Source organism: Prunus persica, chromosome G7 (genome assembly GCF_000346465.2).
Source record: "Prunus persica cultivar Lovell chromosome G7, Prunus_persica_NCBIv2, whole genome shotgun sequence".
NCBI lineage: Eukaryota > Viridiplantae > Streptophyta > Magnoliopsida > Rosales > Rosaceae > Prunus > Prunus persica.
This window is the reverse complement of record NC_034015.1, coordinates 5,565,020-5,709,198: the sequence shown is the minus strand read 5'-3', so window position 1 is coordinate 5,709,198 and position 144,179 is coordinate 5,565,020. Positions and strand designations below refer to the sequence as shown.

At 39.3% G+C, this 144,179-nt stretch overlaps 4 protein-coding genes and 2 pseudogenes across 6 annotated transcripts; 2 read left to right on the top strand and 4 right to left on the bottom strand.

Annotated features, from left to right (window-relative positions):
• LOC18769964 (agamous-like MADS-box protein AGL82) lies at positions 47,459-49,154 on the top strand. Of its 2 annotated transcripts, none has more exons than XM_020567883.1 (2): positions 47,459-47,724; positions 47,961-49,154. In XM_020567883.1, the coding sequence occupies exon 2, from the start codon at positions 47,966-47,968 to the stop codon at positions 48,638-48,640; it is 675 nt and encodes a 224-aa protein (XP_020423472.1). In that variant the 5' UTR covers positions 47,459-47,724; positions 47,961-47,965; the 3' UTR covers positions 48,641-49,154. The 2 variants fall into 2 exon arrangements, with proteins under 2 accessions (XP_020423472.1, XP_020423473.1); XM_020567884.1 differs by having other exon boundaries at positions 47,713-47,724; positions 47,964-49,154.
• Positions 49,642-53,459, bottom strand: LOC18771801 (polygalacturonase-like). The gene is made up of 5 exons (XM_020568890.1): positions 53,380-53,459; positions 50,728-51,172; positions 50,305-50,597; positions 49,972-50,200; positions 49,642-49,860 (listed from the first exon to the last, which is right to left on the bottom strand). Exons 1-5 carry the CDS (start codon positions 53,457-53,459, stop codon positions 49,642-49,644), a joined length of 1,266 nt encoding a protein of 421 aa, XP_020424479.1.
• On the top strand, positions 57,340-60,672 carry LOC109950483 (10 kDa chaperonin, mitochondrial-like). The gene is made up of 3 exons (XM_020569455.1): positions 57,340-57,530; positions 58,125-58,264; positions 60,344-60,672. Exons 1-3 carry the CDS (start codon positions 57,426-57,428, stop codon positions 60,390-60,392), a joined length of 294 nt encoding a protein of 97 aa, XP_020425044.1. The 5' UTR covers positions 57,340-57,425; the 3' UTR covers positions 60,393-60,672.
• LOC18770890 (serine carboxypeptidase-like 45) lies at positions 60,823-63,591 on the bottom strand. The gene is made up of 10 exons (XM_007203464.2): positions 63,345-63,591; positions 62,697-62,798; positions 62,506-62,601; positions 62,319-62,411; positions 62,143-62,213; positions 61,779-62,063; positions 61,579-61,703; positions 61,336-61,428; positions 61,103-61,220; positions 60,823-61,017 (listed from the first exon to the last, which is right to left on the bottom strand). Exons 1-10 carry the CDS (start codon positions 63,589-63,591, stop codon positions 60,862-60,864), a joined length of 1,386 nt encoding a protein of 461 aa, XP_007203526.1. The 3' UTR covers positions 60,823-60,861.
• Positions 65,064-67,341, bottom strand: LOC18770623 (annotated as a pseudogene). The gene is made up of 7 exons (XR_002272592.1): positions 67,043-67,341; positions 66,798-66,898; positions 66,608-66,703; positions 66,321-66,415; positions 66,170-66,240; positions 65,842-66,065; positions 65,064-65,405 (listed from the first exon to the last, which is right to left on the bottom strand). The product of XR_002272592.1 is annotated as a serine carboxypeptidase-like 45 (transcript).
• On the bottom strand, positions 68,567-130,398 carry LOC18771071 (annotated as a pseudogene).

Genomic DNA, 144,179 nt, shown 5'->3' with positions numbered 1-144,179 from the left:
GTAGACTGTTTCAGGCAGAATTGCCTTTTACAAAATTAAGAAGGGAGAAATCAACTCTAGAAAGACAAAAAGATGGTTGGAATCCCATTTCTGCCTGGGTAGAAACTTCTGATCCGGGCTGGACTGGGTATATCTGTGCTGGACTGTGCTGTCAACAACTTTAGCTGCTTGGCTTCAGCTGTAAATCGATACCAAAGTTCAATTTTGGCAGAGCTTCAATCTATTTCAAGCTTTGGGAGACATTTGAGCGGGCAGAACTGCAGCTTCTTCAGTTTGAAGGGACAGAAGTGGCTATTCTCGAGGATTTAGCAGGCTGGAACTATGCTGTAAAATTTGTTGAGGTTTTCATATTTGTGAAAACTCAAACTATGTTTGTCTTGGCTTTTGCTGAACCAAATTTGTAACGAGAGGGATCTCGTTTTCAGAAGACTTATTTTCTAAATCTGAACTTTGGAATTCTGATCTAAAGCTGTTTTTTCTCTTGGGATTCAAGTGAGCTTTTTCTTGTTTGTTTTTTTTGATTGGATTGATGAATTGAGTGTCCTTTGTTTCTTTGCCTTCTTTCGCTTTTATAAGAGATCCTCCTAAGGAGGTCATTTTTAATCTTTAAACAATGGGCGGCAAAAAGATCTCTTATAATGTAAAGTAAGAAGGGTTTCTTAGATAGGTTCTGAGCAGTCACCTCCTAAAAACAGTCCCTTCCCTGGTTTCCTGGGTGGCAGCTTTCTAATTCAACCAACGCCACCGTCTGTGTGGGCTTTTTATGGCGGTTTTGGCTCTTTTTCTTTTGTATTTTCTGAGTGGTTCCCTGTTTCCCGTTCTAATTTAGAAAGCGTGATCCGTGAATTTCTTGGGAGATGGTGTATTGATTTGGAGCAAAATCTTGAACACAGATGGGTTTTTGATCTTCAATTAGTAGTGTTTCAGAGACGTCCCTCTCACATTTTTAAATTTTAGTTGGAATTGCTGACTTTTCCAAAGCTGAGGCAATCACGTGGGTGTGTCTTTGATCCCTTGGTTTTGAATCTATCGAAAATTAAGGGCTGATCTTTGAAGTCCATTTCGAAAGTTTCCACATCTGGGCTTTCTTTGGGCTGAGGCTTTATTTCCAACGTTCTTGGTGTGAAGCCCAAACTGTTTGGATCTTATTTTTTGTTTTTCTCAAGTCTCTGGGCTGGGCAAGCAATTTTATCATGGGCTTGCCTTCTGGTCTTGGGCGTGCCGAATTTGGGCCCAAACAATGCCCCCTAAGTCTGAATCGTTTTGGAACGGTTTCAGACTTAATGTTTTGCCATTTAATTCGCGGGCCAGTTTCTTCCGTGTTTTCGCCCACGTCTGCCACGTTTGCCTGCTACGAACTAGAGTTTGTGGGAAAACGGCTAGTTATTAGCTAGTTACTAGCTAATAATCATCAGGTGCCGTCCCATCTTCTTCTTCCCACGTTTTCGAGCCCCTCTTTAAAAGAAATTTAAATTCATAGCTTTTTGAAAAAGAAACCCTAAACCTTCCAACTTTTGTTCCTGCGAGTTCTTTCTTTGAGATTTTCGTAGCTTTCTTCAGACCTTCCTTTCTTCTGCTTCTTCCCTTGAATCAGAAATGTCTTCCCCAAGGTCCCGCGCTCAGTCTTCTTCCGCTCCAGTTCCTCCCGATTATATCACTGGGAGCGGGATTGATGCTCACGCGATAGAAATCAGGAGCAAGCTTCATCCCTTTGCCTAGAAGAATCTGGACGAGAATGTCCTTCATTTGTTCGAGAACACCCTGGTGTTAGGGCCTCACTGGTTTGGTCTTGTTCTAGCTGAGATGGCAGAATTGCTAAAAAAGGATGCCGAGGCTCCTTTGTGTTTTGAGAGCTCTTCTGCCCTGGCTTCTTATTCTTGGGTTAGCAAGAATTTGAGCCAGTCCTTCCCGTCCAGCGAGGTGAGGAATAGTCCGGTCAAATGGGCAGACTGGGTTGATAGACTTCTCTCGAGATATGGGGGTCACTGGAGGAGAGCTGGGATTTATGACGCCATTTTTCTGTCCAAACAATCGATTAACAGAGATGAGAATCTGCTTGTTGCTGCTTTATGCTTCTGGAATTCTGCCAGCAATACATTTGACTTCCGCGTGGGTCCCATGGCGCCAACCTTGTTGGACATGGCTCAGATTTTCGGGTTCAGGCCCCATGGTAGGCCTGTTGATGCCGTTGGAGATTATCACAGGCGGAGGAATCAAGAGAAAGTGGCCACTCCCTTTATTATCCCTCTAGCCGTGATCAACCAGAACTGCTCTTTCTCCAACTATCTGAAGAAATTCAGTGTTGAGAAGGACAAGGACCAGCAACATATGTTGTTCCTTCTGTATTGGCTGAATCGGTTTGTTCTCCCCAATCGGTCTTCTGCAGTTCTGCTAGAGTACAGACACTTGGCAGAAGCACTCCACAATCACACTGATGTGGGGCTCGGGCCTACAGTTCTGGCTCACCTTTTCAAGAATCTGCACACTGCCACCCTGGAGAACCCATTGAACCTGTCAGCCCCTGGCACATTCTGGATGATCCAGATCTGGCTGCAGGTTTATTTTCCAGAAATAAGGTTCCCAGACATAGTTCTGCCTGAAGATCAAGTCCTGGCTCTTCCTCTGATATCGGCAGAAGTGCCCAAGCATTCCATTGAGGAGTATTTGATGCTCTTCAGGCATTGTACAAAGAGGTCGGCAGCTCAGTGGCAAGTGGTGATCAGGAGGACCTATCCTTGGTTCCAGACCGGATTTCGGTTGTTTGAGAAGGAGCCAGAAGATGAAGCTGCCAGAACAGATTTCAGGAGGAAATTTCTGAGCATTACTTTGCCCAGAGATCTACCCCATGGTGGGGGCAAACCTCCAAACTATCATCTGGGGGCAGAAGTCTACCATCCCAACTTCTGCGCAAGGCAGCTTGGTTGTCCCCAACTCATTCCGCTGAAATCATATCGGAGTTGTAACCGGGCCTCTTCTTGGAGGGATGCAGATGACCTGGAGGTGCACAAGGATGCCCGGTGTGCAGTGAACAAAATCAACAACAGCACGGATGCCCTCTATCCCTCGTGGAAGCTGAATTCCTGCAGTTCTGCCGACTTTGACGCATGGTGGAAAGCCAGATTCCAAAGTCTGCCTGCTTCTGTCACTGCCCTCAAGGTGCTGTTCGATGGTTGGGAAAACTGGGTCGTTTTTGCGGATGGGGATGCCAAGACGCATATGATCCAGACTATCAAGGATATCAACGCGCAAATTATAGAAGGTAGATTTCTGATTCTGTCTGGGATTCGTTCTGTCCTGATGATTGATTTCTAATGTCTATTCTGCCTGTATCAGATCCTTCTTTGACTAGCGTAGGTGGGCAGTCTGTTCATGCTGGAGAAGTGATTGGTAAGTCTTTTCTTTTAACTCTATTCTGTCTTTTCCTGCTGGATTGGTTTCTAATGTCTAATGCCTTGGTGCAGTCTCTTCTGTTATTGCTGCCGGGGACTTGGAGCTCCCCTCTGCAGATGAAGGAGATGAGGTCCAGACAGAACAAACACCTACCGAGGCCGCTCTTTTTGGCAGAAGAAAAAGGAAAGGACCTGCCCCTCCCTCGAATAATACCACGCGGCCTGGTATTTCAGGTAAGCTCGTGATGTTCCAACCATTCTCTTTAAATTTATTCTGTCTTGCCTTCTTTTCCCTAATACTGCTTTTTGTTCTGTGCAGCTGGAAGTCCTTCCCCTCCTCCTACCAAGTTGAAAAAACTTAAAAAGAGGAGTGAGGAGGAGTATGTCGCCGCGGAAGAAACGGCAGCAGTTCCCACCACTACCTCCGGGACGGATGAAGAGCTGCGAGAGGCTTTTGAGGAGGTGGAGCAGGAAAAAGAATTGGAAGAGCTGGAAGAAACGCCTCAGGAAAAAGCGGCAATGGTGGAAGGAGAGGTAAGTTTTATTTCTGTGATTCGCATCAGTTCCCTTCTTGCCCTGTTTCTTCCGTTCTGACCCCTGTTTTGTAGGAGGAGATCCCTGCTGAGGTGATTGCAGAGAGCATTGCCTTGGCGCAGAAGCAACAAGGGGGTCCAAGGGCTGAGCTGACTAGCTCAGAACTAGCCCTATTTGAGGATGCCGAGGCAGAGCATTCTACTGCCGTTCCAGCGGCTGAGGATCAGGCGGAACGGTCTGCATCAGAGCCTGTGGATCAGCAGAACTGTCTGTTGTGGTTCCGGAGACTAAAGTGGAAACAACCGCCACTGCCCCTGTGGTTGTGGTAACTTTCTTTCTTATCTGTCCACACTCACCTGCATTTCTGCCTTGTTCTTTATTTTTAACTGTTGTAGCCTTTTCAGGTAGAAGTGCCTAAAGCTGTTGGCATCCTGGCAGCGGTTACCAGTCCTCAGAAGCCTCCCATTGTTGCTGTAAGTTTTCATAACTTTTGGGCCTTTATTTTTCACTTTCTGCCTGGTTTTACCTTATGCTTTCTTCTTGCAGATGCCCATTCATTCCCTTCCAGGATCATCTGCCACGGCTTCTTTTGCTGATCCAGAACTCGAAGAGTTTGAAGCCATGGATCTGGATGCCCAATTGGACAGACTGGAGAAACTCAGCTCTCCTCAAGGCAAGGCAAAATCTAGGGCAGTGGAGGAGGCCATGGAGAGGTTGAAAATCTGGCAGTCTAATGAGCTGGAGTTTGATCAAGACAATGAAGCCTTAAATCAGCTGATGAAGGACCTGGACCTGCTTCACAGGCAGAACATGGCTCCAAAACCTATCCTTGAGATGGGCCTAAGCTTGGCCAGAGATGTGCTCAATCTGCATGATCGCTATGACGATCTCAGGCCTACTTTCAAGACTTCTGAATTCTGCAAGGCCACTCATGAAGCCAACCTGGCTGATTTTGCAAAGCAGAAAGCAGAACTGGATCAGATGGTGGCCGGATACAAGGAAGCCAGGGCTACTGCGGACAGGCTGGAGAAGCAGATTGAAGAGCTCCAAAAACAACTGGCAGAATGCAGGGAGGTGCAGAGCAGGCTCGGGGCTGGACTGAGTTCTAAAACTAAGGCCACTTTCCTTGTGCAAAGTATGGTTGTAGCTTCCAGGCCAGCCTTGGAGATTGCAGAGGCTTCAATTCACCAGGGGGTGCTGCTCCAGAAAGAGCTTTCTGTCAAGAAAGCGAACCTGCAGGAGACTCTTAGAAAACTAGGATTTTAGCTTCTTCTTTCCTTTTATTGTTCGAATAATCTGCCGCAAAGGTGGCTATTTTTATATAAGCTTTCAAAGCATTTTACTGCTCTCTATTTATTCTTGATGCAATACCCGGACACGGCTTTGAAAGTAGAAATAGAACAACTTTAAAGCAAAAACAAATCTAAACAAGATTCTTTTCAAGAAACAAAAAGGGTCAATCTTGTTCCTCTTCTATCCCGGGATCTGTTTGTACAGCCTGCGAATCCCACATGGTTGGATAGAACTTCTTTAACCATTTACCATTGATTGGGGCAAAATGAACAACTCCATCTCGTTCCTGCAACCTGTATGCCCCCATTCCGAGGATTTGGTTAATTATAAAAGGGCCTTCCCATGTAGGTGACCATTTCCCATATCCAGCTATGTGTGCTCCAAGGGGCAGAATTGCCTTCCAGACTATCTCTCCTTCTTCAAAACTCTTGTTTTTGACTCTTTTGTTGTAGGCCCTTGACACAGCCTGTTTTCCTGCTAAGAGTTTGTTGAGGGTGTCAATTCTGCTTGCATCCAATTCTTCCAACTCCAGCAACATGGCTTGAGAGTAATCCTCCCGAGTGAGACCATGCTGGTGAGCAATTCTAAGAGACTGGACTGCTATCTCCATGGGAAGAATTGCATCGTGGCCGTAGGTTAGAGCATAAGGGGTCATGCCAGTTGCCTCTCTCTTTGAAGTTCTGTATGCCCACAAAGTTTCTGATAACTTCTCATGCCATTGCTTTGGATTCTTCTCTAGCATCTTTCTGATGATATTGATAATCACCTTGTTACTTGATTCTGCTTGTCCATTAGCTTGAGCATAGTAAGGAGTAGATTGAAGCAGTTTGAACTTGAACGTTTCTGCCATATCTAGCATGTCCCTAGATATGAAAGAAGAACCCCTATCGGTTGTGATTGATTCTGGAATGCCAAACCTTTGTATGATCTGTTCTTCTATAAAGGTGATGATCTCTTGAGATGTTGTGGTTTTTACTGGCTTGGCCTCTACCCACTTGGTGAAATAATCTGTGGCAACAATAATGAAACAGTGCTGCTGGTTGCTGGCTGGATAGATTTTGCCAATGAGATCCATTGCCCATCCCCTGAAAGGCCATGGTTTTACTACTGGATTCATGGGAACCGAAGGAGCCTGTTGGATTGGGCCGTGCCTTTGACAGGCTTCACATCCTTTGGAATAGTTGATGCAATCCTTCATCATGGTTGGCCAGAAGTAGCCATACCTTCTGATTAACCAGCACATCTTCCTTCCCCCTTGGTGAGCTCCACAGATCCCCTCATGGGTTTCTCCCATGACTTTCATATATTCTGTCTCCCCGAGGCACCTTAATAGTACCTCATCCTTACTTTTTCGGACCAAATCTTCATTCCACATGAGGTAGTTTGTAGCCATGATTCTGATTCTTTTCTTAGAGGGCAGAGTGGGATAGAGTAAGTAAGTCATGATGGGCTCCCTCCAATCATCTTCAGTGATCAAGGCAGAATTGACTTCTATCTCCATTCCTCTCGTCAAAACAGATGGTAGACTTTTCCTTCCTATCTTGATGATCCTTTGGACGCAGTCTTCGGGCATTTGTATGCCTGATGCCACCTGAGCCAGTTCATTGGCTGCAAAGTTTTCCTCCCTTGGGATGTGCTCCCAAGTAGCTTCTCTAAATTCTGTTAGCAGATTTCTAGCTGCTACTAGATATACAGCCAGAGAAGGATTCAGACACTTATATTCTCCAGCAATCTGTTTTAGGACAAGCATGGAATCTCCCAAGATCTCCACGGACTGGACTCCTAATTCTACCAACATCTCGAGCCCTATAATCAAAGCCTCATATTCTGCCCTGTTGTTGGTGCATTGGAAATCTAGCTGGAAGGAATAGCAATGTCTGACCCCTAATGGTTCTTCCAGAACAATCCCTGCTCCTGAAGCCTTGTCTGTCTTTGATCCATCAAAAAATAATTTCCAAGATGTGAGATGAATCGAGTAGATTGGATTGTTAAGGCAAACATGAGCTCTAGTTAGCAGATCTGCATTTGCTATGTCCAAAGAATCCATGTTTTCAATTTCCTCTCCCGGGTGATCTGCCAAGAAGTCTGCCACAGCTTGCCCTTTGACAGCTTTCTGGGGGACATACCTGAAGGTGAATTCTGTCAAAGCCAAAGTCCATTTCCCAATTCTGCCCCTCAGCATTGGTCTTGTTAGCATGTATTTGATTAAGTCTGTTTTGGCGATGATGTAGATAGTATGTGGCAGCATGTAGTGCCTGAGCTTTACAGCAGTGAAATACAAGGCCAGACAGAGCCTTTCTATTGTGGAATACCTTCTCTCCACTTCTGTTAATGTTCTGCTTAGATAATAGACTGCTTGTTCCTTTCCTTTTTTGTTGTCTTGAACCAAAAGACTTCCAATGGATACTTCTGATGCAGATACATAAAGCTTGAGTGGTCTGCCTCTTTTTGGCGGGGACAGAACTGGTGGGTTTGAGAGGTAATGCTTTATTTCCTGGAATGCCTGTTGGTGCTGTTCCTCCTATTTGAATGTCTGTTCCTGCTTCAGCCTTAACAGGGAAGAAAAAGGTTGGATTTTTCCCGCAGAATTGGATATGAATCTCCTTAGAAAATTGATTTTTCCTAAGAGACTTTGAAGTTCCTTCTTGTTCCGAGGTGGTAGAGCTTCTATGATGGATTTTGCTTTATTTTTGTCAACCTCTATACCTCTCTGGTGGACCAAGAATCCTAAGAAATTTCCTGCTTGGACTCCAAAAACACATTTTTTGGGGTTCATTTTTAGTTTGTGTTGCCTCATTCTTAGGAATGCCTTTTTTAGGCTTGCTACGTGATTTCCTTCCTCAGGGGATTTAATCACCACGTCATCTATGTATACTTCCAAGGAATGTCCTATCATATCATGAAAAATAGAATTCATTGCCCTTTGGTAGGTGGCCCCTGCATTCCTCAAACCGAAGGGCATTACAGTATATTCGAAAGCACCTATATGTCCTGGACACATAAAGGCTGTCTTGTGGATGTCCTGTTCTGCCATCATAATCTGGTTATATCCTGCATTGCCGTCCATGAAAGATAGCATCTGGTTATGAGCAGCTCCATCTACTAGCATGTCTGCCATTGGCATAGGATATTCGTCTTTAGGAGATGCCTCATTCAGATTTCTGTAATCCACGCAGATTCTAACTGCCCCTGTTTTTCTTTTGAGAACAGGTACAATATTTGCTAACCAATCGGCATAGACGGCTGGCCTGATGAATCCTGCGTTGAGCAGCCTTTCTATCTCTTCTTTGACCTTTAGTTCTGTGTCCATAGACATTCTTCTTCTGGCCTGTTTGACTGGAAGGTAGCCATATTTAATTGGCAGCTTGTGCTCCACTAACTGCCTGTCCAACCCTGGCATTTCGTGGTAATGCCAGGCAAAACAATCTCTGAACTCCTGCAAAAGTGCCATGAGTTCAGTCTTGAGTGGTTCCTTCAAAAGTGTGCTGATGAAAGTAGGCCTTGGATCTTCTTCTGTTCCTAAGTTTATCTCCTGTAGAGGATCCTCTACTTCTGGCAGGGAGTCATCCAGTGCTGCTGGTGCAAAATCTAATACTTCCTCCTGTAAATTTTCCTCTTCTTGCTCTTTTGTGCTTTCATGGGTGAATTCTGCCATATTGACGGCTGGATTCTGTATGAAAAGCCTCCTTTCTTCCCAGTATATCAACAATATTTTTGTGATGGATCGGGTTGTTGCAGCTCGATCCTTGTCTAGTTGATTGGGACTAAACATCAGAGTTCTGGAAGTTCAGCACAAAAAGGTCTATTCCAATCCTCTAGAGAATTGGCTAAACCTTCTTCAATGAGTCTTTGGGCCGTGACACCATGTGGGCGGCCGTTCTGATTGACTCCGAGGAAAGTGAAAGGACCGAGGTCATCATGATAATACCTTGCTTCAAAGCACATGGCAGAGGGCAGGAATGGCCGTGGATCGGCCTCTATAATCTCCGTGCAGCCTTCTTCATTCCATAGTGCTAACTGCTGGTGGAGGGTGGAAGGAATACAAAGGCTCTGGTGAATCCAATCCCTGCCAAGCAGTGCATTGTAGGTGGTGGAAGTAGTGTCTATAACAAAGAATGCTATTTTCAACTCTTTGCTTCCGACTATGACATCCACATCTAAGATGCCATGTATTTTGGTGATGCCCCCAGCGAAGTTGGTGACGGTCAATCGTGTTGGAATCAGATCTTTCTCTGTCCTGCCCAACTTGGTCAGCATTCTGTGGGGTAATAGATTAATGGCTGCACCTCCATCCACCACGATCTTGGAAATAGGAATACCCCCAAGATTTACTGTTATAAACAAAGGTCTGAGGTGATTTGCCATTTCTCTGGTTGGCTTGGCGAAACAAGGTTGCTCTGTAGCTGGTTTATTGGCTGTTCTGCCTGTCTTGGGGTTTTTTGGTTGTGGTTCTGGTGGCTCCTCTGCTTCTGCCAATCTACATTCAAAGCTTTCCTGAGAGAAAACATCCCCTTCCAGAGTGCTTTCTTGTCCTTCGGCAGCCCTGAATTTACCTGGTAGGATGAATACCATGTTAATTCCCAGATCACCCTGTAGAAGGTCTTCTAATTCTGCGCCAAAAGCTTCTGTTTCTGGGTTCAATTCTTCACCAAATTCCATTAATTCTTCACCAAATTCCATTAATTCTTCCTCGTATTCTTCCGTCCAGTCATCCTATTCTGCTACTTCGAGGGGCTCTTTCTGATCATCTGCAGAAGGTTCATAGTCCAATTGCTCTTCTTCATATTCCTCAGTGTAGTCGTCTTCTCCTTGTAACGGGGTAGACCCGGATTTCTCTGGTGTCTGCGTGGTGTCAGGATGACTGCTGGACGACGAGGCTACATGGATAGGAGACCTGGCTGGTGGTTCTGTTTTCAGCAATTCCCTTGACTGGCAAGCTTTCTGTTCTGTCTGAGGAAGTGTTTCAGGATTCTTTCCTTTCCTGGCAGAACTGGGTTGTGAACGTACCTGCGTATTATCTTGGCTCCTAAGATATGTGCAGTATTGCCTCTGGATTCTCCTTTTCTGAGTTCTGGTCAGCTCCAGAGTCGGTCTACCGCTTCTTCCTACGGAATACCATCTCCCTTCTATGATCGTTGCCAAGGGTTTTTCGTTTCCGGGTGTCTTGACTGGTATTTCCTTTCTGGGTTGCTCCGTCCTCCTCTCGCTGTATTGTGTAGGCCTAAGACAGCTCTTCTGCCTTGTTTTGTCTCCGGATGAGGTTCCAATCCTGTCAAAGACACTAGGTGTGGGCTGATTTTGTCTGTCTAGAACCACTTCTAGCTCTGTTTCACACTTGCACCTACTGCAGAGCACTACCCCCGCCGAGATGGTCGCTCTTGGTATTTGACTGGTCTCCCCTTATGATTCTTCTGCCTCTGCTGCAACCAGCCTCTGTGATTTGCTCGGTTTTCCTCTGTTCTGGCCAATTTAGATTGACCATATTGACTTGAGGTTGAGGAAAAGGATCCGTTGTGACCGATGGTGGTTTTTCTGCCAGTTTCAACCTTCCTGTCGTTATTCCTTCTTGTATTACATCCCTGAAAACAACACAACTATTGGTAGAATGGTTCCAAGAGTTGTGCCACCTGCAGTACTGTCTGCCCTTGAGTTCTTCCGGCTTCGGTATTCTGTGAGGCGTTTCTATTGCCTTCTGCAATAGCATTTCGTCGAACAAGGCATCAACCTTGGTTAAGTCAAAAGAGTAAACCTTGTTTTGTGTTGGCTTGTTTGGAACGAATCCTCCTGTGAATGGTGGTGGCTTTTGGTCTTTAGGTGGCTTTGTGAGGGCTTTGCAACTAATGGGATGTTTTAGTTTTGCCATTTCTGCCACTGAAACCTCTTTCTCTTCTGATTCTTCTGCATCTTCTTGTGATTCCACCTTGATCAGGTGGACTGAAGAAGAAGGGGTTTTATAGTATGTACCTTTGGAGGAGTTCCTCCTTTGCTGTTCTTCCCTGAGTAACTCCTCATATTTGGATGCCTTATCAGCTAGTTCTGCCAGATCTCCGAACAGTATCCCGTCGAACCTCTTCCTGAGAGAGATTTTAAGGGCGGCTTGGGCCATCTGGATGAAGTGTCTTTCTTCCATAGGGATTCGGCACTTCATCTTGAGCTTTCTGAATCTGGTTATGAAATCTTGAGCTGGTTCATCTTCACTTTGCTTGAGGGCAGCTAGATCACTGATGGTGACTTCTGGCTGAATCCTGTAATAGTAGTCGTGGAAGACGTTTTCCATCTGTTCCCAGGTTTGAACAGAGTTAGCTGGCAGGCTGGTGTACCAGGTAAAAGCTTGTCCAGAGAGAGAGTTGCCGAAAAGCCTTAGTTTCAGCAGAGGGTTGTTCTCAATAGCTATGCATTGGACGGAGAACCTGCCTATATGTTCAACTGAGGAAGCATGGGGGTCCTCCCCATTGAACAGAGTGAAGTTTGGTACTTTGAAACCTGGAGACAACGGTACTTGATCGATATAGGCTGGGTATGGCTTTCTGTAAGTAGGCCTTTCCCCTCTTCTAGCCTCGGGCTCCATGATTTCTCTGATCATTCTTTGTAATGCTCCTATGTCATTCAAAGCATTGACGGGGGGAAGATTTTGTCCCTGCTCTGGCTGAACGTAATCAAACCTGGGTTCTGCTCTGTGTGGTTTGGGTGGAACTTCCTCCCTGTGTTCTTCCTGCTCTTCGACTTCTGGATGATTCCTCCAGTTTGCCCCCGGTCTATTCCTGTCATGATTAGCAAAAAGGTTATTCCCTCCTCGGCCTCTCCTCCCTCTTGCAAGTGGAGGGAATGGATTAGGGTCCATCCTTCTGGGTTTATATGGCAATACTGCCGGTGGTTCAGGCAGAAGCGCCAAAGGTTGATCATCTGGGACCACATGAAGTGGAATGGGCTGAGGTTCTGGCTGGTTCTGAGCCAGTGCCAGGTTATCTGGTTGAGCTGGGGCTTCATGTTTTTGATTAGGAAGGGCTCCTTCCCTCGGACCAGCCTGAATTTCTCCGTGGTGTGGCACTCCAGCCATCTGTGCAACTAGGGGACTTTCCTGGTATGGCCACGTTACTCCTGGCGGAGGGCCATACGGGAGATCTAACTGCTGGAGTATAAGATCCGGGTTTGGAATTCTGGCCATGGCGGATTCTCGATCCTTCCGGAATGTCTGTTAACCTGCCATTGCATCATGGCCGTCATGTTATTGAGAGTGTCCTGGCTCCTTTGTACTGTGATTTCTTGTCGGAGTACTGACTCCTGTATTTGATTCATCCTTTTGGAGCCAGTCCTGGAACGTCTACTTCCTGTACTGCCGTGGGCAGATTGCCTAGCATCGCTTTCTTCTGACTCGAGGCCTTCCCTGAGAACCATCTTGTTTTTCTCCATATCAGGTGTGGGTTCTGACCAGATCTTCCGGTGTTTGTAAATCTGTGAATGGTTTTGTCAGAGTATGTATACTGAGAAGTCCCACTGGGCGTGCCAAATTGTTCACCCGTTTGCGTGTTTACTCCTGAGATGGAAGGGCGAAGTTCCCCACTGGCTTGGAGACCACTTGTTGGTCGACAAGTCAGCTTTCTTTGGTGTGTGAGCGTGCCACTGCTAGCAATATAAATCCCAGCAGACTTATTTTTAGAATGGATAACTTGCGCCTCAAGTTACTGACTTCTAAAACAAATGATTGTGAATTTGGGTGAGGAACATCTCCCAAGTAAGTTCTTTTCTTGCCTCAGACTGGTGAGGACTTTCATAATTTATCTCAGTATCAAATGGTTGTTCTGGCCAGAATAGATAATAATAAAGTAGACTGTTCCAGGCAGAATTGCCTTTTACAAAATTAAGAAGGGAGAAATCAACTCTAGAAAGACAAAAAGATGGCTGGAATCCCATTTCTGCCTGGGTAGAAACTTCTGATCCGGGCTGGACTGGGTATATCTGTGCTGGACTGTGCTGTCAACAACTTTAGCTGCTTGGCTTCAGCTGTAAATCGATACCAAAGTTCAATTTTGGCAGAGCTTCAATCTATTTCAAGCTTTGGGAGACATTTGAGCGGGCAGAACTGCAGCTTCTTCAGTTTGAAGGGACAGAAGTGGCTATTCTCGAGGATTTAGCAGGCTGGAACTATGCTGTAAAATTTGTTGAGGTTTTCATATTTGTGAAAACTCAAACTATGTTTGTCTTGGCTTTTGCTGAACCAAATTTGTAACGAGAGGGATCTCGTTTTTAGAAGACTTATTTTCTAAATCTGAACTTTGGAATTCTGATCTAAAGCTGTTTTTTCTCTTGGGATGCAAGTGAGCTTTTTCTTGTTTGTTTTTTTGATTGGATTGATGAATTGAGTGTCCTTTGTTTCTTTGCCTTCTTTCGCTTTTATAAGAGATCCTCCTAAGGAGGTCATTTTTAATCTTTAAACAATGGGCGGCAAAAAGATCTCTTATAATGTAAAGTAAGAAGGGTTTCTTAGATAGGTTCTGAGCAGTCACCTCCTAAAAACAGTCCCTTCCCTGGTTTCCTGGGTGGCAGCTTTCTAATTCAACCAACGCCACTGTCTGTGTGGGCTTTTTATGGCGGTTTTGGCTCTTTTTCTTTTGTATTTTCTGAGTGGTTCCCTGTTTCCCGTTCTAATTTAGAAAGCGTGATCCGTGAATTTCTTGGGAGATGGTGTATTGATTTGGAGCAAAATCTTGAACACAGATGGGTTTTTGATCTTCAATTGGCAGTGTTTCAGAGACGTCCCTCTCACATTTTTAAATTTTAGTTGGAATTGCTGACTTTTCCAAAGCTGAGGCAATCACGTGGGTGTGTCTTTGATCCCTTGGTTTTGAATCTATCGAAAATTACGGGCTGATCTTTGAAGTCCATTTCGAAAGTTTCCACATCTGGGCTTTCTTTGGGCTGAGGCTTTATTTCCAACGTTCTTGGTGTGAAGCCCAAACTGTTTGGATCTTATTTTTTGTTTTTCTCAAGTCTCTGGGCTGGGCAGGCAATTTTATCATGGGCCTGCCTTCTGGTCTTGGGCGTGCCGAATTTGGGCCCAAACAGTTACTATGGTTGAGAAGATTGTTGAGAGATCTTGGGTTTGGACCCCAGAAACCCATAGATTTGTATTGTGATAATAAAGCTGCAATTGTAATTGCGCATAACCCTATGCAACATGATCGTACAAAGCACGTGGAGGTTGATCGACATTTTGTTAAAGAGAAGTTGGATGTTGAAATTATTTCTTTTCCGTTTATATCATCCAAGTATCAACTGGCAGATGTTCTTACGAAAGCTGTGTCTACTATGGTCTTTCTTAACTCGCTTGACAAGTTGGGCATGCGTGACATCTTTGCTCCAACTTTAGGAGGAGTGTTAGCGAGATCCTAGCTTAATTAGGATATTTATTTCCTAGTTCATTAGGATTATATTTCTTTCCTTTTTGTACAGATATTGTGTGATTAAGTTTTTATCTTATTTCCTAGTTTGACCCTACTAGGGTTACATCCCTGTACTATAAATACCTTCTTTTGGAGAATAAAATACAACCTGAAAAATATTCTACCCATATTGTTTGACTTATTTCCTATGTGGAATTTTGCTCAAACATATTTGGTGCTTTCATTGAGAGATTCAAGATATGCTCAATGCGATGCTCTCGAATCCAAATCAAGGGAAATCCGTTTCCCCCATCCATCGATTTCGACATCAATCCAAAGTTATCAAATCACCATGGTGAGAGGCCCCACCACAAGGAACACGGTGAAAACAACTACCGTGTGTTGGCAAGAATTTCTCTACGCACCCACCATGGCCATTTTTGTTCTCTCTGTAAAAAAAAATACAGACTTACTGTTTGCCGCTAATGTTGCTGCCATCCTTGGGACGACGGCCTTCGGCCATCATCTGGTTACACTAGCCATGCCATTAAACTTGTAGGCCTCTGAGCTACAAACCCTAACTCGAAGCTCCATGACCCGATGCTAGAAGCTCGTCGACGAAGCCTTGGAGAAGAAGACGATCATGGCCAAGCTTGGTTGGAGGGTTTCCTGGAGTTACCTCGCGACACCTCTGGTGCCATAGGGATCGTCTGCCTCCAATATGCACGAATTCGGAAGGGCGCCGCTATTTGAAGTTGGAGTGTCCCAATGCGCTGTTAACAATGTCGTTGGATCTGTCCTTCGTCGCCAATGACGTTCCTCTCTTCGGTTCGCGATGGTGCAACCATCATTAAAGTCGGAGGACTCAGAACTATCGACTCGCTAGAACATCCAGCCTCATTGCGGACGCATCACCAGCAATTAAGCTCCATGCGTCGACAATGGCGCTCCACACGTTGGTTTTGCAAAAGTTCCCTTATGTGTTTGGCTTTCAAATCCAGATAAATTTCTCTCTCTTGAGCCATTTTTTACATTTTCCCAATAATCATATTAATATTTAATATAATTATTAAATAATGTTAGGATTTATAACTCTCAATAATAATGTTAATGTTTAATGTTTATTTTGAGTTAATACACTTTCCTAATAAGTATTAGCACTTAATATCTATTTTGAATTTCTTTATATTTTTAATAAATATTAACAATTAATGTTTTATTGCTTGAATTATAAAACATGCCTTATTTAATAATCCCATTATTTTATCAAGGCACATGTGATAAAACATGCCTTATAAGGACATGGAGCTTAAGATCATCCAAGTTTTGTTGGCATAAAGGCTGTTTGGGCAAATTTCATCCCAAAGAGAATATTCGGGGATGATCTTCTTAACACTCGATCCACTTCTTTTTTTTTTTGATCCTTGCAAAATAGATTCGGTCAACGGAGCACACCCGAGGGGTGTTGGCCAAAGACCCTCCGATACATAAGTCAGTTAAATGGTCTTTAGAAGATACAACTTTAACTGAAACGATGAAGCTTTCTCTACGGTGTGAGAGAGAAAAGGGGTGGCGCATGGCCGTGAGAGTGAGAGAGAGAGAGAGTTTCCTCTGGGGTTTTTCGAAGTACCCCATATGTGGTGTGATGCCATCTTTATATATAGAATTCACCTTGGCTAGAATTTGTAGTGATAATTCCCATATGGAAGGGAATTATCTTCTCCTTAAATGAGATGACAAGATAATATCAAGGAGATTTGCTGGGTATCAGATCCTTGATTTAGGGAGATATTCCAATCTTAAATCAATGATAATCAGTTAATTAAATTGGGTTTAATTAACATAATTATTTGACCTAAGGAATATTCATCTATCCACGTGTCACCTTGTGATTGGTTACCAAAATTCATGTTCCTACAAATGCCCCCCTAGCTTCTACATGGCCAGACTAGGTCATGTAGGAGATGTGAATTTCTTGTTGGACTTTCCAAACTCCCAATTGCAGGTGGGCTCATTTTCAGAGTTGGGCTCTTAATTGGAGGTTTTTTTTTTTTTTTTGGATTCCTTCTTGGAGTTGGGGCCAATCGTGGGATTGGCCAAGCATCTATGCTGTGTTGAGGTCTGCTTGGATCAGGTAGCTATTGAGCTGGCCGATCGATACAATGTTTGCTATGGTATGTCTCGAACTGCTTACTTGCTTTACTCACATATCCAAAGTTTTGTTATATGTGAGTTCTTGTGACCAACTGACTTCTGTCTTTCACTTCCAGTTGACGAGATCAGTAAAAGGTTTGATCTTGAGTTGGACATGGCCAAAGTTTGCCAAGTCACGAAAGTAGGAAGGTGGTTTGCCCCCAGCTAGAGATGTTGAAAGATGGAAACATCATGGTCCCGACTCGGATGATCAACTCGATGAAAGGAATGAGTCCTCGAACAACGTGTCTGGAAAGAGAAAGCATGTTCCTAAGGGATCCAAGGATGAAGTATGTTTGTGACTGGTTGAATTCTATCTTATACTTGGACTGTAAGAAAGGGGCTGCTTCAATCTTCCCCATTAGTGATGAAAAGGTTGAGTTGCCTTTTCCAGAAGAGTCTTCTACTTAAGGTGGGTAGGATATCGTCATGGACACAGATGCTGTTGAGGAGCTAGTAGTCGATGAGGCTAGATTCGAGGAGCATGCGGCTGAGGAAAATACGGTTGAGGAGCAGATAATCGAAAGTTGAAGCCCAAGAGAATGCCGCTAATGAGACTGGAGCTAAGGAGGATGTCAACAATGGGAAGTCTCTTGCTGACATCTCAAAGTAGATAAAGACTATTTCTTCTTCGTAGCTTTGTAGTTTTAAGTATTAGTCTCGGTTGACCACTTCATTTGTTTTGCTGAACTTGGGCCTGTCGGCTGCTAACTAATATATTTGAACTTCTGGATCTGTTGATCACTTGTTTTTCGTTGAGTTTTAGGTGTGCTGACCGCTTTTTGTCTGCTATTGGCCTTTTGAATGTAGATTTATAGATTGCTTGAGTGGCCTGCTAGCAGTCTTGGTTATGAAATTGCGTGAGTTGTCTCTTGAGTGAACATGTTGGCTGCTTGGTTGGGCAACTGCATGAGTTGTCTCTTGATGGACATGTTGGCCTCTTAGTTGGGCAACTGTGTAAGTTGTATCTTGAGTGGACTTGTTGGACTCTTAGTTGAGCAACTGCATGAGTCGTCTCTTGAGTGGACCTATTGGCCTCTTAGTTGAGCAACTGCATGAGTTGTCTCTTGAGTGGACCTGTTGGTCTCTTGAGTGGACATGTTGGCCTCTTGGTTGGGCAACTACGTGAGTTGTCTCTTGAGTGGACCTGTTGGCCTCTTGGTTGGGTAACTGTGTGAGTTGTCTCCTAAGTGGACTTGTTGGCCTCTTAGTTGGGCAACTGCGTGAGTTGTCTCCTAAGTGGACTTGTTGGCCTCTTAGTTGGGCAACTGTGTGAGTTGTCTCTTTAGTGGACATGTTGGCCTCTTGGTTGGGCAATTGCATGAGTCGTCCCTTGAGTGCACTTGTTGGCCTCTTTGTTGGGTAACTACGTGAGTCGTCTCTTGAGTGGACCTGTTGGCCTATTGGTTGGTCAACTTAGTGAGTTGTCTCTTTAGTGGACCTGTTGGCCTCTTGGTTGGGCAACTGCTTGAGTTGTCTCTTAATCGAATGAATATTCAAGGTTTTAGAACCTCCAATGCCTAAGTCAGTAGATGGTCTTAAGGAGATGCATATCATACTGAAAGATTGAAGGTTATGTTCAGGTACTGAAGAACCTCTCAAATTCATCTTCTTTTTTGGCTGAGTTAACATGTTAATCAAGTGAGATACCATGTTATCAGTGTTCAAACATCTCCCTCAGGATGCTTAAATGTTTACCTGTCTCTTAGGTAAAGGGTATCATCCTTTACTGAGGATTAATTTTTACCCACCTCTCACGTAAAGGGTGCCTTCCTCTACTGCGGGTTAATGTTTACCCACCCTTACATAAAAGGTGTCTTTCTCTACTGATGGTTAATTTTTACCTACCCTTATGTAAATGATGCTTTCTTCTGCTGAGTGTTATTTTTACCTACCCTTACAGAAAGGGTGCCTTTCTCTGCCGATGGTTATTTTTACCCACCCTTAAGGAAATGGTGCCTTCTTCTGCCCAGGGTTAATATTTACCCACCCTTACGTAAAGGGTGTCATCCTCTATTGATGGGTGAATTTTTCACAAACACTTATTTTAATAAAAAATCAAACTTTCTTTGAACTAAAGTGGAGTGGACTTAGCCATCTGCTGGGAACTAAGCTGCACTTTTATTATTGTAGGACATCAATTGCTACTGATAAGCTGCAACTCGTACAATGGGATTTCTTATTCCTCTTTGAGCATGTCAAAGTTGGTTCTCATATGTTCGGAGGTCTGATAAATGTTGCCCACCTCGATGCTTATGGATGGAACAATGATGTGAGGAGGAATGATTTCTTTTGGAAAATGGGGTTTTGTGAGTTGATCACCTTTTGCGGTGCGATAAGCCCATAATACTCCGGGCAGCTCATCTATCCATTTTCCCTCGGTGCCTACCAATCTATTTTTCAGGTAGTCCATCACAATCTTGTTGTAGACTTTTGCTTGATCATTGCCTTGCGGATATCCCAGAGTTCATAAGTGTTGCTTTATACCATATTTCACGAAAAATGTGGTGATCTTCTAGAAATTGATTGTGATCCAGTGACTTGCGACTATGGGCAACCAAAGCGGCAGATGATGTTCTTTGTGATGAATCGTTCTACGTCGGCTTCTTTAGTAGAGGAGAGAGCTTTAGCCTCTATCCATTTTGTAAAGTAGTCAGTGGCCACGATCATCATTTCTTTTTTGGCATGAGCCGGTGGCATGGTGCCTACTAAGTTAATGGTCCATTACATGAATGGCCATGGGTTGTTCTGCGGATGATATACTTCAATTGGTAGACTAGGAATCAACTTGTATTGCTGGCATCGATCACATTTTTTGACATACGCTATAGAGTCATGGCGCATGGTAGCCCATAATTAGCCTATGCTGAGAGCTTTCTCGGCCAGAGACCTGCCCCCAAAATGTTTTCCACATTCGTTGTCGTGAATTTTGTTGAGTATCTCAAGAGTTTGAAGGTACTTTATGCGTGTGAGATGAGGACTGGAATATGATATGCAAACAAGCTTGTTGTCCTGCATGTAGTACCTTGCGACTTTTTGTTGGATTTTTCTGGCCTTAGACCTCTCATTTGGAAAATTTTAGTTTACCAAGTAGTCGATGATAGGGTATTGCCAGTTGGGATCCTCATCGATCTGCACTAAGTCTGTGTGTTCTGCCTCTTCAATGTTTGGTTGATCAAGGTGCTTGACCTGGATTGAGCACCCAAACAGGGTGTCCAGAGCCAATCCTAAGCTTGTCAGTGCATTTGGATGAGTGTTCTCTGCTTGGGGAACTTGTTGGATGGTGTAGGTCAGCAATGCCTTCAAAAGTTCTTAAATTTTGTCGAGGTATTGGATCATTCTTAGGTGTTTTTCCATGTACTCCCCTAAGGCTTGATTAGCGATAAGACGAGAGTTTGAATAGATAGCTAACCTTTTGATCGACAATTCGTTTGCTAAGTGTAGTCCATTGAGCAATTCCTCGTACTTTGCTTCCTTGCTTGAAGCTGGGAAGCCCATTGTTATAGCTTGCTGTAACATAGTTCCGTCCAAGGTGATTATGACGACGCTTGCTCCAACTCCCTTGTGATTTGACGCTTTGTCTACATGCAACTTCTACATGTCTTGAGTTGGTCAGATTTGGCAAAAGAGTTCTCCTCAGCTCTTAAACTGTCCTTGTCTCTGTTGGCCAACTTCCTTTTTTGGGCTGAGGATGGAGTGAATTCTGCGACGAAATCTACTAAAGCCTAGGTTTGATAGTAGTTTTCGGCTAGTAGATGAAATCATATAGACGCAATTTGATAGCCCATTTCATGAGTCGTTGACAAGCATCGGGGCTATGAAAAATCAATCTAAAAGGAAATTCTATCATGACAATTATTCGATAAGCTTGATAATAGGGTCTTCACTTTCTCATAGAAACTACAAGGGCCAAAATGAGTCTTTCCATTTTTGGATAGCGAGTCTCTGCATCTAGGAGAGCTTTTGACATGTAAATTATCGGATGTTGTGCCCCCAATTCTTCTCATATGAGAGCTGAGTTGGACACCTGCAAACAAGAGAACACAACGACTCACGAAGGACCACATTGATGACGCACAGGCAAAAGCCTTAATCGTGAACCTTAAAATGATTGAACAAACAGCCCCGCCTCACAGCCAAGAGGGCACGACGACGCATGAAGGAGAACTACTACATGAGAACTGAGAGAGCGACATGAAATGAGACTAACACAACCGAAAGCAGTACGATGAAGGTTGGCGAAACCTAGATGTGGAAAAGAAACAAACCCTAAAAATATCACACGACTCTCCCAGATAGCGAGAGAGCGACCCTCCTTTTACCCTAATGAGCCTCTTTGTTAAGAGTGGTCTGTTGTGATAAGGACCAAAAAGGATCTTCATATTTGATGTAGAACAAATGACTGAAGAGGAGTTGGAGCGATGCGCACGCAAAGGAAAATAAGTTAAACCGTGGTTTGGGTTATATTTTATTATTCCAGTTTATCAAATAAACCTTAAGGTTTCCTCATATCTTCCTGGTGGATTCCAGAGTTATATGTTGTAGGCTAAGGTTTAGCCAATCAATTGTCACACTGGGCAGGTGTGGCTGGCCTAATGAACAACCCATATGGAGGTGATAAGACCCGTGGCATAGGGGAAGTTCTTACTCGTGCAGAGTTTGAGACCCTCTTTGCGGTATTGGTTGAGGTTTAGTGTTTATTGTTGGGCATGGGAAACTAAAACCCTCTACAGTGACCTAATAGAGGTGTTCGCGTAAAACGTCCTATTGTTGAGAGACTTCCTCTCCTGGAAAGCAACGATGAGTCTGAAGAAGAATTCCAAGAACAACCCCCGATCGCACCTAATCAGAATAATCATAACCAATACATGGACGATTTTCGGATTAAGGCTGATATTCCATACTTTAATGGTCACCTACAGATTGAAGACTTTCTTGACTGGTTGGTAGAGGTGGAGTGTTTCTTCGAGATTATGGAGGTTCTAGAGACGAAGATGGTGAAGACCGCCTTTCATCTAAATGGTAGTGCGGCTGTATGGTGGGACCAGCTTCAAAAATCATGACATCGGCAGGGTAAGCAAGCAGTGAAGAGTTAGCACCGTATGAAGCAACTGATGATGGGGAGATTCCTACATGCCGATTATGAGCAGTACCTGTATCGGCTTTACCACAATTGCCACCAAGGCAATCAGACCGTTTCTGAGTATATGGATGAATTTTTGCATTTGGCTAAGCGCAATAATTTGGAGGAAACAGATGGTCAGATGGTCTCTTGGTATATCACTTGGTTGAGAAGTTCTTTGCATGAGAAAATTGGGCTTCAGATTTTGTGGACAGTTCATAAGGCACAAAGTATGGCATTGAAGGCCGAATTACTAGAGAAAGATAAGCGTATTGGGTTGAGCATTAGTGGTATCCAGAAGAGCAGTTATGAACCCTCTGCTCCATCCATGGAGAAAAACAAGGGTGTGTAGGTCCTCGGGAGAGTGATAAGCAAAAGAATTTTACCCCACGAGACGAAGGTAGCAACATAAATTGGGGAGGAGATCACAACAAGATGAGCAATGCTTATGCTAGGCCGACGAATGATATTTGTTATAGGTGTTCCAAACCAGGGCATCACTCCAATGAGTGCCCAACCTATAACAAACAGGTTAATCTAGTTTGAGGCGATTGAAGAAGGAGATGAGGATGGTAATGTTGATGCAGATTATGAAGGAGCATAATTTATGGATGAGGATGGTGATGAGATAGTGAATTTAGTGTTACAGAGAGTCCTCATATCCCCAAAACAGGAGGCGGGGCAACGCAATAGGATTTTCCGTTCACTTTGCACAATTGGCAATAGAGTGTGTAGTGTGATCGTGGATAGTGACAGTTGCGAAAATCTTGTGTCCAAGAAATTGGTGGATTATCACTATGTGAAAATTGACTTTTCGCAACGGATATTATCTGTTGCTAAAGGTACCTAAGAACCGAAGTATTGGGAACCGATGCATATGATATAGTCATACGCTTCAAATATTATCCGTTGCTAAATATTATTTACAGCATCACTATTTACATAATCTCTTATGCGTAAGTTGTTAACATGTGCCAAAAGAGCGTTGACCCTTGATGCCTAAACCTTTAACAGCATCAGAAAATATATTAACATTGATGCTAAATACTTGTTATAGTATCAAGGATTTTGATTATACTGATGCGTGTTATGACTTACCATATCAGAAAAGATGCGACTGTTGTGGCAAATTATGGTCTACACCTTCGTTTTTTGTATTTATGCTGATGTGGAAAGCCTACAAATGGTTTGACTTTCCACAAATATTATTGACCCTTCATTTTTTTTTTGGTTTTCAACAGCTCTACAACAATTTTAACTAGAAAAATAACCAAAATAGTTTATGTCATAAAACTTGAAGATTCAAAAGTAATTACATTGTTTACCAATCTTGATTCCTACTATATCCATATAAAATATCATATCCATAGCATTAACCCATAATTACAAAATACCATATCCAATGCATTAACCTATAGTTGTTGTATCATCCACAATTTGTACTTGGTCTCCACATTTAGCTGTCATCTTGGTGTTTACAGATCTGTTGTAGTAATAGTATGTCTGTACCTCTATAGCTTAGTGGCCACAACCTACTGTAGTATGTCTGAACATGAGGGTATCAAGAATGCAATAACGAGGAAAGAATGCAAACCACCCCTAACCAAAAACTATATAGTCAAAAGATGATACCAAACTCAGAGCTTGCAACTTTAGCTAACAGCGAGATCTAATCTAATTAGGAAAAGAACATCAAAACAAGATCAGAAAACAAAAATCTCATAACTTTAAGCTTAAACCCCAAACTCAACAAAAGGATTGGAAAAGGTGTTAACAGATCTATCATCCTCCAGTATTTATTCTATACAGAGTTAGCAGTACTGGATATGGAGGATAATGATGAAGGTGATGATGTCAATGGCCCCAAGTCTGGCATTCCACATAGATGTATACTTTATAAATCAATTGCATGCTAATTAAAATACAATTAATCCAAATTGTGAGAGAGAAACATATATACAAGAATGGGAAATGAAAATATACTTCTTTTTAAGGCAACCCATATTACTAATTAATTGAACAGTAACTTAAAACAGAGAGGTTCTAGTTCTAGGCTGCTAGCTTATCTCGCCGAATCCCCACTTCCATAGAACAAATTCAACACACTTTCTCCCTTCTTTGCTCTGTCCCCAACAAGTTTCATTCAGATAGTTAACCATGCTCTTTCCTCTTTGAAGCACAAAATATCTCCAGCAAGGAAAAGAGTGGCCAGATTATCAAAAACTTAAAATTTATGGTTATGAATACCTGAGTAAGCTACTGGATTACACTGCCTATTCAACCTAGAGGAAGCATGAAATTTCTAGAGTATCCTAGGACATATGCACCGTTGATAGATGTGGTGAGGTAGATGTGCCAAAGAGTGAGTTCACAAACAATAAAGCAACATTAATATAAATATCACAGGGTATAAGACATGCATTTCAAGACAACCAGAACAATAATAGATGGTGGAAATCAGATAGAAAATTTATCCTATATCCCTTCAAGCAGCTTTGGCATGTAGAACATTTAAGAAGCAAAAACGATAGTAGAAAGTAGTACCTCTATCCAAGAGATTGAAGAAAATTCAGCATATTTCCAATTAGAAGAGCAAAGAGCAAGAGGCCCAGTCCAATAATTGCCATGGTAAAAAGGGCTTCCCAAACAAAGTAGCTTGGAACTTGATTTTCTGCCAGAGTGCTGATTTCCTTCATAGACTCAAGAAGGAAGAAACCAATAAACCAATTAAATTAGCATTTGGTAAGATGTGAGGTACAAATAGAATATATTGAGTGTCCAAATAGTCGATCATATCTCCAACACACACATTATAAGATAACATGTGAGGTACCTGGAATCCCCAAAACAAGGAATTAGATACAGTAAAGAATTAGGAAAGTATCTCCTAATTATACAGTGATTTATCAACTATATAAAAATAGGAAAGTAAATCCCTTAATTAATCAAGGAAGTAAATCTCCTTAATTAATTAGGAGACTCACGTCAACACAGTCTTCATCAAAACAAGCATTAGCCCTTCCATTATTTTTCCAGTTATCCCATGCTGGCTCGGATGTAAAACTTCTACCAAACCCACAATCTATGAACCCCATGCCAAAGCCTAGGTTTACCCTTCGACTCCATCAACTGCTCAAAAAATCACACATTCAAAATCAAAGTAACCAAACAATAATATAGATGGTGGAAATCAGATAGAAAATTGAAACTTATACTCATTTTTGTCTTCTAAGATTTGTCAATTTCCTTTGGCTCAAAACAAAAAATTAAATTAGAAGAAAGAGGAGGAGGAACTTACAGAGGTTGGCTAGAGAGTAGAGCAGCATATCTGCGAGAGAGAGAGAGAGATGATGAGTTTCCCTTGTTAGTGGAGGAGAGAAAAAGAAGAAAAATAAATATTAAAAACATTGTCTTTGCTGTTGTTGGGAATGAACGAACGCACTCAGGGCGTCCCCCCCGCAGCCCAAAAAGCGTAGGGGGGAGGGACGCCCAATGCGGGGGGGGACACCCTGAGTGCGTTCGTTCATTCCCAACAACAGCAAAAGAGATTAATCGCATTCTGCGATCAACTCTTTTGTGGACTAACTAAAAGGCTAATTCCCCCCGAGGGGGAATTAATCCAGCTCGACCGTAGGGAGAGGGGGATTAAAGGGGGGAAACGTTCCTTACTCTTGTCTTGAAACTAAATAAAATGAAAGAAAGGATGGGAAAATTTGAAGAAAACGAATGGAAGAGAAAATGAGAAAAACTCTCCCTCATGCATGGCCACCAATTAGTTAGGAATGTTGGCTATAAAAACAGTTGCCTTTTTTCAGTTCAATGCATCCCTTAGAAAACCAAAACTTAGACAATTTTGAGAGATAAGAAAGCCTCACTTGTGTGAGAGAGAAAATCCTCTTAAGAGAAAAACCAAGAGAGAGTTTAGCCACCGGTGTTTGGTGAGATTATTATAGTATTCCCATTATTTTTCTTAGTGGAAGATAGAGTGTTAATTTTGCCAATTTTATTTACACAAGGCTGGGAGAATTCAGATCCTGGGAGTGCCATATTTATTTATTGGCTCTTTGATTTTTCGCCATCTTTCCCAACAAGTGGTATCAGAGCTTCGGCTCAAAAATTATATTCTTGTGTAATTTAAGATGGAGGAGTCATCGTCATCATCATCAGCAACAATGTTAAAATTGACTGCATCCAATTACTCCATTTGGAAGCCAAGAATGGAGGACATCCTTTAATGTAAGGATTTGTATGAGCCCCTTCAATTGCTGGGACAAAAACCAGAAGGGAAGTCAGACAATGCATGGAGCATTCTGAATAGAAAAACTGTTAGACAAATCCGACAATGGGTGGATCAAAGTGTGTTCCACCATGTGGCACAAGAGACAGATGCATACAAATTATGGACAAAATTGTCGTCCATGTACGAGCGGAAGACCGCTCAAAATAAAGCTTAAGTACAGAGATGGTCGAAGTGTTACTGCGCATCTTAGTGACTTACAAGGTTTGATCAACCTGTTGATGAATATGAAGATGGTGCTTGATGATGAGTTACAAGCACTAGTGTTACTCAGCTCTTTGCCTGATAGCCGGGATACACTAGTAGTATCCTTAAGCAATTCAGCTTCTCAAGGTGTTCTTACATTGGACATAGTTAAAGATAGCATGTTCAATGAAGAAGCAAGGAGGAAAGAACAAGGTGTGGTAGTCGAGTTAGAAGCCCTCGTCTCAGAGTATCGTGGAAGAACTAACAATAGAAAATTCCACAGGCTAGACAAGTCAAAGGGCAGGTCAAGAGATGGCTCGAGAGGAAGGTCCAACACAAGAAAGGACCTAGAATGTTACTATTGTGGCGGAATAGGCCACATGAAGAGAGAGTGCAGGTTGTTTAAACGAAAGCAAGATAGAGGTAATGAAAAGAGTAATGCCAGGCACATGACCGCAACTACCTCTGGTGGAAATGAGGTAATTATTCTATGTGGTGATGGCTTTGTTAATTTTTCCTTTCAAGATACATGCTGGATAATGGATTCTGGTGCATCATTTCATGTCACCTCACGGAGGGACTTTTACATCATACACCAATGGAGATTTTGGTAATGTGAGGATGGGAAATGACAAATTGTCCAAGATCGTGGGAAGAGGAAATATTTCCCTTGAAAACCAACACAAGTTTCCACTTGGTCCTCAAGGATGCCAGACATGTTCCAGATATGCGTCTCAATCAAATCTCCACTCGATTACTTGACGACGAAGGATACGCCAATGGCTTTGCTGAAGGAAAATGGAAACTCAGCAAGAACGCTCTTGTCCTAGCATGACGGAAGAAGGAGAACACCCTATACATGACACATGCAAAAGTCAGTAATGGGTACGCAAATGCTCTCGCAGAAGACTCAATTTAGCTATGGCATAAATGGCTCGGTCACATGAGTGAGAAAGAGTACAAATTCTAGCCAAAAGAGAGGCACTGACTGGAATGAAGAAAGGCATGCCTCTAAAATCATGCACGCATTGCTTGGCTAGAAAGCAGCATAGAGCTTCGTTTCAACATGGTCATGCACAAAGAAAACCCAATGTATTGGATGTTGTGTACTCTGATGTTTGTGGTCCTATAACCTCTAGTACTCTTGGTGGTGCAAGATATTTTGTCACCTTCATTGACGATCATTCCAGGAAGGTATGTATGCACTTAGAACAAAAGATCAAGTATATGAAGTTTTCAAGTAGTTTCATGCTAGCGTTGAACGAGAGACTGGTAGAAGCTTGAAATGTATTCGCATCGATAACGGAGGAGAATTTATGGGGGCGTTTAGAAACTATTGTAGAAGTAATAGAATCAGGCATGAATGATCTGTTCCGAAGACTCCTCAGCATAATGGCATAACTGAGAGAATGAACAAAACATTTGTTGAAAGAATAAGAACAAAGTTCTCTCATGCCAAGCTGCCCAAAAGTTTTTGGGGTGAAGCCCTGATGACTGTGGTTGATCTAATCAACCTTTCTCCTTCAGTACCTGTGAATAGTGGTGTCCCGAACAAGTTTTGGTCGGGAAAAGATGTTTGCTGCAATCATTTGAAAGTTTTTGGTTGTAAAGTTTTTGTTCATATTCCTAAAGACGAGAGATCCAAGCTCGATGCGAAGTCGAAAGAATGTATCTTCGTGGGATATGGGAATGAAGAATTTGGTTATAGGTTATGGGATCCTGTAGCTAGAAAGATTATTAGAAGTAGAGATGTTGTCTTCTTTGAAGATCAGAACATTGAAGACATTCGAAGATGTGATAAACCTAATAATCCTAGAGAATATCCAGCTAACTTGGATCCAGTTCCTCCTCTATTGGAGCACAATGACTGGCGACATGAATCCAATGATACTGATGATCCAGCTAGTGATCCTATTATAAATGAACCAGTTGATGATAATATGAGTAATGATCATACAACTGATGGTATAGTAGATGATATAGTTGATGATAGACTAGAAGCACAACCCCATGAAGAGCCAGCGACCAAATTCCAACCAAGAAGATCGACCAGGGTACGGAGACCTCCGAGTAGATATTCTCTAGATGATTACGTTCTCCTAACAGATAGGGGAGAACCAGAATGCTATAAAGAAGCATTAACTCATGATCAACAAGATGAGTGGTTGAAAGCCATGCATGAAGAGATGCAATCTCTGCATGAGAACCACACATATGATCTGTGAACCTATCAAAAGGTAGAAGAGCACTCAAGAACAAATGGGTGTATCGACTGAAGACGGAAGAAAACAACTCTAAGCCCAGGTATAAGTCAAGGCTAATTGTGAAAGGTTTCAGTCAGAAGAAAGGAATTGACTTTGAAGAGGTTTTCTAACCTGTAGTGAAGATGTCTTCCATACGGGTTGTATTCACTTTGGCTGCACGCCTGAATATCGAGATCGAACAGCTAGATGTGAAGACAGCTTTTCTTCACGAAGATCTTGAAGAAGAAATCTACATGGAGCAGCTAGAAGGATTCAAAGTCAAAGGAAAAGAAGATTTGGTATGTCGGCTGAAGAAGAGCTTATATGGACTCAAGCAAGCACCTTGACAATGGTACAAGAAGTTTGATTCCTTCCTGATTGAACACTATCAAAAGACAACTTCAGACCATTGTGTATTTGTGAAAAGATTTGATGATGGTGAATTCATCATACTTCTTCTCTATGTCGATGACATGTTGATCGTAGGACAAAATAGTGACAAGATTAGCAAGCTGAAGAAAGAGTTGAGCAAGTCTTTTGCTATGAAAGACTTAGGACCTGCAAAACGAATCCTCGGTATAAGTATGTCCTGTGATAAAAAAAAATTGGAAGTTGAAGTTATCACAAGAAAGTTATATCGAGAAGGTACTAAAGTGGTTTAACATGGATAAAGCAAAACCAGTTTCTACTCCATTTCCTAGTCACTTCAAGCTTAGTTCAAAGCAGAGTCCTACATGTAATAAAGAAAAAGAAAACATGGCTATGGTGCCATATTCCTCAGCTGTTGGTAGTCTGATGTATGCAATGATTTGCATGAGGCCAGACATAATGCACGCAGTTGGCGTTGTAAGCAGATTCCTGTCTAAACCAGGCAGAGAGCATTGGAATGCTGTGAAGTGGATTCTCAGATATCTCAGGGGTACTTTCAAAATGAGTTTGTGCTTTGGAGGTGAAAACCCTGCATTGATTGGGTACACAAATGCAGACATGGCAGGAGATCTTGATTCCAAAAAATCTACTTCAGGATACCTGATTACATTTTTAGGGGGAGTATTTCATGGCAATCAAATTTACATAAATGTGTTGCTCTATCAACTACAGAGGTAGAGTTACTGAAGCGTGCAAAGAAACGCTCTGGATGAAGCGATTCCTACAAGAATTAGGGCAAAAACAGCATAAATACAGTTTGCATTGTGATAGTCAGAGTGTGATCCAATTGAGCAAGAATCCGAGTTTTCACTCGAGGTCAAAGCACATTAATGTGCGATATCACTGGATACGTGATGTGTTGGAGTCTAACAATTATAGCTTGAGAAAATCCATACTGATGACAATAGTTCAGATATGATGACCAAGTCCTTACCTAAGGACAAGTACGAATTTTGTAGAAGAGCAGCTGGACTGCTGGAGCCCTCCACCTAAGTCGGGAAGGGGAGATTGATGAGTTTCCCTCGTTAGTCGAGGAGAGAAAAAGAAGGAAAATAATTATTGAAATAAATTGAAAGAGAGGACGAGAAAATTTGAAGAAAACGAATGGAAGAGAAAATGCGAAAAACTCTTCCCCATGCATGGCCACCAATTAGTTAGGAATGTTGGCTATAAAAGCAGTTGCCTTTTTTCAGTTCAATGCATCCCTTAGAAAACCAAAACTTAGACAGTTTAGCCAAGAGAGAGATAAGAAAGCCTCACTTGTGTGAGAGAGAAAATCCTCTTGAGAGAAAAACCAAGAGAGAGTTTAGCCACCGGTGTTTGGTGAGATTATTATTGTATTCCCATTATTTTTCTTAGTGGAAGATAGAGTGTTAATTTTGCCCATTTTATTTACACAAGGCTGGGAGAAGTCAGATCTTGGGAGTGCCATATTTATTTATTGGCTCTTTGATTTTTCACCATCTTTCTTAACAAGAGAGAGAGAGAGAGAGTTATGACAGAGAACACATACCAAGCCAAGAGAGATCGATTAGCACAGCCTCTTCAGATTCCTTAGCAGACCTCTCCAAATCCGTGTCTTCAATTCTCAAAACGAATTCCCCTCATTGGACTTGAGCCAACACAGCTAATCATACTATATTCCTCTTAAACCATAGATACCTTGTTGGATTCGTCACTTGCTACTCATCAAATCTCTGTACGAAGTAGTCGCCAAATTTACCTTAGATCTGGATAATGGCGACGATGAAGTACGAGAGGTTGAAATAACCCATGGCGTCCTCAGATATGGATTCGAATCAAATCAAATCGGAGATATCAAAATAGGGCTTTGAAATTAGGTTTTGTTGGTTCTAATTTTTAGGGTTTAGGAGAAGATGGCGGTAGAGACGGAAGAGAAAGAAGATGGCGGCAGAGATGGATGGAGGACAGAGAGGATGGCGGTGGAGATTGAGGATGTAGAAGAAATTGATAGAGGAAAAGAAATGAAGAGAGTGAGTATCGCGAGAGAGAAGAGAGAGGGATGCGTGGGAGAGTTAAAATATTTTGTTAAAAAAATCACTGTAGCGGCATTGACATGGTTTTGGCGTCGGTATAATTGTTCTGCTTAAAAAAAAATTATTCAAAAACATTTTATGCATCAGTAAATTATATCATCGATGCTAAAGTATGATCAATGACATCGGTAGAAAGCCCTAAAATTTGTGTTGATGCCTTTATACCCCTTTAGTCTTATTAATTGTAAAATCGATGCCTAAAATACTAATAGCATTGGTTTTTAGACTTGTCGATGCCTATGTGGTGTAGTGTAAAGTAAAATTTGGCACAGTGTATTTACAGCTCCTAATACAGAAGCATGACTCTCCGTATGCATTGAGGTAGGTAAAGAAAGGACTCATAGTTCAGGTGACAGAAGTATGCAAGTTTCCCTTCTCCATTGGCAAGCATTACAAACAGGAATTTTCGTATGACATAATCGATATGGATGCTAGTCATGTATTACTAAGGTGTCCTTGGTAGTATGATACATGTGCCACACATAAAGGACGTGATAATGTGTATTTGTTCAATTGGGGTTCCCACAAGATTCTATGGCTCTTATTAGTGAATCTGGAAAATTAGAAAAGCAAAAGAACTCGAGTTTTATAGTGATGTCCAACAGCGAGCAAGAGCTTGAGGAAGATATTAAAGAAGATGATGGCATGTACACTGTGTATGTAAAGAAAATTTTAATTCATTTTCCAGACTTGATTTCAAATTATTTACCTAATGACCTACCACTCATGAGAGACATACAGTATCACATTGATTTAGAACCTGAATCTAGTCTTCCCAATCTACGCCAATATTGTATGAACCCTATGGAGGATGAAATTCTCAGAGAAAAGATAGAAGATTTGCTACAAAAGGGGTTTGTTTGAGAAAGTATAAGTCCGTGTGCTGTTCCGTATTGTTGGTAGTGAAGAAGGACAGTACATGGCGCATGTGTGTTGATAGCCGTGCAATCAACCAAATCACCATCAAGTACATATTTCCAATTTCACACCTAGAGGACATGTTGGATGTTTTGGAGGGCTCTAAAGTGTTTTCCAAAATTGATTTGAGGAGTGGGTATCACCAAATTCGTATCAAACCTGGAGATGAGTGAAAAACAACTTTTAAGAGCAAGGATGGATTGTACAAATGGTTGGTGATGTTGTTTGGGTTGTCAAATGCACTTATGAGACTTATGAATCAGGTTTTGCGTCCCTTTATTGGTTAATTTTTTGTAGTTTATTTAGATGACATTTTGATTTACAGCAAAACCAAGGAGGAGCATCTGATACATTTGAAGGAGGTTTTGAAGGTTCTGCAAGAGAACATGCTGTTCATTAACCTGAAAAAGTGTACTTTCGTCACAAACAAGTTACTTGTTCTGGGTTATGTTGTAAGTGAAAATGGTATTCACGTGGATGAAGATAAGGTGCGAGCCATTCGGGAGTGGCCTATCCCGAAAACAGCCAGTGATGTGAGGGGTTGCCATGGCCTTGCAACCTTTTATCGGCGTTTTGTTCACCATTTCAGTACCCTGCCTGCACCAAAACCTGAGTGCCTGAAGTGTGGAAAATTTAATTGGGGTGAAGAGCAAGAGCACAACTCTGCCCTCATTAAAGAAAAGTTGAGCATAGCATCGGTCCTAGCCTTCCAACTTTGAGAAGTTATTCGAGGTCGAATGTGATGCAAGTGGAGTGGGTGTAGGAGCGGTTTTGTCTTAAGAGAAGAGATTTGTTGCATTTTATTTTCATAAAAACTCAGTGAAGCACGCCAAAAATGGAGCACTTATAACCAGGAGTTTTATGCAATGGTTTGGGCCCTGGAATAATGGGAATATTATCTAGTGCAGCGAGAGTTTATGCTTTACACTGACCACGAAGCCCTAAAATTTATCAACAGCTCAAAGAGTGTGAACAAGTTGCATGTCAGGTGGGCTACTGTTGTGCAGAAATTTCCATTTGTTATTAAACATAAATCTAGAGTTCTTAAACGTGTAGCAGATGCATTGAGTCGTCAAGCAACTTTGCTTATTACTTTGGCTCAAGAAGTTGTGGGTTTCAAATTTGTGAAGGAACTGTATGAGACTGATAAGGATTTTCAGGAAATTTGAGCTAAGTTTCTTCGCAATGAGCTGATGACAGATTATCATTTTAAATCAGGCAATCGATTGTGCATCCCTATTTCTTCTTTAAGGGAGAAACTGATTCGAGACTTGCATAGGGGTGGATTGAGTGGCCATCTGGGCCTTGATAAAACCATTGCTAGAATGGAGGAACATTATTTTTTACCACCTCTAAAGTGAGATATCAACACTATTGTGCGGAAGTTCTACATTTGTCAGGTATCTAAAGGGCAATCCCAAAATACTGGTCTTTATATGCCTCTCCTTGTCCCTGATGATATTTGGCAGGTCTTATCTATGAATTTTTTTTATGGGACCCTTTCGTACACAACGAGGAGTTGATTATATTTTTGTTGTGGTTGACATGTTTTCCAAGATGACGCACTTTATTGCTTGCAAGAAGACTGTGAATGCTTCCAACGTAGCCAAACTGTTTTTCAAGGAGGTTGTGTGGTTGCCTGGTGTTCCTAAATCTATTACGTCAGACCGTGACACCAAATTTCTTAGCCACTTTCAGATAACCTTGTGGAGAATGTTTGTTACGGACTTGAACCGTAATAGCATCGCTCATCTGCAGATGGACGGTCAAATTAAGGTTACCAATAGAACCCTTAGAGACATGGTTAGGAGCATTTGCAGAGATAGGCCAAAGCAATGGGACATTGCACTACCACAAGTGGAGTTCGCTTACAACAGTGTTGTTCATTCTTCCATAGGAAAATCACCCTTCGCCACTGTTTACACTTGGGTGCCTAGGCATGTGGTTGACCTAGTCAAGCTTCCAAGAGCCCATAAGACTAGTGTAGTTGCTAAAACTATGGCTGAATAGATTCAAACTATGAGGGAAGAAGTGAAGGACAAGCTAGAGATGAGCAATGCCAAATTTAAGGCCCTGCGGACAAGCACCGCCTTGTGAGGTTGTTCCAGGAAGAAGACTCCGTGATGGTCTACTTGAGGAGAGAACGTTTCCCAGTTGGCACATACAGTAAACTGAAGCCCCAGAAGTATGGCCCCTACAAAGTTCTGAAGAAAATAAATGACAATGCCTATGTCATGGACCTTCCTTCTTCCATGGGCATATCGAGCACTTTCAATGTTGCGGATCTACACGAGTTCCATGATGATGAGTCAATTTATCCTGATGATAACTCGGGGTTTAGTTCTTCAGAAGTGGGAGGGACTGATGTAGAACAGATGGCGGAAGCAATTGAAGAAGAGCTGGAGTGACGAGCGAGAAAAGGCAAACAGCGTCACGAGTAAAACACATCACTTTGCCATGACATATGGGCTTTTTCAAGCATCCGAGATCGTTTATTAGCCCAAAATCTAACTTTAAAGTTTTACAATTTTTGGAGTATTTAAGTATACTTTACCCGTAGTTAGGGTTATGTTATATTATTCTAGTTTATCAAATAAACCTTGAGGTTTCCTCATATCTTCCTGGTGGATTCTATAGTTACATGTTTTAGGCTACGGTTTAGCCAATCAATTATAACGCTGAGTCAACATTCATTATGGCAACCTTGGAATATGTTCCATTGATACAAGCGTAAATTTTTTATATCCCCATTTAAAAACCATATTTGACAAAGTTAACTTTTTTTGTCCATACAGTTTTCCTTTCCTTTTCTCAGTCCATGCTTTTTCCTCTACTCCTAATATTTGTAATTAATAAACAGTGGCTGATCTAGAATTTTTAGTATGAGGAGTCATGTTGTAACAATTCCTAAATCAATACTGTAATATTGACGCTAATCCTTGAGAAAGTAGACAACCCAAATATTAACCTTTTGATCAAGGCAAAAGAAAAAATAAAAGAGAGGAAATATAAATGATCTAATAGCACTTGACATACATTATCTGAAATTTCATCAATAAAAACAAACACCATTTTCAATCAAATAAACAAAACAAAGATTGATTAGTTTTGAAGTTTGCATGAACTGAAGAAAGAAAAAAATTCGAAAAGTCAAAGAATTAGAAAAGGACTTGGTCTTGCAAAGAGCTGATGATTTGCTTGAGCTGTTGGCCAAGTTCCTTCCCAGACATTAAAGAGAAGGCAAATAGAGAAAGGAATTGAGGGTTGGGTTAGGGTTTAATGAGGAATTATGTGAGAATTGGAGAAATTGGGGTGGGGGGAATATCATTGCTGCTGCTGAAACATGGGAAACTCTTTGGAGCTTTCCGTCGAACTCCTGGTGGGCAACCTCAAGGGGTCACACCAGGACCTCACATCTATTTTCATGGCTTTCGCGGAGTTGATCGACCCCACCACTGCAATCAATGAGATTGAACATTGGTTGGAATTGAATGCTATTATGAACATTGTCATATGTAATAAAAATACTATGTTATGATCAAATTAGCACTTACTTTTGTGAAAGCAAACTATAACATGAAGTATTTGCAAAATATAAGGGCTCGTTTGGTATCTTACTTGGATCAATTTTTTTAAACTCAAAAATACATTTTGAGCCAAAAGCCCATAATTCACATTTGGTAAAGTCCATTTTTCAAAAACCTAACTCAACAACTTAAAAAATGCCTAATTTTAAAAACAAAAAAAGTGAGGTTTTACAGTTTTTTTTTTTCTCTCTCTCTCTCTCTCTCTCTCTCTCCATCTCCCGTCTATTTCTCTATACCCCCTCTCCTGTCTCCCTATCACCCCTCCCCCTCTCTCTGCCTCTCTGGCCTCCCTCTCTCATCTCTCTCTCTCTCGCTCCGCCCTCTCGTTTCTCTCTCTCTCTCTCTCTCTCTCTCTCTCTCTCTCTCTCTCTCTCTCTCTCTCTCTCTCTCTCTCTCTCATTTTGTTTATTAATTTCAATTTGGGAATCTACTTCTGATTTTAATTTCAATTTTTTTTACATATTAAAAATATTTTCGAGTTCAATACCAAACAAGTTTTTAGATCTCAAAGTTAGTATTTAAAAACTCATGTTTAAAAAATAAAAATAAAAATAAAAAGATTTTTGAGTTTTTTTTTTTTTAGTAGGATACCAAACGGGTCCTAAATTTTGCTTCTCAAATAGTATTTTTATGTATGCTAACTAAATTAATCATTCCTATGACCGTCTTGCTTATTCTTCTCCCTCTCCAAAGAACCCTCACTGACTGCAACACCTTTTGGTTCTAGGGTTTCCCTTGGAACCAAACCTTTTCGGGTAATAAACCGAAGGTCTCTCTCCCCTGTCATGTTGCAAGAATATGAATGAAGCATCTCCCAAGGATGAATATCCTTTTCCAATGACAAATATACTTGTAGATGGAGCTGCTCATAACCAGATGCTATCTTTTATCAATGGCAATGCAGGATATAATCAGATCATGGTGGCAGAAGAAGATATCTATAAGACAACCTTCATGTGCCCAAGACATATAGGTGCTTTTGAATACACTGTAATGCCTTTTGGCTTAAGAAATGCAGGAGCCACTTATCAAAGAGCTATGAATTCCATTTTCCATGATATGATAGGGCATTCTCTAGATGTGTATATAGATGATGTGGTGATTAAATCCCAAGAAGAAGGAGATCATGTATCGAATCTGAAAAGGGCATTCCTAAGAATGAGACAACATAAGTTGAAAATGAATCCCAAGAAATGTGTTTTTGAAGTTCAGGCAGGAAATTTCTTAGGTTTCTTGGTCCATCAAAGAGGCATAGAGATCGATAAAAATAAAGCAAAATCCATCATAGAAGCTTTACGACCCCATAACAAGAAAGAACTGTAGAGTCTCCTGGGAAAAATTAACTTTCTAAGGAGATTCATTTCCAATTCTGTAGGAAAAATCCAGCCTTTCTCCTCCTTGCTAAGGTTGAAGCAGGAACAAACGTTCAAGTGGGAAGAACACCACCACCAGGCTTTTGAGGAAATCAAGCACTACCTCTCAAATTCGCTAGTTTTGTCCCCACCAAAGAGAGGCAGACCGCTAAAACTCTATGTCTCTGCATCATAAGTATCCATTGGGAGTTTGCTAGTTCAAGATAACAAGGAAGGAAAAGAACAGGCAGTCTACTATCTGAGCAAAACTTTGACAGAAGTAGAAAGGAAATATTCTGCAATTGAAAGACTTTGTCTAGCTTTATACTTCACTGCTGTGAAACTCAGACACTACATGCTGCCATTCACCACCTACATCATTACCAAGATAGACCTAATCAAATACATGTTAACAAGGCCAATGTTGAGAGGCAGAATTGGCAAATGGACTTTTGCTTTAACAAAATTTGCTTTCAGATGTGTTCCTTAGAAAGCTGTCAAAGGACAAGCTGTAGCAGATTTCCTAGCAGATCATCCAGGGGAAGAGATTGAGAACATGGATTCCTTGTATATAGCAAATGCAGATTTATTGACTAGAGCCCATACTTGCCTCAACAGTCTCATCTATTCAGTTCACCTCACACCTTCGAAACTGTACTTTGATGGATCAAAGACTGATGTAACCTCTGGGGCCGGAATTGTTTTGGAGGAGCCACTCGGGATCAGACACTATTATTCTTTCTAGTTGGATTTTCAATGCACCAACAACAGGGCTGAATATGAAGCTTTAATCATTGGCCTTGAAATGCTAGTGGAATTAGGAATCCAATATGTGGAAATTTTAGGAGACTCTATGCTAGTGTTAAAACAGATTGCTAGGGAATTCAAGTGTCTAAGTCCTTCTCTAGCTGTTTACCTAGTGGCAGCCAGAAATCTTCTGACATAATTCAGGGAAGCTACTTGGGAACATATCCCCAAGAGAAGAAAACGTTGCAGCCAATAAAATGGCTCAGATAGCAACAGGGGTCCAAATGCCTGAAGACTGTGTACAAAGGATCATCAAGGTAGGAAAGAAAAGTCTACCATCTGTTCTGAAAAAAGGAATGGAGATAGATGTCAATTCTGCCATAATCACTGAAGATGACTGGAGGACTTCCATCATAAATTACTTGCACTATCCAACCCCTCCCTCTGAAAAAAGGACTAGAATCATAGCCTTAAAGTACCTTATGTGGAATGGAGATTTGGTCCGAAAAAGCAAAGATGGGTTACTTTAGAGGTGTCTAGGGAAGAAAGAGTACATGAAGGTTATGGGAGAAACCCATGAAGGAATCTATGGAGCTCATCAAGGTGGAAGGAAGATGTGTTGGTTGATTAGAAGGTATGGCTACTTCTGGCCATCCATGATGAAAGACTGCAGTAACTATTCCAAGGGATGTTAGGCTTGTCAAAGGCATGGTCCAATCCAACAGGCTCCTTCAGTTGCTATGAATCCAGTGGTTAAGCCATAGCCATTCAGAGGATAGGCAATGGATCTCATTGGCAAAATTTATCCAGCCAGTAGCAAACAACACTGTTTTATCATTGTAGCTACAGACTATTTCACCAAATGGGTGGAAGCCAAACCTGTTAAATCTACTACATCTCAAGAGATCATCTCCTTCATAGATGAGCAGATTATACAAAGGTTTGGCATTCCATAATCAATCACAACCGACAAAGGATCTTCTTTCATATATGGAGAGATGCTAGATATGGCAAAAGCATTCAAATTCAAGCTACTTCAATCCACCCCTTATTAGGCCCAAGCTAATGGACAGGCAGAATCAAGTAAAAAGGTGGTCATCAACATTATCAAGAAAATGCTTGAGAAAAATCCAAAGCAATGGCATGAGAAATTATCAGAAACTCTGTGGGTATATAAAACTTGAAAGAGATAGGCAACTGGCATGACCCCATATGCTTTAACCTATGGTCACGATGCAATTTTGCCTATGGAAATAGTAGTCCAATCTCTCAGAATTGCTCAGCAACACAATCTGACTGGAGAACAATACTCTCAAGCCATGCTGCTAGAAATGGAAGGATTGGATGCAAGTAGAATTGACACCCTTAACAAACTCTTAGCAAGAAAACAGGCTGTATCAAGGGCCTACAGCAAAAGAGTTAAAAACAAGAGCTTTGAAGAAGGGGAAATAGTCTAGAAAGCAGTTCTGCCCCTGGGGACACACATAGCTGGTTATGGAAAATGGTCACCTACATGGGAAGGTCCTTTCATAATCAAGCAAGTCCTTGGGTTAGGAGCATACATATTACAAGATCGAGATGGAGATATTCATGATGCACCAATCAATGGCAAATGGCTGAAGAAATTATATCCAACTATGTGGGATGCACAGGCTGTGCAAACAGATCCTGGAATAGAGAGGGAACAAGATAGAATTGTTGTTTGAATTTTGCTCAGAGTTGTGCTTTTAAAGTGTTATTTTTAAGTATGTTTTGTTCCTTGTGTTCTTTCATTTTCATTTAAAATAGAAGAGGTTGAAAACACAAAAGTTTCACCAAAAATAACTTTTATTAAATATAGTCATTTTTCATGACTGAGTTTTATTACATTCAAAAAATCAAAATTAAAGCCCTAGTTTCCTAAGGGTTTCTTGCAGTCCGGTTTTCTTAGTTGAAATTTCTTATTGGAGGAGTATCCCTTGATGGATAGAGGCCTCTGCAATCTCCAGTGCTAGCCTAGAAGCTGCTACTATGTTCTGCACAAGAAAAGTGGCCTTGGTCTTGGTACCCAGTCTAGCCCCAAGTTTGTTCTTCCTCTCCCTCAGCCCAGCCAACTGTTTTTGAAGTTCTTTAATCTATTTCTCCAGCTTGTCAGCAGCAGTCTTGGCTTCTTTGTATCCTACAACCATCTGGTCCAATTCTGTTTTCTGCTTTGCATAATCAGCCAAGTTGGCTTCATGAGTAGCCTTGTAGAACTCAGAGGCTTTAAAGAAGGGCTTGGGATCCTCATAGTGGTTGTGGAGATTAAGCACATCCTTTGCCAGGCCCAGACTAAGCTCAAGGATAGGTCTGGGAGCCATGTTCTCCCTATAAAGCAGGTCCAGATCCTTCATCAGTTAGTCAATAGTTTCACTAGTCTCATCCCGGTCCAACTCGATGGATTGCCAGATCTTCACTCTATCCACTGCCTTGGATTTAGCTTTGCCAGGAGTGGATTTGAGCTGCTCCAGCTTGTCCAGCTGAGCATCCAAATCCATGGCTTCGAACTCTGCCAATTCTGGATCAGCAAAGGAGGCCATGTTTGAAGAGCCAGGAATAGAATGGATAGGCATTTGCAAAGAAATCATTTCAGTCAGTAACATGCTAAAAATTGAGAAGAGCAAAAGACACAGTAATACTTACAGCCACAATAGGAGGCTTGAGAGGACTAATTGCTACAGTCAGAACCCCAGTAGTTCTACCCTTTTCCACCAAAAAAGGACAAAGGTATTAGAAGCAAAGACAGAACGGAATTGCAGAAACTAGGCAGTTAGAAACAGAACAAAATTACCTCAGGTTCAGGAACAACAACAGGGTGTTCTACCACCACTTCAGGCTCTGATGCTGCAACAGAAAGTTCTGCATGTGCCACAGGCTCTGATGCAGATTGCTCTGACTGCTCCGCAGGTACTGAACTGCAGTGGAGTTTCCTACCTCTGCATCTTCAAAAAGGGCCAACTCTGAGCTTGTCAATTCTGCCCTTTGAGTTTCCTACTGTTTCTTCGCCAGAGAAATATTCTTTGCTATCACCTCAGCAGGGATCTCCGCCTACAGATGGACAAAAGTCAAAATTAGAAGAAGTACAGACGCAAAATAGTCATGTTTCATGCAGCAAGATTAAAGTTTCACCTCTTATTCAGCATCTTTGCCCTTTTCTTTGTCCCCTGTCAAGACATCTGCTTCTTTTTCTTGCTCCACAACCTCAAAAGCCTCTCTCAACTCTTCATCTGTCCCAAAGGTGGTAGTAGGAGCTGCTGCAAATTCAGTGGCTACGTATTTGCCACTGCTCTCTTCCTAAGTCTTTTTGACCTAGAAGAAAGGGGAGGAGGACTTTCAGCTGCAAAGAACAGAGGATAAAAGATTAGAACAAAGTACATAATGAAATTAAGATAGGACAAAATTCTTAAAACTTACCTGAGGTTTATGGCTGGACAGCACTATCTTGAGCCTGTGCGGTTTCTTTCCTCTTGTTCCTTCTAGCAGAATGGGTTGCTTGGACATTTGCTGGTTCTGCCAAGGTTTCTCCTCCATCTTCTTCATCTCCAGAAGGAAGTTCCAAGTCACCAGCAGCTATGACATAAGTGACTGCACAAGAAGCAGAGAGTTAGAAAGCAGTACAAATAGTAAAGAGCAAAAGATAGAGCTCAGAAACTCGCCAATCACTTCCCCAGCTTGGACATCTTGATCTCCAATATTCCTTGTCATGGAAGGATCTGCCGCAAACAGACATAATAGGGTTCAAAAAACTTTTGCTCAGGCAGGATATGATAAAACAGCATAGGGAAAGACAGAAGTGAGAGTCTACCTTCAATTATTTGTGCATTAATATTCTTGATCATCTGCACCATGAACTGCTTGGCTTCTGCCCCCGCATAGACAGTCCAAGAGTCCCAGCCATCAAAAAGAACTTTGATGGCAGAACTGGAAGCAGGCAGACCATGGAATCTGACTTTCCACCAAGCATCGAACTCGGCATAACAGCAGAAATTAGGCTCCTAGGATGGATAGAGAGTGTCCATACTGTTGTGTATTTTGTTCACCGAGCACCTATAGTTCTTGTGCACTCCCAAATCATCTGAATCTCTCTAGGAAGTGGCCCGATTGCAGCTTCTATAAGATTTGAGTGGGATTAACTGAGGGCAACCAAGCTGCCTTGCACAGAAGTTGGGGTGGTACACTTCTGCCCCCAAGTGATAATTGGGAGGCTTCCTACCTCCAAAAGGCAAATCACGGGGTAGTGTCACACTCAGGAATTTCTTCCTGAACTCGATTCTAGCTTCTTCTTCTTCAGGTTCCTTCTCAAACAGCCTGTATCCAGGTTGGAACCAAGGATAGGTTCTTCTGAGTACCACATGCCATTGAGCAGTAGACCTCTTCATGCAGTGCCTGAAGAACATCAAATATTCTTCAATCAATCTCTTGGGCACTTTTGCTGACATTAAAGGAGCGCCAGAACTTGGCCTTCAAGCAGAATGCACCAAGAGCAAATAGGTTCAATGGATTCTCCAAAGTAGCAGTATGCAAGTTCTTGAATACGTGAGCTAGAACTGAAGGACCAAAGCCCACATCCATATAATTGTGCAGAGCTTCTGCTAGATGTCTATACTGGAGCAGAACTGCTGAAGAATGATTGGGAAAAATGAATCTGCTTAGCCAGTACAAAAGAAATAACATGTGCTACTGGTCCTTGTCCTTCTCAGCACTAAATTTCTTCAAGAAATTAGAGAAAGAACAGTTCTGGTTAATTACAGCTGAAGAAATAGTGAAGGGCTTCACTAGTTTTTCCTGATTCTTTCTCTTGTGGTAATCACCAACTGCATCCACAAGTCTTCTGTGGGGTCTGAACCCAAAAATCTGAGCCATATCCAACAGAGTGGGAGTCATTGGACCTAGGAGGAAGTCGAAAGTACTGCTGGCAGAATTCCAAGAGCACAAAGCAGTAGCCAGGAGGTTCTCGTCTCTGTTTATCGATTGCTGGGACAGAAGGATATCGTCATAGATTCCAGCCCTCTTCTAGTGAGTCTCATACCTTGGAAGGAGCCTGTCAATCCAGCCTGCCCACTTTACTGGACTATTCCTCACTTCACTGGAGGGAAAAGAACGACTCAGGTTCTTGCTGACCCAAGTATGAGATGCTAGGGCAGAAGAACTTTGAAAGCACAGAGGAGCTTCAACGTCACCCTTGAACAACTCTACCATCTCAATAGGAACAGGGCCAAACCAGTGAGGACCTAGAACTAAGGTGTTTTCAAACAAGTGAAGGACATTTTCGTCCAGATTCTTTTGGGCAAAAGGATAGAGCTTGCTTCGAACCTCTGTGGCATGATTATCAACACCATCTCCGGTAAGATAAGCAGGAGATCGAGAAGAGGAAGAGCCCTTGGCACGATTGTTTGGAGAAGACATTCTCGAAATCAAACAAATAAGGAGGAGTTGAAGACACGAGCCAAAGAAAAGGGAATTATGGAGGGATGGAAACTAAAGCAGGGCTAGGTTTTTTATGAACAGTGATGGAGTTCAGTAAATTTTGTAAACTAAGGCAGGAAGATCGTGGGGAGAGTGGGAAGAAAAGAGTTTTTGTTCATATTTAATTAGCCGTTAGAACTCATTTTCCCACGAAGCCTAAATTGAATAGGCTGACGTGCGCTAGTACTACGGCAGGAAATGGCATGCATCATTGATTGGCCAATCATTAAGTCTGAAAACCGTTTAAAAACGATTCGGACTTAAGGGGGCATTGTTTGGGCCAAAAAGAAATCCACGCAAGCCCATCTTCACAAAGAAAGGCCCACAAAACAAAAAGAACAAAGGACTGGGCTTTCCCTTGTCTTTAACGAAAATGGCAGAGTTGTAAAAACTTCAAAATTAAATGGCAATTGACCACTGAAGCAGATCAATAAAGAAATTGAAAGAAGAATTGGATTGGGCCGAGCTTCTGAATGCTCACCATTGATCTCAGAACCCATAGTACAAAGTCAGCAGATCTTTTTGGAAAAGCCTATTCTCAAAACCCACGTGACTACCTGACTTTGAAAAGTCAACAATTTCAACTATCACAAGAGAGTATTGGGAATTACTGAAAGCAGGTCATTAGTAGAAATACTTCTCTGAAACTCTGCGGCTAAAAGATCAGAATCATTTTGTATATAATTCAGCATCAAACCAGGTGATCTTTCCAAGAGATAAGCAAACTACAATCTCAAAAGACATCCATGGAAAATGATTATTGATGGTTCTTCTCTACCAGAACAGATAACTTTCCTTTTTATTTGCATTTAAAATAAAAGATCTTTCTCTTGGAAAATTTTGCCGCCCATTATTAAAAGATTAAAAGCCCCACACCAGCATTTTCTATAAATATGAGAGAAGGTGAACAAAAAAAGACAACCAAAAATCAGTCAAAGACAAAAACTCAAAATGATCACTTGATCACTTGATCGCAAAGATCCTTCAAACAAATTGAAGCAACCAAAAGCTCATTGAGCCACAAGAAAGAAGCCAGCTACAAACCGAAACTTCCAGTTTCATACTTAGAGAAAAGTTATTCAAAACGAGATTTCTCTCGTTATAAATTTGGTTCAGCAAAAGCCAAAAGAAGCAGAGTCTGGGTTTTTACAAATATGAAAACCTCAACAAATTTATGGAAAGCCCTGATTAAGCAGAACAGGTACTACAGTGCAGTTCTAGCTCAATAATCATCAAGTCCAGCCACTTCTGCCTCTTCCAGACTGAAGAGGTTCCAATTCTGCCCTTTCAAAAAGCCTTCAAGGGATTGAAATAGATTCAAGCTCTGCCAAACTCGAACGTTGGTATCGATTTACAACTGAAACTTAGCAGTTGTAGTTGTTGACAGTCCAGTCCAGTACAGGTATATCCAATCCAGCCTGGATCAGAAGCATCTATCCAGGCAGAAATGGAAGTCCAGCCCTCTTTTTGTCTTTCTAGAGTTGGTTTTTCATTCTTGAGTTTTATAAAAGGGAGTTCCGCCTAAAAAATAGTTCGTTTTCTTATCATTTATTCTGGCCAGAACTACCAGTTTTATAATGTGAAAAATTGTGAAGTCCTCACCAGTCTGAGGCAAGAAAAGAACTTACTTGGGAGATATTCCTCACCCAAATTCACAATCGCTGTTTAGAAATTGGTAACTTGGGGCACAAGTTATTTATTTTTAAGAAGTCTGCTAGGATTTTTCATTGCTAGCAGTGGCACACTCGCACACTAAAGAAAGTTGACTTGTGGAGCAGTCGATGATTTTCAAGGCAATGGGAAACTTTGCCCTACCATCACAGGAACAAACATAAAACGGCTGAACAATTCGGCACGCCCGGTGGGACCTCTCAGTATATATACTCCTAGAAAAATTTTCTAAAGTATATGAATATTGGAAGTTCTAGCCAGAACCCATGCTGCGCCATGGAAAGAGATAAAGCAGATCTACGAGAAGGACTGGAGTCAGAAAAAAGTGATGTTAGGCAATCAGCCCATGGCAGTACCAGGAGTAGACGTTCCAGGTCTGGTTCCAGGAGGTTGAACCAGATACAAGAAGGAGTTTGTAGCAATTTTCGGTGTATTTGTTTGATTTTTTAATGATTTTTTTAAAGATAAAATTGAAAAAAGTAATCTAAATGACATGTAGCACAATCATAGGACTCCACCTGTTGAAAACACTGACGGCGCTACCTTCAGCTCCTGCCACGTGTTATTCTCTATAATTTAATATTAATTTTATTTGATTTAACTTCTAAAATTCATAATAAATACACTAAAAATCCAAAAAAAAAAAATACACCGGGAAGTCCTACGAACTCCTTGTGACATTCTCTACACAATCAAGCTCTAAAAATATAATTTTCACTTATAAAAACATAAATTGATAACAAAAACTAAACTTTGTTTCTAAACAATCTAAAACACTAGTTGATGTTCTATAACTGAATAGTCTTGTTCTTTGATTCGACGATTACCGAGAACTTAAATATATGGAATCATGATTTTAGGCCTCCAAAATAGAAGATAATGTCGTAAGGAGTTTGTAGCAATTTTCAATGTATTTTTTTATATTTAAATTATTTGTTTTATAAATTTTTTTAAATATAAATATGAAAAAGTAATCAAAACAACAGGTGGCGCAATTATGGGATGTCACCTATCGGAAGCACTGATGGCGCCTACTTCAGCTCCTGTCATATGTCGTGATATACTATTTAATATTATTTTTATTAGATTTAATTCCTAAAATTCTACTTTCTCTGGGGCTGTGAGGCCCAAAGCTGCTAGCAAAAGGCTTGATGACTTGATGATTTCCTCGTCAATCTTGGCACCCAAAGAAGGTATCTCAAGATCACATTCCATTTTGCACTTACTGCATAAAACCACCCCAGCCACGATAGAGGCTTTTGATCTCTCTAGTTGCTTTAAGGTCACTATTCTATGCCCTTCTTCTCCAATATCTACAATGAGCTTTCTCTTGCCTCTATCAGGCCAGTTTATCTCAACCATGTTGACATGCATATTTGGAAAAGGATTGGAGTTGAAGGTTGTTCAAATAAGTTGTTTGTTATTGAGAGAAATTGGTTGTCCCTTTAATCTAATCTTTTTCTGCTCTTTATAGTTTTTTTGGCTCCTTGGCTTTGCACGCTTGGCAAAGGAATGTTCCAACTATGTACCAGTCTCTTCTTTGCAAGTAAGATTGATTGATCTCTCGTTCTTTCTTACTCCTCACGATTTATCTCGTTCTAACAAATTGATGTTGTTGAGCCTCAAGGTTAAAATCGCATTTAATGTGGTTGTCCCTCCCTCTTCTTTTTTTTATGATGTGTGACTTTCCATCAATTGTCGAGATCAACCTTGAGTTTAAATATGGATGTTCGTGCTTTTAACCAAGTAAAAGCAACGGTCTTTTGGAGATAACCTAGGTCTTTCAAATAAACAAGCTTTTTGGGGCTTTATTTATTTTAATCCAGTTATCTCTTCTTTAGAACCAATGATGAAGTACCACGTGTTGGCATGACATTTTGATTTCTTTTTCAAGAAATATATTTCCTAAATTTAACATTGATTGTTAATTTATGAAATTGGAATAAAAATATATTGGGTACTCTGATAGAAAGTCTTTTATCTATTTTTTAATAACCTTTTTCAATTGTGGTTTAAAAAACACGTATCTTTTTAACCTTTTCAAACTGTATCGGACATATCTTATCCGATTTAGTATTTTTCCCCTCTGAGCACGCACTGGCCCATTTTACAATTTATTTTGGGCTTTTAAATGTAATCAAATAGTTTGGTCCGTTGGGCCTTTTAGCTATTTAGAACATTGATTTTACCCAAATGGCTGGGGAATGGGTGCAAACAGCCTCTCTCAACTTCACAGTAGCAGGGAAAAAAACGCCAGAAACAAGAGTCGTCACTTGGGACTGCAAACACGAAATACAAATTTCTAACACAAGGGGAAAACTAGTTAAGTGGAAATAATACAGTTAAACAAGCGGCGTTCTTGTTTCTGTTTTAATTCATCAACCTAGCCAAACCAAAAAAGTACTTTTAATTTTTGGTACAAAAACCAAAAAAATATTAATGAAACCCAACCAACCAAAAATAGATTAATCCAACCCAAAAAAAGCTAGCAAACCCACAGAGAGAGAGAGACAGAGAGACAGAGAAACTTGTGCTATCTTTCAGCAATTAAGTGTCCGCAAGAGAGAAGGGCTAAATCCTAGGAATGAAAGCAGACGTGGTGGAATAGAAATAGGAAACTGTAGAATATAGACGACGTGTTAATCAAGAATTATATTTTGGGGTTTCCTCATGAAATATGGAAACTACCTTTCAATAATTATTAAATATTAAATAAAAAACAAGAAAAATTCCCATTTGAATTGAGTTTCCTTAACCGCCTCCTCCTTCCTTCTCTATAAAACTCAATCACAACCCCGACCTTCACTCTCATATTAGGATCTCCGAAAAACCCAAGTCACAGGTACTTTCTTCAACTTGAACAATCCAAGTTATGTTTTTTTGCCCTAGTTTTCTTTTTCTTTTCTTTTTTTCTGTTTTTTCAAACCAAAGTTTTGGAACAAAGCTTCTAGTTGTTCTCAGTCTCTAGAACCAACTAGATCTCTGCTATATATATATATATATATATATATATTATTTTCTTGGGTTCTTCTAATCTAAACATCAAATTTTTTGTCTCTATGTTTTGTGGAATTATAGAAGATATGGTGGCCCCTCAAAGAAGAAGCTTAGAACTCATACCTAATGAGGGCACTCGGAAGATGACCTTTCGGAAGCGAAAGAAGAGTATATATAAAAAGGCCGACGAGCTTTCGAAGCTTTGTGATATTGATGTTTGCTTGATCGTCTATGAAGCCGATCAAAAGAAGGGGAGGGCAGTTCAACCGGAGACGTGGCCGCGAGATCCAACTCAATTCAAACGCATTCTCAACAAGTACAAGGATTCTAAGGATATGCCTGCCCCCGGTTTGAAGAGAAACTTTGATATGTCCGATTTTTATGAGGACAAGAAAGATCACATGGATAACGATGATGAAAAGTTTCAAAATTTAGGGAAGAACCCGACAAAGTTTCAAAATTTAGGGAAGAAGATTTCTGAGGAGGAGTACCCGACATGGAATGATCGAATAGATGATTTTTCGCAGGACGAATTGACTAAGCTCATTGCTTCACTCGAATCTAAGATACAAGTTGCAACCAAGAAGATTGATTCTATGGAAAGATATATGGGGTTTGCTAAGACACAAAATCAAAGTTTGGTCCGGGAAGAGACTAATCATGATGAGCAACCGGCCTATCAAGTCCCTGCTTTGATGTCTCCTCCATCACTTGTGCATTATCCAATGTTGCCAAGTGCATGGGTTTCGAGATCAGAATAGGAGAAGAGCTAATGACAACTTGACAACCTCAGTTCGATTTTGATCCTTCGCAATCGAATTTCTAGTATTGTTTATTTCAATTTTGATGTACCTTTTGGCTAGGGATAATATAGCCCTATAATTTTTGTTCACCTTCGTCAAGGTCTCATATTTAAGGCCAGAGCATAGCAATTATTTCATATTTCTATTCAATCCAATTCTGAGGTCCATAAAAATATATGGACCTCAGAATGATGAAGCTAAGATTATTCTCTGAGTTGGTATGATTAAATAACGAAACACATCGGTGGTAATCACTTCATGTATATTTATTTATTAACTGTATTAATGATTGTGTGGATATTAGAGAACGTTTTTTCAACGTTAACTTAGTTTGGTGGAATGAGTTGAGGCTCATCATCTGATGATTGGGAAGATAATATACAGGTGGGGACTCAGAACCGACGCCAATCCATAAAGCTTGTTTTCCTGCTGCTGCTCATCAAGGGAAGGTTGGTTAAGGTTGTTGTGTATGGTTTTGGACAGGTTATGATTATATTCGGTTTGATGGTCATTATAATTGTTTCATATGACAGGACGTTGTTGGTGCTGTGGAAACAGGGGCTGGGAAGGAGAAAACACTATGAAGATGCTTCAAGAAAAGGGGAAAAAAAGAAGAAAAAGTTTGCTCCAAAAGGACTTTTATAGGCACTTATTATTACTCCCACAAGAGAGCTTTCACTTCAGGTAATATAATTGTATTGCACGTTGCTGCTGGAGGTTGTCAAGTCTGAGTGCAGGGGTTGGTAAGAAGTAAACCAAAGATAGATGGAAAACAACAGATTAATCCTTCCCTATTAAAAAGCCAGGGGGAAAAATGAAGTGAATTCATTTCAGAAAAGTGTAATTGAGTTATTATTAACTTACTAATGTATAAAAAGAATGATATTTATGTAGAGACTCGCTAGCATTATGTGTGTAGACTATGCACATGTATTTCATGCCTAATCTCATCTTCAGTATTACAAACAACTGTTTGGTTGAACAGTGCCAACAATCTTTCCACTTGCATTGGCACAATGTGACTGAACCTCGTGATTCCTGCAGGTCAAACTCACATTTTCGAGTCTTATCCCACTACATGGATTTGTTGCGCTACAATCAAATTTTATTGCAATGGATGTAGCTGATGTTCCTTGAATGTTCCGGTACACGACATCACTGACTCTTACACCTGATACCTACATTATTGAAACAAGATGAAATGTGCATTAGACATTTAGTCAAGACATACGTTTATGAATGAGTACATGCCCAATTACTAAGTACATTGAGATTATAGTTTTCATTACCTGAGCAGGGCAGTTGATGTTGTGTGGGCAATAGTTTTGGTCAATTACGATAGGATTTTGGACATTTAACATTACGACATCAAGGAATTGAACACCTTGAACAAATCCGTTGCTCAGCCTTGCCCAAGACTTAATCCTCAAACCATTTTGAGTACCCTTGAAAATTGCATTTTTAACTGTCACATTTTGGACCCCTTCCTCTTCCAAGTCTTTGGCTAAACTCCCTATGCTGCAATCACCACACCCATGTATGTATGAGCTAACTATAATATTAACTGTTACGAGGTTTTCGTATGGAAGCAATGCAATATTCCAAGAGCTATAAAATCTGACCTAATGCCATGGCCAGGACCACAAGTTATTTGCTCGATCCACAAGTCCTTTGTTCCGGGGCCAATCAAGACACAATCATCTCCAGTTTTGATAGAGGTGTTGAAGATTGCAACATTTCTTGACAATTGGACATGGATGCCATCAGTGTTTGGGCTATTTCCAGCTGCATTGACTTTGACCCCTTGGATGCGAACATCTTGGCAGCCGTACGTTATCACAATGTGGAACATCTGGCTGTTCAATGACATTAGTCCATTGATGTTAATGTTTTTGGAGTTTGTAAAACTCAGACTCTGCGTATCAGTGGGAACAAAAATATCAGAATTTAGGAAACAATAGAACATGAAGAGACTGGTAGGGTAAGGTAGACAACAAATTTAAACAAGATTTCACTTGATCGACAAGAAAGCATAAATTACTAACCGTGGCTCCTCCGTTGGGGCAATCAGTGCTTCCAGCTAACTTGCATGCCCACAAGGAGGTACCTTTAGCGTCAAGGGCACCTCCGTTAATGGACACCCAGGTAACTCCTTCGAAGCTTAGCCAGTTGTTAGCTTGGCCAAGGACTCGGTAATCAGACGAAGCTATCAATGTTCCATCAATTCGAAAAGTAATATCTGTGCTTTTGCAGTTATCACCTTTGAAAACCATAGCATTGCGAAGCAAATACCTCCCTTTTGGTACACGTATAGTAGTGGAATCAGAGGAGGCACATGCTGCAGTCCATACATCCAGAAAAGCTTGTGTAGAATCTAATACACCGTTAGGCTTGGCTCCAAAACTTAGGACATTGAAAATTAATGTACTCTCAGCAACACATGATTGATGTAGGATATATAGGATGAGTAGTGCTACTCTGCTAAAACAACTTCTTGTAACCTCAGCCACTTTCTCCTTTTCTATTTTTCCTTTCTGTTTGAGAGAGAGAGAGAGAGAGAGAGAGACAGAGAGAGAGAGAGAGAGAGAGAGATTAAATTAAACCAATGACGTAGATGGTAACGAACGAAGTTGGGAACTGAGAGGTTGATGGAGAGAACTTGAACATTGTAGGGTACTTATACTCTTGATGATACATGCATGCAGTAAGTAATGAGGTTGATATAAGTATAAGGGATGTTTGTATATGATATTATATATAGAGAGAGGTGGTGTAGGTTTAAAGAAAATATAGTTATGGTATATATGGAAAGCATATATGTATTAAGAAAGCTGCGCCGGCACTAATTTGGTAGCTACTCTTTTGTGTTTTACTGTATAAGTAATATGGATGAATAAATGAATCATATAATATTATATGAATCGATAATAATTTAATTAAGTTATTAGTTCGGATATAATCACTTTCGCCGTTGACTTGTTAATGAATCAATTCATCCCAAGTCAGGTATAATCACTTTCTGTACTTAAATCCCTTCATGGCTACTCATTCATCCCAAGTCAGGTGGAGTAACGCGCAGGATAATTTGTAATTTCAGTATTGTATAGGTAGTAGATAGATATATGCTAACGAGCATTTTGAAATCACTACTGGGGTGTCCTAATGATGACATAGGCTTATTGTAAAGTCCCACATTGATAAAATACGCAATAATACAAATGCTTATAAGAATTTACATTACATCTCATAATTGCCAAACCTAGTAGCGTGGGCTTGTAACTAAGCAGGACATTAAAGTGATTGGTTGTTTGAGCAAGCCTTGTTAGGTGAGGTGTGGTGATCTTGCACTGTTCACCTTGGTGAAGTCTCACAAAGCATGCCCCTACTCTCGGGTTAGTAGGGCCGCCCATCCTCAATGGGTGGGTAGCGAACCTCAACTTGGTATTAGATTGGGGTGTTGCTTGCTTTCTATGTTTTGTGGAATTATAGAAGATAATATGGTGGCCCCTAGAAGAAGAAGCTTAGAACTCATACCTAATGAGGGCACTCAGAAGATGACCTTTCAGAAGCGAAAGAAGAGAAAGGCCGATGAGCTTTCAAAGCTTTGTGATATTGATGTTTGCTTGATCGTCTAGGAAAGCCGATCAAAAGAAGAGGAGGGCAGTTCAACCGGAGACATGGCCACGAGATCCAACTCAATTCAAACGCATTCTCAACAAGTACAAGGATTCTAAGGATATGTCTGCGCCCGGTTTGAAGAGAAACTTTGATATGTCTGATTTATAGAGGACAAGAAAGATCACGTGGATGACGATGACGAAAAGTTTTAAAATTTAGGGAAGAAGATTTTTGAGGAGGAATACCCGACAAAGTTTCAAAATTTAGGGAAAAAGATTTTTGAGGAAGGACCATCGAATCGATGATTTTTTGTAGGATGAATTGATTAGCTCATTGCTTCACTCGAATCTAAGATACAAGTTGCAACCAAGAAGATTGATTCTATGGAAAGATATATGGCGTGTGCTAATAAACAAAATCAAAGTTTGGTCCGGGAAGAGATACTAATCATGATGAGCAGCCCTATCAAGTCCCTGCTTTGATATCTCCTCCATCACTTGTGCATTATCCAATGTTGCAAAGTGCATGTCAAGCTCAGAATCGGAGAAGAACTAATGACAATTTGACAACCTCGGTGTATCTAATCCTTTGTATAATCGAATTTCTAGTCATGTTTAGTTCGATTTTGATGTGCCTTTTGGCTAGGGATAATATAGCCCTATAACTTTTTTTCACCTTCCCTCAAGGTCTCGAATTCAAGGCCAGAGCTTAGCAATTATTTCATATTTCTATTCAATTTATGGGTTCCATAAAAAGATAATGGGCCAAACCACGCAAGTATAATAACGCCAGATACGCTATAGTAAGAAAACTATGGAAATTCTCTTATTCGGATGTCTACACTTTATTATCGTGCAGTTGCCATTGTAAATAGAGAGGAAAGTAGGGAGGGGTAATACATGATGTCCGCACGATAATAACTTCCAGACGTTCTCATAGAGAATTTCTCTAGTTTTATTAGTTTAAAATTATATTTTTAACATTAAATTTATCTTTGTATAATGTTTTCCACATTATCATATGTTTTTTAGTACATATGAGGAATATTGCTAACCCTAGCCCCCTCTCTCCCAACAAACAATCCTATAGCTGTTTTCACTTTAAGAGGAAGAGGAAGAACACTCCCATCTTTTCTTGCTCCCTTTTCCTCTTCCCCCATTTCTAGAGACAGAAGGTTTCCCCTAGTTGTCTTCGTTTTGTTATGATTTTCCTCCAAACATCACAAGCAGCTGAGTTTCGGCGTCGGATCTCCACCTACTCTTCTATGTCAGATCTTCTCCTGCATTTTGGCGTTAGATCTCCACCATCATCATTTTTGTATTTTCTTTATGTTTAGAATAAGTCATAGAGACTCTTTGGGTTCTCTGTATATAGTTGTCACCTCTCTTTTTGTGAGAACTTTTCACCTCTCCTTTGTGAGAGCTTTTCACCTTTCCTTTGTGAGAATTTTATTTGTATTGGTATGGCTTGGTTTTTCAAACTTGATCTTTTTTTTATTATTCTGAGTTTGCAATCTTAGTTGGGATGCCTATTCCAAAGTTTCTTCGATCATACATGATCGTTAGTGGCGAGCACCAAATTGTCTTAATTTTGATGTTAGATTGTTCTGTTATTTTAATGCCCTTTTTTGGCTGAATTATGAATGCAATCTCAGAAGTTCTCAAAAATATGCTAAAAGGTTGTAAATATGCTAATAGGTTCAAGGAGTTAATAGGTTAACCTAAATAATAATTCAACCAACTCATTTAATAAATAGGTTACAGCCGAGACCCAAAAAAGCTCTCTTTGATACCCCCAAGCCCTCTTTCAACTAGGAGGGAGGTGGGCACTGCCCCTTCTCCCCTCCTCCTCCTTCTCCTCTTCCCTTTTCCCCTTCATCTATTTTCCCTCCTTCTCCTCCACCTTCCCCTTTATACGCCTAGATCTACATGGATTTTGGGTTTTTATACCTAGATCTGTTTGGATATAGGATTTGTTAGTTGGTTTTGTTTAGTGAAAGGTCTTGGGTGGTTGTCGGTGGTGCTCTCTATCTCGACAGAGGCGGTGGCATCAACATCGGTGGGTTTAGCATCGGTTGCTATGCTGGTTTATTTTGTGCTGTTAAAACAACCACCTCGAAACACCATTGTCTCCATGATATAGTTGTCATTTTGGCCCACATACACAAGGATTTGGCTCTAGTTCACATTTGGAGTTACAAAAATTGAACTTATCAAATTGTGTGGGTTGGGTTTAGCCAGTGCAGCATTAAGGGTTTAATTGGTATGGCGTTATGAGTCTCTTCGGTTGGTGGAGAGGATGTGTGAGCGATGATCATGTTTCTTTGTATGTCTTAGTCTAATAATTTTCAGGAACTCTTTAGGAGTTTGTTGTGTTTTGTATTTTAGTTTTCAGCTTTCGATACAGATTTACTGTTTCTGCCGTTGTGCAGTTGATCTTTATTATAAGTCTGAGTACATGTGCTTCAGGCTGCTAAATTAAGGATTTAAGTCTTTTTCGTTTAGGGGTAATTCTCTCCAGATCAAATCAACATGTTGTTGTGTTTGGTCACTGGAGACATTGTACTCATAGTCGGCACTATGGCTGCTTTGTACTTGTTTTGTTTCATTAATAATTATTATTGCTTTTTGTTTAAAATAAAATGGGTTACCTGAGTCGTGTCGTGTTACTCGTGTAATAAACAGGTCGTGTTCGAGTTGGAAATTCCTTATTCATTTTAGTATTCCGATTGGAAATACAACACGAACCTGGCACAACCCATTCATGTTACAAGTATGCCCTAGAGCCAATCATGAGATGTAAACTCTAAGGGTATTTCACCTAATTAATTAAGGGCATTATGTTGTTTTGGATAATAATCTTAGTCATTTACTTAATTAACAAGTCCATGGATCGTGAGATGTAGAAAGTGACTTAAAGAAGTTAAGTTCAGGACACCTTTTTGTACCATGTCTACATCATAAATAGTTCTTGGTCATATGATAATCAACTGGGCATTGATAATCCGCAACGACATCATGCACATGTGTATCTGTTCAATCAAGAGGATGATTGGTCTCGAGTCATTCATGTGGAGAAACTAATATAAGTGTATGAGTGTTTAATAGAGAATGAATTCACTGAACACGATCAACAGAGAGAATGTGAATGGAAGTTTTACTTACATGTCAATTAGGATCTCTCAAGTTGGAATAGTGCAAATTAGTCCTTTACCTGAGGCACCACAAGTTGTCTCATGGAAGCTTCGTAGGCCCTTAGCCATGTTGAAGCGTTGTGCTCCTCTGTGCATAACCCAAAGATATAAATAGGATTATCAATTCATGGAGACATGGAGTGTACAACAAGGAATCTCTACTTTCAGTAAAGGAAGAGAATGCTTAGAATATGTGACTCAAAATTCTTTGACCAATGCAACGAGCTAGATCAATAATAGAGATTTTGATCATGCTCTAATGAATCACATGAGACTCTAGATCACATTAAGGGCTTGACATGAATTCCATGCCCCAATTAGTATGATAAAGAGTATTGATTAAGAGAAGAACCATATTGCATGATAATTTCAATTGAATAGGTTCACAACTCCACTCTATATTGGCTTGGGGAACTATGTTGCTAGACGTCACTCACGGTTTGTGGAAATCCTGAGAACAAAATCTAGTTCTCATAAAGGGAGAATAAAAGGGAGTTTTAATTTACAATTGATCAACAGAGTTTTGGATCGCCCACTACCTTGCCGATTAGAACCTAATGGATCGCATACCAATAAGGTTAGATGAAAGGAAATAAATATGATATCTTTGTGATAAATATAAGTAGGATTTTAATGTTTCCTTCAATTCCTACCTGTACTTACACTTGCATCCTCAGCTTTTTCTATTATTCTGTTGATTTAATTACATAAGCCCCACCTCCTAAAACAAACCAAAACTCTAATCCCATTTGCAATCTCTTATAGTCCTTTGTTAAAAAAATTTCACACAAACACCCAAGACACGATGATTAAATAATCTACATCATCATTGCAATCACCAATGCCAAGAAGAACCTATGTTAGCTCAAGGTTGGTATAGTCCAGATGCTCATCTGCGACACCATTCTTGAGATCGCAACGTGCGTGTGGCAAAATATTCGTTTGGTTATTGAACTTCTTGGGAATAAATTTCTTTTAATCCCTTGAGATTCCCATGTTTGGGAACGCTCTGAAATAAGGACTAGAAAATGTCGTTTTCTCTCATTCCTATGTTTGGTTTGTGCAATATTAGGAATGAAAAGTTGATCGGTTTTCCAACAATATACTTTTGATTTTTCTTTAATTATTAAAAGTTATTAATATGAAGAGTTTTTTAAGGGTCAAAAGTGGCATTTTTAATTAATAAAATGGGTAAGTTTGTCCAAAAATATTGCATTAAATGCTTTCCCAAGTGGGAGGAAAATTTTTTTTCCAAGGTGAGCCAAAGTTATGAACTTCCCTCCTTACATGGGAAGTCCATACCCATGAGTCCATAATTGCATTCCCAAGAGTACCCTTACCAAACATGGGAATATAATTTGAAACCCATTCCCAAACTACTAAACCTTGAACCAAATGCGCACGTTACGGTAAAATAAGACATTGAAAATACATGAAATAAATTAAGATTTTAATAAAAGTACTTGGGGCAAAACATTAATTAGCCTGTTCAAAATTCAGTTTATTATTAATAATTTTTATTTATTTATAGAAACTATGATATATTTATAAGATACTTTTATAATGAGCCAGCATATCCCCAATATCGCTTGCATAAAAGAAACAATTTCATCGTGCATCCGAAGTCTGAGTTTTAATTTCCTCCTCCCAATGTCACTTGCATAAAAGAAAGAAAAAAAAGCCGTAATACAACAAGATATCTAACTCATCACAAATATATATCGTTTTCTCTATTCATGTGAGGTGAACATGAGGTCTCCTCCTACTAATGGGAGACAAATAGTTGGTACTTTTCAAAGAGGGGGCATTGATGTAAATTTCATGGAGAAACGATAAACCCAGGCCCAGCAGCCTAAACCCCACACAAGCCCAGAAGCAAAGGGGTGAAGATTCGATTGAAGGACTTTAGCAGTTCAGGCGAAGCTTTTTCTGATGGCGAAGCGTTTGGTTCCATTGTTGAATCGTGTTCTTGTTGAGAAAATCGTCCCTCCATCCAAAACCAATGCTGGAATCCTACTCCCTGAGAAGTCCACCAAGGTATACTTGCCAATTTATCCACTCCCTACTTTCTCATTGTTGTGGTTGTTTCCTGGGAAACTTGGGTAATAATATAAAATGAAAACTTGGGTACTCTGTGGTTTCTAGGATTTGAGTTCACTTTGGAAATGAATTGGTTAATTGGCGTTTGATTGATTCAGTAGCTCTGGCTGTGCGTTTTAGGGAGATTGAGCTTTTCCTGTATGTGGGTACTATTTAACATTGCAAGCGTATTGTCATTGTCGAACCAGTACATCTAAAAACCCAAAATCAAAACCATTAAGAGATTGGTTTTTCCTTATATAAAAAATTTTCACTTTCATAGATTTGTTTGTTTTTTTGGTGAGGACTCTAAATAGGAATTTTGTTGCACAGTGACGCGAACTTGTGCCTTTTTGTTGTTGTTGTTGGTATAAAGCCAATCTGAATGCGGCTTTGCTGTTACTTAAACTCCAGTCGGTCTCAGTTAAAAAAGTCCAAAAGAGATTGGGGAAATATTATTTTTTCCTCAAGGATATTAAAAACAAGCATTCTGGATAGAAATAAGGTATTGTTTCTGGAAAATGGAATGGTTTTCATTTTATTATGCTTTAGTTGAACTCTGGAAAAGTTGTTGCCGTTGGTCATGGGGTTCGTGATAAGGAGGGAAAGTTTATTCCTGTTACTGTCAAGGAAGGTGACACTGTTCTGTTACCGGATTATGGAGGAAATGAAGTGAAGCTTGGCGATAAAGAGTATGTATATATTTCTCAAATGGCCTTATTGCTCGTATTTCTAGATGTGGCATATTTTTAGTTTTTTAATTTCCATATTCAATTTACACAATGTTCGTTTCTCTTCTCCTTTTCTTTCTTGTTCGTCTAAATTTTACACAGTTCATTGGTTTAAGTTGATTAATATTGTAAACATCTTTTAAAAATTCACAACCATCCGACGATTGACATCTTGGATCTTGCTCCATATGATCTTATTGGAAATTTGTTGTGATGCTTGATATTATTAATAGCAGTGCAGACCATGGAAAGCTTTCATTAACAAATCAAATTAGGTTGCCTTGTGTGTGTGTGCATGTGTGGGTGTGTATGTTTGTACGATGCACGCAAAATGTATATGTTGTGGACACTTAAATGATGTTTATTCCTCTACTACGAACTTGAGCTTTTTGTTAGTTCAGCCACTAGTTTTCTTGTACAGTACTTAATGTTTTAAGGAATCTACCATTGATTTTATGTTTCATAGTCTTCTTTTAGAGACACATGATACACATTTAACTTGATTTTGACAGTCATAAGCACAAACATTCTTAAATGAGGTCTTAGTCACTCGATTGACTATTAGTATAAACTGACTAGGGCATGCAATTTTAATTTGTATGTCGTTATTGAGTAGATAATTTATCTTATAAGGATTAGAACTAGGGTAGAATTATTCCTCTTATGATGCACATTGGTTCATCAGTGTTTAATAAAAATAAACAAACCACAATTCTATCTATATATGAGGAAAGCTGAAACTGGGAGTTGCATACTCCTCATGAAGCATGTTGGCTTTTATTTTATGTTAAATACTGTTTAAACTTTTTGTAGATAAAATATTCCTAATGGCAGAACTTTGTACCCGAAAGAATAACAAGATATTAGATTTTTTGACTTGAAATGGTATTAAATAATTAGGGTGCCATGGCTTTTCAAAAAAATAAAAATAGAAGTTGGAGTGGCATGCTTTTCATTCTATTATTAGCATTTATGCAAATCAACTACACAGAAGCATGTATACTAATGCATGTACATGCATCTAACGTATACATAAATATTGAAGTGTATCTTTTTTATGGTTGATTGTTCATGTAGTTATGTACGTTTATATGTATATGTCTTACATGCATATATGTATCAATATGCATGCATCTATCTCTCAGTAAATAGATGCATGTTATACACACAAATGGCTCTAGGTTCAAGCATGTTATTGAGTTGTTTACTAGGATTACGATTCACTCAAGAAGGCATTTTTGTTATTTCATGGTGAATGCCTACTCTAGTCTTACTGAATGTTTTTAGGTCTGTAAAGCAGAGAAGAGCTTTGGTTAGCTTTGTTTTGGCTTTATTATTACTTTATGAGCTCAAGTTAAATTTTATAGCTCAGAGAATGATGTGAGCATGATTTGAGTAATCTTAGGTAATTTGAGCTGAGGCTGATCTCATGGAAGTCAAGCTGAACTTTTCAGGCAAGTTGGAGCTTGCATTGGGTCGGGTTTGATTTATCTACATTAATCAAGCTTGATCTTGCTTGGTACTTGATTAATTAGTAATAATATTCTAAAAGTGTTGGCATTTATCTAATGGAAGTGACATGTAGACCATGAGATCACTTTAGGTATTATAATCACTTCAATGTCTTTTATAATAGTTGTCTTTTATTTATTAGCTAATCAGTGTTATGGTAAAGCCCCATAAGTTTGTTGTTGGGTTACAGTAGCAAAGGTCAAGTCTCAAATGCAGAGTTAAATTAAGGGCCCAGTCTGTTCTGGTAGCGAATGTCTTGCCTCAAGGATTATTTGGTGTACCTCGAGTCAAATGTATTGCACCATAAGCTCTGAAATGCTTTCAAAGTGCTGTCTAAACATTTTCGTGCTATGATTTCTGTTTCTGACTATGAACATCTGAGAATGTATGCTATGTTATATACGTTATAGGAACTTGTGACAGTAGCTGCGATGTACTTCTGTTATCCCTTACTTAATTATTATCTCTTTGGACTTTCATATGGTTTTTCTAATTACATGCTCATGAAGCTGATTTCTGCCATTTTAGGTACCATTTATATCGAGATGAGGATATACTGGGAACCTTGCACGACTGATGTACTATATGACCTGTGACTGTGTTAAATTTTTCATGATTTACCATAGTGATTTGAGGAGTTCAGTAGCATGTATTGGAGTCATCCTTGCTGCTGATGCGCTAGAGTTACATCTGTTATGTGCTTATATTAGATGAAAGAAACATGTAACACTTATCTTTTCTGCTATTGGACAAGTAATTTTAGTGCAACTGTGACGTTTGTGGTTTATGTTGGAATATCGCATAAGCCCTTTTAATGCAAGGAAGAAATTAAAAATGTTATCCGAACTGTAGTTTCACTGGATATTGCCACAATATTGCTAAAAAAGAGAAGTGCAAACTTATTATTATTATTTCGAATTTTGCACTTTGTAAGGTTTTGTTTTCGGAATGCTGATCTGTGTGTAGCTAGCAAATGCATCTGCTTCAGTTATTATGTGTAATGAATGATGTAAGACCTCTGCTCTTCCTTTTATTTATGAATTTGGTCAGTGAGTGAGTGCTTCTGGCAGTGGCTTTCCTCCCACAAATGAACTAAATAGAAGCAGTGATCTCTCTGGCTGTGTATATGGAGCTGTATGACCTGCTCCTCTTATGGTGGCAAACGATAGAACATCACCATATACTTGTGTCCATCCAGCAACCTGAGAAGTTAAGAAAGAAATGAACAATGGTTAAGAAGGGAAGGCAAGAAGCGGAGTCCTTTCAAATCTGGTTAGGTTCACAGACCTGTTTTTCTTCAAACCAGACTCTGTAAGGCACAGTTGTATTCAGTTCCAAGACCTCTGCCAATCCATCCACCGCTGTCCGTGTCCCAGTTAGTGGAATAACAGAATCCTGATCTCCACTGTAGAAATTCAAGATATAATTTTTAGAATTTGTAAAAGCCTTTAAGGCATCGTGGATGACGAAGAGTTTTTGCACGGCGATGAGTATAATGCAGACATACAAAACATGGTTACCTGTAAACAAAAATCCGGATTCCAAACCGGGAAAGGTAACCCAAAACAGGAAGCATTAATATTTCCATGCTTTGCCGATTATACCTGACGACACTGTTGTAAAGAGAATGATCGAAGTTAGAAAACAGCGGCAGGCAGTGTAATACTACAAGGTGAAAGCACAAATAAACCAACAGAAAAGACTAGAGATGGAACATTTCTTTTTCAGGTTGTGATTATGAGTATTTTAGGTGGGATGATTACTCGCTGCAAATGGTCCAATTCGAGACTCCAATAAGCCGAGCGTGAAGTGCCTCCTGTACATCTTGCCGGTTTAAGTATTTACTTGTTTCATCTTCAAGACAGACATCTATCTTCTCTGTTTCTTGCTGTAGATGTGAGTGAGTGAGTGAGTGACTTCAACAGAGGAAATGAAAGGAGAAAAATGCGAAGTCTTCAATTACCAATTGAGTGAGCTTCCGAGATTGAGCAGCATCGGAGGATAAACAGACGTTAAGAGTAACGTCGTACAGATCGATAAAGTTACTGATTTCTGTTTGAACTTGGTTATATACTGCAGCACAAGCAGGGCTAAGTTTACCGGTATTAATTATCTGCCTAAGCATTTGTGAATAGTTGCAGACAGAGGTGAAACTTTCAAAGGTGGCATCTGATATTAATCCATGTGACCAGTAGTACTCTGCCCCTGAGTTGAAATCAGTGTTGAAGTCAAGAAGGGGGTTGCCTATCTGCATTACATAAAAAAAAAACTCTTTATTACTTAAGAAACTTCAATTGGTCTCAGTTTTTCAACTTTTATTTGCTTACTGCTATGCCCTTGAGATTGAAATTCAGTTTCGATTGGACAACCAGACGTGCAAGCTCTGGAACATAGTGGCCTGGGAACAAACAGCAAACAGGGTTGTTTAGACGTTGGAACCAACGATTCATGCCTTAACAAATTTATTATCTGGTAACCGGTGTTTATTAAGGGGAATGGTTACCTCCATAGCTCTCTCCTGTGATGAAGAAATCCCTGTTCTTGAACTCTGGGAATTTGTCAAACCAGCGCTCAAGGAACACGAAATTATCATTTGCTAAACAGAAGAGAACAGACTGACAAGTCAGAAAGAATCAGTCTAATTTTGATGCTCTTCTTAGTTTGATGAAATAGTGATATGAAGTGAAAACCTGTTATAGCATCATTCACAAAATCATAGAATGATTGGTTTGAAGAGTAGGAGAAGCCAACTCCTGCAGGTGACTCCAAGTAGAGCATATTTGCTTCTGCAAAAGATTAAAAGGGGAAAAAACCATAACGAGAATTAGTATAAGCTCATTAATTGATTGAGCATAGCATAGACTTTAATGGGATTACTTACCTTTGTTCCAACTAAAATCATTCTTGAGCAGAATGTCCCCACTTGGTTTAAAAGGTCCATGCTCAATGAAGGCTCCAGCTCCAACAGATGAACAGCCAGGCCCTTCATTACTCATAAAGTTCAATTACTATCTGGTTTCACTAGTTGATTACATGTATGTAAATGTAAGGATAATATAGATGTAGGAAAATTTTCAAGTGAGGATGTTCTCATTCCTCCATATGGCTGCCCCACAATGTAGTTTAATGATCGTAATCGTCAGTATTTTAGGTCATTCTTCAAAGATGATTGTTACAAAAAACAGGCCAACTTGGAAACCGTTTTGTACTTCAAAATTTGTAGACAATTACAGTTTCTCAGTCAAGAACGAAATACTAATGACAATAATCAAATAGTAGTGAAACTATTTTAAATTTGACTATTTTTTGGTACGCATAATCTTCAAAAAAAAAATAAAATCTAAAACTTGAAAGCTTCTAATCATTAAATTGCAGGGCAGAAGATATATGTTCACAGTTTTCTTTAATGCTAGAATTCTAACTCGAAACTTCTTGCATGTATGAAAGTGCGCGCGCTTACATGTATAAACACGCTCACAAAATCTAGTAAGATTTCTAAAAGATGCAAATAAGTGAATGGTAAGCTCACCTCCATTTAGCCAAAGAACAAGAGGCTTTGAAGCAGCATCAGTTTCTGCTTCAACAAAGTAGTAGAAGAGTGCCCTTTGTTGCTTTTCGTCCACAGTTACATATCCTGCATATTGCTGGAAACTCACTTGTGGCTGACCTGGCAAACTGGTGATTTTATCAGCTTCTGGGAGGGAGTTTGCTATTAAAAATGCTTGGATGAGAGTGGCACATATTGTTAGGAGGATACTCCATTGTTGACGTTCCATAATGAGAGAGAGAGAGAGAGAGTAATATGAATGTGTTTTCTCTATGGGATGGTAACAGAGGTATTTATAAAGGGTCTGTTAACTTTATCCTAATTTTCTTTTACTTTTTATTGGCAGTGACTGTGGATAGAATTTAAGAATGCAGCTGTCTATTGGTTTTCACGACCAACCAATAAGTCAAGCAGCAAAAGAAACAAATAAATGAATCACAATCGAAGAATGTTGTGACATTGTTGTGAGAAGTTCACTATTTTTTTATTTGAAAATAACAATCTACCTACCTTGTCCCTTTTTCTATTCTGACGTTGTGACTTTGTATATTTAAAATTTGCACAGATCAGTGCCTATAGGTATCAAAATCAAAGAGGCTATAAAAGTGCATTGACTTGGTGTTTTCTGCATTTTTCTTGTTTCCTCTGTCTATCTGTCAATGGCCGGTTCTATTGTCTTTGCTCACAACTCAAATTGGACTATCTGTTTTTCTTTTTCCCGATGGCCACATGCTTATGAAATATGTTTTTCCTACTCGTTGTATACAAAGTTTCTCTTACATTGTCCTTGCTCACACTTTATATGACGTTTCTCTTGATCTTCATAAAACCGCATTTCTGTTTACAGTTTTAAGACAAAAGTCCATACCTGTGAGCGAAAAAAGAACTTGCATGTCACGAGCTGTATACATAATTCTCTCTCTCTCTCTCTCTCTCTCTCTCTCACATGTATTATAAACCTCCATGTAAGTAAGATTTTCTCCTTTGTGTGGTAGTTAATTTAGATAATCCTTGCAAACATTTTATGATTTTTGCTCTGTTCACATACAAGAATAGGTGGGAGAGACAATGACTCCCAAATATGAAAGTTGGCTGGTGATGTGAAATTCAAACTGGAAAGCTAGAGGCTGGGCTGACTTGAAGAGTCTTCTATTTGGACAATTGCACATGATTTTCAGGCTCATTCTAATTTCATGGCTATTGTGCGTACAGATAAAAACAAACTAAGCCGGATGCGCATAATTTTATATTTGCAAAGTGTGCCAAGTTAAAAGTTGGTAGTTTACTACTAATTGAACCGAGTACTTTTGTGATAAATCCGCACATCTGAATAGGTTCATTGGACCTAATCTCACCAAAAAAACATATTTTCCATTCTCATCTTACCGAATTTTTTCTAAGCCTGCGAAGTTGAGCATGAGGTCAAACTCAATTGCATATAGACCCCATAACATCTCTTTCAATATTATTAACACTTCAATGCCTTTTATGATTTTTATTTTCTATCGATTATTAGCTATCCAGGTTTTATGGAAGATAGAGAAATTTTAGTTAGAAGATAAATGGAGAAAGAGAAGATAGAAGAGAAACTAGAGAATGGGAGAATGGAGTTCAGAATATTGCTAAAGAAGCACAAGTAGGGTGTTATCTATAAGAGTGCTTAGTTTGCTTGCAATTCCTCCTTCACATGTTCCAACTGGTAAAGAGAAAAAGCGCTCGTTGCTCTTATTATTCTTAATAAACTGGTTTTGTTACAACTTGTTCACTTTTATTCCATAAATACTGATCTGATGAAGCTTGTTTGACATGACAAGCTGGTGAATAAATCGATATCCAGATGATGAACGATACGAGACCTTCAGTGAGAGAGTGCTTCTGGCAATGGATTTCCTCCCACAAATGAACTAAACAGAAGCAGTGATCTCTCTGGCTGTGTTATTGGAGCTTCATGACTGTTGCGTCTACTCAAGTGCAAGTAGTCACACGTAGTAATAATCTTGGAAGTCCAAGTATCGTATCCTCAAGGAACAAGTAGGCAAATATCTGCACACAAAGTTACCACAATAAAAGTGACAAGAAAAATATAAAAGTAATTTGATTTGATTGTTGTGGAAATTGAGTCGAAAAATGAAATATCAATAATGGAAATGCTAAGGCGTCAAGGTTCAATTCTTTAAACAAAGTATGTTTCATGCTCTTTAATCCAAATTATAACTCGATTAAAATCATCATTGAGAAACTTTAACCGGAAGATAAAGAAATTAAAACCAATTTAATTTTTCAATATTATTTTTTATTAATGATTGTTCAGAAAATGGAATTGCTTAATATATACTCTTTTAATTTAAAAGCATGCTAAGTCAATTCTTAACAATGAGAAAAATATAATTGAACTCATGAAAAGATAATAACATCAATCAAAATAAAAGGACATGAAAATATTGAACAATAAAAAATAAAAGAATTTAGCAATTCGTACCGTATGTTGATAAATTTACTGACTTCTGTATGAACTTGGTTATTTACTGCAGTACAATCAGGGCTAAGCGGAGCATTATGAATTACGCTCTGTCTATAAATTTGAGAATAGTTGCAGACTGAAGTGGAAATTTCAAAGGTCGCATTGGATATTAACCCATGCAACCACAAGTACTCCGCTTTTGAGTTGAGATCAGTGTTGATGTCCAAAAGCGGATTGCCTATCTGCAAGCATAAAAGCTCAAGCATGACAAATCTTAATCAAAATCATCAACACCAAAGTCACTTTAGGAACTTTCATTTCACTCTTCCAATTTTCCTTTTCTTACTGCTATTGCTTTCAGATTGAACTTCAGTTTTGATTGGACAATGAGTAGTGCAAGCTGTGGAACATAGTGGCCTGGTGACATATCTTGTTGTTTAGACTGAGTGCTAGTTAGTCAGCGACAGAAAATGGTGTTTATAAGTGAATGATGTTACCTCCATAACTCTCTCCGATGATAAAAAAAAATCCCTGTTTTTGTAGTCTGGGAATTTGTCGAACCAGCGCTGAAGGAACATGAGATTATCTCATGCTAAAGAGAGCAGACATAGTAAGTATTTCGCTAGATAAGATCATTTATATGGTATAGTTTTATCTCTATGAACTAGACCACGAGGTGTTCAATGAAGTTTAAAAAATTCTTAATTTGATATGTGAAGAAAGTCTCTCTATTTGGCTTCTTCTTGGTTGGATGAGGACTGAGAAAGTCATATAAAGTGACAACCTGTTATTTCGTTGTTCACGAAATCATAGAATGATTCGTTAGCTGAGTAGGAGAAGCCAACTCCTGCTGGTGACTCCAAATATAGCATATTTGCTTCTGTAAAGATGACAGAGTATCAACGTGAATTCGGAGCAGAAACGAACATTGGCAGTGCCACAATTGTGATAATAGAATTAATGGGATTACTTACCTTTGTTCCAACTAAAATCATTCTTGAGCAGAATGTCTCCACTTGGCTTAAAAGGTCCATGCTCTCCGAAACCTCCAATTCCACAGATGAACAACCAGGCCCTTCAAAACTCAGAAAGTTCAATTTCTGTCTTTTTAGCATTGCTTAATGCACATATAAGTTCTCAAAAACAAACAAAAAAAGCATATAAGTTGGCCAAAGACCAACAGTCTTTAAAGCATGTGGAAGAATTTAGGTAAGCTCACCTCCATTAAACCAAAGAACAAGAGGCTTTGAAGCAGGATCAGTTTCTGCTTCAACAAAGTAGTAGAAAAGCGATCTCTGTTGCTTTTCATCCACAGTTATATATCCTGCATATTGTTGGAAATTGGTCTGTGGTTGACGTGGCAAACTGGTATTTTTATCAGCCTCTGGGAGCGAGTTTGCTGTTAAACATGCTTGGATGAGAGCTGCACAGATCGTGGTGACGCTAATCCATTGTCGAGGTTGCATAATGAATTTGTGTGTGTGAGAGAGAGAGAGAGAGAGAGAGAGAGAGAGAGAAACTTTTCTTGGTTTGACTAGCAACTTGCAAGGGAAAAGAGCCAAAGAGCTCATATAGTGGTCAAAGTCATATTCTATTTTTCCACTGAGTGTTAAGATTAACATTCCACTGTTTGTCTAGTGTAACCGGCTATGAAGGTAATTGATAAGAACCGTGGGAACAACTTGCTTGTACAAAACTGGCTTGCAAGTAAAGGGTGCTCGAACTCATATACTAGACGATTATGTTCAATAGGTGCACCACTCTATCCACCCCGTTGTGAATAATTAATCTTTAGCATACACATACTATAATCGGATCATTTTTTAAAATCACCATATATTCTATGTACAAAAATAATTAAATTGGAGATCTTCTAGTAACTTATATGTGTTCAAAAAATTGAATGTTTTGGTAATAATTAAGATCCTCATGATGAACCGTTCATTTAGTTGATACATTTAAATGACTAAAATATCTTAAATTTGATTGAGTTTTTCATAGAGAGGATCTTTAAATTGTGATTTAGAAAATAAAAGTTTTCAATTTGACATGCGTATGGTGAAGATACGCTATAGTCACAATGAGGTGGACAAGGAAATACATCCAACAGATCCACCTAAGTATTTTCATAATTCTTATATTGGTACTAGACTTATTGAGTAATTCTTAAAAAAACATCAAATTACAACTTCATTAGATAACTTTTTTTTTTTTGATGATTCATTAGATAACTTTTAATAATACAACTAAGGCGACATTCAAAGCAGGAAGTCCAAAAGGGCAATAAACCTAATATGCTGAAAAAACAAAACTAAAGTGGACAGAACCTGCACCAACAACTACAAGTCCATATTATTAGCTCTTGATCATGTAGTATTTCTCTTTTTAATATTAGTACACTACTCAATATGGTTCAATGGTCTAAACTGTCTAGTTTTTATATCACCATTTAAGAAAAATCGCTTCAAAAATTCAGTAAAATCTGGAATCATTTGGACCATTTGATTATCATAATGAAAATTTCGCTATTTTAGTGGAAACGTCTTGTGCGTTTATTTCTTGTGCTATTGTTAAATGACTAAATGTTTTCAAATTAGGATTATCATTGAATGAATCCTTTAAAATGAATGGTTCATATTATTGGATCACATTAATGGGTGGGCCCGCTTATGATTCCATTTGGTGAATAGTGTTGATTCTAAAAAAATCTTAAATAGAGGCCCAAGTGTATTTCAAACCCAATATAGCATCTTATTGTAAAGAAGGCCCAACCGATGTATGCAGAAACTCGTCAAACGTGGCCACAAAGTGCTTACACAAGCTTCAATAACCATGTTATGCCAAGAAAAAATATAACTCAGCACGTGTAGTCCCCTGCTTACTCCTCTCTTTTTTTTTTCTTTTTTTTTTAAAATTTAATTTAATTTAATTTAATTTTTTAAAATGTGAAATAAATAAATAAATAAATAATTTTATTTTTTAATGTACTCCCCTGTTCCCCATATTTGAACATTAGGTCCTTCTGAAGATGAATTATTACACTAAGCTTCATCTTGCCCAGATATCCTCTGACGGAAATCTTCATGGACATGCTGCTCATGGGACATGTTGGCCTGTCTGTGACTCCCATCTTGCGATTGAGGATGCCATTGACCTTGCAGTTCTGGTTCTGATTGAGCTCCGACAGAGAGAGATCTGAAATCATTTTGAGACCCTGCAACCAATTGGTGGGGCTGCAATATTTGTTGCATTTGCTGAGAAGTTCGAGACAATGAAGAGGAGATATCATGTTGACCAGATGGGATATGCGGAGCATTCCTCAAACGATCTTCAACAGAGTGCTGATGGAATTGGTTATGCATCTCCGATAATCGAAACGGTTCTGTAGCTTGTTGGTGCGTAGCTTCATTATGGTGGTCCATGTCACGCTTTGCACTGTTGAGATCAGATGTCATTTGAGACTGACCAAAAGCATCATTATTTAACAGCTGCTGGGGCTGCGGATTCTGCTGCTTCTGTTGACGTTGCTGGTGAAATAATTGCTGCTGCTGTTGAAACTGATTAGGTTGATGAGAATGGAGGATATTCTCTCTTGAAGATAACGGAGTTTGGAAACTTATCTTTTCTAATTGATCAAGTTGTTGAGGCTTCACATGTACACTTTGTTGTGCACCGTGCATATTCGACTGATTACTTATAAGGGGAGAGTTGGTCTTGGATATAGGTGTTGAGCTGACTGAATTCAAATTCTGAACATTCAACAATGACCCAACAGGCGTTGCAGCACCATAGTAGTTTCCAGGCCCAAAAGAATCAACATTACTCATTCCATAGCTATCACTGTTGAGAATTAAGCTACTTACTGAGCTTAATACAAACTGCAGATGACAATCCTGCAGATTGTTGCTGAGAAGAATGAAGAAATGAAGAACTTTCTTTTTTAGGAAGTAGCTGTTAGCTACTCTATTCTATTTTGGGATAATTCCTACAGCTGTTCTTTGTCTTTTCTTAGCTGTACTGAGATAACCGATTCTAGCCTAGGTGTAAGAATCGCAGCCTCCAATGATCATGTATGGTAGGAGATGAGTCCTTGTATCCTAAAATTTAGGATCCTAGTTTTCGGCAGTATATGTCATGTATATGAGCATGCTTTTGCTGAGTCTTTAAAATAGAAAAATACAGAACATTCTCATTCTCTCTGAGTATTCTATTTCCTTCCTCTGTATAAACGTTTTCATACCAAAAATCAACATGGTATCAGAGCTCCAGGTCTGAATCCAGAGAGGGGCGTGAGCTGTGAGAGAGAGGGCCTTCCTGAAAAATTCCCAAAAGGGATAAAGGTTGCTCTTTTATCTATGTGCAAGTTCAAAAGAAGCATATTAGTGAAGCTACTTTGTACACTAGATCCGATAATGAAGGAGGTTTGATCATTGTCTCAATCTATGTTGATGACATTGTTTATACTGGAAATAGTGAGAGGATGCTTACTGGATTTAAAAGGGAGATGATGCAGAGATATGAAATGTCAGATCTCGGACTCCTTCATCACTTCTTGGGCATGGGAATACTACAAACTAATCAAGGGGTTTTCATTCATCAAAGCAAGTATGCCAAATCCTTGCTTGTGAAGTTTGGGCTTGAAGACTGCAAACCAGTATCCATTCCATTGCCTACTGGTGAGAGACTCAAGAAAGTGGATGGGAGTGAGTTAGCTGATGAAGGACTCTATAGGAAAATAGTAGGAAGTCTACTATACTTAACAGCAACAAGACCTGATTTAATGTGCCAGTTTGCTGTCAAGGTTTATGACTAGTCCTACAAAGAAGCATATGGGAGTTGCAAGAAGGGTTCTAAGATATGTGCAAGGAACTCTTAACTATGGCATTGAGTATGTGAGAAATCATTCAGCAACTCTCATTGGATTCTGTGATGCAGATTGGGCAGGCAGTGAGGATGATAGCAGAAGCACATCTGGCTATGCATTTAGCTTTGGAAGTGGAGCATTCTCTTGGGCCTCTGTGAAACAAAATACAGTGGCACTATCAACAGCTGAAGCTGAGTATGTCTCAGCAGCTGAGGCAACAACACAGGCTATTTGGTTAAGGTTTGTTCTTGATGATTTTGGTGAAATGCAAACTGAGGCAACACCTCTATTCTGTGACAATATGTCAGCAATTTCGATGGCCAAGAACCCAGTGTTTCATCAAAGAACTAGGCACATAAACAGAAGGTATCATTTCATAAGAGAAGCTTTGCAAGAAGGTGTGATCGACATGCAAGTCTGCAGAAGTGAAGAACAGCTCGCATATATTTTTACTAAAGCACTGCCCAAAGACAGATTCAAGTATCTAAGGTCGAAACTTGGAGTTAAGCCAGTAAGCAGCTTAGGAGAGGCTGTTGAGAATTAAGCTACTTACTGAGCTTAATACAAATTGCAGATGACAATCCTGCAGATTGTTGCTGAGAAGAATGAAGAAATGAAGAACTTTCTTTTTTAGGAAGTAGTCGTTAGCTACTCTATTCTATTTTGAGATAATTCCTATAGCTGTTTTTTGTCTTTTCTTAGCTGTACTGAGATAACTGATTCTAGCCTAGGTGTAAGAATCGTAGCCTCCAATGATCATGTATGGTAGGAGATGAGTCCTTGTATCCTAAAATTTAGGATCCTAGTTTTCGGCAGTATATGTCATGTATATGAGCATGCTTTTGGTGAGTCTTTAAAATAGAAAAATACAGAACATTCTCATTCTCTCTGAGTATTCTATTTCCTTCCTCTGTATAAACGTTTTCACACCAAAAATCAACAATCACCTGGTAAAACAATTATTACTGTTGAGATAAACTGCTCAATGGAACACAACCTGCAGTTTTATAGATAAACCGGACTTTTATGATATACATATATGTATGTGATGCACACACAAAAAGGGACAGGAGGAGAGAAAGCATACCTTGCATTCTAGGCCGCTGATGTTGATCACAGTGTTGTTGTGATGGTTTGGAAGAGTTAGCACAAGATGTTGATGTCATATAGCCCTCAGAAGTTCCAGATTCATTAACCAGTGGTAAATTGTTCCCAATCAATCCCAACCCACCATTTAGAGCCCCATTTGGCAACCCATAAGATGTCTGCTGCTTGCCAGACCTTATTTCACTGCCCATTTGGCTGCCAACGTTATGAAGTATACGGCTAATTTGACCACCAATATGCTGCTTTTGCTGTTGTGGCTGTGTTACCATTGAAGAATCAACAGTAGAAAACCCACCCCCATTATTAGAATATTCCAAATTCATGTAAGACTGATTACTACTGCTATTAAACCCAGGAGTAGGAATCATTTGGCGGATAATTCTTTGCACACCCATTGATGACTTGTTTCCTCCAGTACCAATGGAGAAACTGGCAGGAGATTGCTGATATCCATTAGACATAGAACCAAAAAAAGCAGATTTTGTAACTGTTGTTTGGAGAAGCAGATTAAATAATTTAGAGAAATGATGAAAAAATACAATTTACCGTCAGATCTATTGAATGAACCGCCATGTAAGGGGCCAGCAGGCAACAGGTTCCCTGTGTTGACTGTGGTAGGTGCAATGCTAGTACTTCCTCTTGTAGTGTTCATAGAAGCATCCACAGAAGAAGTAGCCATCATATTTGAGTTCCCATTGTGTGACATACCAGGGGTCGGTACCATCGTACCAATAGGAGAGGAAGAATTAACAAGTTGTTGATACTATTGGCTCTGGTTTTGGGGTCGCTTAAACAAATTGTGCAAACGACTCTCCAACGTTTCCATGTTCATATAGTCATCCTAAAATAGTATTTGCAAATAACACAACCGTAGGTTACTAAAATGATAGTTATTTCTGATAAAATAAGAAGGGTGTTGTAAAGGTTTTTGTGTGGAGCCCACTAACTATTCATTTGGAGACTTTGGATAAAGTTTGTGTTGTAAAGGTTTTTGTGTGGAACCCACTAACTATTCATTTGGAGACTTTGGGTAAAGTTTGTCTAACCCAATCTGCCTATAAATAAGGCATCTTGCCTTTGCAAAAACACCTTCAGTTGAGAGAAGAATGAGAGTCAGGCAGAGAAGAGGAAGAGAAGGAAGAAAGAAGGTGAGTGAGTTGAGAGGAAAGAGAGCAAGAGAGAAATTCTCCAAGAGAGAAAATTGAGTGAGCCATACATATTGTAAACACAAAGTTGTAGCCCTATTATTTTACATAGTGGAAAAGTTACTACTGCTGCTCTCCGGGGACGTAGGCATAGCCGAACCTCGTTAAATACTGTGTCTCATCTACTTTACGTGCAGCTCAATATTCGCACATATCCCAGTTATTTTACAACACGTTATCAGCACGAGAAGCTCTTAGGTATAATTTTTGTGTTGCACTATTATCTATACTAATAACCCTTATGTTGATGTAAGGAAGAAAAGTAGTGGAGGAGCTGTGGTCTGCAAGAGAGATATACGAGCAAACCAACTGTAAGGATAAGCTCTATGCCTCTTACTTTTTCTATTATTTTATTATTTCTCTACACAACAAGTTCAACTTAATTGCAAGGGAAAAGAAGAAAAGCCAACATGATATGTCTAGCTTTCCACTAATATATTAGTATAATAATATTATATTATTTGATTATGGTGTTGATATGAATGCACAAATAATTGTCTTTACTTTATCCTTATATATGGTAATTATATGGACAGTTTCACCTTCTATATTTTTTTGTGGTGGTTTTTATCCCCACATTTATTTTATTTACTGTATGGTGTAGGTTTATTACCCATACAACATTATCTATTTAAAAGGGTGGTGCGGGTTTATCGTCCACGCCTTTACTTTTATTTAAATGTATGGAGCAGAATTAGTGCCCATACAAGCACCTTTACTTTATCGCAAATTTACTTTTACTTAAAGTATGATGTGGAATTAACCCTCATACTTTATGAAATTACTTTACTGTATATTATTTACTGTATGGTGTAGGTTTATTACCCATACAACATTATCTATTTAAAAGAGTGGTGCGGGTTTATCGTCCACGCCTTTACTTTTATTTAAATGTATGGAGCAGAATTAGTGCCCATACAAGCACGTTTACTTTATCGCAAATTTACTTTTACTTAAAGTATGATGTGGAATTAACCCTCATACTTTATGAATTTACTTTACCGCACATTTAATTTTATTTAAGGTATGGTGCGGGATTAACGTCCATACAGCAAGCAATTTAATTTATGAATTTATTTTACCGCACATTTACATTTATTTAAAGTATGGTGCGGGTTTATCGTCCATACCAGTAATTTATTTACCAACAATTTATTTTATGGATTAATTGTTCTGTATGATGAGTTTTTTTACAGTATGCAGATCAGGACCGGAAGTTCCTTGATCCTCATCATACAATTACATCATGACTTGAAGATCCTTGATGATGATATTGATATGAGAGCTGGCAGTCTCTCCGGTACTATACCTGTAAACAAGATATCGGACTTGAAGATCCTTGATCCTTGACATGTAAATAAGGACCTAGAGTTCCTTGATGATGTAACAGTACCGTATTGGTTAAAAGTGCCGTACACATGAAAAATAATTGTACTGGCAAATGTACTGTACATATGAATAGATACGTATTCATGACTTGATGAATAGTACCGTATACATGAATAGTGACGTATGCATAAATATTAACCATTTTGGGTAAACCGTCACTATATTCAAAAGGGAACCTGCAGTTCCTTAAACTCATGGATGAGCAATTAAATGAGATGCCAGAAGTTCCTCAAAACATGGACAATTATGTAAGGGCTTGAAGTCCAGAAATATGTACAGAAAATTGTAAAAATGTCCATACCATGAGAATATGCGATTTTGGCCCGAAGTTCAAAATCTAAGGGGATTGAATGTCCATACCATGAGAATATGTGATTTTGGCCTGAAGTTCAAAATCTAACAGTGTTAAGAACCTAAAGTTCCAACAGTTAAATGGACAACCCTTGAGGTATTATTACAGATTGTGGTACGCCACATATTTCTTTAGCATAAGAGAATGATGAATTTAATAAAGTTCGATTCTGTTATAATCGACACCTCAAGGAAGAAATATATTTTGTGAATTCCGGTTGTTAAGAATACACCGTGAAATGGATAATATCAGTATAAACCTCAAATGATGAATTGAGGCTTCCCACATATTTTGTTATATCTGGGCCAGAAGCACATGGATTCAAATATACGAGAAATCCCGAACTTGAGGTTGTGGGTATATAGTAGTTAATGCTCTTCACTACTATATTGCGATATTATCGTGGCTTTTACTCAATTCATATTTCATGTCCATTTGAAAAGGGCAAATAAATTCTGAGTTTTGTGTTTAGGCCAGGCCAAAAGTTCCATACGTTGAAATATGAAATTTGGGAGAGTCAATGTGGTTATTTGAACCTATAAGGCACAAGGTTCCAAACCGTCATTTTGAAAAGACGTAAAAACCACAGGTGCAAGTTTAAAGAATGTGCGCAATTATTATAACAGGAACATACAACAGATAGATTTTTTCCACCTGCAATGAAGGTGCAGGCCCTGTAAAATCTATAAAATTACATTATGTTCTGGAAGCCTCTGAAGGAAGAGGACGGCGCCTCTTAAGCTTAGCCATGAGCCTCTCGTGGTCTCCCAAAATTCTTTCATTGGAGACCTGCAGCATGTCTAGCCTTCTCAGTGTATCAACAGAGTACGAACTCACCAGTTTCAACAAGGCATTATTCTCTCCTTTAAGTTTCTCAACCTCCTGTTGAGACTCATGGAGCATTCTTTGGAGAGACGAATTTTCAGTTGTTAACCTCTCAACCTCGTTTGCTTTGGCACGCAAACGATCAGCCATGTTAGAAACAGAAGCAGCACTCTGAATGCTAAAAGCCATTGAGTCATCAATAGCCTCTTCCTCAGACCTCCCTGTTAACAGCATTTCATCCATTGGAGTAATGAAATTCCTAGCTACTATGACAGCAGTAGCATCATTCATCATCACAGAATCATTAACTGTGAGATGACGATTTTGGGATACAAAGGATGGACGCCAAACTTTGGCGTCACTGTTTGTTGTGGGAGCATCATTTAAATTGAAATAATTTGGGCAGGAAGAAGAGGAAGCCATTTTTAAGAAGATTTTGAAGAAAGTCTTATAAAAACTAAAGTTTCAGAAAATGAAGGAAGTTGAGTTAAAACGCAGTTGCTCCAATCAAGTTTTGCAAAGGCAATATCTATAGACGAAAATGTGGCAACATTTCCAGGATCCCAATATCTTCTCGAATCCCCATATTATCTTTTTCTTTCCCAGAGTCCAAAACTTCACGTGGCCTCTGATAATGCCTGTCGACACTTTCGGCGTTTTCAAGTATTATTTTTCGTCAAAGCTGATCTTGCTTTACGGATTTCACGGAGCTACTTTTTCAAAAGTATCCCGAGAATCTCGCAATTTTCCTATGGCTAATTTGAAATTCACCGGTTCTACCTATTCATTGTATTTGTGTATAAATGTGTTACTAACAAAATTTTCTTTGCAGAAGAGATCCAGTTTACTCCATACCTAGTGATGCGATATCTACTTATTTTTCTTATCAGTGAGCACTCAATATGCCCGAGAAGCAAGACTATCTCTGATCATCCATTCAGGAAGCAAGACTATCCCTGATCACGTTTCCGCTACATCAGGAAACTGTGAAGGTGATCTTATGCTCTAATCTTCGGAAGTCCTTCTAGACTAGGAGATATGAGAGCTTATTGTCTGCTCCCACCAGCTTCCTTCCTTGATTGCTTACCTTCTCTTGCAATCAATATCACATTATTTTTGCATTTTTTCTCTTTTTATAACTCTCTGTTCATAAGAGATTTTATTTCTTTAGAATGAACATCTGAAGAAAGAATCCATGAAGTGATCCTAACTCTGAGGGTTATTTGTTTTTGACGGAGAAAAGAGTTGTGATTTTGCTCTTGCAGGATATAACTAGATCATCAAGCGCTACATTATATTTACTGGGCTGATACGAGCTTGAATGATACTTGAGAAAAGTTTCTCCCACCTAAGGATGTAAGCAATACTCGTGTTATTTTATGCGTATATACTTATTTGATATTTTATCTTGAAAGGTAACCAAATGGGAAGATAAGTCCGTTCCAAAAGAATGGCTTGTATGTATCCATGAATTATTAACGCAAATTTTATAGATTGCAAGTTGGATACATTGATAATACACTGCACAGATTAAAGTCCCATAAGAACAGAATATGGGTATAGCAGTGATCAATATGATGCACGCCTGTTGCGTAGCAAATGATGTGGATTGAAGTCCCGAAAGGACAATCCTTTGACATGTCAATATTGATACTGTGCACGCCTAATGCGTAGCAAATTGTATGGGTTAAAGTCCCAGAAATTAATCGCAAATTTTACAGATTGCAAGTTGGATACATTGATAATACACTGCACAGATTAAAGTCCCATAAGAACAGAATATGGGTATAGCAGTGATCAATATGATGCACGCCTGTTGCGTAGCAAATGATGTGGATTGAAGTCCCGAAAGGACAATCCTTTGACATGTCAATATTGATACTGTGCACGCCTAATGCGTAGCAAATTGTATGGGTTAAACTCCCAGAAATTAATTGACATGTATGCATTAATCTGTGGCATGCCTGCAGCATGACAGATATATGGGTTCTAAATGTTCCAACTTCCTAAATAGAGATTATCCACGCCCTACTGTAAAATAACGCTCCATTGGAGGTTATAATCCACATTCTCACATAATAAAAGCCCCATGAAGTGGCTTGGGTACCCAAAAGCAAAGAAATGCTTATAATTGATGCATGCACGTGCAAATGAGAATGATGAGATCATGAATTGATGAATGACAATTTTTGGTTTTGGAGTAGCTACTCAAATCATCAATTGGCTGTGTTGATTGGAACCACGTTCAGTTATTAAATGTCGACAATATCATTGGCCAAAATGGAATGAGGTAATTCCATTATAAATGAGAATGAACGTGAAAGAACAAACCCACAATACGAACCCCAAAAGATGTTAATACTGAAATTTATACTTGGGTGTTCAGAATAAAAGGGAATATACCTACTTTGTATGACACACTGTTTCTGGCAGAAACAAGGAATGTTGGGTTTTCTCCATATTTACAGATTCAATTGTGCCCCCCTTATTACACAATTACGGAGACCAACATATTATCTTTAAGGGTTATTAAATGCACAGAGCATATCACCTGAAGTGATTCCCTAAAGATGTATAAATAGCTGGGTTAAAGCTATATAATGTGTCATAAAGTTTAATTCCTTTAAACAAAATCCTTTGAGAGGATTGAAATTGCATAAAGCAAGTCCCTAAAGGACATGTGCTTGAAGCACAAAATCTGTACTCAATATTAATATGCATAAATTGCCTCAGTGAGTACATTAATTATATTGTATTTGCAAAGCTTCTGAAGAGTTTATGAAATATTTGTCTCAACTTAAAGATTGAGCATTATGCCAACGAGATTCTTGCCTATACTAAGAAAGTATTGAAGCATTTTTATGAGGATTATCCGTTGGACACTTTAAGGATTTTCCGGAAGTATATTGGACCGGACATCATATTTTCAGATAGAGCTCAACTCCATCACCATCATTTTGGGATGGTGTGAGGCATATTTGATGCTATCTCCGCATAACACCATAAATAGCTCACTGGAAATATATTTACTTACTCAAGTACGAGAATTGTTAATGGCTACATCCTCCACTCACTTAGAAAGATTTTCGCTCCAAAAGATAATCATGAAGATATCAGGGGGAGACATTCATCAGGGGGAGCATCCAGAAGTATGTTGCACTGATTACTGTAATCTTCTTCCTTCCACCAGTTTTTTTTTACCTCACTGGGTTTTTCTCCAAGCAAGTCTTTAATGATGCAACTGACATATTATTTGTGGTCTCCAAGGGGGAGTGTTGTAAAGGTTTTTGTGTGGAGCCCACTAACTATTCATTTGGAGACTTTGGGTAAAGTTTGTGTTGTAAAGGTTTTTGTGTGGAACCCACTAACTATTCATTTGGAGACTTTGGGTAAAGTTTGTCTAACCCAATCTGCCTATAAATAAGGCATCTTGCCTTTGCAAAAACACCTTCAGTTGAGAGAAGAATGAGAGTCAGGCAGAGAAGAGGAAGAGAAGGAAGAAAGAAGGTGAGTGAGTTGAGAGGAAAGAGAGCAAGAGAGAAATTCTCCAAGAGAGAAAATTGAGTGAGCCATACATATTGTAAACACAAAGTTGTAGCCCTATTATTTTACATAGTGGAAAAGTTACTACTGCTGCTCTCCGGGGACGTAGGCATAGCCGAACCTCGTTAAATACTGTGTCTCATCTACTTTACGTGCAGCTCAATATTCGCACATATCCCAGTTATTTTACAACAAAGGGAGACTTATAAATAAACCCAAAATAGGTACAATATTTATAAAGAAGGACAAAATTAAAGTGTTTGGACAATAATGCCCTTATTCATTTTTGGATTTCCTAAGGAATCCTTCTGTTTCTGCTAACCAGATGAAACCAAAATGTTTCTTCTTTTCATATGTTGCTTTGTATTGGCCGTATGGAGCCAAATAGTTTGGCGACTATCCTGCTGGATGATCTCTTTACGTGGAAATGGGATTGATGATGCTTAGCTTCACATGGTCTTCATGCTTCCATCATGTTGTCTATATTGTGTAGCTCTTCTTCTCTTAAGCTATTCCAGTATGCATTGTTGTTGTCTTCTGTTGAAATTTGTTCTGCTATCTGATTATAGATTTCATCAAAAACTTTTGCGCCTGTTGTGCTTATTCTGAATTCATATGTATGCGATTAAACTTAAAGAAGAGGATTAAAGTATGATAAAGTAAATCAAAGTGATAGATAAACTTAAATTAAACGAAGAACGAAATAAGAATGATATAAATGATAAAGGCAATAAAATAAAGCAATTTGAAATTAAATTAAGCTTAAAGAAAATTCGATAACAATTAACAATAAAGCGATAAAATTGAATCTTAAAACAACGTAATGGAAAATACAAGAAATTAAACTTACACTAACGAAAGTGAAGAACTGATCTAGTCTACTTGCTTGGAAAATAAAAACTTAGTCTAGGGATAGAAGATTGAAAGACAAAAAGTAGGTTTTTGTGTTTGATGTCGGGGTCTTTTGCTCTTTGTCTGATGTAGTTTATATAGGGGCTTTCGTCAGCCCATGGGCTGGCCATTAAATGGCCAAAAGGTCAACTTTGTTCAAAATCTTTCCTTGTGTGGTTTCCTAAATTCATGGAATTGATTCGAATGAGATCATTGGATTGCAAATCTGATCAATTGATTCTCTCCTCCTTAGGAACGTTCCAGATTGACATCACTCTCTCTGATTGCTTTTCTTGGATGGATCTTGTCACGTGGATGAAAATATCTAGAGGTTCTGGACCTACTTTTGCGGGTTGGGCTTGGACCTTCGAGGACTTGGCTTGACATATGGTGAGACATCATGGCTTCCAGAGTCCTAGTCTTGATTGAAAATAATACACTGATGTTGGGGAGGCATGAGAGCCCAATGAATTGCGTAAGCTTCTTTGACGTGTGACCAACTCGTGACGAGCCCATAAAATCTTTGAATTAAGAAAACACTTAATATACCAATTTTGACAAAACTACATATATAATAATTAATAATTATATATGTAAGCCACGAAACCATTACCCAAAGCCGAGGACCATTTTTGGCATCCAAACTTTTGCCCACTGTTTGGGGGTGGTAGAAATCCACCTAACTCGGGCAACTCCCTAAACCACGTGAATTGGCCGGGCACGAGAAGAATAGCGCTCGGGGTTCGTTGGGGGAGCCGGGCTTGCGAAATGGCTGGGCACGGCTGAAGAAATATGGGCCTTGCGAGACTTACCGGGCAGTTGGAATGAAGAGGAAGATCTCGGCAGAGATTTGAGGAGTTAGCGACCGGAAATGTCGGGGTTCTTGCTACCGAAATGCTGGAGAGCTTGGGAGATCTCGGGCAGGATTGAAGGAGTCTCGTAGCGGCTAAGATTTGGAGCAGCCAGTGTCTCGGGCCAAATATGGGGCTGGAGTAGTTGGAGGGCTATGGGGCAGGCCAGAGCCCTGGTTTTTTGCTAGAGATTGCGACTAGGTTGCTTTTGGTTTTGAACAGACAGGGCACATGAATAGTGGCGGTTGGAGCATTTGATATTTTTGCGAATTGGGCTGTAGGCTTTTCGGGTTGGAATCCAATTATCTCATTACATTCATATATATATATATATATGTATATGAATGAATGAATGCAAGTGGAGCTTTGGATTGTTGCAAGTGTTGCGGCTGGAGGTTCCCAAGCTTAAGCCCTCCATATCATGTTTTGTGATATTATATTACATATATATAATATCATAACATACAATCCCCTTCTATTGAGGGATCCCTCAAATAATTTTATTTGAGGGACGCCTTTTAGGATACCCTACAATTTTTTTTTCCAATGATCCAAACCATCTATTTTTTAGGTCTTCATTCATAGATCATCTTTACAAAAAATCAGACAAATTGGAAACCGTTTCGACATCCAATTGTGTCCTACAAAATCAATGAACACGGTACTTTGACAACGTACTAAAATTTCAATAACTCAATTGAATGGTCAAATAATATCGGATTCAAGTGATTTTTTGTAGAGATGATCTTTGAATGTGTATCTACAAAATAGATAGTTTGCATTAGTGAAATACAATCCGGACTGGGCCCTACAAGGGGTGTCCCTCAAATAACTTATTTGAGGGATCCCTCAATGGAAGCTCTCTGTCATAACATATATATATATATATATATATTTAAAATTTAATATATATTATATAGGTGGTAGTACAAGAGAAATTAGAGGAGCAAGTTTAAGCCACCTATTCAGGCCCAGATTTTCAGAGGATTATGTGCGCATGACTGAGGCCTCACAAGGAAAGAAATCAAGGAATTCGATAATAACTCCGAATGTTCCAAAGCAAGAAAGAATCAAGCATGTCAGAATATTTCCATCAATGCAAATTTAGGGGAGCCTTGGAAGGAAAGAAGTTTTAAAACAGTTGACCTTTGGCCATTCAATGGCCAGCCCATGGGCTGACGAGTGCCTTATATAAACCTTGCTCGACGAAAACATCAGACAAACAAACTTATCTTTCGTCTCGCACTTTTCTTTTCCTAGACTTAGGATTTTACTTTTTAAGCACCTAGTGTAGTGAGTTCTTCCTTTTTCTAGTGTAAGTTTATATTTTCCTTGTCATTTAAATTCTTGTTCGATTTATATTTCTTGTCATTTAAATTCAAGTTTATTTCTATTCCTTTATATTTCATTGTTATCGCACTTCAATTAAGTTTAACTTCAAGTTTGTTTATTTTATCGTTCTTATCGTTCTTATCGCTTTTATTTCGTTCTTGCTTTATTTATCGCTTTGATTTATTTTATCGCACTTCAATTCTTGTCTTTACATTTATACGCACATTTAGTTTAATTGCATTATTTTTACATAAAACTCCAAAAATCACAAAAATATCCGTACGAAACCTAACCATCCTCGAGCCCGAAGAAGTGAGAATCTAGGCCAAGAGGAGGTTCCTTGCTTGACCGATCAATCGTTTGGTCAGAAGTTAGAAGCGCAACACATCCATTTACTCACACTCCATTCAAGCCCAAATTCGGGCCTTGGTGGTGGCCCGCCCCGCAGTCAAAAGAAGAAGGACCAAAAGTTCCTTCCGTCAGCCTCCCCGGTCCAAAAGAATGAAACACCCACCTTAGAATTATCAAAATGACCCATGTGTGGGTCTGACTTGACCACTCTTCCAGCCAAGTCCTTGACTTGTCCCAACCAACTCTTCCACCATTCTCCCAGCCAAGTCCACTATCCAACTAACTTCAAAAGGCCATTCTCTTGGCCATTTTGTTTATATATATATAGTATATGTGAATTGTCCGATAGTTATAAACCAAAACCATCTGCATAACGTTGGCATCAGGTAGCCAACTTTTTAACCAAGGATCAACATGGGCCAACCTTGGCCTTATATTTCTTCCAAAAGATCTTTTATGGTCTATTGTTTAAAATTCCTATACCCACAGCTCTAAACATTCCAGCCGATTGTTCATCTATGGAAACTCAACAACCATTCTGGTAAAAGCTCAGCTCAGGTAACTAATTTTTCTTTCACCATTTCGGCTGCCATTGTTATTGAAGGAAACCCAAACTCCAGCTGACTTTTTGGTGGTGAGAATTCTACATTCTCTTAAACCCCTTGGTTGACCCAAGCCAAGCTTGTGGGTCTTGCCCCAAAACCAATTGGCAATGGAAGAGTAGCCCAACTCCTTATAAGCCCTTGCTGGGTTTCACAACTTTCCAATCTAGGACTCTTTACCTTCACATTCTCACACGCCCCCGCACATGTGGTGAATTTTCAAGCCTAACACGTGGACAACACATTTTGGGTGACGTAGAGCACGTGCGGCTGTTGGGCTTTCACACGTGGGCAACCCGCTTTGATACCATGAAGGAAGTTGAGGTTCCACCCCATTATCAATAAATTCTTTGAAAATAATATCCAAGTGTTTTCTATGTTCATTTTTATTTTTACTATGAACTAATATATCATCTCCATATACACTACAAAAATTATCATACTTTTTGAAGATTTGGTCCATCTTTCTTTGGAAGATTGATGGTGCATTTTTTAATCCAAATGACATTACAAGCCATTCAAAATGTCCTTCTGGACAAGTAAATGTTGTCCATTGGATTGATTCTTCTGCTAATCTAATTTGCCAAAATCCTAATTTACAATCAAATTTACTAAAATATTTACTTTCTTGTATTTTATTCATAAGTTCATCTTTATTTGGTAGTTTATTACTATCTTCATAAGTATTATCATTTAATCTCCTATAATTATACACTATTCTAGTTTACCTATCTTAAGTTCTGAGTGTTTTCTAACTACAAAGGCTGCTAATCTATATCCAGATTTTGAAAGTCTAATGACTTTTCAGTTTAAAAGTTCTTTTATTTGCTGTTCAAATTCTTGCTTATCTAACAAGTTACAAGGCATATCTGCTGTTTTAATTCTTAAGTCCAATTAATAATGTCTAATTTTGCTAATATCTTATTCTTATTCCAATGTAATTGGAGATCTTCTCCTATAATTCTAGTTTGTTTAGCTAATTGTAACAATTCTTCTAAATTTTTTGGTCTATCTATTTGCATAATTTCTAAAGGTTCTAGGTTTCCTGTAATTGGATACTCATGATAAAATTATTATGTCATCATATTCTAGATTATTTTGTTCATCTATTTTTTCTTTACTTATTTCTTCTAATTCTTCCATGTTATATTTAAAATTTTGTTCTTCTATGTTAATACTATTATAAGACTCAAATATATTACTTTGATCTGTTGTGGTTATTCCTTTCTTAAAAAATGTAATGTCTGGAGGTGTGTATAAAAATCCTCCTTGTAAACTTTTTAAGAAATTTAATCCTAAGATAAAGGGATGTGATCCTATAGGGGATATAAAGGTTAAGGGTAAATTAAACTGTTGTCTTTCTATCCTAATTGGTATATGTAGACGTGGAAATTTTAGTAAAATAAAAATTCACTAATTTACAGTCAATAGTCAAAATTCAAATTTGACTAGTTAAAGATAACTGGAAAATTCGTGGGTTCCACATAAATACACGTGGCACATGACTCATGTAGACAAAGGTGTACACCAGAGATTGCACATGTTGCCATCTAAGATCTTCATCAATCAAATGAAATCATACGCCGAAAAGGAATAAATTATCCTTATTTGGTCATCTTCCTAAATCACGAGTTAATTTCCCTAAATGAAGGATTTTGACTTAATTAAGAGCTAAATTAAATCAATTAGCTCAAATTAAATCAAATCAGAAACCAATCCCACAAATCAAGGGACTCAGATTGGGGATTCCAAACCAAGACTCAATTCTTTGTCTATAAATACTATGCTCATATTCGTGAGAAAGGATCTTCGGAGGGGGAGACACACACACTTTGTAAAACCAAAGATGTAACAACCCGATCCTTAATTAATTCTTAATTACTATTTTATTCAAGGAAAGGACTAGAATACCCCCGAAATATTTTATTAGGTTTAAAGTTGACTTTTTGACCAGGAAGGAATTTGGAAACTTCAACTATGCCATTGCATAGATTGCGTCGAAACGAGTCCGTAGATACGTACTGGGCCCAAATCCGAGTTGTATTGAGGGAGATACGATTAAAATACACTGAGGGGCAAAATGATAATTTTGAAAAACCAGATTTTGAAAACCTCTCTCTCTCTCTCTCTCTCTCTCTCTCTCTCTCTCCCTTTCAACACAAGCATATTATCTTCCCCCCCCCACTCCGCCGTCCTACCCCACCATGTCGCCACCTCCACCGCGCTCTCAGGCCGTGGGAAATACAATAAATCCAGCTGGTTTTGTGTGAGTTTCTCTCTAGCTTGTTCGAACGATTTCGGGCACCAAATCTGGCATTCCTGGTATGTTTTCTCAACCTCTCGAGGTGCTCTAGCTGTTGGTTGTGGTATTTAGGAGAAATTTCTGATTTTTGGAGGGTATTTTAGCGATAATAGTTTGGCTGGTTTTCGGCCTCTGATTCCGGCCACTTCTGTCGATTTTTTGGGGTAGGTCCAAGAACAGAAATGGCTCCAAATCATGTTATGAACCTAGGGTAGGAAGCTGGGCTTGCAATTTGGAAGTTTTTTAGTCATCGGATTTGATCAAGCCACCCATGCGCTACCATTGCGCGGGCAGCATGGTGGGGACCACTTTTAGTCCAAGAATAATCCCTTAGTCCTAAGGAGTGCGTAGATACCCACGGATTTCACTTCGGATAACGTTTGAACCCCGAACGGACCTCGCCTAGTGTGCGTTTTCCGGGTTCGATATGTTTAAGTCATTGGACCGTAGTCATTTTCAGATATGTTGATCTAAATAATTTAAAGATCGCATAGGATTCGACAGATCGTAAAACGGAGTCCCGAATACTCCAGAAACGCCAACCCTAGGGTTAGGTTTACAGTAACCGTCCGATCATGCGATCGTGATTAATTCGACTGTCCGATCGAGACCAAACTCTCGGGACATGTGTCGTAGGTATATTGAAAGTTTTGGGGGACTCCTTAAGAGTACGGTCCGAGGATTACGGCTCGGATGGAAGTGGTATGTCCGAGGCCTATGAGGGATGAGGCTGAGGCATGCGAGGATTGTAGCCCGGATATAAGGGGTATCTCCGAGGCTTGCGAGGAATGCGACTAAGGCCTGCAAGGGTTACGGCTCGGATGGAAGTGGTATCTCCGAGGCCTGCAAGGGTTGCGGCCCGGTCTGCGAGGATGGAGTTGACGGTATTAATGGAATTGATGGAACTGAAATGGGGGTACGCCTAGGTGGAGAGAATTTCAATTTTGAGATATTCTTAAACTAAACTAAAGGGAGTTTAGTGTAGGGCATGTTTATATTTTAGTAGTGTTTGGTTCGAGTATTTGAAAGAACTACGTGTGGCTTGATCCCTCAGTAAGGGTATGTAGGTAGCCTAAGGTTACAAGGTGCAGCCACGAGTTGGAGAGTTAGAGATTGTTAATGTTCTGGAAGTTGAGATAAATTCTATTAGCATAATGATTTATTTGAATTGTTGAGGCCTGAGGCCAGAATGATATGATGCTTAGTTTACTTGGTTATAATTTAATGCATGCTAGCAGTTGGGTTATGTGTAAATATATGTGCTTGTTTTATAGGTGGAAAATTTTGAGAAATGTTCAATTTACTGGGGAGACTCTGTTGAATTTTCGGCAGAAGTCTAGCTGCTAGAAAACTGGGTTTCTAGTTAGAAGGGCAGTTTGGTCATTTGTGTCTGGCATTCGCCAGGTGTTGGACACGCATAGGGTTCGGCTCAGTTTTCAAAGTGAAATTTGGGTCGGGTTCTGTCAAGAGAGCTCTTTACTTGAAGCAACACCTAGATGGCATCAAGCTCTTCATCAAGGTCGTGGAGAATCACTAAGCACAACAAACACGTGTCGGTTCCTCCACAGCCAAAGTCGAAGACTATCTACCACGTGACACTACTCTTGGTCCTGACGTATTCGAGATCAAGCCGTGACGGCCTTCGACAAAGTCTCAAATTTCGATTCAAGATCAAGTGCTTGGAACCCTTGAATCGCACACACTCTTGGAGATCGAATAAGAGGAAATTCTTTTATTTTTGTGAAAGAATACCCACAGAGATTGTAACCTACACACTTCATAAATCAATACAAATATTATTTTGTACACGTGTTCTTGTCTCATTTGTCGTAGGAAATTCGTGTTTACAAATTTGGCACGCCCAGTGGGACATCTCTGCATCTCTGCCTCTCATCTCTTTCTCCAGTTCCAAAATCAATCAACACACCAAAAACGATGGCTTCTAAGAAGATTCAAACCGCTCCTGTGACGAGAGGCAAAAGCGTAAGCACCTCCTTCTCAAGCGGAGACTCTGCTGGGGTCGTCACCCAGAGTAAGGCCAAGGCGATATCCGCAACTGAACATGCTGAATGACAGGACCCAATCCAAATTCCACTTTGGAATCCGGGCCAGACCCTGTGCATGTCCGACACCTGGCAAATGTCGGGCACAAATGACCTATTTGCCCTTCTATACAAAACATGATAAAAATAACAAGGTTGACTTCTACCGAAAAACCGGCAGAGTTGCCCTTGTAACTGGCTCAATACCAAAATATTTACACCTGTCAAAACAAGTATATATATACAACCAACTGCCAGCATACATATATAAACATTCCAACAGTTCAAGTGTCAATCTAGGGCAAAACATCAGAGCGACTACTACGAATTTACAAAGGAGTGAATCTTTGCAAAAAATACAAATCCTACATCAGAAGAAAGGCGCGGAAGATGGGAAGTGGCCCGGTGGTGGATTCCTGTGCACGTCTACTGCCTGGGGGCGCAAAACAACAAAAAGGGGTGAGTGGACCCAAAAACAAAGTTTAGAAAATACCATATGAACATACTAACCCCACTGTAAAAACAGTTATACCAACTAGCTTATTTTCTTTATTTCTGAAATCAATGCATGTATATAATTATAAACATTTGAAAACAGTTTAAACTATCACTTAGGTGTACTCTTATTTCCGTCAATTCCTTATATCCGTCAATTCCTTGCATCACCATGGGTGACACATACTCGCAGGTCTTAGTGACACGAAGTCAGTCCGAGCCGCAACTCGCAGGATTCAGGGGACCGTAGTCCACCTTTATCCGCATTACTCGCTCCACACGAGTTCGAGTACCAAGGAACTCGTGGGGCAACTGTCAAGCATGCTGACTAAACCGAAGACAACAAATATAATCCGAAGGCAACATTTAATATCTGGGTACAAGGTGGTTTAAGAAAATATAAAGTTTCTGAAGAAAATCTTATGAATAATTAACTTTCTGAAACCTTTAAAATTCTGCTGCCATTTATTTGATAATTAACGAAAATATCTTTTTCTATATTCTTTAAAGGAGATTTCACTCGGCAGCATGCAACACAAAATATTTAACAAAATAAACAGCTTATAACTGAAACTGAATTGCTTAAATTCATTTATTAAAATAAAGAGTCTACTCACTGATAGTCTGAGCGCGCTGGACGTCTTGAAGGTCCCTCCTGCGGGTCAACTGGTGCCCGGGTGCCTGATTCAATGATCATAATATTCTATTAATACAATATAGTATTAAAGTAAAACCCTACCCCCGGCTGCTAAAAGTACGTGCGTCAATTTAAAGTGATCCTTATGCCCATAACAGCTTTCCTCCCACGTGGGATAGTTTAGCGGTATCTTGGGACTCAAATAGCGCTAAAGTCCAAAAAGTCAATCCGGAACCCCACGGGTCCATGACCTCACAATGTGATCCGGATAAAACCAACTGCCAGCATACGTATATAAACATTCCAACAGTTCAAGTGTCAATCTAGGGCAAAACATCAGAGCGACTGTTTGGGCCTAAATTTAGCACGCCAAAGTTCAAAAGACAAGTCCATGGTAAAATTACCAGCCTAGCCCAAAAACTTGAGGATAACAAAATTAGGATCCAGACAGGTTGGGCTTCACGCCAGGATGTCGAAAACAAAGCCCCCAGCCTAAGAAAGACCAACGTGGAAACTGTCATTTGGGCTTCAAGGATCAGCCCATAATTTTTGTTGGGTTCAAACCCAAGGGATTAAAAACACACCTACGTGACTACCTCAGCTTTGAAAAGTCAGCAATTCCAACTAAGTTAAAAATATGAGAGGGACATCTCTGAAGCACTGCCAACAGAAGATCAAAACCCATCTGTGTTCGGAGATTTTGCTCCAAAGCAATACACCATCTTCCAAGGAATTCACGGGTCACGCTTTCTAAGTTAGAACGGGAAACAGGGAGTTGTTCAGAAAATACAAAAGAAAACCAACCGCCATAAAATTTAGCCCACACAAACGGTGGCGTTGGTTGAAATAGAAAGCTGCCACCCAGGAAACCAGGGAAGGGACTGCTTTAGGAGGTGACTACTGAGAGCCTATCTGCCATGATTGATAAAAATCCCTTTTACTTTACATTATAGGAGATCTTTTTACCACCCATTATTAAAATTAAAAAAAAACCACCTCCCCAAGAGGGTCTCTTATAAAAGCAGAAGTAGGCAAGGAAGGAAAGGACACTCAATTCATCAATCAATAAAAAAAAACAACAACAAGAAAACAACCAAAAGCTCACTTGGATTCCAAGAGAAACCAACTTTAGATCAGAATTCCAAAGTTCAGACTTAGAAAATAAGTCTTTTAAAACGAGATCTCTCTCCTTACAAATTTGGTTCAGCAAAAGCCAAGGCAAGCAGAGTTTGAGTTTTCACAAACGTGGAGACCTCAGCGAACTTATGAAGAGTCCTGCTCCAGCAGAACAACGCTCGTAGTGCAATCCCTAGCCCACCAAACCCTCGAGAACAGCCACTTCTGCCCCTTCAAACTGAAGAAGCTGCAGTTCTGCCCACTCAAAGGCCTCACGAAGCGTGAAGTAAACATAAAGCTCTGCCAAAATTGAACTTTGGTATCGATTATAGCTCAGCCTAGCATCTGAAGTCACGAAGCAGTACGGACCGGCCCAGGCGCGTCCAGTCCAGCCCAAACCAGAGCCTTCCATCCAAGTAGAAACGGAGTTCCGGCCATCTTTTAACCTTCCTAGCGTCGATATGCATATGTATTGTTTTGTAAAAGGCAGTTCTGCCTAAAACAGCCCAACTTCTATCGAATATTTCTGGCCAGAACATCCATTTGATACTGAGATAAGTTATGAAAGTCCTCACCAGTCTGAGGCAAGAAAAGAACTTACTTGGGAGATATTCCTCACCCAAATTCACAATCATTTGTTTTAGAAGTCAGTAACTTGGGGCGCAAGTTATCCACTCTAAAAAGAAGTCTGCTAGGATTTACATTGCTAGCAGTGGCACGCTCACACACCAAAGAAAGCTGACTTGTCGACCAACAAATGGTCTCCAAGCCAGTGGGGAACTTCGCCCTTCCATCTCAGGAGTAAACACGAAAATGGGTGAACAATTTGGCACGCCCAGTGGGACCTCTCAGTATACGTACTCTAACATAATCATTCACAGATTTATAAATACCGGAAGCTCTAGCCAGAACCCGCACCAGATATGGAGATAAACTAGAGGGCTCTCAGGGAAGGCCTCGAGTCAGACGAAAGCGATGCTAGGCAATCTGCCCACGGCAGTACAGGAAGTAGATGTTCCAGGACTGGCTCCAGAAGGATGAATCAAATACAGGAGTCAGTACTCCGACAAGAAATCACAGTACAAAGGAGCCAGGACACTCTCAATAACATGACAGCCATGATGCAATGGCAGGTTAACAGACAGTTCCGGAAGGACCGAGAATCCGCCATGGCCAGAATCCGAAACCCGGATGCTGTAGTCCAGCAGTTAGATCTCCCTTATGGCCCTCCGCCAGGACTAGCATGGCCATACCAGGAAAACCCCCTAGTTGCACAGATGGCTGGAGTACCAGACCACAGAGAAATCCAGGCTGGTCCGAGGGAAGGAGCCCTTCCTAATCAAGAACACGAAGCCCCAGCCCGACCAGATGATCTTGCACTAGCTCAGCAGAACCAGCCAGAACCTCAGCCCATTCCACCTCATGTGGCCTCGCATGATCAACCTTTGACACTTCTGCCTGAACCACCAGCAGTATTGCCATATAGACCCAAAAGGATGGGCCCTAATCCATTCCCTCCACCCGCAAGAGGGAGAAGAGGCAGAGGGGGAAATAACCTTTTTGCTAATCATGGCAGGAATAGGCCGGGGGCAAACTGGAGGAATCACCCAGACATCGAAGAGCAGGAAGGGCGCAGGGAGGAAGCTCCACCCAGACCATACAGAGTGGAGCCTAGGATCGATTACGTCCAGCCAGAACAGGGACAAAATCTTCCCCCCGTCAATGCTTTGAATGACATAGGAGCATTGCAAAGAATGATCAGAGAAATCATGGAGCCCGAGGCTAGGAGAGGGGAAAGGCCTACTTACAGAAAGCCATACCCAGCCTATATCGATCAAATACCGCTGTCTCCAGGTTTCAAAGTACCAAACTTCACCTTGTTCAACGAGGAGGACCCCCATGCTTCCTCAGTTGAACATATAGGCAGGTTCTCCGTCCAATGCATAGCTATTGAGAACAACCCTCTGTTGAAATTAAGGCTTTTCGGCAATTCTGTCTCTGGACAGGCTTTCACCTGGTACACCAGCCTGCCAGCTAATTCTGTTCAAACTTGGGAGCAGATGGAAAATGTCTTCCATGACTACTATTACAGGATTCAGCCAGAAGTCACCATCAGTGATCTAGCTGCCCTCAAGCAAAGTGAAGATGAACGGGCTCAAGATTTCATAACCAGGTTCAGAAAGCTCAAAATGTAGTGCCGAATCCCTATGGAAGAAAGACACTTCATCCAGATGGCCCAAGCTGCCCTTAAAATCTCTCTCAGGAAGAGGTTCGACGGAATGTTGTTCGGAGACCTGGCAGAACTGGCTGATAAGGCATCCAAATATGAGGAGTTACTCAGGGAAGAACAGCAAAGGAGGAACTCCTCCAAAGGTACATACTACAAAACCCCTTCTTCTTCAGTCCACCTGATTAGGGTGGAATCACAGGAAGATGCAGAAGAATCAGAAGAGAGAGAGGTTTCAGTGGCAGAAATGGCAAAAGTAAAACATCCCGTTAGTTGCAAAGCCCTTACAAAGCCACCTACAGGAGAATTCGTTCCTAACAAGCCAACGCAAAACAAGGTTTACTCTTTTGATTTGACCAAGGTTGATGCTTTGTTCGATGAAATGCTGCTGCAAAAGGCGATAGAAATGCCCCACAGAATACCCAAGCCGGAAGAACTCAAGGGCAGACAGTACTGCAGGTGGCACAACTCTTGGAACCATTCTGCCAATAGTTGTGTTGTTTTCAGGGACGTAATACAAGAAGGGATAACGGCAGGAAGGTTGAAATTGGCAGAAAAACCCCCACCGGTCACGACAGATCCTTTCCCTCAGCCACAAGTCAATATGGTCAACTTGAATTGGCCAGAACAGAGGGAAATTGAGCCAATGACAGATGCTGGTTGCAGCAGAGGCAGAAGAATCATAAGGGAAACCAGTCAAAGACCAAGAGCGACCATCTCGGCTGGGGTGGTGCTCTGTAGCAGGTGCAAATGTGAAACAGAGCTAAAGGTGGTTCTAGACAGACAAAATCAGCCCACACCTAGTGTCTTCGACAGGATTGGAACCTCATCCCGAGATAAAACAAGGCAGAAGAGCTGTCTTAGGCCTACACAATACAGCGAAAGGAGAACGGAGCAACCCAGGAAGGAAATACCAGTCAAGACACCCGGAAATGAAAAGCCCTTGGCAACGATCATAGAGGGTAGATGGTACTCCGTAGGAAAAAGCGGTAGACCAACTCTGGAGCTAACCAGAACTCAGAAAAGAAGAATCCAAAGGCAATACTGCACATATCTTAAGAGCCAGGATAATACGCAAGTACATCCAGAGACCAATTCTGTCAGGAAAGGAAAAAATCCTGAAACACTTCCCCAGACAGAACAGAAAGCATGCCAGTCAAGGGAACTGCTAAAAACAGAACCTCCAGCTAGATCTTCTATCCATCTAGCCTTGTCATCCGGCAGTCATGCCGACACCATACAGGCACCAGAGAAATCCGGGTCTACGCCGCTACAAGGAGAAGACGACTACACTGAGGAATATGAAGAAGAGCAATTAGACTACGAACCATCTGCAGATGATCGGAATGAGCCCCTCGGAGCTGTAGAGCAGGATGACTGGACGGAAGAATACGGGGAAGAACTGATAGAATTTGGTGAAGAATTGGACGCAGAAACAGAAGCTTTTGGCGCAGAGTTGGAAGACCTGCTACAGGATGATCTGGGAATTAACATGGTATTCATCCTACCAGAGCAATTCAGGGCCGCCGAGGGACAAGAAATCACTTTGGAAGGAGATGTTTTCTCTCAGGAAAGCTTTGAATGTAGATTGACAGAAGCAAAGGAGCCACCAGAACGGCAAGCAGACAACCCCAGGACAGGCAGAATAGCCAATAACCCAGCTACAGAGCAACTTTGTTTCTCCAAACCGACTAGAGAAATGGAAAATCACCTCAGGCCTTTGTTTATAACGGCAAATCTTGGAGGTATTCCTATTTCCAAGATCATGGTAGATGGAGGTGCAGCCATTAATCTATTGCCCCACAGAATGCTGACCAAGATGGGCAGAACAGAGAAGGATTTGATTCCAACACGTTTGACCGTCACCAACTTCGCTGGGGGCATCACAAAAATTCATGGCATCTTAGACGTAGATGTCATAGTCGGAAGCAAAGAGTTGAAAATAGCATTCTTTGTGATAGACACTACTTCCACCACCTACAATGCACTACTTGGCAGGGATTGGATTCACCAGAGCCTTTGTATTCCTTCCACCCTCCACCAGCAGTTAGCACTATGGAATGAAGAAGGCTGCATGGAGATTGTAGAGGCCGATCCACGGCCATTCCTACCCTCTGCCATGTGCTTTGAAGCAAGGTATTATCATGATGACCTCGGTCCTTTCACTTTCCTTGGAGTCAACCAGAACGGCCGCCCCCATGGTGTCACGGCCCAAAGGCTCATTGAAGAAGGTTTAGCCAATTCTCTAGAGGACTGGAATAGACCTTTTTGTGCTAAACTACCAGGACTCTGATGTTTAGTCCCAATCAACTGGACAAGGATCGAGCTGCAACAATCCGATCCATCACAAAAAGATTGTTGATATACTGGGAAGAAAGGAAGCTTTTCATGCAGAATCCAGCCATCAATATGGCAGAATTCACCCACGAAAGCACAGAGGAACAAGAAGAGGAAATTTTACAGAAGGAAGTATTAGATTTTGCACCAGCAGCACTGGATGACTCCCTACCAGAAGTGGAGGATCCTCTACAGGAAATAAACTTAGGGACAGAAGAAGATCCAAGGCCTCATCAGCACACTTTTGAAGGAACCACTCAAGACTGAACTCATGGAACTTTTGCAGGAGTTCAGAGATTGTTTTGCCTGGCATTACCACGAGATGCCAGGATTAGACAGGCAGTTAGTGGAGCACAAGCTGCCAATCAAAGATGGCTACCTTCCAGTTAAACAGGCCAGAAGAAGAATGTCTATGGACACAGAACTAAAGGTCAAAGAAGAGATAGAAAGGCTGCTTAAGGCAGGATTCATCAGACCAGCCATCTATGCCGATTGGTTAGCAAATATTGTACCTATTCTCAAAAGAAAAACAGGGGCAGTTAGAATCTGTGTGGATTACAGAAATCTGAATGAAGTATCTCCCAAGGATGAATATCCTATGCCAATGGCAGACATGCTAGTAGATGGAGCTGCTCATAACCAGATGCTATCTTTCATGGACGGCAATGCAGGTTATAACCAGATTATGATGGCAGAACAAGACATCCACAAGACAGCCTTCATGTGCCCAGGACATATAAGTGCTTTCGAATATACTGTAATGCCTTTCGGTTTGAGAAATGCAGGGGCCACCTACCAAAGGGCAATGAATTCCATTTTTCATGATATGATAGGACATTCCTTGGAAGTATACATAGATGACGTGGTGATTAAATCCCCCGAGGAAGGAAACCACGTAGCAAGTCTGAGAAAGGCATTCCTAATAATGAGGCAGCACAAACTAAAAATGAACCCCAAAAAGTGTGTTTTTGGAGTCCAAGCAGGAAATTTCTTAGGATTCTTGGTTCACCAGAGAGGCATAGAGGTTGACAGAAATAAAGCAAAATCCATCATAGAATCCCTACCACCTCGGAACAAAAAGGAACTTCAGAGTCTCCTAGGAAAAATCAATTTTCTAAGGAGATTCATATCCAATTCTGCAGGAAAAATCCAACCTTTTTCTTCCCTGTTAAGGCTGAAGCAGGAACAAACATTCAAGTGGGAAGAACAGCACCAATAGGCTTTCCAGGAAATAAAGCATTACCTCTCAAATCCACCAGTTCTGTCCCCACCAAAAAGAGGCAGACCACTCAAGCTCTATGTATCTGCATCAGAAGTATCTATTGGAAGTCTGCTAGTTCAAGATAACAAAGAAGGAAAGGAACAAGCAGTCTACTATCTAAGCAGAACATTAACAGAAGTGGAAAGAAGGTATTTTGCAATAGAAAGGCTTTGCCTGGCCTTGTATTTCACTGCTGTAAAACTCAGACACTACATGCTGCCACACACTATCTACATTATTGCCAAGACAGACTTAATCAAATACATGCTAACAAGACCAATGCTGAGGGGCAGAATTGGGAAATGGACTTTGGCTTTGACAGAATTCACCTTCAAGTATGTCCCCCAGAAAGCTGTCAAAAGGCAAGCTGTGGCAGACTTCCTAGCAGATCACCCAGGAGAGGAAATTGAAAACATGGACTCTTTGGACATAGCAAATGCGGATCTGCTAACTAGAGCTCATGTTTGCCTTAACAATCCAATCTATTCGATTCATCTCACACCTTGGAAACTATATTTTGATGGATCAAAGACAGATAAGGCTTCAGGAGCTGGGATTGTTCTGGAAGAACCATTAGGGGTCAGACATTGCTATTCCTTCCAGTTAGATTTTCAGTGCACCGACAACAGGGCCAAGTATGAAGCTTTGATTATAGGGTTTGAGATGTTGGTAGAATTAGGAATCCAATCCGTGGAGATCTTGGGAGATTTCATGCTTGTCCTAAAACAGATTGCTGGAGAATATAAGTGTCTAAATCCTTCTCTGGCTGTATATCTAGTAGCAGCTAGAAATCTATTGACAGAATTTAGAGAAGCTACTTGGGAACACATCCCAAGGGAGGAAAACTTTGCAGCCAATGAACTGGCTCAGGTGGCATCAGGCATACAAATGCCCGAAGACTGCGTCCAGAGGATCATCAAGATAGGAAGGAAAAGTCTACCATCTGTTTTGACTAGAGGGATGGAGATAGGAGTCAATTCTGCCTTAATCACTGAAGATGATTGGAGGGAGCCTATCATGACTTACTTACAATATCCCACTCTGCCCTCTAAGAAAAGAGTCAGAATCATGGCTACAAACTACCTCATGTGGAATGAAGATTTGGTCCGAAAAAGTAAGGATGAGGTGCTATTAAGGTGCCTCGGGAAGACAGAATATATGAAAGTTATGGGAGAAACCCATGAGGGGATCTGTGGAGCTCACCAAGGGGGAAGAAAGATGTGCTGGTTAATCAGAAGGTGTGGCTACTTCTGGCCAACCATGATGAAGGATTGCATCAACTATTCCAAGGGATGTGAAGCCTGTCAAAGGCACGGCCTAATCCAGCAGGCTCCTTCGGTTCCCATGAATCCAGTGGTAAAATCATGGCCTTTTAGGGGATGGGCAATGGATCTCATTGGCAAAATCTATCCAGCCAGCAGCCAGCAACACTGTTTTATTATTGTTGCCACAGACTATTTCACCAAGTGGGTAGAGGCCAAGCCAGTAAAAACCACAACATCTCAAGAGATCATCACCTTTATAGAAGAACAGATCATACAAAGGTTTGGCATTCCAGAATCAATCACAACTGATAGGGGTTCTTCTTTCATATCTAGGGATATGCTAGGTATGGCAGAAACATTCAAGTTCAAACTGCTTCAATCTACTCCTTACTATGCTCAAGCTAATGGACAGGCAGAATCAAGTAACAAGGTGATTATCAATATCATCAGAAAGATGCTGGAGAAGAATCCGAAGCAGTGGCATGAGAAGTTATCAGAGACTTTGTGGGCATATAGAACTTCAAAAAGAGAAGCAACTGGCATGACCCCCTATGCTCTAACCTACGGCCATGATGCAATTCTTCCCATGGAGATAGCAGTCCAGTCTCTTAGAATTGCTCACCAGCACGGTCTCACTGGAGAAGACTACTCTCAAGCCATGCTGCTGGAATTGGAAGAATTGGATGCAAGAAGGATTGACACCCTCAACAAACTCTTAGCAGGAAAACAGGCTGTGTCGAGGGCCTACAACAAAAGAGTCAGAAACAAGAGTTTTGAAGAGGGAGAAATAGTCTGGAAGGCAATTCTGCCCCTTGGAGCACACATAGCTGGATATGGGAAATGGTCACCTACATGGGAAGGCCCTTTTGTAATTAACCAGATCCTCGGAATGGGGGCATACAGGTTGCAGGACCGAGATGGAGTTATTCATACTGCCCCAATCAATGGCGAATGGTTAAAGAAATTCTATCCAACCATGTGGGATTCGCAGGCTGTACAGACGGACCCTGGGATAGAAAAAGAACAAGACTGACCCCTTTTGTTTTTTGAAAAAAAATTTTGTTTGGATCTATTTTTGCTTTAAAGTTATTTTGTTTTTACTTTCAATATTGTGTCCGGTTATTGCATCAAGAGTAAATGAAAAGTAGTAAAATGCTATTTAAGGGCAACAAATAAATAAGCTTATATAAAAATAGCCACCCTCGCGGCAAAATTGTTCAAACAATAAAGAAACTAAAATTAGAAAAGACTAAAACCCTAGTTTCCTAAGGGTTTCCTACAGGTTCGCCTTCTTGACAGAGAGTTCTTTCTGGAGCAGCACCCCCTGGTGAATTGAAGCCTCTGCAATTTCCAAGGCTGGCTTGGAAGCTGCAACCATGCTTTGCACAAGGAAGGTAGCCTTGGTCTTAGAACTCAGTCCAGCCCCAAGCCTGCTCTGCACCTCCCTGCACTCTGCCAGCTGTTTTTGGAGCTCTTCCATTTGCTTCTCCAGCTTGTCTGCGGTAGCCCTAGCTTCCTTGTATCCTGCCACCATCTGGTCCAGTTCTACTTTCTGCTTTGCAAAATCAGCCAGGTTGGCTTCATGAGTGGCCTTGCAGAACTCAGAAGTCTTGAAGGTGGGCCTAAGATCCTCATAACGATCATGCAAGTTGAGCACATCTCTGGCCAAGCTTAGGCCCATCTCAAGAATAGGCTTCGGAGCCATGTTCTGTCTGTGTAGCAGGTCCAAGTCCTTCATTAGCTAATCAAAGGCTTCCTTATCTTGGTCAAGCTCCAGCTCAGTGGACTACCAGATTTTCAACCTCTCCATGGCCTCCTCCACTGCCCTAGATTTTTCCCTGCCTGGAGGAGAGTTGAGTTTCTCCAACCTATCCAATTGAGCATCCAGATCCATGGCTTCAAACTCCTCCAGTTCTGGATCAGCAAAAGAAGCCGTGGTAGATGATCCTGGAAAAGAATGAATAGGCATCTGCAGAAGAAAGCATGAGTTAAGACCAGGCAGAAAATGGAAAACAAGGGGCCTAAAATTTATAAAAGCTTACAGTAACAATGGGGGGCTTCAGGGGGCTGGTCACCACTGCCAGGGCGCCAACAGCTTTAGGCACTTCTACCTGGAAAGGCTACAACAGTTAAAAAGGGAGAACAAAGCAGAATTGCAGGAAAATATGGACAGGTAAGGAGGAAAATTACCACAACCACAGGAACAGCGGCAGTTGTTTCCACCTCAGCCTCCGGGACTACAACAGATAGTTCTGCCTGATCCACAGGCTCTGATGCAGACCGCTCCGCCTGATCCTCAGCCGCTGGAGCTGCAGTAGAGTGCTCTGCCTCGGCATCCTCAAATAGGGCCAGTTCTGAGCTAGTCAGCTCAGCCCTTGGACCCCTTTGTTGCTTCTGCGCCAAGGCAATGCTCTCTGCAATCACCTCAGCAGGGATCTCCTCCTACAAAACAGGGGTTAGAACAGAAGGAATGGGGCGAAAGGGGAACTGATACAAATCACAGAAATAAAACTCACCTCTCCTTCCACAATTGCTGTTTTTTCCTGAGGCACTCCTTCCAACTCTTCCAGCTCTTTTTCCTGCTCCACCTCCTCAAAAGCCTCTCGCAGCTCTTCATCCGTCCCAGAAGTAGTGGTAGGGACTGCTGCGGTTTCTTCTGTGGCAACATACTCCACTTCACTCCTCTTTTTAAGTTTTTTCAACTTAGTAGGATGAGGGGAATGACTTTCAGCTGGATAGAACAAAAAGCAAAGATTAGGAAAAAGAAGGCAAGTTAGAATAAATTTGAAAGGAATAGCTGGAATATCACGAGCTTACCTGAAATGCCAGGCCGCGTGGTATTGTCTGGAGGAGGGGTAGGTCCTTTTCTTTTTCTTCTGCCAGAAAGAGCGGCCTCGGCAGAGGTTTGTTCTACCTGGACCTCATCTTCTTCATATGTAGAAGGAAGCTCCAAGTCCCCGGCGGCAATAACAGAAGAGACTGCACCAAGAAGTTAGAGATTAGAAACCAATCCAGCAGGAAAAGACAGAAGAAACAAATTAAAAGCAAACTTACCAATCACTTCTCCAGCCTGAACAGACTGCCCACCTACGTTGGTTGTCAGAGAAGGATCTGATATAGGCAGAACAGACATTAGAAATCGATCATCAAGACAGAACAAATTCCAGACAGAATCAGAAATCTACCTTCTATGATTTGTGCATTGATGTCTTTGACGGTCTGGACCATGTGCATTTTGGCGTCCCCATCCGCAAAAATGAGCCAGTTTTCCCAACCATCAAAAAGCACCTTGAGGGCAGTGACAGAAGTAGGCAGACCTTGGAATCTGGCTTTCCACCAGGCGTCAAAGTCAGCGGAACTGCAGGAATTCGGTTCCCATGAGGGATAGAGGGCATCCGTGCTGTTGTTGATTTTGTTCACTGCACACCGGGCATCCTTGTGCACCTCCAGATCATCTGCATCCCTCCAAGAGGAGGCCTGGTTGCAACTCCGATATGATTTCAGCGGAATGAGCTGAGGACAGCCAAGCTGCCTTGCACAGAAGTTGGGATGATAGACTTCTGCCCCCATATGATAATTTGGAGGTTTGCCCCCACCGTGGGGTAGATCTCTGGGCAGAGTAATGCTCAGAAATTTCTTCCTGAAGTCTGTTCTGGCAGCCTCGTCTTCTGGTTCCTTCTCGAACAACCGAAATCCAGTCTGGAACCAAGGATAGGTCCTTCTGATCACCACTTGCCATTGAGCTACCGACCCTTTTGTACAATGCCTGAAGAGCATCAAGTACTCCTCAATAGAACGCTTGGGCACTTCTGCCGATATTAGAGGAAGGGCCAGGACTTGGTCTTCAGGCAGAACTATGTCTAGGAACCTTAGCTCTGGAAAATAGACCTGCAGCCAGATCTGGATCATCCAGAATGCGCCAGGGGCCGACAGGTTCAGTGGATTCTCCAGGGTGGCAGTGTGCAGATTCTTGAAAAGGTGAGCCAGAACTATAGGCCCAAGCCCCACATCAATGTGATTGTGAAGCGCTTCTGCCAGATGTCTGTACTCAAGCAGAACTGCCGAAAATCGATTGGGGAAAACGAACCGGTTCAGCCAATATAGAAGGAACAACATGTGTTGCTGATCCTTGTCCTTCTCAACACTAAATTTCTTTAGATAATTGGAGAAAGAGCAGTTCTGGTTGATCGTGGCTGGAGAGATAGTGAAGGGAGTGACCACTTTCTCTTGGTTTTTCCGCCTGTGATAATCTCCAACAGCATCAACAGGCCTGCCATGGGGCCTGAACCCAAAGATCTGGGCCATATCCAGCAGGGTTGGCGCCATAGGACCCACACGAAAATCAAATGTGTTGCTGGCAGAATTCCAGAAGCACAAAACAGCGGCAAGCAGGTTCTCACTCTGTTAATCGACTGCTTGGACAGGAGAATGGCATCATAAATCCTGGCTCTCCTCCAGTGACCCCCATATCTCGGGAGAAGTCTGTCAATCTAGTCTGCCCATTTGACCGGACTGTTCCTCACCTCGCTAGACGGGAAACACCGGCTCAAATTCTTGCTAACCCAAGAATAAGAAGCCAGGGCAGAAGTACTCTCAAAGCACAAAGGAGCCTCGGCATCCTTTTTCAACAATTCTGCCATCTCAGCCGGAACAGGACCAAACCAGTGAGGCCCTAACACTAGGGTGTTCTTGAACAAATGAAGGACATTCTCATCCAGGTTCTTTTGGGCAAAGGGATGAAGCTTGCTCATGACTTCTATCGCATGAGCATCAATCCCGGTCCCAGTAATGTAATCGGGAGGAACTGGGGCTGAAGAAGACTGAGCATGAGACCTTGGGGAAGACATTTCTGATTCGAGGGAAGAAGCAGAGAGAGAGTGAAAGAAAAGGGAGGTCCAAAGGAAACAATGGAAATCCCGAAGAAAAGCTCGGAAGAACGGAGTCGGAGGGGCTAGGTTTTCAGAAGCGGTGGATTTGAATTTCTTTTAAAAGAGAAGCTCGAAAACATGGGAAGAAGAAGATGGGACGGCACCTGATGATTATTAGCTAGTAACTAGCTAATAACTAGCCGTTTTCCCACGAACTCTAGTTCGTGGTAGGCGGACGTGGCAGACGCGGGCTAAAAAACGGAAAAGACTAGCGCGCAAATTAATGGCAAAAACATTAAGTCTGAAACCGTTCCAAAATGATTCAGACTTCGGGGGCATTGTTTGGGCCTAAATTTAGCACGCCAAAGTTCAAAAGACAGGCCCACGGTAAAATTACCTGCCCAGCCCAAAAACTTGAGGTTAACAAAATTAGGATCCAGACAGGTTGGGCTTCACGCCAGGATGTCGAAAACAAAGTCCCCAGCCCAAGAAAGACCAACGTGGAAACTGTCATTTGGGCTTCAAGGATCAGCCCATAATTTTTATTGGGTTCAAACCCAAGGGATTAAAAACACACCCACGTGGCTACCTCAGCTTTGAAAAGTCAGCAATTCCAACAAAGTTAAAAATATGAGAGGGACATCTCTGAAGCACTGCCAACAGAAGATCAAAACCCATCTGTGTTCGGAGATTTTGCTCCAAAGCAATACACCATCTTCCAAGGAATTCACGGGTCACGCTTTCTAAGTTAGAACGGGAAACAGGGAGTTGTTCAGAAAATACAAAAGAAAACCAACCGCCATAAAATTTAGCCCACACAGACGGTGGCGTTGGTTGAAATAGAAAGCTGCCACCCAGGAAACCAGGGAAGGGACTGCTTTAGGAGGTGACTACTGAGAGTCTATCTGCCATGATTGATAAAAATCCCTTTTACTTCACATTATAGGAGATCTTTTTACCGCCCATTATTAAAATTAAAAAAAAAACCACCTCCCCAAGAGGGTCTCTTATAAAAGCAGAAGTAGGCAAGGAAGGAAAGGACACTCAATTCATCAATCAATAAAAAAAAACAACAACAAGAAAACAACCAAAAGCTCACTTGGATTCCAAGAGAAACCAACTTTAGATCAGAATTCCAAAGTTCAGACTTAGAAAATAAGTCTTCTAAAACGAGATCTCTCTCCTTACAAATTTGGTTCAGCAAAAGCCAAGGCAAGCAGAGTTTGAGTTTTCACAAACGTGGAGACCTCAGCGAACTTATGAAGAGTCCTGCTCAAGCAGAACAACGCTCGTAGTGCAATCCCTAGCCCACCAAACCCTCGAGAACAGCCACTTCTGCCCCTTCAAACTGAAGAAGCTGCAGTTCTGCCCACTCAAAGGCCTCACGAAGCGTGAAGTAAACATAAAGCTCTGCCAAAATTGAACTTTGGTATCGATTTATAGCTCAGCCTAGCATCTGAAGTCACGAAGCAGCACGGACCGGCCCAGGCGCGTCCAGTCCAGCCCAAACCAGAGCCTTCCATCCAATCAGAAACTGAGTTCTGGCCATCTTTTAACCTTCCTAGCATCGATATACATATTTATTATTTTGTAAAAGGCAGTTCTGTCTAAAACAGCCCAACTTCTATCGAATATTTCTGGCCAGAACAGCCATTTGATACTGAGATAAATTATGAAAGTCCTCACCAGTCTGAGGCAAGAAAAGAACTTACTTGGGAGATATTCCTCACCCAAATTCACAATCATTTGTTTTAGAAGTCAGTAACTTAGGGCGCAAGTTATCCACTCTAAAAAGAAGTCTGCTAGGATTTACATTGCTAGCAGTGGCACGCTCACACACCAAAGAAAGCTGACTTGTCGACCAACAAATGGTCTCCAAGCCAGTGGGGAACTTCGCCCTTCCATCTCAGGAGTAAACACGAAAACAGGTGAACAGCGACTACTACGAATTTACAAAGGAGTGAATCTTTGCAAAAAATACACATCCTACATCAGAAGAAAGGCGCGGAAGATGGGAAGTGGTCCGGTGGTGGATTCCTGTGCACGTCTACTGCCTGGGGGCACAAAACAACAAAAAGGGTGTGTGGACCCAAAAACAAAGTTTAGAGAATACCATATGAACATACTAACCCCACTGTAAAAACAGTTATATCAACTAGCTTATTTTCTTTATTTCTGAAATCAATGCATGTATATAATTATATACATTTGAAAACAGTTTAAACTATCACCTAGGTGTACCCTTATTTTCGTCAATTCCTTATATCCGTCAATTCCTTGCATCACCATGGGTGACACATACTCGCAGGTCTCAGTGACACGAAGTCAGTCCGAGCCGCAACTGGCAGGATTCAGGGGACCGTAGTCCACCTTTATCCGCATTCTCGCTCCACACGAGTTCGAGTACCAAGGAACTCGTGGGGCAACTGTCAAGCATGCTGACTAAACCGAAGGCAACAAATATAATCCGAAGGCAACATTTAATATCTGGGTACAAGGTGGTTTAAGAAAATATAAAGTTTCTGAAGAAAATCTTATGAATAATTAACTTTCTGAAACCTTTAAAATTATGCTGCCATTTATCTGATAATTAACGAGAATAACTTTTTCTATATTCTTTAAAGGAGATTTCACTCGGCAGCATGCAACATAAAATATGTAACAGAATAAACAGCTTATAACTGAAACTGAATTGCTTACATTCATTTATTAAAACAAAGAGTCTACTCACTGATAGTCTGGGCTCGCTGGACCTCTTGAAGGTCCCTCCCCCGGCTCCTAAAAGTACGTGCGTCAATTTAAAGTGATCCCTATGCCCATAACAGCTTTCCTCCCACGTGGGATAGTTTAGCGGTATCTTGGGACTCAAATAGCGCTAAAGTCCAAAAAGTCAATCCGGAACCCCACGGGTCCATGACCTCACAATATGATCCGGATGCCGCTAGAAGGTCCAATATAGTTAGGACACATGTCCCGAGGGTATTAGTGTCAATCGGACGGTCGGATCGATCACAATCCTGGAATCGCATAATTTCTAAACCCTAGGCCTAGGGTTCGCGATTTCGGAGTATCCGGGACTCCGATTCACAATCTGTCGAATCCTACACGTTTCTCAAATTATCTAGAATAACATATCTAAAATTGATTACGATCCAACGGCTCAACAGTATTGAATCCGATAATCGCACAATATGGAAAATCCGTTCGAGGCTCAAACCGTATCCAAATTGAGATCCGTGAATTCCTACGCGCTCGTGACAACCTAAGGATCGCATCAGAATACAGTGTCACTGCACCACCCTCGCCCACACACCGCCGCAAGCGTCGGCAGCGATGTGAGTCCAAAGCGATAACGCATTGCCGGAAAATCGCAAAACCAAGGCTCCAAACTCCTATCCTAGGTATAACACCATATTTGGAACCACTTTTGTTCTTGGACCAACCCCAAAAACTGACCGGAAGTGGCCGAACACGGAGGCCGAAAACCGGCCAAATTTCAATTTGAAAACTGAGCTAGCTACGGTCCAATTCGATGCAAACCTGCCCAACCATCAGCTAGAGCATGGAAAATAGGTAGAAATCCATACCTTACTCGACAAATTTGGAGGAGAATTGAAGGAGAACGAACGGTTTGAAGTTTTGACAAAATCGACTCATTTTTGGACGGAATCCGGCGACTACAGCGGCGGCTGGCAGCGAAGAGTGGTCGGGGCTTGAAGACGGAACTGAGCTGGTTCTGTTGGCGCCGACGGCAGGGGCAGAGGTGGTCGGTGGCGGAAGTTATGGTGCTTGGAAGGTGACGGGAGAGGAATGTCGACGGGAGGGAGAGAGAGAGAGAGAGAGAAAGAGATGAGGTTTTTATAAAAAAAATCTGATTTTCCAATTTACTGTTTTGCCCATTGTGATATTTTAACCGTATTTTCTTCGTTAAAACTCAGATTCGAGTCCACTTCGTGTCTATGAACTCGTGTCGTCGTGCTCTACGCAACGGTGTATGTGGAATTGTCAAATTCCTTTTCGGTCAAAAAGTCAACTTTTCGTTAATAAATTATTCCAAGGGCAAAATTGTCTTTCCGCATAATAAATTACTAATTAAATATGAATTTTAGGTTTGGGTCATTACACTGAACATGTCACTTCCATACTGACTCAAGCCAAGGCGAAAGATGTGAATCGAAGGCGTGAGCTGGTTATCAACTTGGCCTCCTTGGGGGCAAAGAAGAATACCTCCCGAGCGGATGAGAGAAAGTCTCGAAATGAAGAAAGGAATTTTTCGGGCTCGAAGAAGTCAAGATAATGTTCACTTTCGCCTGTTTCAGATGCTGACTCGAGCATAGGCTCATACTATGGAACCCCGTCTGACGACCAGCAAAAGAAGATTGCCATGGAACCCTCGGCGTCCATAGGTGAGTCTTATTCTATGGCTATGCAGGTCATGGTGACAGGAGCGATGTCTATTGAAGAACAGTTGCCCTATATAAGCGAAGCTGTCATGAAACTGACGAAGATGGTCGAAGAGAAAGATGCGCAGATTGTTTCTCTCATTAACAAGTGGGAGGCACATCAGGATAAGGAACTTGGTCAAGACATGCATAAGAAAGAACCACATCATGAAGCTGAATCCAGTGAGAAAAGATTTTGTCATGAAATAGAGTCGGGTGATAAGTTGCACGGAGAAAACGACACCTCCTCGATGGGTTCTTTATTGATCCAACAACTTCAGGACATGATCGCGAACACCATCATGGCTCAATATGGTGGGCCTTCTCAAGATACATTTATCTATTCCAAGCCTTACACCAAAAGGTTAGACAACCTTCGAATGCCAACGGGTTATCAACCTCCAAAGTTCATGCAGTTTGATGGAAAAGGTAACTTGAAACAATATGTTGCCCACTTCATCGAGATGTGCAATAGCGTTGGCACTAATGACAATAATCTTGTGAAGCAATTTGTTAGCTCACTCCGAGACACTGCATTCAATTGGTATACTGACTTGGAACCCGAGGCAATTGATAGCTGGGAACATATGGAGAGAGAATTCCTCAACCGCTTCTATAATACTCGCCATTCAGTTAGCATGCTAGAGCTCACTAGCACAAAGCAACAAAAAGACGAACCTGTTGTTGACTACATCAATCGTTGGCGTTCATTAACCTCGACTACAAAGATCGAGTCTCAGAGTTATCGGCAGTAAAGATGTGCATTCAAGGCATGCATTGGGGTCTGCACTACATTCTTCAAGGGATCAAACCCCGTAGAGTTGAAGAATTGGCCACTCGTGCGCATGACATAGAGCTAAGTATCGCTAGTCACGATGGAAGAAAGGAAATGGTGAGCGATCATCGAAATGACAAGTTGTCGAGAAATGGGCCAGACTCTTTGAAGACACGCATCTTGAAGTCAATGTCGATCAGTGCCGCTCTAATGAAGGTTTCCACTCGAGGCAAGAAAGATGAGAGGAAGGCCGAGTCGACTCAAGATCAAGAACCACGACAACACACCCTAAAAGAAATGAACGAGAAGAAGTATCATTTTCCAGACTCTGACATAGAAGGCATGCTGGAAGACTTACTCGAGAAGAAGGTGATTGAGTTACCCGAATGCAAACGCCCTGAAGAGATGAATCATATTAACCACCCAAAATACTGCATGTACCATCGTGTCATCAGTCACCCAGTGGAAAAGTGCTTCATATTGAAAGATCTCATCATGAAGCTGGCACAACAAGGAATAATCGAAATGGACCTTAACAAGGTGGTAGAGTCGAACCATGCTACAATCTCGTTTGTCTTCTCTGGTTCGACACCTTCGCCCTCACCTCAACCACTGGGGGCGTTGTCTGAAACCTATCAACTCAAGCCATATGAGTGTGTTAGGGTGTTAAGCCAAAGTAGTGTCGATTCATCCGATGATGATAATGAAGGATAGACATTGGTCACTCGAGGAAGTTACAAAAGAAGAATGCATCTTTGCCAAGAACTACTCGATCAAAAAGATGTGGAAACAAAAGAAGTTCTCCTCAACCACCTAAATGGCATAGAGGAAATAAATTGTCAAATATGAACAAAGTATTTCCAAAAGATGAACTCTTGAAACAAAGGTCACCTAGCCCCATCGTGCTACATGACTTCTTCCCTAAACGAATCTTCGAGAATAATGTGTCAAGTAGCTCCCGTGGTGAAAAACATGAGGAGGACACTTCTCACTTCGATTGACACAAATTCAACCAAACGCTCCTTTGCCTACACAAGCCAAAACTGCACAAGGCACCAAACGCTCCTTCGCTTGCATGAGCCGAAATTGCACAAGGCACCAAACGCCCTTTGCCTACACGAGCCAAAACTGCACAAGGCACCAAACGCTCATTCTCTTGCACAAGCCGAAATTGCAAGGCACCAAACGCTCATTCGTCTGCACGAGCCAAAACTACACAAGGCACCAAACGCTCCTTCGCCTGCACGAGCTGAAACCGTAAGGCACCAAACGCTCCTTTGCCTGCGCGAGACAAAACTGCACAAGGCACCAAATGCTCATTTGTCTGCATGAGACAAAACTGCACAAGGCATCAAACACTCATTCGCCTGCACGAGCCAAAACTGCACACTACCCAAAAAAAACTAAAAAAACATTAAACTACATCATGACTTGAGCTCTTCTTTTCCTAGAAGGGTACGTAGGCAGTTCATAAGACCACTTTAAGTTCAGTCACATGATAAAATAAATTTAGAGTTTCTCATCAGTTTGGCACTGTTCAACTTCCAATTCGTTCAGTCAGGGCTACTTTAACATCTTTCGTTCAACATCAAGCTAGTACTCCCGATTCACCCCTGTTATTCTTACACCATTCGCTACATTGGCCTTCTTCAAATGAATATCTTGCCTTGTTTTGTGCAATTTGTAATTTACCATGACCTGTCTACTCCAAAAGCTTCACTATGGATCATTTCTTTGGTGAATCTTGAAAAAAAAATTTGAATAAAGAAAAAGGAAAAAAAGAAGATAAGGAAGTCTCTTTGGAAAAGTATCTGTGCTCGATCAAGTTGGGCGTCCTCCAATACGTAAAGCCTAAGTGCTTGAGTGGGTTATCACCAAATCGGAGAGATGGATCAAACCCAAGCGGTATAGGACGTCTACGTTCTTCTCTCGTCCTCCAATACGTAAAGCCTAAGCGCTTGAGGGGGTTATCACCAAGTCGGAGAGATGGATCAGACCTAAGCGGTATAGGACGTCTACGTTCTTCACTCCTCCTCCAGCAAGATCAAGCCTAAGCACAACAGGCACAAGAAAGAAGAATCGTGTAGACGCATGCAACATGAGCAAACAAATTCAAATGGTGCATATATATATAAGTGTATATATATGAAGAAGTACAGACTTCAGGCAAGAGAAGCACCACTAACCATGTGATTATTAGTTGCCAAGGGATGCTGCCAACGTATTGAAAAAGAGAAGTGGCTAAAGATGCATGTGGTATAGAACAGGCGTAGTTCAAGGGCTTAGTGCAGAAATGCAAGCGATTATGCATTGCGGCTCCATTCAGAATGAGCCAAAAAGAAATTGTTTAGCATTGCAAAATTTTTCTCTCAAATCATAGGGCTGTCTCTCAAGTCACCGAGATTATTGACAATATTCTGATTTTCCTACTGCTCCTACTGCTAATATTAAAGAAGTTTTCATAAATTTACTTTAAATGAAAGATTCTTTATCAAGGAAAAGATGGTGGTGTGGGTGCACAGACCATCCTATATAAGGATAGTCACTATAATGATCAAGAATATTATGAAGGCATATGAAATCATAATATTCATTCCTGAACAAACCATAATGGAGTAGTACCAATTCAATTGCCCAATTAATTTCCAAAGTCATTTAGGGAAATTATCTGATTACGCAATCTATTGACTAAGGAATAAGAAGACAAGGAAACTTTCAAGACCATACAAATGCTACAAAATCAAGATATCAATGGTTAATGGATGGAATCAGAGATTCCCTTGCCTAAAAATTACAAAAGGCGTGATGATCAAAGTTTGCAAGGGCACGACCAGCCAAAGTTTCACGTTCCCAAAAAAGAAAAAAAAAAGAAAAGAAAAAAGAGGATCAAAGTTGTGTAGCAAAAATTGGCGCTCATGCAAAGAAAAAGAAGCCAAGATTGAGCTTTAATCTTAATGGCCTAAATTCGTATAAACAGCCAAGTGAAAAAAAAAAAAAAACAACAACAACAACCACACAAGAAGATCATTACAACAATAGAAAGGTGACCGCCAACAAGAGTGGCTTCATCAAATCAAGATTAGCTCTTGGAATTGACAGGATGAATAAAATGTGTTCGCCATCAAGAGGGACTTCAAGTTACACCTATGATGCATACGCATCTACGACGCACCTTGAAGTGGGGGCATTTGTAGGCGTGGAAATTTTAGTGAAATAAAAATTCACTAATTTACAGTCAATAGTCAAAATTCAAATTTGACTAGTTAAAGATAACTGAAAAATTTGTGGGTTCCACATAAATACACGTGGCACATGACTCATGCAGACAAAGGTGTACACCGGAGATGGCACATGTTAGCATCTAAGATCTTCATCAATCAAATGAAATCATATGCCAAAAAGGAATAAATTATCCTTATTTGGTCATCTTCCTAAATCACTAGTTAATTTCCCTAAATGAAGGATTTTGACTTAATTAAGAGCTAAATTAAATCAATTAGCTCAAATTAAATCAAATCAGAAACCAATCCCACAAATCAAGGGATTCAGATTGGGGATTCCAAACCAAGACTCAATTCTTTGCCTATAAATACTAGGCTCATATTCATGAGAAAGGACCTTTAGAGGGGGAGGCACACACACTTTGTAAAACCAGAGAGCTCTTTACCCGAAGCAACACCTAGACTCTCAAGTTCTTCATCAAGCTCGTGGAGAATCACTAAGCACAACAAACACGTGCTGATTCCTCCACAGCCAAAGTCGAAGACTATCCACCGCCTGACACTACTAGTGGTCCTGACGTATTGGAGATCAAGCCGTGACGGCCCTCGACGAAGTCTCAAATTCTGATTCAAGATCAAGTGCTTGGCACCCTTGAACCGCACACACTCTTGGAGATCGAATAAGAGGAAATTCTTTTATTTTTGTGAAAGAATACCCACAGAGATTGTAACCTACATACTTGATAAATCAATACAAATATTATTTTGTACACGTGTTCTTGTCTCATTTGTTGTAGGAAATTCGTGTTTACAGTACATTATTAATACAGTGTGTTAAGTACACAGGTCTTGTATCAAACTGTATAATTCTTACTGGTCTAGCTAATTTTTGCCTAAATTGTTCTGGCACTAACTCTTCTTTTATTACATTTTTTGTGCTTCCTGTATCTATCATGGTTGTTGTTTGAATTTTATTTTCTTTTGACAATTCTAACTCACAATTAATTGTCATTAATGAACTAGTCTTTTGTTTTTCTATACTAGGGCAATTATTCTTTTGATTATTGTTATCTATTTTAACTATATTTATTTCTATTGATCTATTATTGAAACAAGGTTTACAATAAACTATTGTCTTAGTGTAATATTTTTCTACCACTATTTTCTTACATTGATTACATTCTTGGGGCCATCCTAAATTAACATATTCAAATTCTTCATGCTCTATTTGTTCTTCAAACATACACGTATATTCATCTAATTCACTATTGGAATTACTAGAGTAATCTAATTCTGAATCTGAGTCTAAGGCATTAACACTATAAATACTTTCATTGTCACTTAAATTATCATCAATACTATAAATTGATTCTAAGTCCTCATCATCTTCTAATTGAAGTTGCTCAATTAATTGTACTTTTTCTCTTGGTTGTTTTCCTAATTTGGGACACTTAGGTCTAATATGTCCTACTTCACTACAGAGATAATATTTACATGTACTTTTATTGGGTACTTTATACTTTCTAATCCATGGTTTATTTATTTTTTTCCTAAATTGTTTAGGGATATATTTTCTTCTTCTAAAAGTTTTTGAAGGTTGAATTCTAAAGTTTTTATATTGTTGTTTATAAGGACTATATTTTCTATAACCTTTCCTATATGCACTACTACAAAAAAGCAAAAAGACGACGGTAAATCACCGTCGTGTATTGGGTTTTTCAATGGTCGTGGAATCCACCGTCATCTTTTCCCTCATAAACCACGACGCTAAATAACCGTTGTTGTTAAAATATACAACGTCATCAACAAATACAAAACGACGTCTTTGTACTGCAAAAAGATCTAAAAAAAGCAATCGAGGATGATAATAGACGACCAACTCTCTAAAAAAACCGTCGTTAAAAAGGAAAAATATGACACAGAACAAGGCCGCAAGATAGATATACAACGACGAAAATACAAATACGACGACGTTAAATATAATTTTCACGACAATAAAAAATATGACGTCTTTAAATACATTAGAAGACGACGTTATTGATACCTACTACGTCGCATATATAAAAACAACCGTCGTAAAATTAATTTTCCACTTCGATTTTTCGATAAAAGATGACGTGGAAATAGTTGTCAGTGTCATTATTTACGACGTATATGTTAATAGAGTAGACGTTGAAAAACTAAACAACGTCGGTTACAAATATATGAGAGTCGTATTACAAAATTTATACGTCCTATTTTCAGAAACAAACAACGACGATAAATATTAGACGTTGTTAAATAAAACAACGTCGGAAAAAAATAAAAACAGACGTGTTTAGTCTGCTAAAGTTCTAGAAAATAGTCGAGGATGAGAATAGACGACCAACTCAAAAAAATCACCGTCGTTAAAAAGGAAAAATATGACATATATTAAAAGAACAAGGCCGCAAGATATACATACAACGACGACAACTAAAATACTACGCCGTTAAATATAATTTACCCGACAAGAAAAAATATGACGTCTTTAAATACATGAGAAGACGACGTTATTGAAATCTACTACGTCTCTTATTTACAAAAAACCGTCGTGAAATAAATTTTCCACTTCGATTTTTCTAAAAAAGATGACGTGGAAATAGTTGTCAGTGTCATTATTTACGACGTATACATTTATATAGTCGACGTTGTATTTATATGTATTCATTACTCACGACGCACTTAATAATATAGACGACGTTGAACTTCTAAACAACGTCGGTTCCAAATAAATGAGAGCCGTATTACAGAACATATAGACGGCGTAGATTATGATGAGAGCCGTATTACAAATAACGTCGTTTAATTGTTATTAGACGGCGGTTATAATGAACTTCCGTCGGAATTCATTTCGTTCCTCTTCGTTTATAAAAGAACTTGCGACGTGGAAAATGTATGATGACGTCGTATTTTTTAACGTTCAGATTATATATCTCGTTTTTTAGACGTCGGTATTATGGGATTGGAGTCGTGTTATTCTGAATTACATGGCGGTTCTTAATCCTTCACCGACGTGATATCCTGAATAATTGCTTCACAATAGCGTCGTGGTTCTTCATTGTTACGTTGCTTTAAGACGTCGGTAAATATGCTGAATAACTGATTCACAATAACGTCGTGTTTTATTTGAACGTAGAAAGTGAAGAAATCGCATTACAATATATTACAAAATTAATGTCATACACTGCCAATTACATAAGCATCATTCAATCCATATATCTTCACACCCATCTCGAATATTTTGACCGCCTAACTCACCTACCCGTTCATCAAATGTGTCAACATTTGGCATCCATCTAGTAAATGGCTCACACTCAATTATCACATCACCTAAGACTTCATCACCAATAACATCATTATATTCTCTATTAGGCATTGATAACACTACCGACCAACCACGATGCATCGGGTTGTCAACAAAAAATATTTGTTTGACTTGAGAAGCCAAAACAAATTGGTCATTCCTATGTCCAATTTTACTCAAATCTACAAGGGTAAATCCAAGTTCGTCGACTACAAGACCAGAACTATCTATCCAATCACACCTAAAGACTGGGATTGTAAACTTTTGGTAGTCAAGGTCCCAAATTTCTTGAATGACACCATAGAAACCCATATTTGAGAGAATTGGGTTTTTATCCTTGGCACTAGCAACTTGCATGGTATGTGCAAGTAAATAAACTCCACTATTTTGAGTTGTCCGCACATCATCTTGTGCCTTGATATTGAATTTAATACCTTTAATAAGATAGCTCCTATATAATGGCACTGACATGTTTGGACCAGCTGCTAGCCACCTTAAATTTTCTGATACGCCATGATTGTCTTCCTCAAGTTCACTTTGAACCTGCAAATTAATCATATCTTAATTCAATCTAACATATAAATAAGAAGAAAATTAAAAGAGAAATATGTTATTCAACAACATATACCTTGAAGCGTAGCCATTGAATGAAAGTGCTATTGTGCTTATCCTGCAGCCACTTTGTTCTCTTTCTAAATTTTGGATAAGCAGTCTTGATGTGAATCATATGTTGCCTACATGACACGAAAAATTCAAGCATTACGGTCCTAAATATAGAAGATAAACATAAGAAATAATTTAAAATGGAAACTTAAAGAATAAAGCTCATACGTACTCGATATAAGGTAGGACTTCCTCCGTATTCTCCAAGACATATAGATGTGCTTGATTCAACAGGTCCTGATCAACTACGCTCACTGTGCAACCTGATAATGGCTTTGAAAGTCCCATCTTTTGGCTTGAAGGCACTCCAACTGTACTAACATTAGATAAATGCTGAGTACAACACTCTACCGCTTCTTCAGCTATATACCACTCAGCAATGCAACCTTCGGGACGAGTACGATTCTGAACATACCCCTTCAGCACTTTCATATATCTTTCAAACGGATACATCCACCTAAAATATACTGGCCCACATAGACGAACTTCTCTGACAAGATGTACTACTAGATGAACCATGATATCAAAGAATGAAGGGGGAAAGTACTTCTCAAGCAAACACAGAGTAACTACTACATCTTCTTCCAACTTATCTAGCTTGGAAACATCAACAGTCTTTGCACATATAGCATTGAAGAAGAAGCACAAACGAGTTATTGCATACCTTGCAGGCTTCTCCAAAACAGAACGAATTGCCACAGGGAGCAATTGTTGCATTAAGGTATGACAATCATGTGATTTAAGGCCAAGAAGTCTTGAATCTTGTAAAGATACAAGATTTTTAATATTTGAAGAATAACCTTCAGGGACCTTCATACCATAGAAAGAATTGCAAACCTCTCTCTTCTCTGCTCTTGACAAATTCCAAGGCCCAGGAGGCAAACGAGTACGTCTTTCTCCATACTCGGGTTGCAAATCAGTTTTGACCCCCATGTTCAATAAATCTAATCGAGCAGCAATCCCATCTTTATTTTTTCCAGGGATCTCCAGCAATGTACCAATAATACTATCGCAAACATTCTTCTCAATGTGCATAACATCTAGGGCATGCCTCACAGGAAGGTATTTCCAATACTCGAGATCAAAGAATATTGATTTCTTCTTCCCACAAACTCTGTCACCATTTTCAACCATATGCAGCACTTCTTCTCCGGTTAATGGCTCGGGAGGTATGCCATATTCAGGTTTCCCATTAAAAGCTGCACGTTGCCTCCTATATGGATGATTGATTGGTAACCATTTTCTATGCCCAATGTAACAAATTTTGTGGCCATTTTTCAACCAATGACTAGGTGTATCATCGCCGCATATTGGACAAGCTTTATATCCTTTAACAACACAACCAGATAAGTTTCCATAGGCGGGGAAATCATTAATTGTCCACATTAATGCAGCTCTGAGTGTAAAGTATTCTCCATTATGTGCATCATACACTCCTCTAATCCCATCCCACAAAGATTTTAAATCATCAATCAAAGGCTCCACGTAGACGTCTATATCATTTCCGGGTTGTTTAGGACCGGAAATCAATAAGGTTAACATCATGAACTTTCGTTTCATGCACAGCCATGGAGGAAGATTATATGTAACTAAGATAACCGGCCAACAACTATATCTGCTACTTAGAGAACTGTGGGGATTGAATCCATCAGATGAAAGAGCCAATCTCAAGTTTCTCGGCTCATTACCAAACTCAGGCCATTTATCATCAAGAAGTTTCCAAGACGGGGAATCCGCCGGATGAGACATCTGACCGTCAATTGATTTTCTAGCAGCATGCCAAGTCAAACTCTTAGCTGTCTCATGTGATTGAAACATCCTTTTAAACCTTGGAATTGGAGGAAAATACCACACCACCTTCGCTGGCACACCCTCTTTCAAGATTGAATCTTTGCCTTCCTTCCACCTTGAGATACCACAAGTAGGACAATTAGTTGAATCCTCATACTCCTTCCTATACAAGATGCAATCATTGGGGCATGCGTGCATTTTCTCATAACTCAGCCCCAATGCACACAAAGTCTTTTTAGCCTCATACATAGAGGTTGGTATTGTATTTCCTTCTGGAAGCAAATCGCCTTGAAGTATCAATAATTCTGTAAAACAGACATCACTCATCCCATGTTTTGCCTTCAAATTATACAACTTCACTAATGCCGATAACTTCGTGTACTTTCTACAACCAGGGTACACTGGTTGATCTCCATCCCCAATCACATTGGCAAACTCATACGGATCCGAACCAAAATCATTATCATCCATATCAATTTCTTCAGACACAAAACTGTACCTACTATGGCCATCATCTTCTTCAACATTTCTACTAGCATTAGTAGTTGGTTCCCAAGGTTCTCCGTGAAATGTCCAATTCTTATAGCTTTGGTCAATTCCATTAAAGTATAAGTGATCCCTTATAATTCCAACCCCAAACAACTTCAAATTAACACATTTAACACATGGACAACGGATATGTGTTGTAGTTAGAAGATTTTCTACAGCAAAGTTCAAAAATGCTTCCACCCCAAACTCATATGCCTTCGATCTTCTATCCGAGTGCATCCATGAATTATCCATCTCCGACACTATAACCTATTATCTATAATAAAGTGAAAATACAGGCAATGACCATCACTATAGCAGATTATACAAAGATCTAATAGCAACTAATACACAACAGAGACGACGGGTTTTAAACAAAAACAGACGTATTTGGCATATATAGACGACGGATTTTCAACAGACGTCGTCTAATATAAGTAATACAAACGACGGTTTATGAAAACACCGTCGTGTATAATTAATACAACGACGGTTTTTTCATAAACCGTCGTGTAATCGTCGTCGTATGCCTAAAAAGGCGTCGTGTCTCAGTTTATTTTCAAGAACCCAAAACCCATTAAGAACACAACATATATATGAAACCAAGCAAGAAAACAACATATACATGAAACCAAGCATGAAAACAATAAATTCATTCCCAATTCAACATAACATAGGGTGATTAAAAGATCCGACAAAATTAAATCCATTCCCAATTCAACATAACAGATAATGTAATCCATGAACCCATTAAACAGAAAATCCATGAACCCATACTTATAAGCACATTATTAACAGATCGCAAAGCATATACCTAAAACCCTTTAACAAAACAACCTAATATCATTCAATGAATTTACAAGGGGAAGATAGGGTTTGTACTTACAGGTTGGACGAGCTCACAGATTCGACAGAGCATAAGTGACAGAGCAACTATTAATTAGAGCAGAAGTGAGAGAGCGAAATGTTATGTTGCACGAAATCTGAAAATTTTAGGGTTCAGGGTTAGAAGAATAAGAATAAGAGCCAAATATAAAAAAATTTAGGACGCGCGAAAATTTTTAGAGCGCGCGCTCTTTAAAACGTCGAAAGAAAAACCATGGCGAAAGTTCTACAAGAACCGACGTAAATGTAATATTCCACGACGGAAACACTGAACGTAACGCCGTTTATTTTGACGCTTCATTTTTCGGATTAATTTTAAATTTATTTTCAATATTTTGATATAAAGACGACTGAAAAACCACGTCGGGGTTAAGAAATTGAAAACGTTGTAAATAATAATACACGACTTACATATTAAAATGACGTCGTTTAACGCAGAAACCATGTCGGATAATTTACTGCACGACGTAACATATGTATTCCACGACTCAACCACCGTCGTTAACAATTAATATCCTAAACCCTTAAAACTAAATTGTATAATTTTAAAAATTAAGTTTATAAAAGGGTTTATGGTTTTACAGCCTAATATATACCCTAGACTACCCAAAAATTATACTTTAAAAATAAACCCCAATAAATAACAACCCTAATCTCTAAACCCTAGACTCTAAACCCTAAACCATAAAACTAGAAGTGACTTTATGACTCATCAAAACAATTTTGTTTTGGATGTTCATTTTAAATTTTTGTTATTCAAAATGAATTTTTTCAAGCTTTAGGGGGAAGAAAATATATCAATGACTTCATAGGAGTTGACTTTGCATTTTTCTGATTTATTTTAAATTTATTTTGAATATTTTGATATAAAAATAATAAAATATTCTTATCACAACAACAAACCACGTCGGTGTTAATAAATTGTAGACGTTGTAAATTGTAAGAGACGACTAAGTTGTTAAAATGACGTTGTTTAAATGAGAAACGATGGCGGATATTTAACTATCCGACGTAAAATATATATTCCTCGACTTAACCGCTGTCGTTACAAAGTACTACCCTGAACCCTTAAGAAATTGAAGACGTTGTAAACCATAAACGACTCCATTGTTCAAAGAACGTCGTCTAAATATCCTTTTACGTCGGATTTGTTTAAAACGAAACCACAAAAAACGACGGCTTTTGACTTTATTACGTCGTTGGAAAATTATTACACGTCGGTAACGCATTTTGTATGTTTGTTTTTGTTTTTACTTTAAGAAAACCTCAACAAATTTTTACATTATATATTATAGACAAAATTTGTACATTATACATAAATATCAAGTGTTCAATAATTCCCCTATTCCAGTTGAAGGCAAACAAACTCTGCCCATTCATTCCGGACTTCATCAATTGCTTCTTGGGGGTATGGCTCTTCCTGTTTTCCCTTCGCATACTGCATAAAAACAATGACTATTAGGGTTTATAAATAAAAGGAAATTCAATCACAGACGACCATAACCGATGTAGTATATCTATTCAACGACGGTAATTTTACATGACCGTCGTTGATAATACAAAAAACGACGTAAAATGTTTGAAGGTTATTTCTTCTTACCTTCTTCTCAAACCCCAAGGAAGGATCCATGATGATGTCCTTCATGAAGCGCATCACGTAATACCCGCATTCGACATTGCTGGGTTGCTTTGGTGTGCCTGACAGAGTTTTCCAAATGACTGCCTTACGGCCTGATCTGGCTATGTGGGAATTATAAATTTTTATGGCACTGTTCACGATGTTTTTGGCCTCTTCATCGACCACACGATATCCTGGCAGAGGATCCAGAAAATAGACTGTTTCCCTCTTTGCTCTTACAATCAGCAAGATCCAATGACGGCTGCACAAAATTAATATAAAAACGACGGTTATTTACAAAAACGACGTATTATAATATTTCACACGACGAAATAAAGTAGCAATCGACGACATTATATATTTATCACGACGATAAATAACTACCGACGTGGTTAGTCATTTCAAACGACTCAATAAAATAAAACACCGACGTGGTTAGTTTATACGCTGTCATTTATTGAAAATCATAAAAACAAAATCCTGTTAAGGAGACTAACCCTGGATTGTAAGGCATCAGGAAAATCTGTTCACCGTCAGTCTTCTGAAGTCGTGATGCTACCATTCGTGATCTGTCAGCTATTGTGCCAGAGCTGGCACTAACTGTAGCAGGGTCGATAAAGCCAACCATTGTGCACATATTTGCTTGTTTTAAAACATCGTGTAAGTACCTAAATATATAAAATAATATAAACAAGTCAGCGCAAAAAAAACACACGACGGTTATGTATAACAAAACGACGTATTATAAGGTTTCACACGATGTACTGAAATAGACAACGACGTTATAATAAATTTATCACGACGGTACATACTAACGACGTGGTTAGTTAGTTAAGACGACGCAATAAATAAACCAACGACGTATTATTTTAGAATGACAAACCTCATATATACAGCAATGACTGTAGCTCCTATTTCCTCAATGCCTGCAAATTGTGTAATATCTTCAGGCAGGAGGAAGGTATCGCGCTCTAGACCAAAGACCTCCTTATCAATTGTAAAGTGCAGGGTCTTATCCTGAGGCACGAGTGTCGTTTCCACATAACGACAAAGGGTTTGTAAAGAAGATGGCGCCTCCATATTTGAATAATCAACAACTTTAGTAACCTGTTTAAAGAAATAAAAAAAATGACGTGGTAATTCAATAAAAACGACGGTTTAAGGAATAAAACGTCGTCTGAAAACAATTTAAACGACGGTGAAAAAACCGTCGTGGTGAATTATTTATTACGTCTTAGAAAACAATTCCGCCGTCTAAGTTGTAAACAAACGACGGTTTAAAGAAAAATATCGACGTCTGGAATTTTGAAAAACAAATAAAAAAGGCAAAGTTATGTGAACATACCTGGTCGTCATCTTCTTTCTGCTTTTCATCTTGTTTTTCTTCTTTATTCTCTTCATCTATGACATCGGGAATGATTAACTCCGTCGTCTAAAAACCACAAAGTTTTAAAAATAACGATGTTTAATGGCGTGTAAAACAAGTAAACTAAATACGACGTGGTATTGAAATACAAACAACGGTTTATTTTTAAAATCGTCGTGGTATGTATTTCAAACGACGGTTTTATTAATAATAACGACGTCTAATGGTTTTTAAAAAAACAGAGAATTCAAAGTTCAGATATGTTACCTTTTCTTCCTGATGTTTCCCATTTTTGGCAGTATCATCCTCAAAATGCTGGGATCTCACATCACCTCCAGAGCAGCTTGCTTTGTCAGACATTGGATTTTTGGGACTTTGGCTAATTCTGGGTTTAAGCATGCTTGGATCAAAATTGGGAATTAATTGGGAAAGCTGACTCAGGAAATGCTCCCTCTCAGCCTCTACCAATTGTTTCGTTCTAGCCTCCATCCTTAAAGCCTCTTCCCTTGCCTTAGCCTCCATCTTTCTAGTCTCTTCTTGAAGGAGAACTCTTAAACTGTCCTTCAAACGGTCGTCAAAGCTCACTCTCTGTGGTTTGGGTAAATTGAAATATTGCTTTGGTGAGATCCCAGCACCTACTCCTCTGACTCTGCCTGGATGCTCGGGGCCCAAAGCCATGGTCAGCACATCATTGCTGCCAGAGACGGTGACTTTGCCTTCCGAGACTTGTTTTTGCAAATCATCCTGAAACAAAGATATATAAAAAAGTAAGAACAAAAACACACGACGGTTATTTATATACAAACGACGTATTATATAATTTCACACGACGCAATAACATATAAATCGACGTTATTATAATTTATCACGACGGTAGTTATACCGACATGGTTAGTTTTTTAAAACGACGAAATTAATAAACCACCGACGTCTTATGTAACAGAGGGATGATTCAATATTCACACCTTTAACGACGTTGTTTAAAACATTTCGACGTAGTAATTTAATACAGACGACGCGAAATTGAACCACCGACATCTTATGCTATAATTACAGAAAACAGAGTTGTGATTCCTATTTAGACCTTTGACGACGTGTTTTAAAAAATATCGACGTGGTAATATCATTCACACGACGCAAAATATAACATAAGACGTAATAAGAATTATTCACAGTTTAATAAAAATTTAAAACAGAGTGAGTAGGCTTACAATTAATTTTGCTTTCTCTGCCACCTTTGGATCAGGGATGTTACCATGTTTGTCCTGTCTAGCTCTCTTCCATAAGGTAGATCGATCAATTTCTACCCCAGGCATGGTTTCCTCTAATTGATCCTCCAAACCAGCATATCCTTTTCGAGACAATCGATGATTGTACTCGAGTTTCTCCCTAATCTGTGCATGTTGAGAATGCACAGACTCAAAGTCTTTGGATAGCCTTGAAGCTACAAAGGCATCCCATTGTGCTTTCTCTATGAATTTATATGTTTCAGGGGGTTGGCTTAATCTCTCCCTGTCATTGGTGTATGGAAGGATATAATGCCTTGTTAGTGTAGACTTGAAATCCTTCCATTTCTTGGCAGCAGAAGCTAAGACAGAGTTCTTGCCCCCTTGACCTACTACAAAAGCAATGTCAACTGCTTCCCAAATCTGCTCCTTTATATCCTTGGGGATTTGAGCCCATTTCAAGTCCACAAGTGGGACTCTGGAGCGTGCCAACACACCAATATAGGACTGCATCTCACTGTATGCTTGGCCAATTCCTTTCCCCCTTTTATTGTACTCAACAATTGGCCTCAGTTTCTGAAGTTTTCTCTTCACAACACGAGGCATTGTGCTCATACCTCGACCAGCCTTTGAATCATCAGAGATTGTTGTCGCGCTGGTTGGTTCTGTATCAGCAGATGATGAAGCAAACTTCATTATCTTCGAAGACTTCTCTTGAGGAGGTACTTGCTCCTTACCTCCATTTTTGTTGGAGCCAGAATCCTTACTTTGGTCTTGGTGAGAAACCATTTTTACAGACAAAACTGCAAGTGAAAATATTTCAAGAAAAGATTAAGAACACAAACGACGGTTATTAATAAAAGACGACGTATGATATGATTTTAAACGACGCAATGAAATAATATCAGACGTAATAAATGTTTAAAACCAAGGTAATTAAACAACGACGAAATAATTAACTACAAACGACGTAATAATTAACTATAAACGACGGAATATTTATATAACGTCGTGGTATTGATGTTCACACGACGTCAGTAGTAATATACCGTCGTCTATATAAGGATCCAAAACCCTTCTTTCTTTCTCTGTGAATGTTTGATTGCAGATTTGATTTTTCTGAACCATGGTTTTTGTTTTCTAATTTGATAAAATACAAGGCCAAGAAAGAAAGTTTTGGAATCTTATATAGACGACGGTATTTTAATATGACGTCGTGGTATTAACATTCACACGACGTAAAACAATAAGATACTGTCGTCTATATTAGATACCAACCCTAATTTCTTTTTCTTTATATTTTATCAAATTAGGGAAAAACAAAAACCATTGTTCAGAGAAATAAAACCTGCAATTAAACAAGCAAATAAAAAAAAGACTATAATTTTAAAAACAACTTTGTCAATTTTCAGACGACACTAGAACGACTGACGAACCGTCGTGGTCTACATATTTAACCACGTAAATAAGAAGCTACCGTCGTCTTATTTAGTTGAGGTAGTTGTCTTCAAAGTTGGAAACTTTCCCTCTTTGTCTGTATATTTTTTCGAACTTGGAAAGAAGTAAAATGATTTTGGCCAGAAAAAAGGTAAAAAGATTTTTCAAACAAAAAACGTATGAGCATGCAAAACAGCAACCAAAATAGTGAAAATGAAAGCTTACCTTTTGCGTGCAATGAAAGCAAGAGGAAGACGATCGATGTTTAAGTTCAGAGACGACGAAGAAGACGAGAGGAAGACGATGAGATACTCTGAAAGTGCTCTGACAAGGAAAAAAGTCTAAAAGTTTTCTCTGGGAGATTGAAATTTTTAATCAGGTTTGGAAACAGTGCATGTGTAAGACAGGTACACGAAAAGTTGCTTACATATAAAACCATTTCAAAAAATAATACGGCGGTTACATATAACTACGACGTATAAATTACAAAATACGACAGTACGTTTAACTTCGGACGTGGTAAATAAGTACGACAGTAGTGTTGTAGGTACCGTCGTAGTAAACTCAAAAATTAAAGTACATAAGTAATAACTCGCGTCATGGTAGATCATTTAACACGTCGGTTTTATTAATGTACCGACGTGAATTTATGTAATATACGTCGGTCATAACGACGTTGATTTTAAAATTTAAACGGCGGTTTTTTTGTAAGGACCGCCGTTGGTTTTAAAAATTTATTCTATAAATTTGTCGCTTTCATTCATTTTCGGTTTACATTTAGGGTTCCAAGTTCTTCCTCTCTCAGAGACACTGTCTCTTACATCTCAAAGACAGTAATTTGGATGTCTTTCTCAAAGAGAAATTGAGCTTACTCGCATCAAATCTATGTCCACAAGAAGAAGCTTGTCAACTAGCCTTCTCACTTCCTTGATCAAGCCTGATAGGACATTTAGTGCTTCTGAATACTCCTTGCTTTCCATCAAAAGAGATGCAAGCCTGGCCTCCACTTGCTGTCGAAGGAAAATTCGCTTTTCAGGGAAATCTGAAGATCAGATGTGCCTGATCCTCTGCTTGATTTTCTTGGCTAAGAAGATCCGTCAGATTTGTGATAGCCTCTTGCTTTATCCGTAGAGCTTCAGAAGAAGAAGACGGGTTTCAAGAATGCGATAAAGAATAGAAATGGCTTCATGAATGCGATAAAGCATGAGCAATCGAATCAGTGCTTTGAACTATACTCTGAACTATACAAGTCAATGCTTTGAACTATACAAGTCCTGCAGAAAGATAAAGGACCAAACTGTTAAAGAAACTGAAACTATTAAAGAAACCATAAACTAACACGACGCAATATTTGTTTTGCGACGTGGAATCTTTTCATTTAACGTCGTTAGGTTTAATATAACCGACGTGGATTTGAATTGTTAAATTATGAATAGAAATTTTTTTCCCGTGACCTTTCAGTTTATTTTTCAATTACAGTGCGTTATAAATAGAGTTTTTTTTCCGGAGGAAATTTAAAATGAAGGAAATTAATGTTCTGGATTATGTAAAGTTTCTTTTTTGGATGACAGATTTCAATTCTTGTCATTAAGTAGATCTACCGACGTAGGATAAGAAAATAAAGGAAAAAATTGTTAACAAAAATTCTTATTAAGACGACGGTTTAAATTAAAGGTACGACGTATAAAATTAATAAATACGACGTTAAATTTTATAGTACGATTTAAAGATAACGTCGTAGAACTATACGAGAATAACGTCGATATATTTATATTTTCCGTCGTTGTAAATTAATTTAATACGGCGACATTTTGTATTTTAAGGCCGTCGATTTGTTTGTAATTATACGGCGTCTTATACGAAAATTTTGTCGTGTTATTTTATGAGTAAAAACGGCGGCTTTTATTGAAATCGTCGTCTTTACTTTCTACGTCGGTCGATTCATAACTTCTGCCGTTCTTTGTTGGCTTTGATTTTACACTGCGGAAATCTGTTTCAAATAGACGTCGGTTTTTTAATTAGGTACGTCGTTGTTTTTGAACAGCCATTTGAATCTCCATTTTTAGTTGTCTAAGGTGGTATTATACGACGGTGTTTTTAGAACCGTCGTCTTTTTAAAAACCACGACGGTTTTCACTTAGACCGTTGTTGTTTTCTGGTCGTCTTTTTCACTTTTTGTAGTAGTGATGGCTTCTTTTGCTTAAATTTTTTATGACATCCATATTGTTTAGGTAAATCTATGTTTTTACAACTCATGTAAAATTATTTTCTAATTTGTCTTTTTGCTTTTATTTGACTGCATTCTGATCGTAATATATCATATACATGTTGTATTCTTGCTCCTATGGATACATCTAATTCCCTAGGGCGTTTTTGCCGTGCATTCCAAATTGTTTCTCCTATTGGTCCTTTAATTTTTGTCATATAATTATATAACAAATTAAGATCATCAATTCTACCTATTCTACCTAAATACTTGAAAAAGTCTGAAGTATATTCAAAAATATATTGTAAATCACAAATTTGTAGTTGTTCTATATTTCTTATCGCTCTAATTTGTTCTTGTTCATTCCTACCATCTACTCTATTATGATCTAAAAACTCATATTTGATTAATTTAACAAAAGCATCTATATTAAACATTTCTTTTATTGCTTGATGTTCTTTTGGATTTTTAATTTTCCATGCTTGAAAATAATCAAAAACCATTTCATCTAAAGTATGTTCAAAGTAATCTAACATATCTTTATTATTACTAAAATCTAACATTAATGTTGCATGTACACATCCTTTTTCGTATCTTTCTATAGTTTTTTCCCAACCTTGTGGGTCTACATGATCTAAATTTAATATATTTCTTGCTAAACTAATTTGTTCAATTCCTTTATAAGGGATTCTATTTTTTCTTATTCCAAATGTTTCTTGTTGGAAAGCATTTCTACCGGTTTCTTCATTATTTTCTCTATATGGTTCATTAGTTTGCCTAAGATTTTGCTGGTCTGTTCTACTTGCAGGGGCTACAGATGGTCCAGTTGAACTATACTGATCTTCTACAGGCATGCATTCTATTTCAATTACCATATTTTGATACTCTTTTTCTTCTAAAATATATTCTAATCCTATATTTAAAATTAAATCATTCATTTTTTTATCTGATAATCTATGTAATCCTAAATCATAAGTTTTATATTTTCCTATATATTCTTCTTCATCTAATTATCTATGTCATCTATAAGTTTATCAACTATATTATCAAAATTATGTTCAATCATATTTATTTCTAAGTTATCAAATGTCATATGCATTTCTTCTTCTAATTCACTTTCTAAGTCTTCTATATCATTTATTTGTTTATAATTAGTAAAACTTACTATTGCTTCACCTATACGATTTTCAAAAATTTGTGCTTTATCGGGTTGTTTATTTTTTGTTACTGGGTAAAATCCATTATGTTCCTTCTAAAAAACTATTATTTACTAGTTTTACCTCTATCATATTAACATGTTTACTACCAAAAATTTGTATTAAATTTTGAAATTCTACATTAAATTTGTAATTATAACTATCTAAAATTTTTCCTACATACACAAGACTGATGCTTAAATTTTTATACTCACCTTTCATATTATAATTTTTTGTTCTTATGCTAATTTTTATATGTTTACTAAATTCTCTAATATTTATGACATAATTAGGAATACACTCTATAACTGCTAAATTTGTGCTAAGATCTACTTCTGCTGTAGTTATAGCTGCTTGCTGATGGTTGTCTCATCTGTCATCATATATGTATACTAGTGCTTTAGTTTCTACTTGTGCTCTAGCGAGTCCAGCTATTCCTATCATAATTGTTCCTATATGAATTTGTTGATAGTATAATTTTTTAAGATGTTCTATTGCTGTGTTACTAAGTAAATTGAGAGTTACTTCTTTATCTATACAACTTACTTCATGTTGACTGATGTTGCTTACAATACTATGTCTATTTTCAAATCTTCCTAATTGATATAAATTATATTTATTTTTCTGAGATTTTTCAAAGCTTTTTCTAAGGAATTCTTGTGCTTCTTGTTCACTAGGGTATATATCTTTTGTTCTAACTATTTCTTTTCCTTTTCTAAAGAGTTTCATTTACTATTATGAAATGGATTTATTCTACCTTTTCTTCTATGAGGATTATTTCCTAAGGTTAAATTTTCTAATTTATCAACTAAGTCTTTGGGTAGTGTAGAAGTGGTATTGTGTACTACTTGATTAATTTATGTTATTTGTTCTTCTAATTGATCTACTTTTTAGCTAGATTTAAAATTAATTGGATAATTAAGTTATTTTGTCTAATAGGAATATTAGTACTTACTACAGATGTTGTAAAGTCTGTAAGGCCTACTGGTTCTTTATCTAGTTTATCAACTTCTTCTAATGCTTTGATATATTTATTATTAATTTTAGAATATGTCATTAAACTAAAAGTCTATCTATTTTACTATGTAAGTTTTCTACTTGTTCAGTTAATATTTTTTGTACTAACTGTATTTTTTGCACTTCTAATTTTAATTGCTCGATAATTTCTAATGAATGGAGTTCTATTTGTTTTCGCTTACTATCTATAAGATCTATGAGGTCTTTGATTTCTTTATTGCTAGGAAATCTTTGGATATTTCTATTTTTATATTCTAACTGAGATGTTATATAGTCTAAGTTTTGTCTAATTATTTTTAAGGAATTTTTCTGAAAATATTCTAGTAACTGTTGAATTATTCTATTATGTTTATTATGTTCAAATTTTACACTTTCTGCTTGACTAATTAAAATGTCAATAATACTATTTTCTAAGGGACTGTTACTGTTATGTAATAGATGTTTGTGTTCTTTTTGTGGAAAATAACAAACTAATGTATTATTATCTAGAGTTAATTTTTTCTTTTGTTGTTCACTGATTTCTAAATTAAGATATCTATCATATAATTAAAATTTATCTAAGTCTACCTTTTTCTTTTAAGATGCTTAAATGCTCTTGGAAAGCTTCTATAGATTCTTTACAGACTTGTAAATGGTACTGGTTTCTTATTATACTATTCTGTTCTAATTTTCTTCTAGGATAATTACCTACGTCTGGTGATCTTATAAATTCTTCTGGATTCCTAATTTCTATTTGGTATTCTACTTTCTGTCTTTTTAATTCATGTAACCTTTCTTTTATTCTAATAGGTGTCCACCAAAGGCCAAACATGCAAAGGGTTTACTGTTCTTAACTGGTGATTCTGGTAATTAACAAAATTTTAACAGGTTATAAAACGTTGATTTTTATCAGTTGTGTTGATTGACTTCTATCCTCAAGGTATTTTACTGGTATAACTATATTATTAAGGTGCTAAACTAAAGCTCTGATACCATTATTTTTCAAGGGTCTCGGTCAAGGTTTCTAAAGGCCAAAATAACAACCAGACACCATGCCTAGCACATGGAACGAGAATTTGGAACTGCAAAGACGCCAACTTAAAGGGCTATGGAGTAGAACTCAAAGGTCCTCTGAATTCAGAGGTTCCCTGATCCCTGATAGACATCCAATTATTGTTATGGCAATTATCAAACATGACCAAGTGCTCAAACAAAGTATTGATCGTTAGTTTAGCAAGATAACAACATAATTATGAAAAGTGTTTCCTTGTTTTGGACAAGAAGTCTACTAAGAAAACCATAAATAAAATAGAAAAGGACTTACTTAATTGCTTATGTTGCTAGAACTACTGTTATCACCGAGTATTAATAGTGGTCGGAGATATTAATAATGGTCGACAGTATTAATAGTGGTTGGAGTAAGTAAGTATAATAAGTGGATAAGAGAAAATATATGAACAAAGGGAGTTTTATTGATCGAAAACTGAAGGAGGAAGTATTGAGATTTTTTCTTCTCTAGTGTTTTTGTACTTCTTTCTTCGGAGTTACAAAACTATGTACACCATTTTCACCGACCTCTATTCCCACTATGTACACCATTTTCACCGACCTCTATTCTCTTGCTAAGGATGGGAGGAGGAGCCTCTCTATCTGATACCTCCTCTTTGAACTCTCTTTTTCACTTCATATGCACTTCACATGCACACTCTATACAATCCAACTATTTCACATGACTATTTCAGATTCACATGCACAAACAAACAAAGCTCTTTAAAATATGGACTGCTACATTGTTGCTGTTGCTGCTGGCAATGTTACTGTGCTGCTGCTGGTCACTGTTACTGCGCTGTTGTTGAAAAAAAGACAAGACTTCACATGTTGCTTTGGTCTTTTATGGAAGAGAGAAAAGCCTAGGATTTGCATGTCATTGGGTTTTAAGATAAGGGGCTTTTTTGTCATTTTGAAAATATTTTGGGTGTTTTTGAGAGGAGCTTGTTCCTTTTGGGTTTTTTACTAAATTTTGTAAATAAGAATAATACTAGGTAAGAACCTTCTGCAATAAGACTGATAAAAGAGAGAAACAACATCTATTTAAAGAGGCTAAAAGAGACGTGAATAGAAAAACAAATAGAAAAGAAAATGAGAAACCTCTCTGTGAGCATGTCGCAACAAACTCTCATCCAATTTTTTAACAATCTCCCTAAACTTTGTGTCACTCATTGGCTGGGGATGTTGCTACTGCTGTATAATTTGACAGCTGAAAAGCAAGATGATAACATCAGTACTCAGGTAAGCAATGCTCAAACATAAAACACGGAATACCGCATTTAAATCAACAAAAATACAATTATGAGAGAACTAAAAAACAAACAGCAAAAGAAAACTCCAAAATTTGTTTTTCCTTTCAAATAAATAAAAGAACTAATTAATCATGCATTATTGGATCTGAAGCAACAGAAACAAAAATGTAATTTTTATTGTTAAGAAATCAGGAATATTTTCATAAATACGGAAGAAGAGAGAGAGAGAGAGAGAGAGAGAGAGAGAGAGAGAGAGAACAAGGCTTCAAATACTAGATATTGTTGCACCCATAGAATTCATCTGTGGTTTGCAAGACACAAATCTTGTTTCACATAAAGCAAAGAATAGCACACTTGAAAGAAAATGAGCAAAGAATAAAGAAGTCGACATGATAACAAGCAATTCAATATCCTTATAAATAAGGATATGACACCAAAGGAAATGCATCTTACATCTTTTCTTGCATAATTGAACGTAATGTGGGAAGGAAATTTCCATTATGTTGGGGCAGCACAGGCATCTGAGTGCCTGCCTGATTGGGCACCTGCCCAGATTTCTGTCCTGACATGTGTGTCTGCACTTTCATCTCCTTTATCCTTCATGACTCTAATCCTTCCTTCATGACTCTAACAACCAACGCATAACTTACAAAACCACAACCATTTTCTCTTAAAAAAAAAAAAAGTAAACAACCATTCAAAATTGCAAGATAATTTGTAGGAGAAAGCCAAGTAAAAATGTAGAATTGGGCAGGTGGGAATACAATGGAAAACAATACATGAAAAATGTGAAGTGATGTGCTTAACTGCAAGTGGACAATATTGCTCAAATTAGTATAGTAGTAAATAGAGTATTGTTCCAACAGGGATCAAGTTATTCTATTAAATACTAGAGTCATTTATTTCTAATTATATTTGAATTAAATGATAAGAGATTTATGATTATTAAAATCTAATTAAGCAAGTAAAATAATTTGAGATTAAGTAAATAATGTAAAAGATGAAAAAGATGATAAAGCACTAGGGCACCGATTTCTCCAAATGGAATGCCAAGGTTGCGCAAGCTCTTCGTATTCTCCTTTGGGTGTTTCGGCTATGAATATGAATATGTAGAAATTTGATGGTAGATGATCAAGGATCCTTTGATCAATGACCGAAACTCCCTATTTATAATACTCCTAGAAATCCTACATATCTAAGGTATAATTACAATTGGTTCAAAAAATAGGATGTCTTCTAATATAAGGTCTTCTTTATTTCTCCTTGTTTGACTTGAATCATCTTGAACTAGGAAATTTGATAACACTCCTTGCAACAAAAGGAATGACTTGGCTTCTTTTTAATTAATCTCCAATCTTCATCTTCTTGCCCCTTTTTACCTCAGTTTCTCATATTTCACAATTCTTTCACAAATCTCACAAAACCAATTAAAACAACCAATTTAATCTAAGGAATTTAACAAATAAATAAGCAAAGGAGGCATAATATATATATATACAGAGAACTTCCATTGAGGGATCCCTTAAATAAACTTATTTGAGGGATACCCATTGTAGGCCCCACTCCGGATTGTATTTCACTAATCCAAACCATCTATTTTGTAGATACTCATTCAAAGATCATCTCTACAAAAAATTACTTGAATCGGATATCATTTGACCACTCAATTGAGTTATTGAAATTTTAGTATTTTCTTGAAGCACCGTGTTCATTGATTTTGTAAGACACAATTGGATGTTGAAACGGTTTCTGATTTGTCTAATTTTTTGTAAGGATGATCTATGAATGAAGACCTAAAAAATAGATGTTTGAATCATTGGGAAAAGTATTGTAAGGTACCCTAAAGGGCGTCCCTCAAATAAAATTATTTGAGGGATCCCTCAATAGAAGGGGACTGTATATATATATAATATAGGCTTATCATTATACCAATAACAATAGCTTCGAAATTGATATTGATATTGAACTAAGCAGAATCGAATGCCATTTTCACATAAACATTGCAAATTTTGCATATTTACATTGGGATATGATATGCAGTGAAATATTGAGTTCGTGAGAAATGGATAAAACAATCAATCAGCAAAGGGGAAAATTGGGGTCAATCAACCAGGGGGAAAGATAAAAAATTAGTAGTATTGTCCTTCATTTTAACATAAAAAAGTCCCTTCCACTCTAGGTTAGGGTTTTGTGAAACAGATTAGGGTTTTGTGCGCCGCCTTTGCTTCCACGTTACGGCAAGCCTCTTTCTTACTCTCCTAGTCTATGTGGGACTGGTCCGACGGTCTGCAAGTACTTGGGGAAGTGGGGTATCAGTTCTCTGCAGTGTGTGAGAGTTTCTTAATAGCAACGATGGATTCTATAGATGAGATTGCGTAAGGCATCTCTAGTGGTTTGGCGATTTCAGAAGAGAAGGCCATTGAGATTGTGAGTTTGGAAGAGTTGGACAGTTTGCGAGCCGAGCGATTCTTGCTAGTGGGTCGTTTTCTCATTCCAAAGGTCTTTCATCAAGATTCCTTGATTAGGACCATGAAGTCGATTTGGCATACACGTCAAGGGTTTACAGTCGTGCCTCTTGATGACCCTCAGTGTATGCTCTTCTCTTTCCAGAATGATTTCAATCGACGCAAAGTAATGAGGGGTGCTCCATGGACTTTTGACCGGTCCCTTTTGATTTTGGTATTCACCGATGTTAGTGTGGATCCCATGACAGTCCTGTTGGAGATACAACACTTCTGGGTTAGAATCAGGCCTATCCCACCGATTTTCTTAACTTCGGCTTTGGGTGAAAACATTGGTATAATCATCTTGGCAGATTCGTGGCGGTTGATAAAGGGATGATTGGGGATTGTTTAGGGAGTTTTCTACGTGTGCGAGTTGGTTTAAAGATCAATGATCCGTTAACGCGATGTATCACGCTACGGCTGAATCCGGATGAACCGGCAAAGCAATACGACATCGAATATGAACGCTTACCCTTTTTTTGTTTGTTTTGTGGCCGACTTGATCATGTTGGGTCGGGTTGTGCTTTGAAAATGTCAGGTGATGTTGTTACGGAGCAAAATGGACGATGGAAAACACAGATAAAGGATGTTTTTAGTATCAGGGTGGTCAGTGGCCTTAAGGGTAAAGCATTTGGATTGGGACCTTGTAGTCGACTACAAGCTCAAGCAAAACCTCAAAGGGCTCCGATGTCTGGTGTGGTTCAGTCGTATGGGGAAGCTTTCAATACCTCATAAGTTGGGGTGACGCCAATGGAGGGGGAGCATGAGACAATGTTTCTGTTGGCAGCTGGAGCTTCAAAGAAATGCAGATTTATGGGGAAGGAAGCTGATGAGCTGAATATACCAAAACCTAAGCCCGAGGTAGAACAACAGTTTTGTGAAGTTCCGGTAACGACATGTTTTGATTTTGGTGGCTCTAGAGAATGAGGGGGTTGGTCCTAAATCCTCTTTGGTGTCTAGTTCTGACGGGCAGGTTGCTGTGGGAAAGAGAAAGGGTGTCAAGGTTGGGGATCAGCGTGTTCGGGGCAGTCTTCCAAAATCTTGTGCAGTGGAAAGTGTGGGGATTCGAGTTTGCGAAATACTGCTGGTCCTACTGGCAAATCCTTGATGGGCTCCGGTGAATGGGCCCATCATGAGAAATAACAATATTATGCTAAAATGTTCGTGGTCTGGGTCATCCATGAACATTCTGTGCTCTGAGGTACCTACTCAGAGACAAAAATCCCAGTGTCATCCTCTTATCTGAAACCAAGAAGACGATACAACAAATGGCAAGGGTTAGAGCATAGCTAGGCCCAATGGGTCATTTTAGTGTGAGTTGAAATAGTCGAGCTGGTGGTTTGGCGTTATTGTGGCAGCACGGGGTGAAGGTTTCTATTCGATCTTTTTCGTCAGGGCATGTTGATGCCATGATTGAGGGTGTGACACAAACTTGTTTTCGTTTTACGGGTTTTTATGGTAACCCGAAACTTGAATGGTATCAGAGCGTCACAAACACGCATCACACCTTCTAAATTCCAACAAGACTAGGCTATAATTCTTGTGCCGTTGACTGACTAGCAGTTGGCACTACTACATTTTACACTTTGCGCGACGAAGAGAATTTCGTCGCGCAAAATACATTGTAGTCGCACAAATTTCAGCGCGACAGAAATTTCGTCGCACAGAATCCGTTGCGCAAAGATCGTGAAGAAAGACTTTGCGCGACGAAGTTTTTTCATTGGTCACGCAAAGCGACTTTGCGCGACGAAAAAATATTGGTCGCGCAAAGCGACTTTGCGCGACGAAAAAATATTCGTCGCGCAAAGTGACTTTGCGTGACGAAAAATATTGGTAGCGCAAAGTTGTGCTCGACGAAATACATTGGTTGCGCAAAGGTTTGCGCGACGAAATACATTGGTCGCGTAAAGTTTTGCGCGACGAAAAACATTGGTCGCGCAAAGTCTTAAAAAAATTTTAAAAAAAATAACAAATTCCCGCGTACAATTTTTGGTACCCGCCCAAATTTTTTGAGTTTTGCGCGACGAAATATTTTTTGTTTTAAATTTTTTAAATTTAAAATAAACTAATTTAATAGTTTACGCTACGAAATATTTTGTCGTGCAAAGTTTTTGACTTTTTGTTTTATTATTTCTTTAATATTAATTAATTTATATTAATTTATTCAAATTTTTACTTTTTAAATTTAATTTAATTGTAAGATTTCTTTTTAAAATTACTTTAATTTAAATTGATATTAATTTTTTCAAGTTTTTACTTTTTAAATTTAATTTAATTGTATGATTTTTTTAATTACTTTAATTTAAATTGACATATTCAAAATAAAATTACATATGAAAAATAGTGATCAAATTATCCAATAAATATATATATAATATTCAAAATGTACACATAAATTAACAAAGTACAATAATAAAATCCTAATACAAGCGTATTGTGGTGGTAGTGGCGGAGGATATGTTTTGATAGCTTCCTAATCCTCAACTTTAGCCGTCAAAGTCTCGATGATTCCCTACAAAAAAACAAATATGGTCAAATAACCAAAAAAAAAAAAAAGAAGGCATAATCTCCCCTAAAATTGTTATACCACAAATCCAACCCAAACTCCAATCCCTCCCCTTTACTCAACCCCAAAACCCACACAAACTCAAAATTAACTCCAAAAACACATATTAATGAAAAAAATTTAAAATTTGGAGAGAATATACCTTTTGGCAAGATTGAGAGTGAGTGAGAATGAGAGGGAGAAGTGAGTGTGAGAGAATTAGAGAAGATAGTGATACAGAGATGAGAGAGTGAGTGAGAGAGAGTGAGAGATAGTGAAGAGAGAGATGAGAGATTAAGTGAGAGGAGTGAGTGAGAGAAATGGTGGGATTTGGGGAGAGGGAAAGAGAAAGCAGAGGTAAGAGTAGAGAAAGAGATTGAGAAAATGGTGGAGGAGTTATTTCAATTTTAAAAACCGTTTCACTTTGCGCGACGAAAAATATTGGAATATTGGTCGTGCAAACTTTTGCGCGACGAATATAGGAGTATTGGTCGCGCAAAGTCTAAAAAAATTATTTTAAAAAAATAAAAATCCCCGCGTCCCATTTTTGGTACCCACCAAAATTTTTAAATTTTTGCGCGACGAAAAATACATATTGGTCGCGCAAAGTCTAAAAAAATTCCCGCGTCCGATTTTTGGTCGCGCAAAGTTTAGAGCGACAAAAAATATTGGTCGCGCAAAGTCTAAATTTTTTTTTTTAAAAAAAAAATCCCGTGTCCCATTTTTGGTACCCGTCCAAATTTTTAGAGTTTTGCTCAACAAACTGTTGGTCGCGCAAACTTTTGAGAGACGAAAAATTGGTTCGTAGCACAATATTTATAAAAATAATTGTTATGAATAATAAAAATAAAATTATTTTATTTTACAATTTAAAATATAAGTAAGGTTAAAGCTGCTTAATAAATATATATACTATTCAATTTCTTAAGTGTTATACGTACAAAATAAATAAATTTAAAGCTACTTAATAAATAAATATATATACACACACCATTCAACAATCCAACCATCAGACTTGTTTGTATATACTTCAAGATCGTATACCCCAAAAATCGCAAAAAACAAACATTCAGAGATCTAATAACGGGACAAAACTTTTCGATGGTTATAAATGAAAAATTACGATTTAACGGTTATTTTAACTCCGATTTTGATGATTTTTTTTACAGCTACATTCCTTGACCATATATGAATACAATGACTGAATTTGATCTTCAATTTAAAATATTTACACTAGTGGATACCACAAAATCTTATGTTATATTTAACGAAAGTATAAAAAAAACTCTTAATTGTTAGTGAATATATTATTTTGATGGCATACACATTCTGCGAAACTAGTTTCAATGATCCAACCGTCAAATTTGTTTGTTTATACTTCGAGATCATATACGCAAAAAATCGGAAAAAATAAACATTCAGAGATCAAGTAACGGGACAAAATTTTTTTACGGTTATAAATGAAAAATCATGATTTAATGGTTATTTTAACTCCGATTTTGATAATTTTTTACAGCTACACTCCTTGACCCTATATGAATACAATGACTGAATTTGATCTTCAATATAAAATATTTACACTAGTGGATACCACAAAATCTTATGTTATATTTAACGAACATATAAATAAACTCTTAATTGTTAGTGAATATATTATTTTGATGGCATATGCATTCACCAAAACTAGTTTCAACGATCCAACCGTCAAACTTGTTTGTTTATACTTCGAGATCATATACGCCAAAAAGCGAAAAAAATAAACATTCAGAGATCAAGTAATGGGACAAAACTTTTCGACGGTTATAATGAAAAATCATGATTTAACGGTTATTTTAACTCCGATTTTGATGATTTTTTACAGTTACACTCCTTGACCCTATATGAATACAATGAACTAATTCGATTGTCAATTTAAAATATATATTTTCTAACAAAAACCCAATCTGAACAACAATAATATATTTTTCTAACAAAAATCCGATCCGATCTAAAATAATAAATTTAAAGCTACTTAATAAATATATATACTGTTTAATTTCTTAAGTGTTATGCATACAAAATAAAAAACAAAAATAAATTGGTTTAGGCTACGAAATGTTTGGATTACGTCATGCAAAGATTTAAAAAAATATATTTTTTATTTTTATAAGGACTTTGCGCGACGAAGTTTATTGTTTCGTCGCGCAAAGTCACTTTGAGCGGCGATGTATTGTTGTCGCGCAAAAGTTTGTCACGCAAAGTTACTTTGCGCGACGAATTTTTTTTTGTCGCGCAAAATTTGTTCGCGCAATACTTTGAGCGACGATGTATTGTCGTCGCGCAAAAGTTTGTCGCGCGAAGTGACTTTGCGCGACGAATTGTTTTTCGTCGCGCAAAATTTGGTCGCCAAGACTTTGAGCGACGAAGTTTTGAGTTTCGTCGCGCAAAGTGACTTTGAGCGACGAATAGTTTTTCGTCGCGCAAGTGGTTTTTTTTACTAGTGTGGTGTACGTAGGCTTTTCTTGAGTCTCATAATACTAGAGGCACCAACTCTTATCCCAGCTTCTTAATGCCAACTAATGAGACACATAATATGGTAGTTTCTTACTGTTTGTAAATAAATAAGGCTCAAATTTAAACAAATGGAACACTACAACATCAGTTTGTATATGAGTTTGTGCCCCTATAATTATTGTATGAAAAATTCATTGATAGGAAGGTATTAATGAGCATTGGCTCACCTAATTGGTTGTATGTAGTGAATTTCAACTATTTCACTTACCAATAATCTTCAACTTTCCTTTGATTATTACTAAAGTACGGGATGATGTCACACCCCGGACCGGCTCCGCCGTAGCACGATATTGTCCGCTTTGGGCCCTCCTCTCACTGCCCGCACGGTTTTGTTTCTGGGAGCTCACGAAGCAACTTCCCAGGGTGGTCACCCATCCTGGGATTGCTCCAGCCTCCCACTCGCTTAACTTCGGAGTTCTTACAACTCCGAAGCCAGTGAGCTCCCAAAAGGCCTCGTGCTAGATGGATGCGGGTGTGCCATATAAGGCACATCACCCCCCTCTCCGTTGGTTTGATGTGGGATCTTACAATCCACCCCCCTTAAGGGTCCGACGTCCTCGTCGGCACACTCGCACCACACGGCAGAGTGGCTCTGATACCAAATTGTCACACCCCGTACCGGCTCCGCCGTAGCACGATATTGTCCGCTTTGGGCCCTCCTCTCACTGCCCGCACGGTTTTGTTTCTGGGAGCTCACGAAGCAACTTCCCAGGGTGGTCACCCATCCTGGGATTGCTCCCGCCTCCCACTCGCTTAACTTCGGAGTTCTTACAACTCCGAAGCCAGTGAGCTCCCAAAAGGCCTCGTGCTAGATGGATGCGGGTGTGCCATATAAGGCACATCACCCCCCTCTCCGTTGGTTTGATGTGGGATCTTACAGATGAATGGTCATATCTGAAACCGCAGCTTGTCCATTGTAAATCTTGAGCAATTTTTCTCCGTGGGCTCTCAAATTTCCCTGTTAGGACTTCAGATAAGTGATTGTAGCGAATGTCTCATCTTTTAAAGCCCTCATCTTAAGTAAGTTCTTTATGTGTTTTCTCCTTCCTACTTTGCAGAACGACATATTTGTTAGAGTTTGTATAGGAAAAATACACTTGCATTTAGTCCCATATTGGAAGGGAGTTGTTTTCTTCCATGATTTATAAGATCCAATACTTCAAAAAAACTAAATCGGGTATGGACCTATTAGAGGCAAAGTTGGGCCTTATCATGGTTTGGACTTGGAATATATATATTTTTGGGTAATAAATATATATATTTAATTGTCAAAAGATGGGCCTTGGGGCTCTGTTGATTTAATCAATAATTTCCTTTTTAGTAATTAGAAATTCATTTTTTTAGATAAAATCATTATCTGAAATTCAAATATGTTAAACAGTTAATGTAACTGTGGGATGTAAAATCTTTATCATTCTCACACATAAGCACTTCTTGAGAGAAAATTCTCACACATAAGCACTTCCTGAGAGCAATCATATCACTGTTCGCCAGAAATCTAAGCAACAGTACTTAAGCTTTGATTTGTGATAGTTGGACAGACTCCTATCGAACTACAAGCACAAGGGTAGAGGAGAAATACTATCTAAAGAGCAGTACAACTCTGCAAGATTCTATCATCTATCCAAGTCAGTATTTTGTGATTTATTCTCACTACTACAAAAAAACAAAAAGACGACGGTAAATCACCGTCGTGTATTCGGTTTTTCAATGGTCGTGGAATCCACCGTCATCTTTTCCCTCATAAACCACGACGCTAAATCACCGTCGTTGTTAAAATATACAACGTCATCAACAAATACAAAACGACGTCTTTGTACTGCAAAAAGATCTAAAAAAGCAGTCGAGGATGAGAATAGACGACCAACTCTCTAAAAAAACCGTCGTTAAAAAGGAAAAATATGACACATATTAAGAGAACAAGGCCGCAAGATAGACATACAACGACGAAAATAAAAATACGACGCCGTTAAATATCATTTTCACGACAATAAAAAATTTGACGTCTTTAAATACATTAGAAGACGACGTTATTGATACCTACTACGTTGCATATATAAAAAGAGCCGTCGTAAAATTAATTTTCCACTTCGATTTTTCGATAAAAGATGACGTGAAAATAGTTGTCAGTGTCATTATTTACGACGTATGTATTTATTGAGTAGACGTTGAAAAACGAAACAACGTCGGTTACAAATATATGAGAGTCGTATTACAAAATTTATACGTCATATTTTCAGAAACAAACAACGACGATAAATATTAGACGTTGTTAAATAAAACAACGTCGGAAAACAATAAAAACAGACGTGTTTAGTCTGCTAAAGTTCTAGAAAATAGTCGAGGATGAGAATAGACGACCAACTCAAACAAATCACCGTCGTTAAAAAGGAAAAATATGACACATGTTAAAAGAACAAGGCCGCAAGATATACATACAACGACGAAAACTAAAATACTACGCCGTTAAATATAATTTACACGACAAGAAAAAATATGACGTCTTTAAATACATGAGAAGACGACGTTATTGAAATATACTACGTCTCTTATTTACAAACAACCGTCGTGAAATAAATTTTCCACTTCGATTTTTCTAAAAAAGATGACGTGGAAATAGTTGTCAGTGTCATTATTTAAGACGTATGTATTTATACAGTTGACGTTGAAATGCGAAACAACGTCGGTGGCATTTATATAGTCGACGTTGTATTTATATCTATCATCATTACTCACGACGCACTTAATAATATAGACGACGTTGAACTTCTAAACAACGTCGGTTCCAAATAAATGAGAGCCGTATTACAGAACATATAGACGGCGTTGATTATGATGAGAGCCGTATTACAAATAACGTCGTTTAATTGTTATTAGACGGCGGTTATAATGAATTTCCGTCGGAATTCATTTCGTTCCTCTTCGTTTATAAAAGAACTTGCGACGTGGAAAATGTATGATGACGTCGTATTTTTTAACGTTCAGATTATATATCTCGTTTTTTAGACGTCGGTATTATGGGATTGGAGTCGTGTTATTTTGAATTACATGGCGGTTCTTAATCCTTCCCCGACGTGATATCTTGAATAATTGCTTCACAATAGCGTCGTGGTTCTTCATTGTTACGTTGCTTTAAGACGTCGGTAAATATGCTGAATAACTGGTTCACAATAACGTCGTGTTTTATTTGAACGTAGAAAGTGAAGAAATCACATTACAATATATTACAAAATTAATGTCATACACTGCCAATTACATAAGCATCATTCAATCCATATATCTTCACACCCATCTCGAATATTTTGACCGCCTAACTCACCCACCAGTTCATCAAATGTGTCAACATTTGGCATCCCTCTAGTAAATGGCTCACACTCAATTATCACATCACCTAAGACTTCATCACCAATAACATCATTATATTCTCTATTAGACATTGATAACACTACCGACCAACCACGATCCATCGGGTCGTCAACAAAAAATATTTGTTTGACTTGAGAAGCCAAAACAAATTGGTCATTCCTATGTCCAATTTTACTCAAATCTACAAGGGTAAATCCAAGTTCGTCGACTACAAGACCAGAACTATCTATCCAATCACACCTAAAGACTGGGATTGTAAACTTTTGGTAGTCAAGGTCCCAAATTTCTTGAATGACACCATAGAAACCCATATTTGAGAGAATTGGGTTTTTATCCTTGGCACTAGCAACTTGCATGGTATGTGCAAGTAAATAAACTCCACTATTTTGAGTTGTCCGCACATCATCTTGTGCCTTGATATTGAATTTAATACCTTTAATAAGATAGCTCCTATATAATGGCACTGCCATGTTTGGACCAGCTGCTAGCCACCTTAAATTTTCTGATACGCCATGATTGTCTTCCTCAAGTTCACTTTGAACCTGCAAATTAATCATATATCTTAATTCAATCTAACATAGAAATAAGAAGAAAATTAAAAGAGAAATATGTTATTCAACAACATATACCTTGAAGCGTAGCCATTGAATGAAAGTGCTATTGTGCTTATCCTACAGCCACTTTGTTCTCTTTCTAAATTTTGGATAAGCAGTCTTGATGTGGATCATATGTTGCCTACATGACACGAAAAATTCAAGCATTACGGTCCCAAATATAGAAGATAAACATAAGAAATAATTTAAAATCAATAAGTTAAAGAATAAAACTCATACGTACTCGATATAAGGTAGGACTTCCTCCGTATTCTCCAAGACATATAGATGTGCTTGATTCAACAGGTCCTGATCAACTACGCTCACTGTGCAACCTGATAATGGCTTTGAAAGTCCCATCTTTTGGCTTGAAGGCACTCCAACTGTACTAACATCAGATAAATGCTGAGTACAAAACTCTACCGCTTCTTCAGCTATATACCGCTCAGCAATGCAACCTTTGGGACGAGTACGATTCTGAACATACCCCTTCAGCACTTTCATATATCTTTCAAACGGATACATCCACCTAAAATATACTGGCCCACATAGACGAACTTCTCTGACAAGATGTACTACTAGATGAACCATGATATCAAAGAATGAAGGGGGAAAGTACTTCTCAAGCAAACACAGAGTAACTACTACATCTTCTTCCAACTTATCTAGCTTGGAAACATCAACAGTCTTTGCACATATAGCATTGAAGAAGAAGCACAAACGAGTTATTGCATACCTTGCAGGCTTCTCCAAAACAGAACGAATTGCCACAGGGAGCAATTGTTGCATTAAGGTATGACAATCATGTGATTTAAGGCCAAGAAGTCTTGAATCTTGTAAAGATACAAGATTTTTAATATTTGAAGAATAACCTTCAGGGACCTTCATACCATAGAAAGAATTGCAAACCTCTCTCTTCTCTGCTCTTGACAAATTCCAAGGCCCAGGAGGCAAACGAGTACGTCTTTCTCCATACTCGGGTTGCAAATCAGTTTTGACCCCCATGTTCAATAAATCTAATCGAGCAGCAATCCCATCTTTATTTTTTCCAGGGATCTCCAGCAATGTACCAATAATACTATCGCAAACATTCTTCTCAATGTGCATAACATCTAGGGCATGCCTCACAGGAAGGTATTTCCAATACTCGAGATCAAAGAATATTGATTTCTTCTTCCAACAAACTCTGTCACCATTTTCAACCATATGCAGCACTTCTTCTCCGGTTAATGGCTCGGGAGGTATGCCATATTCAGGTTTCCCATTAAAAGCTGCACGTTGCCTCCTATATGGATGATTGATTGGTAACCATTTTCTATGCCCAATGTAACAAATTTTGTGGCCATTTTTCAACCTGTGACTAGGTGTATCATCGCCGCATATTGGACAAGCTTTATATCCTTTAACAACACAACCAGATAAGTTTCCATAGGCGGGGAAATCATTAATTGTCCACATTAATGCAGCTCTGAGTGTAAAGTATTCTCCATTATGTGCATCATACACTCCTCTAATCCCAACCCACAAGGATTTTAAATCATCAATCAAAGGCTCCAAGTAGACGTCTATATCATTTCCGGGTTGTTTAGGACCAGAAATCAATAAGGTTAACATCATGAACTTTCGTTTCATGCACAGCCATGGAGGGAGATTATATGTAACTAAGATAACCGGCCAACAACTATATCTGCTACTTAGAGAACTGTGGGGATTGAATCCATCAGATGAAAGAGCCAATCTCAAGTTTCTCGGCTCATTACCAAACTCAGGCCATTTATCATCAAGAAGTTTCCAAGACGGGGAATCCGCCGGATGAGACATCTGACCGTCAATTGATTTTCTAGCAGCATGCCACCAAGTCAAACTCTTAGCTGTCTCATGTGATTGAAACATCCTTTTAAACCTTGGAATTGGGGGAAAATACCACACCACCTTCGCTGGCACACCCTCTTTCAAGATTGAATCTTTGCCTTCCTTCCACCTTGAGATACCACAAGTAGGACAATTAGTTGAATCCTCATACTCCTTCCTATACAAGATGCAATCATTGGGGCATGCGTGCATTTTCTCATAACTCAGCCCCAATGCACACAAAGTCTTTTTAGCCTCATACATGGAGGTTGGTATTGTATTTCCTTCTGGAAGCAAATCGCCTTGAAGTATCAATAATTCTGTAAAACAGACATCACTCATCCCATGTTTTGCCTTCAAATTATACAACTTCACTAATGCCGATAACTTCGTGTACTTTCTACAACCAGGGTACACTGGTTGATCTCCATCCCCAATCACATTGGCAAACTCATACGGATCCGAACCAAAATCACCAAAATCATTATCATCCATATCAATTTCTTCAGACACAAAACTGTACCTACTATGGCCATCATCTTCTTCAACATTTCTACTAGCATTAGTAGTTGCTTCCCAAGGTTCTCCGTGAAATGTCCAATTCTTATAGCTTTGGTCAATTCCATTAAAGTATAAGTGATCCCTTATAATTCCAACCCCAAACAACTTCAAATTAACACATTTAACACATGGACAACGGATATGTGTTGTAGTTAGAAGATTTTCTACAGCAAAGTTCAAAAATGCTTCCACCCCAAATTCATATGCCTTCGATCTTCTATCCGAGTGCATCCATGACTTATCCATCTCCGACACTATAACCTATTATCTATAATAAAGTGAAAATACAGGCAATGACCATCACTATAGCAGATTATACAATGATCTAATCGCAAGTAATACACAACAGAGACGACGGGTTTTAAACAAAAACAGACGTATTTGGCATATATAGACGACGGATTTTCAACAGACGTCGTCTATTATAAGTAATACAAACGACGGTTTATGAAAAAACCGTCGTGTATAAGTAATACAACGACGGTAGTTTAAAAAAACCGTCGTGTAATCGTCGTCGTAAGCCTTAAAATTCGTCGTGTCTCAGTT

What these genes read in the sequence shown, in the direction of transcription:
- LOC18769964 (XM_020567883.1), top strand. Translation starts at nt 47,966, where the DNA reads ATGGTGGCCCCTCAAAGAAGAAGCTTAGAACTCATACCTAATGAGGGC.
- LOC18771801 (XM_020568890.1), bottom strand. Translation starts at nt 53,459, where the DNA reads ATGGGGGAAGAGGAAAAGGGAGCAAGAAAAGATGGGAGTGTTCTTCCT. An exon ending in GTGAAAACAGCTATAGGATT is followed by an intron (nt 51,173 to 53,379) that starts GTTTGTTGGGAG and finishes GGTTACAAGAAG; the next exon opens with TTGTTTTAGCAGAGTAGCAC. An exon ending in GGTCCTGGCCATGGCATTAG is followed by an intron (nt 50,201 to 50,304) that starts GTCAGATTTTAT and finishes TGGTGATTGCAG; the next exon opens with CATAGGGAGTTTAGCCAAAG.
- LOC109950483 (XM_020569455.1), top strand. Translation starts at nt 57,426, where the DNA reads ATGGCGAAGCGTTTGGTTCCATTGTTGAATCGTGTTCTTGTTGAGAAA. An exon ending in TCCCTGAGAAGTCCACCAAG is followed by an intron (nt 57,531 to 58,124) that starts GTATACTTGCCA and finishes ATTATGCTTTAG; the next exon opens with TTGAACTCTGGAAAAGTTGT. An exon ending in GTGAAGCTTGGCGATAAAGA is followed by an intron (nt 58,265 to 60,343) that starts GTATGTATATAT and finishes CTGCCATTTTAG; the next exon opens with GTACCATTTATATCGAGATG.
- LOC18770890 (XM_007203464.2), bottom strand. Translation starts at nt 63,591, where the DNA reads ATGGAACGTCAACAATGGAGTATCCTCCTAACAATATGTGCCACTCTC. An exon ending in TCAATCTCAAGGGCATAGCA is followed by an intron (nt 62,064 to 62,142) that starts GTAAGCAAATAA and finishes TATGTAATGCAG; the next exon opens with ATAGGCAACCCCCTTCTTGA. An exon ending in CTCGGAAGCTCACTCAATTG is followed by an intron (nt 61,704 to 61,778) that starts GTAATTGAAGAC and finishes TCACATCTACAG; the next exon opens with CAAGAAACAGAGAAGATAGA.